This window comes from Ammospiza nelsoni, chromosome 5 (genome assembly GCF_027579445.1).
Source record: "Ammospiza nelsoni isolate bAmmNel1 chromosome 5, bAmmNel1.pri, whole genome shotgun sequence".
NCBI lineage: Eukaryota > Metazoa > Chordata > Aves > Passeriformes > Passerellidae > Ammospiza > Ammospiza nelsoni.
The window spans coordinates 35,130,859-35,275,037 of NC_080637.1; the positions used below are offsets into that span (position 1 = coordinate 35,130,859).

Sequence of the window (144,179 nt, forward strand, 5' to 3'; positions counted from 1 at the left end):
GAAACAGAGGATCCCCTCCTGATACCTAAGGGGAAAGGAAAATTTGTCAGGGAGTGAAGGAGCAGTAGAGCTAGGGAAGTGGAATAACCACTGGGAAGCTGCGCCACGGAGGACAAGCATCCTGTGCTACAGGAGAGGGAGGAAAGGGAGGTGCTGCTGAGGAGAGCAGCAAGGAGAGTGCTGTGTGCAGCCCTGCTCTGCCAAGGCCAAACAGGAGCCTTCCATGAATCCTCAGGGTCAGGGGACCAGTCATTGGTTTCTCTGGGTCTGCATTGAAGGCACTTGAGACAGTAGTTCAAGTTCAGACTCAGGTGTTTACTGTTTCTTATCAGTAAAACAGTCTCACTACTGTGAGTTCAGCAGCTTTCCATTAGCAAGGCACAAAATGGCTAACAATCTCTTGTTACAAGGTCTTTTGAAGCTAAACTATCCAATTAAAAACTGACACCTAGATTATTTTCCTTTTTAACCCAATAACTGATCCCAAAGAGCCCCCAGTGGGGACTTTTCTGCCCAATCACAAAATGCCACCCAAACCCATGAAGAAGAGGGAAGAAGAAGCATGAAGAAGAAACCCAGGATGACACCCTCTGCCCTCCATCTTGCTTCCATCCACAACATACTAAAAATCCCAAACCCTAAATTTCTCACCAAGTGACACACCTACACTACTCTCAATAATCTATTTCACACTTTTGTGGATTCTAGTCTGTCTTGAAGTCTAGGAAACTTTCTCCATGAATGAGGGTCAAAGTCAGTGCTCCCCTGGGGGTCAGGGCATCCCAGAGCAGACAGAGAAATATTCCCAGTGCTCTAGTTTGCCACACCTCAGCTTTGAGATGATGAGAACCCAAACAGGACCTTCATCCAAGAGTCCAGTTTAGCTGTCTGGAGCTAGTTTAATCATGCACTAAAGTGTTTTTCTCCCACTTTCCAGAAGCAAACAATAGTAACTCACCAAAGACTTTTAGTGGCAGTGAAGCCAATGTGAGATCAAGGGTGGCTAGTTTGGTCATGCACAACATGATCTGCAGGCTTCAAACAAGGAGCTGACTTACTCTGGGCTGGTCTCACCGTGCCTTTCTTTGTGCAGTGGCTTTGTGTTGCTCTACAAAGGCAGCTCAGTCTAAGCTATATTTTGCCCATAGTTTGTGAATGTTTACAGTGAGCTTCTCCCAGACAGGAAACAAAGCATGATGGATGTTCCTGCTAAATCCCATACCAGCTAAACCCCAGCTATCTGAACATCTTCAGCATAATTCCAAATAATCCACTTGGTGAATACAGATAAATAGAAGAAGGGTTAGGTAAGATTAGGTTACTGTTTTTCTTTCAATGTTTTAGATGTTTTGCTTTCCTTCCCTTAAGTTGCACTGCTAAAATTATTTCTTCTTTCGTGACTTAAGGCAACTGTGATTTGACAGGTTTTTCAGTTTACTGACAAAACTATTCAAAAAAATACAGGAACTCCCCAAATCCTGTTCATTTAAAAGATGTTTTTAATACTGTTTTTCCTTTCTTACAAAGCTGAAAGCATTTGGAAAAAAAAATTGAGGACAGATGAAACTGGATTTTAGTTTAATGCTTGCATAGTAATAACAGAACAGTTAGGCTGAAAAGCTTAACAACAGTTAATTTAGGATAATTATTTAGTAAAATAGAAGATAGTATTTAGAGATAAAAGAAGATAGAAGTTTTCCAAAAAAGTATGTTCTGGGAAAGAAAACTAGGAAATGCAAAACCTCAGCATGTACTTCCCTTGACAGTTACATGACAAAAATTCATCTCAGGACATTGCAGACCCCAAGGCAGCACGTGCATGCCCCTATTCTGGCTTCATAATTAACCAAGTATTAGTGGTGGATATCAGCATAAAACTGTTATTTGGGTTGACTACATGTAAGCTATTGTGAGTAAAACTGTATTGTGAGGCAGAAACAGGAGAGAGTGCAAGTTCAGAGCAATCCCTCCCCAGGTGGCATTTCTTAATATTACAACCACTTTGCTTAATTATGCAAATGCCACTGAGAGTATTAAAGGAAAAAGCTGGAATCTTTAATTGTGTGGACCTCCTTGTCTATATTTTGGATACATCCAACTGTTAAGCTGTAATACTTTTAGGACTGTTTGTAGTAATTACTTTGTGCTAACTGTATTCTGCACAGAGGAATTACTGAGATTTTTCTAATTTTGGAAGAGACTCCTCCATTTTTGGCAATCATACTTTGAATTATAAAGTAATTAGTTGATAGAAATGTTTTACTCCAATGAGACATTAGTTCTACAATGATTTCTGGTAAAATGTATCAAAACAAGAGTTCAAATTTTGACTTAAAAATAGTAGAAATGAAATGAACACATGGACCAAATACATTTTTTCATAGATTTCCACGTCAGTTTACAAAAATGCAGCCAAATAAATAATGTCAAGGTAACAATTCCCAGTCTTACATTCTTGTTAGGATAGCTATAATTGTAAAGAACACCAAACATTGTAAAAGTTGTCTTTGCACCTCCACGTGTGGGGTAGATGGCTTACCGGGAATACAACAATACATAAGCAACATCAGTTTAAGTCTGGATTATTTTAAGCTGTTCAAGGGGAGAATTTGATCCAAATCCACCTTCCATCATCACACATGATTGAATGTAAGAAAGATTTACTCTTACATCTAAATGAAAACAGGGAGAAAGTCACTCCATAGGTTTTTCAAAGGCTTCTCTTGTGATGTGTCTGCATTGTTCATATTTTTGTCTAATGTATCAACATACCATGAGATACAGAAACGAATTACATCATCTCTAAACAGACTTTTTTCAACTGGATGATTATATATTTACCTTATTCAATAAGGGATTATTCTGGGATAGTATTTGAACCTCCACTCTCACTTTTGCACCTTGCATCAGGAGGAGAAAAAGATGAGTGTGATCAGGAGAAAGCCCCAGCAAAGCTGCTGAGGGCAGCAAAAGTGTCTGGAGAAATTTGAGTTAAATTGCAGTGAATCAGTTCCTCAGCAAGAAAGGGGATTAATTACTGTGCACATGTATGCAGTCAGTAAATGGCAGAGAATTTGGAATGAAGATTAATTGTTTCCTTAATATGTGATGTTTGCTGGCCAGACTCTGCTTGCCCGCTGCCACAGCCTTGTGGGAGCCCTGCCAAAGAGTCTCTTAGGAGCATGTGAAAAGAAGGAGGGATTATCCCTTCATGTGCCCTTTATGGTGATTTCCAAATATTTCAGTTTAGACTGTGCTCATGTCACTGCATCAAGCTAAAATTGCCCCTGAGGCTGACTCATGCTGTGAAGCTCTCCATTTCCCCAGGCAGAAAGCCTTCAGATTGGAGAGGTCTGGGAAAATGGAAGAGCTGGCAAAAAAAAAAAAAAAAAAAAAAAAAAAAAAAAAAAAAAAAAAAAAATATATATATATATATATATATATATATATATATATATATATAAAATGTGAAGGCCAGTATTCATTCTGTAAGAATCACTTCTCTTTAAGGAGACATGCCTCCACCTCAGCAGGGTCCTGACCTGAGCCTACTGGAGGATGTGTGGCATCAGGGAGGCAACTTTCAGGCTCACATTTGTCACAATGAACACTAAAAATGACTCCTCTGCAGGGCCTTGGCTTCTGTGCTTACTTGCAGCTGTCCTGCACTTACAGCTTTCTTCTAACTCCAGAGAAGCTACCTGCCATCTGTATGGTGATCCTAGAGGAAAGGAGAATGAGGCCATGTGTCTATCCTATAAAAACATTGTTATCCTGCAGCCAGTGGCACTTGCTATGGTGGAAATTGCCATTACAGGACTAGGAGCTGACTTTTAGAAAAATAAAGAGTTTTCTCAAAGGTGTATCAGAGCCTGAAGCATCCGTGAGACAGATCACCAATGATAGTTTGTATTAAAAGTACAGCAGCAAGAAAGTTGAAGTTCCACAAGATTAAGCACTTGGAAACTTTTCATTAATATATGAAGAGGGTTTCTTACAATCTGGATGTCTCGAGGATCTCAGATATTTACAGACTCATTCAGCTCTCTGCAGGCAGTAGACTGAAATTCACCCAGGTCTTTATTAATTGGTGCTTGCAAGTGACTCTTGTCCTGGCAGCATAATTCCCCAGGAACATTTGAATGCATCACAAAAATGACCAAGAACTACAACCTTGTCTGTAATCCCAGCTATAGGACTGAGTAGTAAATGGATGTGTAGCCTGAATTATCCCTCTCCTTTTGGAGGCAGTTCTTGCAGTTAAGGAACACCTTGGAGCAGGAGGGCTTGAGCTCTCTGTTCAGGTATCAAATTTACATGCAATAAGCACTGCATTATTTTTCACAGCACAAGAGTTGAAATCCTGCTCTTGCACTGAAAATGTAAATACCAAAGCAAAATAAAAAGTGGCAGTGAAGATGGCCTTAAAAGGATGGAGCTCCATAAACACTCATGTTGCTTTATAGGCCCTGGTAAGCCAGTATTTCTGTGTTTCACTGGACTACAGGAATGTATAAAGAATTACTGAATTAATGCATGATATCCATAAAAATAGGAATTTTTATGACTGCCATGTATTAATCCCTCTGATCTAGTAGCACGGTTGCAGCATATAATTAGCAGCTCTATTAGCAGGAGTCAACATTTGTCAAATTATCATTACATTAAAATATGCTTTACATGCACCTCTTGTGTAATCACAGAAGCAAGTTCTTGCATATTCTCAAACAAAAAACCCAGCCTTCCTGTAGAGTGGTCCCACTGACTCCATTAACATGCTCCAAGAGTTAAGGTGATATAGACCACCTGGTTAGGGTTACATAAGCATCTGGCCCTAAGCACTCTGTCGTGCTCTCAGTTGCCTAGATAAAATGGAAGAGAGTGAAAGCACATTGATGTAATGCTGATGTAAAGCCCTTCTTAGCCCAAATTGGGCTAAAGGTCTCCTCAGAAGATCTAGGAGAGAAAAATGTAAGGGTAAGGGGGCTAGAATGAGAAAGGAGCCACATGGCACTGGAGGTAAGTCATCTATAGTTCTTAGAGCTTATTCAGGTACATAAAATATTTTAATTTTAAGCAAGGAATAGACAAATTGTGGATAAGGATTGGTTTTAATTATGACTTCCTGTGAATTAGGACTTGTAAACTGGAGCTTCTAACTGTGCTACTTGCAGAGCTGTTTGATCTGTATCCAAATGTACTGCTGCTGCAGCAAGACATGGCCTTTCACTGCAGTGAGTGGTCTAATAGCTTCACTAAGTGCAATCTTGCAACAAAAACTCACTGCTTTTTAGTCTCATTTGTTACTCATGATTATTAATGAATCCTATATTAGTAAGGCTATCTATACTTAGCAGTCCTCATACAACAATATCATAAACTTTTCCCTTGCAGTGGTAAAGATATTTGACTTCAACATGTAATTTAATTAGCATTTTAAGTACTGTGAGGTTCCCTGCTGGATGAATTTGGGTGCCTTTCTTACGGTTTGATACCATACCCATGCAGAGCCAAGCCCTGCTCTCGTGTGTACGACTGCAGGCTCACTGGTGCAAACTGCATCTTGTTGCAATGAGACATCTGCTGAAGTGAAGCATGTATTCACCTTGATTTCCTTAACAGCTGATGCAGAAATTTTCAGTGGACTAATAAGCCAACAGGAAGATGCCTATGTCCCTTACTGATGATTGAACATGCCCAGATACTGAAATAGGTGAGATGAATCTGAGCCACTGAACTAAGAGATCCTTAATATTTTGAACTGTTCACTGAAGAATGTGCAGATAATCAACAAATTAGTTTACAGAATTGTCAAAAAAGCAGTTTCTTGAGGAAAAAGTCCCCCAATTATGAAAGTTAGCATTTATTTTTTCTCATATTACTCTCCACACTGGTAGTATATACAGATACATCTTTCTTCTTTTTACTTACTTCTTATGAATTTAAATTACAAATTAAAATAATTTGTGGAGTCTTAAGTGCATTTAGGGAGAATGGGAACTATTTTATCTCAGAAAGCAATGTCAGGAACTAGATCTTAATGTAGAAAACTTGAGTGTGGTCCTTCAGGGCCACACCACATCAAAGGTTACTTAATACTGCATCCAAAAGTAACATTTTGGACTTAAGTCTGATGGACAGGAAAATCAATAAACTCAGCTAGTGTTGAAATCTTCCATTAAAAGCAAGCACTACATAAAGGATGATATTGCAGGCAAAAATATTAGTCTTTAACTGATTGGCAAACAGGACTTAGACACTGCGTGGATGTAGCACTGTGGTGCTCTCTGCTTCTTGTCCTCTCTTGTGACTGATAGGAGGTCAATTAATCCTTCACGAGGTTTTTGTGTTCTGTGGTGAAGAGTCAGACTGAAGTTGCCAGCAGAAACTTCCAGTTACCATTTTCCAAGTGTCTTTTCTACATTTCATCTTGTGGGGATGCTATGTTTGGTAGCCAGGAGTGAACAGAGCTACAATAGCCTAAAACCTCTAAATAAATTACTCTCAGGTTTTCAGTGAAGTTGGCTCCTATGGCTGAGCCTCTGTTAAGAATTTCCTAACTTGCAGTGATTCATTGCAAAGCCCTCAAGAGTTTCTGAGTATTGAATGCAGTATTTCTCTCACTTAAAGCATAGGTGAAATTAAAAAAATTAACATTGTCATTTGCAGAGGTCAGCTCCCTCTTCTCCTCACAAAAGAAATACATGCAAAAATCTCCAAATATGAAAATCAATGAAAATAGCATCAATAAAACATGTATCCCAAAGCCTCTTGGTAAATTCAAACAAGAAAAGCAGAGTTTACTCTAAGCTAAATTTAAAAAGCCACTATTTAATTTTCAAAGTTACATGAAAAAGAAGAAGTCCATTTCTGTGGGTATACAGAAAATACATTCACTAAATATTTCTTATTTTCAAGAAGTCTCCTAACAGCATTGTGTACCATGTGAGAAAAATATTTATCTTTGTTTTTAACTTTGTATTTTTGTTGTTACATATCCCTATCCCAAATAATTTCAAAGGTGTTTTACAAACAGGTACAAAAAGTGTTGGAAAAGTGGTTTAAAAGTTGGAGGAAATATATATGTATAGATGAAAAGCTAATATTTTTTCTTTCCATGGTACTTGGCTATCCAGCTACATTGCAAACACTGCCATGTGTATCTACTGTTACTAGAGAATGACAAGAATAAAAAAATTAAGATACTGGAGATGGCAGAAGGAAAGAGAAATTGCCTGGTTAAAGTACCAATTTAGACCTGGACCACTCTCATTTTTTTGTTTTTTAACCAAAAGTATTTTCTTTCCTTCTGACCATATTAATGGTATATGTGGATCTGTTACATTTACAAAAAAAAAAACAAAACCCAAAACCATCTATATTTTTGCCAGGGTGCATACACATTTTCATGCATATTAATGGAACAGTCTGCTATATGGAAATGTATTGATTGCTGTCAACATGAGCTACATTTATAGATCCTACAAAATGTAACATCTTCACCTTCAGATACATAAAAGTAAGGCTCACTTCCTTTACCAAAATGGAGAGACCACAGCATTCTCCTGGACAAATGAATCAGAACTCACAATAGACTGACTCATAAATGGATAAGCAAGCAAAAGTTTGTCCTAGCAGGAAGATGCATACACACAGCTGATGCAGAAGGACAGGGCAGTACTTCTCCTAATATGGACTTCCAGCATCTGGCAGCATCTGCATTTTTCTTGGATCTGCTCCTCACCATGACGTATCGAGTTACTTGCAACAGCTGGAATCAACCAGTGTACATGGCATGTTAACCAGCACTTAAAATGCCATATATGTTGGCCAGTGTTATGAAAAAAGTTTTACAGCAGGAACTGCTGCATTCTTTTCCTGTAGTATTAAATTTCTATTTCAGGCACTAGTGTGAAGGCAATCAGATAATGTCTTTGTACAGGCTGGACTTTGATCCTGGGAACTCCCTGCAACAACACAGCATTCCAAGAAGATAAATTGGTATACAGGCGTCACAACATAGAAACTATTATATTTATTAATGGTGCCAGGATAGTTTCAATTATAATAATAAACCTCTATACATAAACTTGAAAAATAATTCTGTATGCAAACTTTCTCTCCTTTTTAAAAGGGAGACTTGTGAAGACAAACTCACAGGAGATGAGGTAGTTTCTTCCAATAGGAAAAATCAACATAGAGCATGTCAGAGATTAAAACTCTGAAATGCAAAGCTTATATTTGTTTTTGGCTTATGACAGTGATGCAAAGAAGTAGCTGTAAAGAAGCTGTTGGACATATGTGATCTGTACATTGCCTGGGCTAGTCTAGGATAGGCTTTGCCTTATCCATTTTAAAGTTTGCAACAAGATGCTGGAAACCATACCTTTCTTTAGCCTCCAGCTGTTCCTGTAGCTCTACTCCCTGACTTCCCCCTTGCACCCCCTGCACCCAGCTTCCTACCACTGCCTGCATCCACCCTGCTCCCTGGCAGGTCTCCCAGCCCTTGTGCCACCGTGTCTCCACTGCAGGCTCACCATGAAGTGCGTGGAAACTTCCACTCCTCCTCCTCGAGGCAAATGGCAGCACAACGGGCTTTGGGCAGGCTGCCAGGGCAGCACCCTTCCTCTCCTCACACAGGGTTTATTGACGGGCAAAGCTGGCTGTCAGCGCCTCAAACTGGCCATGAGAACAAAATGTCATTTGGAAAAGTGTATGTGTTGATCAAACTGCTTGTAGAGACAAACTCTCAGGGTTGAACACAACTCTTTCCCTGGTGCTTAGTTCTTAGGCTGGCCTGCAGAAGTCAGGGATCCTGGCATCCTTTACTCATTAATACTGAATTAATGCTGGAGCCTGGAGAAGCACAGCTTCAGTCTTGCCCAGGCACGTCTGCAGGCTGGAGCTAAGTTAACCCATGCACATGACAGAAAGTTCATGTTTCCAGCCTGGCTGTGGGAACACAAGCATTACCTGACCTGATAGAAACTAAAAGTAGCAAAGAGAGACAATGCATGATCAAACATAAATGCTGTTGATGCAAAGTCTAATCACTGCTATTTCTGAGCAAAGTTGAATAATGAGTGTGTAATGGAGGATACACTATTGCTCAGTGTGGTTTCGATCTGGCTCCAGGAACCTGACCAACAACACCCTTATTGCACGGTCCAGCCTGAGGTTTGCTTGCAAAGCTTGCCCATCCCAAAGATCTGTCAGGCAGCTCAGAAAGGGAGAGCAGCCAAAGTACAGGAACAGTGAATAGTCTCAGAAACAATCACACTTCAAATCTGCTCGATGTTCCTGCTGTCAGTTATACAAAGCAGCATTAGTGTTGTAGGACAGACTATTTTCAGATAGACAAACTGAGTCAGATTTCAACATTCACTTAGATTCTTAGTTTTGCCATTGCATGTGTTAGGGGTTTTTTGTTGGTTTGTTTTTTCTCCCCCACCCGAACTGGCTCAATTAGACCTAATGCCTAGCACATATTCCCTGGGGTGGGCTGCCAAGCTGAACTGTGACTTATGCTTATTATTTAAGGCTCTTCTACTGTTACTTGGAGTGATTTTGGTTACACCAGTACTGCTCATGCTCTTCCAAAACAAATTAATCAGATGGGGTCTGTGATCCTCCACAATTTTTAAGAGTCATGCTGCAGAGATGTGGGTAAAGGAAACTATGATCACCTGCTCAAAATCTTTTCAGCTGTTCAATTTATTTAATATCCCTCCTTGGTAAAATAGGGGAACCAAGGAAAAAACCTTTGATAAAGCAAGTTAAAGTCCATGGACAAAAGTACCAGAGGAAAATGTTTAGGTGTTGTAAGACTTAGCTCTTAATGAAGAATTTTCTTCCTTCCCAGTGAGATTGCTGTGCCATCCCTTAGATTGCAATAATTATTTTTCTCTCCAGTACTTTCTTGCATTTGACATGTTTTTTACTATTTCTGAGAGTAGAAAAGACCTTACAGTGACCTCTTTACAAGGATATTAATAATTTAAACTCCCGGAGAATGAAACTCCTTTTGTCACTTATCCTCAGCCTCACATAAAGGACTTTCTTAGGATATGCAATTTGATCTCCCATTAGTCTCTTCTTGTGGCCTGAATTTCCTCTTTCATGTCCTCTCTTGCATTTTAACACTGTGGAAATTGTTTGAAGCCAGCAGCAAGCTACAGAAGTTTTTCACTGCTAGAATTTCTTTTTCAAAGAAGCCTTGCTATGGCCACTCCAGTCTCCATTAGCAGAGAAGGCCTTTGAAATGCATGAGGCTCCACAGCATGGTCATAGTAATGATGAGCACACACACACACACAAACCCCAAACAAAAACCAAACACACACTTAAAAAAAGAGCTGTTTGTTTTCACTGTTGGTAGCCACCATATAATTAAGGTGATGAGAAGGTCTGGAGTCTGTTTGTCTTTTAAAGGAAGGTTACTCACACACTGGTTTCTGCTTTGCTGCAGGTCGGGTAAACTACAGCCCTGCGACTCATGCTGTGACTGCCTTGTTATTTATGGTTTCCCAGATGGATTTGGCTCTTGCATCTTGTCACAGCCTCAGTGTTTCCCTGCTAAGCTGTGACTGTCTCGTGCACTGTAAATGTGAGGTTACCCATGCAGTGCAATACCTGCCAGAGCAACTGCAGGATTGCAGCAGCTGCACTGGGGGCTGCTCACTGACCTTAGGGTGTGACAGAGACAGGACACACCCAGAGATGACTTGGCCCTGGCTCCAAGGGGGTTTCTGGCCTTCAGCAAAGCAGGGACAAGCTGCAAATACCCCCTGGGAGCTCAGAAGCCACATGATGGGCCCATACTGAGGAGGGCAAGAGCCCCAGTGTGTGGGCAAGGTCCTGGAGAAGTGCTTCCCTTCTTGGCCTGGTGTCGCAGACATTTTTTCATAGAAATTCTTTCTTTGGGATTTGTTCATCTTCTGGGAAGCTGAGGCCCCAGAAAAAGAATGTAAACAATTGTTATCGGCTGGTGTGGAATGTAACAGGTGCAGCAGTGATTGGGCTTCTGTGAGTGTTTGGATTTGCTGACCACTTACAGGAGAGTTTATCCTTGCTTTCTGCTGGACACAGAACTTTGTTATTCATTCTTTTCTATGCTATTCTTAGTTTAGCAGCCTCTGCAACTTCTCTCCTTATTCTTTTTAGTATAGTTATAATGTATTATATATCATATATCCATAAATCTAGCCTTCTGATCATGAACTAAGATTCTCGTCCACTTCTCTCACCCCAGAAGACCCTCATCAGGTCACTGTAATAGCCCGGTGTCCTGCCTGTGGCCACTGCACCCTGTGCTGGTGCTGGCAGCAAGGGGCTGGCTGGAGATGCAGCTAGAACGTGTTTGTTTGCTTGTTTTGATGAGCCTTCAGCTACTGGACCTGGCTGGCAAACCCTCACCACAGCCTCAAGCCAACAGCAAAGACCGTAGGTGTAAGCCCTGTGAGAGGTAATTCCTAACAAAGTAATGCAAGGAGAGCAAGGAAGAGAGTCAATCTGTTTCATCCTATCTGTAAGCACACAAAAGTACTCAGTGACTCTGCCAGGTAATCCTGGCATGCATAGAATTAAGTTTGTTAGTCCCTTTGGTGAAGCAGCATTAGCTAAAATGAGAGCGCATTATATTCAATCTATCAAGCTAATCTGCTGTGCTAATGCAATAATCTTGAAAAGACAATTTGTGGGAGACCTCTAGGGAGCTGGGGGTTATTTTGTTTTTCTTTTTGCCATTTCTGTGAGAGTTCAAGGCTAAATCCATGAAACATCCAACTACTGAGAAGGTATTGGAGCTAAAAAGGATTAGTAGAAAACAATATAACTCCATCCATGGAAGGACAAATTACTTCATCATTGCAAAATAAGCATTTTGTTACCACCACCACTTCTTTATAATCCATTTCAGATTGTAGCCATGAAGGATTAGACAAATATACTAATAAGAGAGCAAAACATGAGATTTTACATGACTGTAGAAGAAAAAAAAGCAATGTGGATTAAACAAACACCCTATTGCTTGCTGATGCAGGTTAGCCTCTCCACAGCATCTGCTCTGCCCTGCCATTCCTGTGAACCTTAACAAAAGATGGCAAAACTCACATTTGGAGGTGACAAGCTTTTTAACTTTGTGGAGTTAGGATCAGGAGGGTCCCAGGGCACAAAATGACCTCAACAGAACACTGAGGCATTCTAGAGTTTAATGATATCTGAAGGGAATCCCTTCCATGACAAAATGAGCCATGGTGACATGGGTACCTCACTGATCAGTCTTTGTTGCACACAGGCGAACACTGATCTGCTTGGCAAACTCAATGTCTCACCAGTTTCCTCTCATGACTGGGTGACCTGCAGCTAACACCCACAGCAGTGCCACCCCTGTTAGCCTGCCCTTTAATTCTTACCCATAAGCTCTTGACTCATTCTTCATCCACACCTAGGCAGTGCTCCACACATTCCAATTGCTCTCTCACATAAGGAATAGCTCCACCATTCTGTCTTGCTGTCCTGTCTCACCTACAAATTCTGTAGCCATCCATGACAGCACTCCCGTGCTGGGAACTGTGCCACCATGTCCCTGTAACTGCAGTGAGGTCGTGGCACTGCGAGCACATGGAGGTCTCTGCTTATTCCTGTTTATTCCCTGGGGTGTGTGTGTTGGTGTACAGGCAGTTCAGAGAGGGAGTCAAGAGCCAGACTTCCCAGGAGGGGGCCAAGAGGGTCCACCACAGCTATATACACCCCTGAGGTGCTTAACTTCTGGCTCTCCTCTAAGGAGATGGCTAAGGAATGTTTGTTCCTGCTCTGGCTGGCCTGGCTTACTCCCTAAAAAGGCACTTTGGATTATTCCCCAGAAATTCCTCAAAGCCATTTTGGTAATGTTGTGCCTCTGTCAGACCACTTAAGCCGGTGTATCCCTATTGAAAGGGGCATCTCCAGTATACCATGCTGGGCATTGGATGTGAGGGGCTGGAAGACCTGTCTGTGCTGTAATCACCTGGAATTCAACAACAGTGTACCTGCAGGTGCTCTGTACATGTAGCTTATGGCTTTCATGAATCCAGCTAGATGGATATGTGAAAATACTTGTATTTTATTCACCAGTGGTATCTGGAACTTGTTGAAATTTTTATTTTCATTAAACATGCAAGACCACTATGTACTGTGGTGTGATTTGAATGTATAATTTAGAGGGAAAATTATTTCTTTATATTTTATGAGGGTTGTTTGCTGCTGTTTCTGCCTAGAGTTTATTAAATCAGATTTCTTTTGTAAAACCAGTTACATATAAGGTAATAGAGGACGCAGCACTGCATCTACAGAGTCTTTTGCCAAAAGCAATACTAATTATATACTTACAAAACTTTAAAAATTATTTTTGTCAGTCCTTATGAACCAGCTAAAATCTGTGGGTTTTAATGAAAATAATCTACAGAGTATGAAAGGTTGACAAGTAATTCCCTGTATAATGCATTCACCAGGTCATAGTAATTATAATAAAAACAGATTGACTGCCCAGATTTCAGAAGACAAAATCTATGAGTCACTTCTGTCTTTACAACTGCTAAGGTTATTTGGTTGGATCCCACACTTTTAGTCTCCCCATTCATCTGAACTTGGAGCACTGTTCCATTGCTATTTTCTATGAAATCCAGCAGAAAATTTCCTAGACTTTTATTAGTTTTGATACAATCCCATCAGCTGCACTCAATCACATACTACTCCAGACATTCCAGAAAGCCTATACTCCTGTACACAAATTTTATCAGGTCACTCATAGTAAAGTTTACTTTAAGATGAGCATGTTCACCATGGAGAGACCAGATTATGAATATTAATTTTACTGTATATAATTGCAGTGTTTAGTGTGAAATTCAAATACAGATACAGATTTGCACCATAAAGCTCTTGCTTCCACAAAGTCCACTGAAGAAGAAAATAATTTTGAAGCTAAGCAAGACATGATCAAATAAAATCCCTTGATTGATACTCTGGATACTTGAGTTTCATGTGCCTTAGTCAAGCAATTTTCTACAGTTTACAAAACACTAAAAACAATGCAGCTGAAAACTGTGATCTAGTATTTTAAAGGTCTTTCAGATTTTCAGGAAAATATATCACCATGTCATATCTGTTACAATGCATTAACATTGCTGACTATTTTGTTTTGTTTGTGGGATGAACTACTTTATCTGAACTACATTACAATAGCAGAATTGCTACTCTCTTCATGGAGAACTTCAGAAACATTTACAGGTTGGTTAAATATTGATTGCAAAATTTTTACTAGAAAAAATAGGACTTAAGTTGGAGAGGAGGGGAAAAGTACCCCTCTATTTTCATTCAAATTCTGCTTTATAAAGATTAAAAAAAAAAAGACAGAATAAAGTGAAAGTAGTGGGAAGGCAAAAAGCTTAGTTATAAATATTTGCTGAAAATGCTGTATGTATCAGCATGAAGTGCTTGTAGCATTTGCTTTTACAAACCTTAATGGGAAAAAAATTTTCTCTGTTTAGTGTGCAGACCTGCAGAGGCAATGTACAGCTTTACTTGGCCTGTGCCATGCAAGTGATTAACTGTGGATGTTTTTTTTCTCCTTGAGGACCATGGAGGGTATCCTGGGCCAGAGGTGGATGGACATTTTGTCCCAGGACTCAGCACGGTATGCTCAGCACAAGCGCCTGGACCTAGTGTGGTCGGCAGCAGCGGGCAGGGAAGGCAGTGTCCATGAATATCCTCTGGTGTCCTCCCAGGATGTCATACCACTGCTCAGTCAGCCATGCTCCATGTTCTCACTTGGCAATTAGACCCTTAAATCTGACATGACAGATGACATTTTCCATTTTCAAATTTTTAAACTCTGCTCTGTCTTTGCTGAACCTTCACTGATGCCCTGAACGTGGGCTTGTTAAAGGTTTTCTGTGATATCACCAAGGTGTTGCCACCAAGCTCTCTTGTGCCTATCTACTGTGCCAGGGACAATAGATTGTCCCTGTCTATCTATTGTGCCAGGGACAGCCAAATTTAGCCATGTTTATCAAATGATGCATGATGAGGTGTGTGTATTTGTCATTCCCATGCTTTAACATGTGCTGTCAGGGCATTAGCAGAACGAAGATTTATTTTGTAGTAACTTTCATGAGGAGGCACTGTAAGTGATCCATGTGATGGGATGCAAAGTGCTGGCAGCATGCCTGAAATTATCTCACTAATGCATCCCATTATAATGTGGTAATCACAGGGGACCAGGACTATTTATAAACAATTGGGTAGGGAGTCTCAGAAATTGTTTTACGCACGTAGGGAAAAATATTCAGGCAGTTTCTAGTTTCAAGACGCCCAAGGAACAGGAAAAAGAGCTAATCATTTGGCCAGAAATGATTAAGGACAGACAAATGAGTAGTTTTGAGGCAGTTTACATGATTCAGCAGCTGGAAGCTGTGGTCACGTTGGTTCAAACTTAGAACCAAGCTGGAAAGCCCAAAAGCCGCCCTGGTTTTCCCTTGTACCTCCAGCCTCACCTCCTGCTATCACCAAGGTGTGTCCCTCCCACCTTCCTCCTGCGAGGGAAAGCAGTGTGGAAGGAGGCAGCGAGGCCACCGGGATGCCTGCTCAGCACGGATGCCCACCATAATTTGAGGAGGAACGTGCCCTTAGCTGCTGACAGCGGCAGCCGTGATGGGCACAGCAGCATCGGGCTGTGCGCCCTGCCGGCTGCCGGGAGGGACGCTCGGGGCAGCACCGGCAGCACGGTACCGTGTCACAAGCAGGGCACAGATACCAGCCCAGCTCGCTGCCAGAAGCCACTGAGCGCTCGGACGGCATCGCTGGTGGCCAGCACAACACCGAGAGGGCCACTAGAGGGCTCAGGCACTGCAGACATCCAAACCCGTGGGGTTGCCGTGCTCTGCAGCTCGGCCATCCCTGCAGCGCACCTCCGTGAGATTTACTGCGCTGGGCACCTCACTGGCCACCACCAGGAGCAAATGGCATCGGCAAAACACCTTCTGCGCCTTTGACACAGCAGGCTGTTTACTCAGAGACGCGTGTAAGCATCATCGAGTCCTTCTGCAAGTGCAGGGCACTGATTGTCGCTGAAACTGAGTCCTCAGAAGTTGAAAGCAATTACTTAAGGAGTGAATGAAGTCCAAATTGCCACCTACAGGGGATTTCCCATTTTGGAAAAATTTTTACTTTCTTCTTACTGAAAAAAAAAAAGACATAATAATTTACTGAATACTTCAAAGGTAATACAACAGGGAATTATGTCACAGTTTCAGGTTATATTGTGTGCAGCTTATCTGTGTTTCTTGATTACTGAATAAAAAGGCAAGCTGTTCCTCAAGCTGAAATTGCCAATTTCTGCAATATTTTTTTTTTTTTGCATAGCCTGTGAAAGCTGTTCAAAAGCATTTTGGCTGAACTGTATTCTGTCATTAAAATATAAATATTTTTCAGGAGTGTTTCAATTTAAACAAAATAAGAGATGAAATAAAAGTCTTAAATAAGATCTCATCATGTAGTTTTTTTTAAAGTATTGATTACTAGCTCACTGACTGTACCAGAATATCTCCATTGAATAGCTGAAACGAACTGCTTTTTCTGAGATTTTTCATGGGCCCTAATCTGCTGAGTTCAGACACATAGCCATGTGAAGTAATACACCTTTAAACATCTTTCACATAAGGAAACTGCATTACCTGATGTACTCCTATAAATTCTCACTATTTAAGACATAAGTTTAAAGTACAGAGCTCACAGTTCATGTTCTTATTGTCACCTATCCACCTACAAAACAAAGCATTGTCTAAGCAGCATCAAATTCCTGCTTAATTCTGCAGACAGGATGCTCATGTTTACTTTCATTTTAAATATAGTACAGTGAATTTTATCATGAAGACACCATGACATAGTTAAAGAATGTCAAGAAAGGCAAGTTTATCAGTGTAAGCCATGTGATCTTATTTTATTGCCCTTAAAATAAAGTAAACAATGAGATGTGCAATGGCTTCCATTTCACTTCTTACTATGAAGTGTGTAGGTAGGCGTAACACATTTATCAAATTAGCTGAATTAAATTAACTTACTGTCAGACAAACAGTTCTTACCTCGCTCTAACAATATTATATAAAAAAACCCCAGATTTCTAGCCTGGGGTTTTTGACCCCTTTTTGCCAGAGCTGATGGAGATACTGTGTGCTTAAAAGTTCATCCTAGTTTTTGCAGATATTTAACAAAAATATCACCTCTTTCTGCAAGCATTTCCTTGTACCAGATTTTGGAGCATCTTGCTTAAAACACTACTATGATAGGTATTTACTAAGACACTGATTTTTTTTGTTGCCTGACAAAATTTGCTTTAAATATTAATTTAAATATATATTTTTGTGCATCATTGAGTATTTTTGGTTGGCTACCAGTAAATATCTATTTCAGTGTTTATATCATCAAAGAAGTGTACTGTGGAATTTTAATTTTTTAGACCTGGGAAGATTGTTCTTGTGTACAGAGGCCTGAGTTACAGCCCTTCTTTGTTCATACCAGTGAATTGCACTGCCCTTGACATTATTAAATATTTCACAGATATATTTAGTTGTAATATATCTATGACATAATATAACTAAATGTCAGAGCTTCAATACTGAAAAAACTCAGAGCAAAATTCAGCAGATGCCAGGATTTAATCCTGGTGGAAGGTGCCTACTGCATGTCCCCAGATTATTGCACAATGGGTGTTGACCACAAGCCCCTGCTGTGGGCTGCCAGCACCAGAGACCCCCAGGGACCAAAGCACAGTGCAGAGAATAAAGACACTCTGTTCTGAGAGGGGTGCTCCTGTTAGAGAGAAATTCTGCAATTCCCCTCTGTTTTCTCTCTTGGTCAGGCAGTGAGTGCTGAAGAACCTCACTGTCAACAAGAGACTTTTTGTTGGTTGCAGGAGACGGAGACAGCCCCTGTTGATGCTCTCAGCATCCTGACAGGGCATTGATTCTGCAGTGACTCAGAAGGAAATGTGTCACGTAATGAGTCACCTGCACTGCTGCTCACAGCACCTCTGCTCCAGCAATTTAGGTCTCCCATGCAAGCTGACAGTGACCTCATCTTACTTCTGATTCTTGGGATGGTGGAAGCAAGAGATGTCATCACCATGAGGGAAAATTATCATGGAGACTGCTCAACTGTTACTCTGGAGTTTGACATCTGTGGTCCTTTTTATTCTTCTTCCTTTTTTTTTCCTTTTTTTTTTTTTTTTTTGATAAGGATGAGCAACTGCTCAGGTTCTCAAGCAATGAAAACCCAGGACAGCATTTTCAGAACACTGCAGCCACTATCAGTATAATTATAAATATTACTTTTGATAAATCATCATACACTTTAGACAATGGGTATCTAACTATGATCTACAGCTGGACAAAAATTGTAAAATGTTTCCTTTTCTTTTTCCTTTTTTTTTTTTTTTAATTTATTAAAGGATTACTACAAGGAAGAATTGGTTCACTTACAAAGTAAACTGGAAATTAAAAAGGCCGAGCCATTACAGGAGGCAAAACGTGCGCCAAAGAACCTACTCCTAAATAATACACACTCCTTCAGGGGAGGACCTAACACAACAAACAATCTCTCACTTTTTTCCATTTAGCTAAAGGTTTTGAGTTTTACTTTTTTACTTTTTTAATGTTACTTTTAAATGTAATGTTTCATTTATTTTTTTTTAATTTAAATTAGTTTTTAATACAAATGGGTGATTTGTTTCCTGTGCTAGTGTTTTTAACAATTGCCCCACCCTCTCTAGTCTGGCTACTCAGAAAACACAAGACACAGTAGCACATTGTTAAGGGAAAGATGCTTCTCTAAAAGCTGCTATTTCTAGTAGTAACATACTGTAAAATTTTTGCTTCTGCATCTCCTACCAGACGTGGATCATGTTCCCCTGAAGACCTTAAATCTCCTTGTTTGAAAAGGCACCAAACCCTTTAAGGGCCCCTGAAAAACGAGAGCCTGCCATGAGGTGCTGTGTGAACTTTGCCTTTCACTCCAAACCCCATCCTGGGTGCACAGAGCAGTGACCCCCAATGTCTAAAGGAGTCACAGAGCATGGCCAGAGGTGCTGCTGTGCTGGCATCAGGCATCCTTGCAGAATTTAATCTCCTGATTAAAAACACCTTGCATAATCCACACATTGCACTATATGAGACAGAATTCCTGAAACATCAGCAGTTTGGTGGTGTGCTTCTATGAGACCTGTCATCAACCAATATGCATATAAAGGCTTTTGATTTCCTAATCAAAAGGATGAATTTATCTTGATTCCCCATATGCTAATGAGATTGATTAGTGAAAGATATAATATATTAAAACTTCAGCTGATTAAAACGAAATTATTCATTGCAAATCAGTTATCTGACAAGCTGGCCATTATCATGTTTCTAAACCAATCAAAAACCAATCTAACATTCTCAAGCTCTATTTTGCAAGTTATTTCTAAGTATTGACAACACAGGATAAAAACATTTCAGAAAACAAACATGGGTACTTAGGTTGATTGTCCATCAATGCAAGATGGATAAGTCTGGGTCACTTGGACTGCTCTTAACAGTTTTACTGAATGTCTGAAAAAATATACAGATACATCTTATGCATCTTCCAGTACAACACTCTTACATATGAATTTTATGTATCTTGCTAGAAGATACAGAAGATATTTAGAAGATATTTAGTTGTTAAAGAACTTGTTTTCTGTTAGAGGAGGGACACAGTGAAGCATTTACTAGTGTGTTTTTACGTTTCTGAAGAGGTGGGTCTGAACAGCTGCAGGATGCAAAATGGTGCTCAGGACCTTATGGCCTTTCTCAGGTTTTGCATGGCCTGCAAGGCTACAATAACCCCTTTCTCTTTTATAAAACCAGCTTTACGCACAGCAGTAGTGCTTTTTCTACCTATAACATCTCAAAGCTTCCTGCTGCTTTCAAAGGATCAATGTAGCAAACGCTCCTGTATTTCACACTGCCAGGCTCCTGAGGAAGCAGTGTAACATACCAGTTTGCCACGTTGCCCTGTGGTGGCATCAGGCCTTGGCACACCAGTGGGATGTGGCCCTGGCTCCAGTGGCTGCCACCTGCAGGGCTGGGACCAGTGCCCTCCCAACAGCTGCCCCCAGCTTCCTTCAGGGCTCAGTAGCAGCTAGCTGGGTAACAGTGCAGGAAAGCAGCCCAGGAGGGTGAGTAAAGGCTTTTGTAACCCCAAAGCTGCTGTTTGTGGTGGGGTACCAGGCATCCTGCAATGCCTGTGTGCCCAAACAGCCCCATGGCCCAGCTGCCTGGATGCTGCGATGGGCACAGAGTTATCCATGCCCACATTATGGCACTGGTCGGTGGCTAAGGCTGGCACAAGCCCTTGCCAGTGGGCTGGATGCCACATGAACAGATGAAAAGCAGCACAGCCATGCCAGGATCTGGCTGACTTCAGCCCAGGAGCAGCAGCACCGGGGTCAGCAGCATCACACCTGCAAGTTGTTGGTGCCAATGAGCTTGGCTAAAGGTTTTAGACTGAGGTTAGTAACAACGGGGCCACATTGGCAGAGGAGCGTGTTTCTGTCACTCCAGGCCATAAGCAGATTATCCCAAAAATTTGAAATAGGAGTTTAATGGCTGCATGTGAAAAACAGCTGGATTGAATTTTTAAATGAACAAAGAGGAAACAATTATTTGCAAGGAAGGTTTGGGCAGGGGTTTTGTTTGTGGGAGGGTTTTCAGGCTGTCAGATTATTTGCATTTTAGAAGCATCAGATTAGAAATCCTGTTCGAATTCTTCACACTAGAAGATGACTAGCATGATTAGTGTCTGAATTTTGATCAGGTTTTTGAACATTTTTCTTCTTTCAAACCAAAATATCTACATAAAAACATCTTTCAAGGAAAAATGTCACCCAGTTTTTTCATAATTAGAAGGATGTTTCAGGAAAGCAAAATCTTTTATCTACCTTTTAAACATGAATGCTATATTTCCATCTGACTAGGAGGGTCACTAGAGTTTGAAACTGAGGTGTATAAAATGCATTTCCAGGAAAAAACTGCCATGTTATTGAGCAAGGCTGCAGTTTCTTAGACCCAATAGTCCTGTCACAGTCCTTTCCAACAGAAAGAAGTAAAGGAGCCACCCACTGTGGATTATGTCTTTATTATTCTGTCTTTTCCCAGTCTCCTTTTGCAAGAGGAGTGGCTAAAGGGGTGAATAATTTGCAGAGAATTGTGCTCCTCTAAGTATTGCACGTCCTGGGTTGCCAGACTCGTGTGTGTAGCTACTGACAGCAATGCCAGACCTTTTTCTAATCCAAGCACTTTTTTAGCTGCAATCCTTCTCACTTCTATGATGGAACTTCACGTGTGACACCAAGGCATGACTGCATCAAGCTAAGGCTGGGCAGAGCTGGAGTGCATGACAGCAGCACCCGGGGGCCGGGAGCTGCACTGCGGCCGTCGCTGCCTTCCACAGGGAGAGATTTCATAATCAGTAGTCATGGCTGCCACACCCTTGGCCTTGGAGGTGATCCTCCATGATGTGTCATTGCTGGAAAAAAGCACTTGACTCCAAGGTGGGGTTCCCAGATGCCAAAGCTTGTTTTGGCACGGTGGGGTACAAGTACAATCCCTGACGTATCAGTTGCTCTGATGGCACTGAAGAAATCTGTGGACTAAACTTTCCCTCTGACAGAAGCAGCATAGCTAAAGGCTTATAAAAATTCTGTCATGCAAAAGAGTAAATAGGAGCTAAAAAGGTCATTCAGACTTCACACTGAGAAGAGAAGGGGGATGCTAAAGAAAGTGCTGGATGGAGGCAAGTGTAGAATGCAGAATATACCAAGCAGGGAACACAAAACAAAGGTCCAAAAAAGCATCCAGGCTAGCAAAGTGCTTGCCAAAATCTGAAACATTGAGAACATTCCAAAAGACAGAGGTTTATGGGCAAGAATGCCCTTTTCCACTGATGAGCCAAATGGAGCTGAAGAAATCGTCAAAGGCCAGAGGGAGAGAGAAAGAAAGAGTCCCTGATGAGATAAAGAGAGTAACCTACAAGGGAATCCCAGAATGAGGGGGAGGAGGTATGACAAATGGTGTCATGAACAGTAAAAATTTACTGACCTAAATCCCAAATAACACTAAAATGCAGTGGGGAAATCAAGCATTTATATGCTAAATTTCTTATGCTGCTTAAAATGAAATTCAGTTGAACATATTTAATTCAGAATTAGTGTATCCGCAAGATTTGGATTCGGGGACAACACAAACCAAACTAATAGGGTGTATTCAGTGGTTATCACTGCTCCAGTGCTGCTCACCACAGCTACATCGCACTCACAGTTAGGAGATCATGATATGGAGATGGATATATCATAGACCTTTACTATCTACACTGACACAGGCATCCAGGGAGGGGCCTGAAGGGACAGTGGCAGAGGCAGTGCTGTGGGTTCCCCAGCCCAGGAGAGGCTGGCAGCCACACAGGTCAGTGCTGGCACACAGCACCTAGGCACACACAGTGGATGTCCAGCGTGGACTTTTGTGTCAGCTTCATGCCACACTCTGCAGGCATTTCATGCAAGATCAGAATTTCGTTTTGAAAGGTAGATTTGCAATAATTCCATGTTGAATATATGATTTAGAGAGTACCAACGGATGAAAAATGTTTCTTTTATAAGATGTGAAAAGAAAATCACTTCGGGTCACTCCTTTGAGGAGGTAAACAGGAAAATATTTTTATATGTAAGCTATAAACAAAATATAAATATATCTACAGTAGAACTGATACAGGGAGGTGAATATCTCTGATATTTTTGTTGTGTTATGGCACTTTTGTTCCTTCTGTATGTGAAGTGGATTTCATTTTTCTGGCAATTTTAGTTGGGTGTAGAAGTAGTGTTTCAATACTTCCACCACTGACTTACAATAATCAGGGTATATCCCCTCTGGAAAAGTTCACAGTCTAAAATAAACAAGAACTTGCACTTGAGAAGTATGTCTGTTGGCCAATGAGTGCAAATGCCAGCTATATCTTGCAGACAAGAGAAATCAGAATGCATTTAAAAAATATTTTGGTTTTACCATTTTTTTCCAGTTAATTGTTATACCAGAATTTCAGGGAGGGAATGTTTGTGTGGAAAATATAACTAAGCATCTCTTTGTCTCAAGAAACCCAAAAGAAAAAGAAAGTAATGTGATATGCAGCATCAAGGACGACTAGTGAGCTTTTATTTTCATCCCAGGAGATGGGTTTAGAAAGTAGGATCCACAAATTCTTTGTTTCTCTCCAGAGAACTGTAACAGTACAGTATTCACACACACAACACACATGCATGTGACACAGCCTTAACACATAATTCTTAGTTATCTATCTTCCTTTCTGTGGGTGGGTAAAACCTCTGTGCTCTTATAAAGAAGTGAAAGACTGTTTGCCCAGTTTGGAGAATACAAATGAGGAATTATTCTAAAGTAATTCAATAGCTTTTCTTTTCCCCAAACTGTGATAAAATGCAAAATATATGACAACATTGCAAACAAAAACATCACTGTTTGCACTTTTCTAGATTAATTTGTACAAATTATAGCTATATTATACCACGGGGATTTTAATTATATGTTACAAATGATAAATTTTTAATGCATTAGACATGATTAAACTTATGAAAATGTTCAGTGGTGGTAAGAAAAAGGTAAAGATACATTTTTATGACTAGGGTTAATTCCTTCCTCTGACTTAATTTTATCTATAGTATCAGGAACATCTTCTACGGAAACTACTGTGAGGCCAAGACACAGAAGTCACTTGACACAAGACTAAAGATATTTATTTGCTGATAACTACTGAAAATTTCATTGAATCATGCATTTATTTTATTTGCAATGGCAACAGATAATGGATGGAAAAGGTGAGGATGGACCCTTGCAACAGAGCAACCATGTGGAGAAACACAGAGAGAACAGGCTGCTTCTGGGGGCAGGTTGCAAGTGATCTGCCCCAGGCTTTGCTGAAAAATGATAACCCTGGCTCCACAGCAGCTGAGAGCTGTCCAGGGAACCTTTCAGGGCAGGTCCTGACCTAACACACTGCAACCTGGGCTCCGTTAAACACAAATCTTCCACAGGTAATTAGCAACTCTAACAGTGATCATACCTATGATAATATTGAATCTTGTCTTCCCAAATCCTGCTTATGAAGGGGAATTGCAAGGGTGTCTATAAAACTCCTTAGGTAAATGTGAATTCACTCATGAAGAGATAGGCCAGCAGAGATTAATGCCTAGCAATCAGTGTTTAAGTGTCAGTTCAAATCCAGACAATTTTGGTATGTATGACCCACAATTCACTCCCTTTTTTTTTGCTTTGGTGGTTCAGCAACTGGAAGTGATGGCTCCAGATACTGCTTGAGTGGCTGATGGGACAGCAAAGTCCACACCTGCACCAGAGGAGAGAGCAATACCCCCTCAAGTAGCCCAGGGCTTGCTATGATGGCTGACTCATGCATTTCCCCCAAGAAAAGGGGGAAGAAACACAAAGGCCAAATTTCCTGGTGCCTCCTGCCCAGCAGAGCGATGCAAGGCAGTGCTCTCAGGGCAGGTCCAGTTGATGTTTTGCAGACAGATGTGAGGCCTCTCCCACAGCTCATCCTCCCTGAAAACAACACAACTTTGTTAGATGAGCACAGAGATCTGATTATCAGGGTTCCTGGGCTAAGCAGCCTTTTGTCAGTTTGCAATGCGACTAGCTGTGGGATAAAAAAGCAGCCCAAGACATGGCTATCTACCCTCAGGCTGTGATGCCATGGTGCTCATGCTGGACTTACACATGGCTGGATCACTGCACACTCTGGTGCCCCCAGAATGGGCTTGCTGACCCACACAGAGCCAGTTCTAAGCTTTTCCTGATTTTATGTCAATGGCTGAAGGATGAACAGTACATGGCCTGGCATGAAGCTGGGCTCTTGATTTGGCACAAAGCCTGCTGCCACAAAATTATTCCATTTACATTTTTCTAAGCAAATGTAAACCAACAGAAGAAAGACAACTTTCTTTGAGAAAGAATATTGGGAATGATGAAGTCAGATTTATTTTCTGACCAAACCTCAATTGTTTTCAGGGCTCAGAGTACCAACTATCCTTTTACTGGTTGAGCATGAGAAATATCCATAAATGTCCTCAATAAAGAAACACTGGAGGCTGAGTGGGGAATATGGCATAGGGCCAGATTATATGTGGTCCACTGAAGTTATCTCAGATTATCTCATATTTGTACACTTAAAAAAAAAAAAATCATACTCATCAGCCTTTGACTAGTAGTTTACCTGGGTGCTAGTACAGATTGCTAACAAGGATGTGGCAACCATAACTATTCCTCACAAAATCTTTTTGTATCTTTTGCCATTCTAACAATACTAAAAAGAATAAAATTCTTGCTCATGAATTGAATATAACTGTGATTTGTCATACTGTCTTTATCCCTGGGGAACACTTGAACTGGAAAGGCCAAGCTAACTGTAGGGTAATCCAGTCCATTTGAAGTCCCAGTGAGCAGCTTTACCTCCTCATTGGAGCTTGATAGAGGATATTGTTACATGACTTTTAGCAAGCCACTTCAGTTCTTTTTCATCATCTCCTCCGTTTCTGTCTTGTCTGTTTTGACAGTAAGCACTCAGGAAAGATTGTCCAGCTATGTATTTATAACACTAGAACCTTGATCTCTGGAGCTTGTAATTTAAAATAAATATGCCTTCATACTAAAAAACCAGACATAACTGAATCAATATGAAAACAGTGGATGTTAGTGTTGATGCCTACATTTTAAGAAGTTAATAACAATTTCGTGTTAAAAAATTGTTTTTCTGCAGTTGAATTTCCCAGCCCTGAAAATGGCAGGATCCTTTTGAGGTTTTTTTTTTTTTTTTTTTTTAGGAATACACATCAGGATTACATTATTTTATATCTAGGATCTTTCTACTAAATTCAATCATTTCTGATTTTCTTATGCCAATATATTAATTCACCATATATTTTACCATGTGTACAAAAGAGAGACCTTTGTGCATACCTTCCTAACACAGGCATGAGTAACAGATCTTTATATTTGTGCACAAATTTATTTTTCAGGAAACACTTCCTGAGTACACAGAAAAAGTAATATTTAGGCTTTTAATTTGAGGAAATGGACTGTACAATTTCTCCCAGCTAGCACCAGCCATCCAAGTGCCACACATCCCACCTATGCCAGATCACAGGAGGGACACCCACCCTCAGGAGGCAGCAGAATGAGTAAAAATTCCCCTCTCTCCCCACTGACTTGTAGGAAGACTGGATTAATGGCTTGGATCAGGCACTTCCTTCTCAGACAGCTAAAGGTGGTGAGATGAAGTGTGTCCCTAGCTTTCAAGTTCACCTGACTTAACATCAAAAGAAAGTTTAAAAAGTAAAATATATTTGTGTATATGAGCTACAGGGCTCCTGCCAGTACGTGACACTGTGACACTGTGTCCCTTCAGTTACCAGTGGGAACCAGCCTTGCTCCATTGCTTGGTCAGAAGGGAAAGCATGTGTGCCGGTCCCTGTGCCCAGGCAGGCACCACCTGAGAAACTGCTGCAGAAATGGGGCTTTGGTGTTTCCATTTCTAGCTGTCACAATCCACAGTGAAGCAGGAAACATCCTGGATGCAGATATCATAGCCATAAGTTTTACAAATATGAGCAATGTGTTTCAGGCCTGTACCAAATTCTGTAGGGGTCCCCAACAGGCACAGCAGTTTGTTTGCACAAGAGTCACAGCTGGAGTGAGGTCAGTCTCTTGAACTAGAAGGATTTGCTGCTTACTGCAAGAATATTTATATCACTGTGCATGTGATCTCTAAGAGACAGCAAGATGAGAGAAAGAGATAAATTGAGAGAGAGAAAGAGAAGGAGAGGAGGAGAGACAAAGGGAGAAAGAGAAGATCTCTTTGGATCTTCAACTCTGAAGATGCTGCCACTTTCTTCAGCGCCAATCCAAGCAAGAAGCAGAACTAGGCAAGGAGCATGGCTGCAATATAAGCCCTGGGCTCTGCTGGTGGTGATGGGAACATGGCAGGCCACTGAATTTAAAATTCTGCTTACTTCTCCTGAGACATGTCTGACTGAGGAAGCAGCAAACTGCCTTCATCAGTTGATTTCCATGTGCAGAGCAACTCCTCTGCTCTCAGATGTGAGCAGTTCTTCCACTAAGACTACTGAAAATGATGAGCAGGATTGGAATGGGAAGAAGTGTGAGAGGTTCAAATATTTGTGCATGCAATATTTACATCTGAATTTCTGTATCACGAGACTTCACAAATCGCTTGGGTTCATAGTAAATGAAAGTCTGAATTTATGGTCCTGAATGGGACTAGAATAGGGAATCACGCTGGTATTCAAGGTATCTGGGACAGATTTATAAAACACCAGCACCCAATCAACTGCAGCAAAACTCGGGCCTAGGAAACTTTTGGAGGGTCCTGAAATGCGATGTGCACATATTTATATATCTTGTTGGGCAGTGTAACAAAGGTGAATAAGAGGTCAAAGGTAGCTGCTGTTGCTCCATTAGAGAACACTATAACCCATGATACAGTGGTGTTGCCCAGCTGGAAAGGCTCAGTCTCAGCCCTGTGATGGTAATGGCGACTGGAGTTTCCCAGAGATGCCAGGGTTTGGGTTTATGTAAGCCAGAATAGAACATAATACAATTCAGTGTGCTGGCTGCAGACAGAGATCAGCTTTGATGCAGGAAATTCCCTCTCTCATCAGCCTAGCAAGATGTTGCTGGTTGAATTGGCTAGGGAGGTAAGCAACAGCTCTGAACTCAGGATCTGGGTTTCAGCCCTCATGGATATGAACGTAAGATACCCTAGACCTCTGCTGATGTTCATTCAGAGACATCCCATGTGATGATCAGCATCCCATCAAAGCTTTCAACAGGGCAGGGTTCATGGGCTCATCGTGCTGCCCAGTGGGATAGTGATATTGGAGTCCTCTGGCTTCTGGTGGGATGGCAGACTATCGTCAGCTGGTGTACTGAGAGTTCATTTGCTGTGCTCATTAACACTTATTCAGAGGAGAGCACATTTTTGGAAATAGGCCTGACTGTCAATCTTGAAAAACAGTCAAAAAGCAAGAACTAGAATTCAGCACTTTCCAGCCCCCCAGGCTGTTCCCTTCCCCAGTCAAGACCTGTCATAAGGGAAACAAATCATTCTTTTGCCTTATATACTGTGATGGCTTTCCTCAGGCTGCTGGCTATATATTTGCCCATCATTTTTGAAAAAAATGTGGCAATAACTCTTTATTCCCAGCTTAACTTTTAATTATAACTATCTTAAACGCTTAAGTTTATGTTTCTTTCAATAGACAATGCAGCTTGATGGAGAGAATGACCTATGTGGGTCACATTCATTGTAACTACCACAGTTAGTCACATGGAAAAGTCATGCGAAGGAGACCCCAACACCTGAAATAAAACATTGCCTGTCTTTTGACATGATTACAAGTGATGTCCTTTAGGCCTCAGTACTGGAGCCAGTTCTGTTTAACATCTTTATTAATGGTCTGAAGGAGGGAATTGAATGTACCTGCAGTTAGTTTACAGAGGACACTAAATTGGGTGGGAGAGTTGATCTGCTGGAGGGTAGGAAGGCTCTGCAGAGGATTTGGACAAGCTGGATCAATGGGCCAAGGCCAATTGTAGGAGATTCAACAAGGCAAAGTGCCTGGTTGTGCACAACAACCCCATGCAGTGCTACAGGCTGGGAGCAGAGAGGCTGGAAAACTGGTCATCAGAAAAGGTCCTGGATCAACAGCTGGCTGAACATGGAGCCAGTCTATGTCGGGGTGGCCAAGAAGGCCAGTGGCATCCTGGCCTGTATCAGCAATAGTGAGGCTGGCGGGACCTGGGCAGTGACTGTCCCCTGTACTTGGCACTGGTGGAGACACACCCTGAATCCTGGGCTCAGTTCTGGGCCCCTCACTGCAAGAAGGACCTTAAGGCTCTAGAGCATGTCTAGAGAAGGGCAGCAGAGCTTGGGGAGGGTTTGGAGCACAGGTCTGATAAGCAGCAGTTGATAGAACTTGGGTTGTTTAACCTGGATAAAAGGCAGCTTAAGAGAGACCTCACTCCTCTCTACAACTGCCTGGAAGGAGTTTGTAGCCAGATGGGGATTGGTCTCTTCTCCCAAGTAACATGCACCAGCACAAGAGGAAATGGCCTTGAGTTGCAACAAGGGAGGTTTAGATGGGGTGTTATGAAAAATTTCTTTGCTGAAAATCTGGTCAGGCATTGGAGCAGGCTGCCCAGGGAAAAGATGGCATTACTGTGCATGGCAGTGTTCAAAGAATATGAGAAGGTGGCACTTGGGGACACAGGTTAGAGATTAACCTGGAAGTACTGGGTTAACAATTAGACTTTCTGATCTTAAAGGTGTTTTTCAACTTAAGCAATTCTATGATTCCATGATTCAATTGTTTCAAAAGAGAAAGAGCACTTCTGACCAGGCAGCTCTCCAATGAGCACCAGCTGACTGCAATCTTGAGAACCAACATAAGAAGGGTTTCTGTTTCCCCACTGCCATAACTCCCATCTCTTTGGGGATAATGTTATTCAGGAATGTCAGTCAGCACCTACTCTGGCACTGGCTTGTGTCTCTAATGCTTCTCTCCCATGGAAAACATATTTCCATCTGCATCATTATTCTTCTCTTTGTCTGAACAGACACTTGAAACTGCTATCTCTAATTCTTGATTTATCCTCTCATTTACTAGCACTCTGGCAGACTTCTTAGTTGCTATACAGCAATGTGAAGCATCTTATTTTGGGAAAATGCTACATTTTATCTCCTCTTTGGGGTCATATTACTTTCCAGAATTGGCAGACTTCTTTTTAAATTTGGTATTTTTTTCCCCCTGATACTCTGTTATAATTAGCACTAAATCAGACACTGAAGGCACTGGAGCAGAAGGCTGAGAAAGGGTTCCCTGGTAGTAAAAATATGAAAGACTGAGATAAAGATAATTCTGCTCCCAATATTCCCTCCTGGAAACTACAAATCCAGCAGATGAGAAGCCATCTGTGTGGATACCTTGTGATGCATTTTAACGCTAAAATAGTAATTGAGCTGCACTTCTAGGGCTTCCCTTGCCAGCAGCCATCCCTGGAAATCCCCTGTAGGAGTGAAAGGATAGATAAGGACAGTGCCATGGAAACAACTGATCCTTCCCTTACCTTTCCTAAATACACTAGCAACCGGAAACTAATTGCAAAAGTCAAACTAACTAACCAAGTATGCACAAATCTAAATATTTTGTGCTCAATTTCAGTGTAATAGTTGAGAACTATGAGTAAATACACTAAGAAAATGTGAGGTCTCAGTACTTCTATTATCGAAAAAAAAGTGTTGTCAACACCTCTCTGTGGTGAGATCTCTAACATTAGATTTGGTGTACATTTTGACATACCTTTATCCTTCTGTTATAGAAATATTTTTAAAAAATCAAATAGGCTATACTAATGAAAAAAATCTGCCATGTTCTTCTAGGGCAATGATTAATGCAGTACAGTGCTGTAACTCTACAACCTTCCAAAGGAAGCGATGGAGAGACTTTTGAACATCATTAAGTAAGAAAGACATTAGGGAGAAGCTGCAGCTTCAAAGTCATAAGTCTCACACTCACAATTGTAAGCCCAGCAGAAAACAGCAAACTCTGCTTTCTGCCAAAGCAGTATTTCACTGTTTTAGCTGATCAAACACACTTTGCAATTCAAGTTGTTTTTTCCAAGGGACTTAATCCGTAATCTGGGAAAGAAAAATACAACTTTGTTTCACCACTGCTGAAAAGCTGCCAACTCTTGCTCTAGGTGATTGCACTGTATTTGTTTTTCCCGAAGAATACGGTGACAATACATAGGCGGGAGAAAGAAAGACCCCTGCTGCATTCCAATTAACTTTTTGTTCTGTTTAAAAATTGCTTAGAAGGTTGCTAGTTTACCATGTTCTGCCTCCACTCATAACTGAGGATGGTGACCTTACTATGATTAATTTAATTTCATGTTTTGGAGAAGTTGAACAGCCTAACCCTGCCCTACACATACTCTGGGCAATTTCTCCCACTTCTGTAACTGCATTGCCCACATCTGTTGGTGATACTTTTGAGTCACTGAGCACTGACAAACTCTCTGCAGCTAAGCCTCATAAAAACCGCAGAGAATTCCCAATGAACACTGAGATCCATAAAGCATTTGGGCATTCTAAGCACGCCTGACTCTCTTGTTGACCTCTTCCCAAACTTGCCAGCGAAGTGCTGTAGGCTTTTATCCTTCTGTAGGTATTAGCAGAAGCATTGGCCAAGGAGTGCACAGGGCTGGCAGACAAGTGTTGTGAGTGCTTCAGAACATGCACATTCAGGGCCCAGCTCTCAGGAACTTCAGGTGGAAGGCTGTGTCAATGGCACCACGAGGATTGTTGAGTGCAGGACAGGTTTTCTGTAATCCTGCTTTCTAGCTCCTTCACCTGTGCTGCTACAGACAAAAGTTTTCAGATTGACTCCTACAGGCATTCTTACACTGATTGACAATGGATGTGTATCAGCCTAGCCTGTGAAATAAGTCAATAGTAAGAGACCATTGATTAAATGAGAATCAAAATAGCAGATGCATATCAGTTGGTAGACAAAGACTTAAAAAAGGAGGTAAAACTGTACCATACATGGTTCAAAATGGATTAGGACTGTCCACACAAATTAGCAGTCCTTGTGTTACATGAGCTCAGGGCACTTCTTTAATTAAGCAGATGCAACTATGGGAAACAGGCCTCACCTTTGTAGCAAAATGTACTGAGTCAAGACTAAAAGCAGCAAATATATGAACACATACTTGGCAATACACCTTCTTTGTTGGTGGTCCCGGATGTTATTTTAACACATTAAAACACTAAATGCTTTCACTTCCTTTAAGAAAACAAAAGAGGAAGTAGAATACACAGCTACTACAGCTTGAGTAATGAACTTCCTCAACAAAACACAGACTTAGGCAGAAGGACAGGTTAGATTTTTTCAATTAACAAAATTTAAATCACAATTTACACATATTGTGAGGGCTGGTTAGGTTGTTTATACTAAGCTAACCAGTCTAATACAAGATAACACACTTTTTCCCCCATTACTAGTTCTGTTAAGCTATTCAAGCTTCTTGTCCTATAAATGCTAATTTATTTGCATGTAAACTGTAATTTTGTAATGAGCAGAGAGATCAGTCCATGTAGATGTAATGATATCAGGTTCTTAGTTTACTTGCATCATATTGTTGGGAATTGTCTTAAATGACTTCTCTTTGGGAAAATGGAATGAAAATTAGCTTTTAAAAAAGAAACTCAGATCACTAAAGTGTGAAATGAAATATAACGAAGCAAAATGTTTATAAACAGATATAAAAGAATCAGACTATCTAAAAACTTATTTAATAACACTGAAGGTTAATTGTATTGATTGTATTTTTCAGTCTAAAAGTACCACTCCTATATTTGATTTGTGGTAAAAGAGGAAATGTTTGATTTTTCAGACTGAACAACAAAAGTGGTCCAGAAGTTCATACTATAAACAGCATGTCACTTTAGGTACTGTCTAATGGTTTGATTCTAGCAAATGCATGAATTTGTCACAAAGGAAAGGTTTATGATTGAATAATAAAATGCAGTGCTTTCCTGGATGTATATACACATTCACTTCAATGACACAGCAGCCATGCTCATCACACAACTAAAGCTGGTGGCATTAAGAAACTGGTCTCCTGGCTTAAAAGGAAGACTGCTCTTTTATCTTCAAAACATATCTATGTTGGCAGACATGTTACTGCAGCACCTTTATCTATAAAATATTAGTGTTGTGTAACCTGCTGAATTCTTCAGTAATTCTAAATTCAATTTGGAGGTTCAAAATCAAACCTGAGAAGAAAGCACACGTGTGAAACTATTGAAAGAAACATGCTATTTCTACTCATCTCTTTGCTTGAAATTTTACTTTATGATGATTTTACAACCAAACTAAGGTGTCAGTGCCATTGGGGTTTTTTTTGATGGAGCAGAGCAGCCAGTTCACAATGATGTTGGCCATCATCCTGTAAACACTTGTGCACAGGCTTAGCTTTTATACCATTGACAGTTTCATTGAATTCAAGGGGATTATTTGCATAAGTGTTTTGTGCATCAACGCTTGCTGTATTCAAGTCACTGCTATAACACACATGTTTTGAGGTTCGATAAATTAAAAATCCACTTGGGTCATCTTGTAAATGCTTTTCCACTTTATTAACACACCAAGGGGATAGCTGGACCTGTCTATCCACTGCTATCACACTGCAGAGAAAACAGGAACCTTGACACAATTTACTCCATCGTCGGGTCGTTCCTGACCTAAAACTCCCCAGGATAACAGAAAGGCCAGGCCGCTCCTTCTGCCTTCTGCAATCCAAAGGGAGCTGTCAGAGCAGGGCCACGGGGGATGGGACGCCCCCTCTGGAAGCTGGAGCTCTTCCCACGGGAGCGCGTCCACCCGGGCTGGGTCTGCAGCGATCCCCGCAGCCCGAGGGTGCGGGGCGAGGGAGGATCGGGAGCCCCGCTGCGCCCTGACCCCGCTCAGCCCCACGGCCCGGCGCTGCAGGCCTGCGCGCCGCCCTCTCCCCTCAGAGAACGGCATCTGGGCCGGGCGCGCCCCGGCCAGCAGCGTCTCGGCGGGGCCGGCGGAGCGCGGCAGCATCCGGCAGCCCCGCGGCCTGCGGGCCCTGCCCCCAGCACTGGGCCGCGAATCCCGCGGGAGGCGGAGGGAGCGCAGCCGAGGGAGCCTCGCTGCTCCTTCCTCCTCCCCTCCCTCCGGTCCCGCTCAGCCCCTGCGCAGGGCCGGGCCGTTGCGGGCGGTGCGGCGGCGCTGCCCCCGCCCCTCGGCGCTGGCGGCCGGGACGAGCGGCGGCGGGGTCACGGCGGCGGCCGGGTCAGAGGGTAAAGGTTGCTCCCCCAGCATCCTCCGTGCTGGATACTCAGCCATCTTGGATTCGCGGGACAAGAAAATTCATGCGGTGAGTCCGGCCCCGGCCGCCCCTCCCCGGCCCCGCCGCCGACCCGGGCCTCGCCGCCGTCTCGGCCGCGGCCCGATGCGGGAGGCCCGGGCGGCGGCGCGGCCCTCGGCGGGGCTCGGTGGACCTGGGGCCGCCCCACCGGGTTTCCGTTTGCTTTTGTCTCCGAGGGGGAGCGGGGGGGACGCGCGGCGCCCGAGCCGGGGGCGCAGCCGCAGGCCCGGCCCGGCCCGCCGCCCCCTTCCTTCCTCCGCGGCCGCGGGCGGCGGCGGCCCCCGGGCGCCGCTCCGGGGCCGGGCGAGGCCGCGGCCCGGCGGTGTTTGCCCCCGCATCCCTGCGGCCGCCGTTGGCAGCTCGCCCTGCGGCCCACTCGGCCCGCCCGGCCCGCCCGAACGGCTTCTTCCCGCCGCCGCCCCGCCGGCTGCTCCCAGGCCTCCTCCGTCCCTCCGAGCCCGGCCCCGCGGGGCCGCCCGGCCCCCGCCCGCCGCCTTGCCCGGGCCCGGCGCCGGGGCAGCGGAACCTGCCGCCCACGGCCGGGGCTGCGGCGGCCCCGCGCTCCGCCGAGCGGCCGTGCGGCCTGCACCGCGGGCCCCGGGCGCAGAAAGGGGGTGAGACGGGGGTGCTGCTGGCTGGCTTTCGGGTGAAAAATTATTTTCTTTTTTCTTTTCTTTTCTTTTTTTTTTTTTTTTTTTTTCTGCCTGCGCCTGTTTCACTCTCCTCCTGGCGGTGGTTAAGGCGGTGTGTAAACAGGTTCTGGCTTTCCCTCGGACGTGTTTGTAAAACAAACTTGAAAGGGATAGAGCGCGGTCGCCGGAGGAAGGAATCAGCCTTCCCCTGCCCGCCTGGGCGGCGATGACAGGCTCTGGCGTGAACCTGACCCGTGCTGGGAGAGGAGGTGGCACTGGGTGACAGGTTAGGGATAAGAGAGGGACAGTAGGGCGGTGGGGAAAGATGCAAGCGTCAGAGTTAGCAGTTTGGTTAGCGTATGTATGCTCCTGGTGAAAACAAGATACCAGCTAGTGGGTATTCTCGGTTTTAGGGTGGGTTTTTGTTGGTGAAGTTACAAGTAACTTTGTTTTGGAGGCTCTGTAGTGTGGGAAAATTAAAATATGCATGTGTAAGGTGGTATTTGCTTCTGCTGCCTATTCAAACCTCACACAAGCATGTTTAATTTCTGCTGTCTCTTTTGTCAGGGAAAAAGTTGTTTCCAACTTTGCACTGTTTTATCCCCAGGGGAGGAGAAGAACTTTCTGTGTATCTTTCCTAAATATATATGTTTGTGTGACTTGAGTGTGTGAAGGAGACACTCCTGTGTGCCCCAACACCAGCAGCATCTGGTGCTGGTGACTGGCTGCTAGTCTTAACTCTTCTGCTGGAGAAAAATAGATGATCAAACCTGCTGTCATATCTGTTATTTGAAAACTTTATGTTTTGGGAAACTTGGATTTGTTTCAAACTGTTAAGACTTGTGAAGACCTGCAAGAGCAAAGTAATTGTAGAAGTTTATATTGCAAAGGTGTCTTCCTTTGATCTGGAGAATTGTTGTGTATGTGTTGATGTACTTTAGGCTCTCTTAAAATGACACATTAATAGAACGTGGCTCACAGGATCAAGTTTTGTGAACTTGAACATGATGTATCTGTCCCATACCTTTTTTTCCTCTTCTTTTTGTCCCCCACTTCCACTGTTCTTTATGTTGAGTATTCAGCTGGTATCAAGGTGTTGACTGCTTCTGATTTTAGAAAGGGATTTGAATACTCACTTATCAAGAGCTGACTGACTTGACTTGCAAGTGTATTTCCGTTTCATTTTCAGGAAACTGTTGATAAAGCTAAGAGCATAGTCGTAGATAAACCTTGTCTACACATCTCCTCTAGAAACTTAATATTGCTGTCAAAGTAGTCATTGTTATTGCAACCTATTTGCGTGTCAGTTCTATCAAGAAATGAAAGAAAAGCCCTTGGCTAAAATGGAGAATAAAGAAACACCAGAAATTTATATTTAAAAAAAGATTTGAATTCTCTTTAACAGAATCTAGTTTTAGATAATTGTCATTTAGTGGAAAAAATAGGACAGTTAGTGTGTCCTGAAGTTTGATGCTAAAAAATTTTCCCATAAGTGTCTGTTTCCACCTGAAAATTTTGGTCTTTGCCTCCGTCACTTCATATGAGAATTCTGTGCGCCTGCAGCGGACCAATACATCTCAGAAAGTATTTCTGGTTTATTTTTATATTTCTAAGTGCATTTCTGTTTGGATAGAGATTAGCTTTGAAATCAGGAACATTATTGCTTTTTAAGTCTTTGTTGTAGCTTTCTTAAAAATTACCCAAATATTCAGGTTAGTGCAAGGTCTGTAGTGTTGTAATTGCTAAGTTGTAACCTCATTATAGTTTTTAAAGGGGCCTTGTGTCATAACTTTGTTTATTCAAACATATCTTCCACCTTCATCTTTTTATGAACTCAGGAAGTGAATAGAACTTAAAAATGCACCACAATTGAATTAAAGCAGAAGTTTCTGTCACCTGGCTTTTTGACTTTATCTGGAAGCTAAAGCAAAATATTGAATGGCTTGTTTTCCCATGAGGTAGTGTAGAAAGTGCACCAAGTATAGAATTTTATTCAAAAGGAAGTAGACCCCTGTATCTAACTTTTAAAATGATGTCTTGTCTTAAAGCTATAATTTGCTTGAATAAAAGGCCCCTTAAAAATGTGTTATTAAAAAGAAAAAAACCCAAAAATTCCTAAATTCATGGCAGAGTATTTGCCACATTTCTTGTACATGTTTATAAATGTTAGCTTAAATAGAAAGCCCTTTACCAATTTCAATAGAAGTACAGTACCTTAGGAAGTCAAATCAGTATTTTTACAATAGATTTAAATGATTGCTCTGTAAATGATCCCGTTTTCCTCATTTAAAATTACTCTTAATACAGTATGTATGTAAATTTCAAGGATTGACAAAAGCATAAAGTTGAAGTTAGGTTAAATTTGCTTTATATGAGCTTTTGAGACATAAATAAGTAAAAAAAAAAGTATGTGAGCATTCTGCTATACAGCAGCAATCTGCTAATATATTTGCTTTAAATTTATGTCTCAGTTGCACTGCACTGAGCAATTCAATATAACTTGTTTCAGTTGTCTTTCCTGAGTAGAATTGGCCTTTTTTTTCCCCTCTTTTTTTTTTTTTTCCTTTCCAGAAATGCTTTAGTACATAGGTGCTATGTTTGTGTGTGTCCTGTTGGTCTCCTGACCTAAGTTCCTGGAAAAGAACACCTGAGCCTATGAACACCTGAAATTTGTGTGGTCTCCTTGACTCAAAAGCACCTGCTTACATGCTGATGGTTAACTTTGTGCATGAGTTTGCAGGATGGATGGTGTATTTTGACAGCTACCTATGCTTTTATTGAGCATTATAACAGCATAGCAAGAATTGTGTCAAATGAAAATACTGCACAGTAGGATATTTAAGTTGTCCTTGTGGAATTATTTTGATTTTTGGAGCAGGTGTGTATATACCAAGCATGGTCTGTGCTCATCAGCAAGAGATTCTTATGTAGGATTGAAAATATTTTTGTGGTTTTGTGCAAAAATGAAGAAAAAACCTAACAAAAAACCCCAAAACCCAGCCATAAAATGTTCATTGCTTATAATATATATTTTATCTTTCATTTTTAATACTCAAATAAAATAGAATATTTTTGTTGTAGTGGTGTGCGCTAGCTCATCTTCTGCTCTGCTTGTGTAATGGGCTCCAAGTCAAGGTGTAAGTGGTTCTTGTCCAAAGGGGTTACTGAGAACCCTTAATTTGTCTTGCTGTAGCACTGGTTATCAGTAACATTACAGAAAAGTGTGCATTATTTTTTCCCCCTGTCTTGGTTACTCTGCCATTTGATTGCTTTTTGCAGTGCTAGTATGTATAATTTCACAACTCTACATTTCCTAGGAGGATTCCTTTCAAATTATGCTGGTAGGTTAAAATTTTATTTTAATGAAGACTTTTTTTCAGACACATCTTTCTCTTGTTAAATTGAAATGTAAGAGTTGTTAATCAGAAATTCAGTAATAAGTAAACCATTGTTTCTTCCTGTTTCCCTTTTCATTTGGGATAATTTATGGGGTGATAGTTTTTAAGCATTAGTTTTCACCCCATGTCTCTTGGGATTTTTTCCTTTTTTTTTTTTTTTTGGTTTATTGAACTTCAGAAGCATTTTTAAAATCCTGCTTTCAGATTTTTTATGTGCTTGAGATCGATCAATTATGTTTGAAAATAGTTTGCTGTGGTCAAGTTATTCATCAAAAGGTGTAGTTTATTAAACTGAAAACTGGTATAAAAGGCTGCTGTATTTGTGGTACATAAAATGGGAACTCTTACTTTGCATTGCTGTTGCTGAGCAGACAGTAATCCAGTGGGCTGAGTTGGACCATGCTTTCTGTGTGAGTTACCTACTGCAGTGGTGGATTACTCTGGGTAAGTCATTTAACCAGTTCATAGCCAAGTTCTAGTCTGCAGTAAGGGGATAATGGTTTCCTGTGTTTCACTTGCCTGGTTCAGGACTCCTGTGGAGCCACATGCCAGTAGCAGTTAGTACATATGGTTAGCAAAAACAATGTTAACCACCCAAAATGGCCCTATACCAAGTTCAGTAGGTCTGCTCTGTCCTTACGTGTTTCAGAATGGCATTGCCATTTTCATTGAATCTAAATGTGTGTGCATTTGGAAACAATAGGAGGGGGTTTTTATGCACCAAAAAGAGGCGGTTGGACTTATTATGGCCAACTATTTTTAATTTTAAAATGTTAACATTTAGATTTGTAGGCAATGTCTTGGCAAGCTAGTTTTTCTAAAGCTGTCTTTGTAACACAGACATTGATAATGCAATATCATATATTATCTTTTCTGTAAAAGGGTTGTCAGAAAATGCCTGTCATGGTGTAAAATGAGCAACTAATGCTTGTGTCAGTGAACTGTACTTGTCTTACTGTCTACATGACTGAGTTTTTGCTTTGAGCTTCACTGGAATAGTATTTTTCCCCTTCCAGCTTATGAAAACCTTGCATTGTTTGGGGCAGAATGACTATTCCTTGTAAGCATTTTTTATTTGAATCATGAAGACTATTCTTGCAAAGGAAATGTTGCCAGAGAGTTATAATGGTGGAAAAAATGTCTGCCAGTCTTCCTTCTGTTGCTCTGCTGTGCAGGGGACTTGTTTGGGTATATGCTTGAAGTCTTTTACCATTCAATAGTGATGAGGTTTGTGAGAAAGTACTTGTTGCATATAAATAATTGTTTTTTGAAAAAGTTATAAAACAGAAAAATAGCCGTGAAGCACGTATTTTGTGTAATGACCAAGTAAGCTAAAAACATACAGAAGAATGTAATCTCTTGAATATTTGTACCATGTATTGTTATGTGGAGAAGTGGGAATCTGAAAGGTTTTCAAATAGAAATCAGCTGTAAGCAATGTCAACTTTGGAAAGACTGACAAGATGATGAGCAATTCTGAATGTTAAAGTACCTTGTAATACTGTGTCCATCTGTAAAACTGCTTGACTCAAAAAATCTTTCTAATGAGATGTTTGATTATTTATTGCAGTGCTGGTACTGGTCTTGATACTTTTCCTAACATGTCAAAAGCACTATCATAAAGTAGAAAGGTACCTTATGTTGAAATCTTAATTTGTTGACTTATTTTCTGGATGTGGATGCACATTTCCAGTAAGATGAAATTGATCAAGATCAGCATTACACATGGAAGTAAGTCAGTATCACTTTTTATTTCATGGTGGAAGTCGAAGTAAATTACGGAATTCAGGTTCCTTTGCTACTGTGGTATGGAATTTTTTTTTTTTTTTTTTTGCTTGTTTGGGGTTTTTTGAGTTTTCTCTTGTGTGTGTTTCGGTTTTGGAAATTTCAGGATGATATGATTTGGACAATAAATATATGTTTTGTTTCCCCCAATCTCCTGGAAGTTTAATTAGGCAAGAACATAAATGTTGTGAGACTTCTGTGATGGAACAGGGACTTTCAAAATTTCTTGCAAGGATAAATTTAGTTTTCAGAAGTTTGGTGCTCTTTTGAGCTAAGCTTAGGTCAGTGTATGTTGTGAATACCGGCAGTATATGGTTGATGGCAAGTAGTATTTTCATTGGGATTAGCATTTTAATTAGGAATTGCAAACTCTCAATATTAGCTGTGATCCTAATCTTTTATTGTCTCTGAAAGACATATAACTAGTTTAAATGATTTTTTTAAAGCAGCTGGCAGTTCTTTTACAGTCCACACGGTAGATTCAATTTTACACTAATCTGAATTAGATTTTATAGCAAGAGTTTAGCAAGTCTTGCAAACTGGGATGGCCAAGCGTAGGTTGGTAACCAGGAGTGACTCACTAAGAGCAGACATCTTTAACTTCCCCTTAACAATGTGCTCCAGTGTCCAGCTGCTGGCCTTTACTAATGAATACCTGCATCTGCTGAGTCCAGTTATTAAAGCAAAACCATTTTGAGCAGTGTATTTTAAAACTTAGTAGACTAAAGGTACTTCACAGGCCCTTGTGTTAATGTACTTAGGAGAGGGCCTGGAGGGGAGTAACAGAGGCTGCAAATGAGTAAACTGTTGGTGGTAGTAAATGACTAAACTGTTGATAGTAGAATGTGCTTCATGGATTAATTTATGTTTGTAAGAAACATAAAAATATAAAATAAGTCAGATATATATAGATAATCCAACTTCGGGTTAACTCAAAAGTTAAGCATTTAACTGAATTTGTATAAATATGCTTCTCTGTGGAAACAGAACTCAGAAGGAGAAATTAAGATTGGAAGTATGGTCCTACAGACCTCATAAAATTGTGTCTAGGTGAAGGAAGGAATTTCATATTTGTGCAACTTCTTGTAAAAGAAATAGACATGACCTACAGGTATGTATTTGCTAGGATGGCAGCTGGTTAAGCATCCTGTAAATAAACACAGGCAGACTTTGAGTGTCCGCACCACAACTTTTCCCTGAAGTGGGGGGAAAGTCACAAAGAGATGTGGAAAAGAAGGAAGTTGAGGGTTATCACGGTTCAAGTATTAAGAAGCAGAACAAATCTTTAAGAAAGTAATTTTTATTAATTCTTCTACTCATAACAAGCTCGTTATGATTAGTAGGGCTTTTGTGTTGTGGTTTGTTTTTTATTTATCTACTGAATGTAAGTTAAACTTTATAGTCTCAGATGGTTCAGTATTTTTGGGACTGTCAGGAGAGAGCTTCAGTCTGAATCGAACCTAATATTCAGCTCCAGCTGAGCAGTTGTTCTTTGTGCCTATTGATGCAACTGTCCATGGCTCTGCAACAGATTCCAGTGCAGTACTTAATTTTGTAATGTGCTTCTAAAAATAAGTGCATAGTCTTATGTAACACATCTTGTATTGTTAGCACCTAGAGGCTTCATCCCCACTGGTATGAAGTGGAACACATCCTACATGATTTTTGATTGTGGGTATTTACATCTGAAACACTTTCTCTGTCAGTGTCTATGGGCAAAGAGTAGCTTTGTTTAAGGAATGACTAGTAGTTTTAGGAATATCAGGTACCTTGTTTGCATGGTGAAGTATGTTTCTCCTCTGCATAATTGAGCAAAACAACAATGGAAAGGTTCTACATAGTTCAGTAGAGATTTGCTTCCCTAAAGAAACTCTGTGGATTCCTGCTCGTGGGTATGTGCACCTTCTCAGAGCTCTCACTTTATTTGGCTCTGCACTGCAACTGTAAGAGTTCTGAAGTCTGTGGATGCTGCAGACATGAAAATGAGATGTTAATCATATTGATGCAGCTTTGAGGGCAAACTCAAAATCTTGAAGGGTGACATTTATGATCAAATTACACTATTCTGTTAGATTTTGTACAACTCTTGCTGTAGTCTTAGCAATGTTTTGTTCTCTTTAATGTGGCTTTTCTCATGCTTTTTGAATTCAGGCTGCAAATAACATATTAACTTAGATGATAAAATGCATCATGTCTTGCTGATAGGATGACACCTGTACAGAGCAAACTTGTCATATGTAAATAAGGGACAGAAATCAAATTTATCAAGAGTTACAGCTTTATCTGAGTAACTTGGTTCTCATTTTTCACCACTGCTTGAAGCAGATGCTGTGCTTTTATGTTAGAGGCACAGCTGAAATTTCAGAGTAGAGAATTGAAAGTTCATCTCAAAGTCTGAGGCCAAAACAGAGGCAACCATTCTTTATTCTCTTAGTGTCACTCTAGAAGTTAATTTTCTATAGTGCTGTTTACAGACATCCCAAGTGCTTCACTGTACAAAATCTCTCTTTCCCTGAGAGATCTGGTACTTCAGTGAAGAATGAATTCAAAGGGATCTGAAGAAATAGATATTTGTAAAACTAAACAAACAGGTAATCTCTTGATTAGGTTGCATCTTTAACAATAAGTGAGATGTTTGTAGATGCTTTTAATAATTGTTTTATCTGAACAATTCAAATTATTTAATTTTCTAGCAATATCGTGGCCATAACTTTGGTGCTGGGAAGCACTGTCAGCCCTCAAACTTCCTTTTGTCAACCATGGAGGTAAAATCTGGTAAGACTGAAAATGTAAAGCTTGATATTTATGACACCAGAAGCCCAAGCTTCAGTGTTACGGTTACCCTTGGCAAAGTATGGGTTGCCTTTGTCTATCCTAACAAAGGCAGACAGCACATATACAGGTAGTTAGATGTGTGCCATTTCTACATGTGTGGGTTTTGTTCTTTGTTTGGAAAGGCTGAGACTGTGCCTGGGCCCCGGTGGAGCAGGCATGCCCCTCTGATAGGCAGGGAGAAGGTGGACAAGGGAGGGAGGAGCCTCTGGTGTGCAGACCATGCCGTGTTCTTCTGTCCCTGGTCTGTCAGCCCAGACCTAGCCTGTCATTAACACTGTGCTTGTAGAGAAGAAATAGCAAATATGTTCTGTTCTGTCTGGTATTATTTCCTCTTTTTCTTGACTAGGTGTCCAGGGAGCCAAATGCAAGAATAATGTATTAGTTGTGTATTTCAGCATTTTTGTGCCCAGTCCTTTTTTTTTTTTTTTTTATTTTTTTTTTTATTTTTTTTTTTAAAGGGTGTATCCCAGAGTTTGCTCGCCACAGCTGTCTGTCATCTGTTTGTTCACTGGTAAGAGAAGACTGCTAACATGAAGTAGGTCCTGCACTGAGCCTTCTTGTCTTGATTTGAGTAGGGCTGTGTCAGGAAAATATTGGTTTCACCAGGTTTATTGGGGGTTGTTGAGTGAGAGGAGTTTAATGAAAAGAATGTGCCATTCATTTTGGTGTGGAGAATCAGTACACACTTTACTTTAAACAGTAAAGTTTTACTTAATTGTGCTGTTAATATAAATTCTATTTGTGAAATTGGTGTGTTTATCCCTCACTCATCATGTAACTTACTATTTATTAAAAGCTTCAGAGTTTTATGGAAGATGGCATAACCTCCCTTTCCTGTCTAATTAAGCAAAACCTTGAAGTTTTATGTGAGGTTTATTCAATGTCTACCTTTTTGATTGCAGCTTATAGAATGAATGGTTGGTCTATTTTATTGATTAACACAGGGTCAGAATGAGCTCACATCCCTGTAATGTTGCTCTTGCCATGGCATGCTATAAAATTGTGTGGGTATGTTTTGATCCTTCTGAGATATGAATATTTTGGCAGTGAACATGTTTTTTGTGAAAACTCATAGTCACTAATAATTGTAGTGACACTCTAAAGTATCTGTGACTGTTTTTACTGGAAAAAAGTGCATAAGACCACAGAGAATGACAGATTTTGCTTAGAAGGTAAGCTTCTGAAATTGTTATGCATGAAGACCATTCAAAATAATTCAGTTGTCAGTGTTAAACTAATACTGAAACAAGAAAAAAAAATGAAAATAGTCTTGCTTAATCCATTGCCCTCATGCTTTGTAGCGTCAAACCCAGAAGGCATATCAAATTTTTCCTTGGTTTACAATACAAAGTTCCCTTTCGTGGTGTGTTTCTTCTGTATGAGTGCAACTGCCACGGTTCTGCCCACAGCATCATTCTTTCTTTTCTTTCTTTCTCTTCTCTGCTTTCCTCTTAGAGGTGAGATTCCAGTGGTGGTAGGGATATGGGTGGTAAGAGTGCTATCTTAAAACAGGATAGACAGCTGCTGATAGAATGGGTTCCACAGCAAGGCCTTGTTATTCCTGGGAAATGTTGCCAGGTCCTGCTCCTGACAGCAGTCTGACTTCTGTGGAAACTGCCAAACTGGTAAAGTAAAATGGGCAAAAAATCAGAATTATAAATGGCAAGATTACTAATGAAAATGTGTCCCTTGAGTAAGAATGGGACTCCTAGTGATACCTTGTAATTACACATCTGTTATGAGAATCTAATCTAAATTTGAGGTTTGAAGTGATAGAAATCTATGCAACACTGCTGATATGGTCATATTCTTCACTTATGGGTTCTTTAATATAAAACATGTTTTAAAATCTTAACTATTAGAAGTTTAAGATTTTTTTCATTTAGTGTGAGAAACTTTAAGTTGGGTTAGCACATAAACCTGGAAAGGAGCAACTCTGTTCCATCGTTACGAAGGCTTTCCAGTGTTAATATAGGCATGTTATTCTGAGAACTAAAGTTTTGTCTGAAGACAGGGGTTTAGGTAAGTGCAAGACACTCCAGGGAGCCTTTTTTTATCTCCAGTACTCCCAGAATGCCTCTCTTTTTTTTTGCCTTAGGTATTCTTATGGTTTGTTGGTTTGTTTTTGTTTAGGGTTTTTTTTGCTTTTCTTACTCTTTCATCAGTTCTTTTTGCTGCATTTAATTTCTTCTCCTGCAATTTAAGATTGAAAAGTCATGTTTTGGATCACCTCATTGTTCTTCCTGATGCTTAGTTTTTGTCTTGTGATGTCAAACTTGTGTAATTTTCAGTTCATAAACTGAGAGGGATATAGGTCACTGTTTAAATGAGCGTTTGAAGTTTTCTTGCAAACAAACCCCTCCCTCAGTACATAAAACCCTGCTTCAGTGGCCATTAAAATTGCAAACTCAAGGAGTCTGAATTCAAGGAATGTTGGAATGAAGGCTTTCTTTCCCATCTTAACTCAGGTTCCATATACATGTCGCTGTTACACAGTTTTTTGATCAAATAATGTTTTTCCCAGAGCACTCTGGTCTCATTGGTCAGAGAGGTTTCATGGTGTTCTCACACTGAGGTTTTTCTTTTTTAATCCTGTTTTTCAGATCATGCTATCCAAAATTATAGGCAAATACAGGATTAATGTTTTCTCTCCAATTTCTTCATTATAGTATCACAGAAGTGCTTTATAATATGTTTTTGAAAAACTACATTTTTATATTGCCTCACTGAAATGACAGCGATGCATTACAAATAGAGAAACTGAGACACTGGCTTAGGATTTCATAACATAAATACCTTCATTTAATTTGCAGCTGTGAATAGTTAATGCTTCTCCATAGACTCATGAAATACTTCAGGCAGAAGGCACTTGTACAAATCTGTGTGTGGCTCCCTCAGCATTGTTAAAAAATAAAAGAAAATACAGACCTTTATGGACAGACATAAAATTAGTTTACATATGTGGCATTTAAACATCTTAGCTGGACATGTTTTCTCTCTATAGTTTCTGTGTCATTAATTAGAAGAGGATAGAAGGAGATCTTGACGGTGCTTCCTGGTCCATTGAACAAAAGGATGGGAAAATCCAGAAGGGATGGGTCCAGGATCTGAGGCTCTGCATGCTGTAGTGTCTGAGTCTTTATGGCTCTGTACCTACCCATCGGCACCTTACACATCTGTCTTTTTCTTTCTGCAATTTCTTTTTCTGTTCCTATTCTGAACTCCAATTCCTCTTCCGGTTTCCTCCTTCTCTGTGTTCTAGCTATTCTCCTGATAGCACCCAACTGCTATTTAAGACAATGCCAAGCATTTCTCAGTGCTAGGATGGCAGCTCCTTAGCTGTCTCGTGGCTGAGCTTGCATCCACAGCAGGCCCAGCAGTCCTGTGCACGAAGGGGAAATGTGTTGTAGATCAGAGAGAGCCTGCAGGGTCTCAGTGCAGCCCGTGAGCACGGCCATGCAGAGCTGTGCAGCTGAGGTGGATTGAGCAGCTCTTCATTGTGGTGCTACACCGTGGTTTCCTAAGACAAGAACAGACTGAACTTGTCACTGTTGCACAGCATTCAAGTACTAGAGCATCCCAACAGAATAGATTTTTAAAATGTTTTCAGCTGGAGGGGAGTGTTTTTCTGTTGAAAAACACTGAACTATCTTAGCTGCTCTAAAAAAGAATAAATTTGATCAGTTTTGCCTGAAAGATGGTTAAAGGTTGTGTTTGGTCCTAAAAGGCGTATACATTCTGTAGTTTGGGCAAGTGAAATAATATGGGGTCTTAATGACTACTGCTATACAATACAATATTACTGCCTGTGCTTTCTGTAACAAGTTAAGTTGGTCTTAATTTAATAAGACTGAATCAGTATGTTTTCATAGCTTTTTCTTCTTCCAAAGTAGTGCATTTGAAGGCATTTTTAAACAAGGCCCAGATTAAAGTGCATTTCATGTGCATGCAATTTATTGTGCCGTTCTGAACATGAAGCATAAGAAGAACTGTAGAAAATGTTTTGAAAATTCCTTAGTTTAGAAATGTTGGCTTAAACTTCAAATTACAGGATTTTGTTCAGAAATCCCAACTTTAAAATACAGAATTTTCAAGGGGGACTATCTGCCCAAGATTTCTTTTGAAAATGGCTCAGGAGTTAAATGCTTAGAAAAAGTATTTTGTGCTCTTGATTTTTTTTAATTTTCTTTTCTGAAATAAAGTGTCACTTTAGGAGATAAGTTGTGTCTGTAGCAAGATTATTGATATTTTTAGAAATTGATTGGAAAGCAGTTAGCTGTAACTTCATGGTTAAGAGATGACTACCGCTGTATTGTAAATGAAGATACTTTGTGTGTAAGGGTATAGGAGAGTAATGTCGTGAGAAACAGGGTGAAGCAATTAAAAGTGAAACTGTTACAAGAGGAGTGGATGTTTTCAGGTGAGGTGAAGATTTTAGTTTTATTTGGTGTGTTCACCTGCATTAAAACTGTTGTGAAAATAGTAAAGATGTTTATTTAAGGAATATATGACTCATTTTTTCCACTTTGTGTTTTACAAGTGAGACTTAATACCCAGACTCAGCTGTAAGTCTTTGAGTGTCAGCTATAAGATCCAGATTTATCCCACATATCTTTCTGCACTTTGTTTTATTGCTATTGAGTCTTCTGACTTCAGCTGGCTAATATGTAGGCATGTAGGCCTCTGCAAGTCCAGGTAAAGATGTACAAGAGCTTGAGTGTCCTTGACAGTGCATGCATACAGCAGAAGTGGGCATTTGCTCTGGGATTGAATGTGCATAACTGAAAGAGTACCTGTGTTAGGGCAATGTGTGTCACAGGGACACTGTAAATGTTGCTGTACCCTTGTCCTCTTCAGACTGTGCTTGTGGCAATACACTTATAGCCAGGCTTTATGTTGTGCAGATATGCTGCAAATAATAATTGGGGATTTCACTAGGATGGACTTAAATGCGTGAGTTGCTGACATGGTGAGTTGCTGAACTTCTTCTTTTAATGCTTCAATTTCCAGATAGGGATATTTTTTCCTTATTATGCACGTCTTGTTTTCAGTGTGTAACACAAGGTTTTGGTAAAAATCTTCCCATATAAATAGGGAGTAGAACTGCTAGACCTGTGCTAAGGCATAAGAACCCTAATAAACCTGGTATCAGTGTAGCAATTACAGTATAATAATGATTGAAAAACCTTTGAATAATCTTTAAAAAAAAACCACAAAAACCCAAAATCAAACCCCATGCAACAGTGTACAGTCAGTAGGATCCCTGTGGGATTATGCATTTTTTGAAGACTGCCTCTATGTGTGTGAGTAGTGATTATCAAGATTTCACATGGGACAATGGTTAGCATATTGTCCTGTTAGGGATCAGTTCTGGACTCACATTTTCTTCTCTGCCCCTCTGTCCTCCCTGTGTTGTGGTCCTTGTCCTTCTTGGTGAGGGGCCTGTATTGAATTATGGTTTGTTTACTTCACAGACTGCTTACTGCCTGCTTTTTAGGCACAGTGCCCCTGGAATCTTTCCTTTTCAAACTTCTTTGTCTGACAGAGTCAGAGTTTGTATTTCAGAAAATTTATTTAGATTCTTTTGGTTGAGAGATGTGATAATTTTTTTGATGTATAATTTTATAAGGATGTGCGGTGTTGCTTTTGCTGTCTCAGTGTGTGCTTCTCCTTTCAGATGCAAGTATTAATGATTACCAATTCTGACTAAAAAATGTGTTTAAATTACGGTTTCATGTGGATTTTTTTCTTTTTAATGAATCGGAACAGTATAAATTGGATTAGGAGTAGAACATTCATAATAAAAAGTTTGCAATATGTAATTTTTGCTCAACGGCTCAGTGTCCTCTCTGATTGTGCACTTCTCTTGAGATCTATTATGAAAAGGTCCCTACTGGGCCACCATGCTGACAGTATGAAGTTAACTCAAGATACAGACTTTGCTTGTAAAAACCTCCTTAAAATGTGAGCTGCAGTACTTGCCACCAGTCTGTCCTAACAAAGTTCAAAACCAGGCTACATTTTTCTCCAGCTTTTTCATTGCTTTTTTATTGTATTTTTTTTCAAGTATGTAATGTACTCAAGAATCACTGAGTTTTAACAGTGTTAATTTATCTTTCTGGTGTTTTTGTTCTTTAAAATGTCTATTAGGCTTTCTAGCTGTAAAAATACACTTGATACTGATGGGCCTACATAAACTGGTGGACTTGCTTATAAACAACTACTTTAATTTTTTTTTTAAAGAGTTCTGGATAATTACGAAAAATAATTTTTTCTGTAAAGAGACAGATACATAAATGGTTAAGGGAGCATCCATGAGGGCAGCAGACATACATTGCTCCCATGTACATCATGTAACTGACACATGTTAATTATGGTGTGCTTCAAATGAGTAAAACACTGACACAATTTCTTTCATTTGGGCTTTTGCCTAACTAAACCAATTAGAAAAGATCATGACACTCTTTCATACTTCATTTAAAACTTTTAACTTATGTTTCATGTGGTTTTGAAAATTCTTGAAGGGTCAGTTCTTTTAAAAGGTGAATTTCCTGTTTTATTTAGTGTCAGCCTTGCTGGATTTCATGTCCAGCATTAAAACCAATAGTTTCTCGATATTGTAGTTAATAAATTTAGTTGTGAAGATTCCTTGTGTGTCTGTTTATATGTGTCTTCATCCTCTTACAGAGAAGTCTTGAGATTTCTGGATATTTTTTTCTATTTTTGGTAATTCTTTAGTGAAGAGTTTATATGTTTACTCTTAATTTGCAAATATGAGTTGCAAGCTCTAAACTGATATACCATCAGGTATATATTCCAAAATTGGACAGTTAAGATTTTTACATCTAGAGTAGTTTTGAGGGATAATATAACTTGAGATTGTGGATATGGTAGAATTTTTTTTTTGCATAATTAAGTGAGCAATTCTCAGTGAACGTCTTCCTTATAGAACCTTCTTATAGGAAATGCACCAAAATTTAAAGCATGATATCCATTAAAAAATATCTTTAGCTTGTGTCCAGATAGGAGACAGAGAGTACTGTCTTCTGTTTGTTTCAAAGTAGGCCTTTGTTAAGTGAACACTTTGGATTATTTGGATGTTTAAAATGACCTGATGGACATTCTAAATAAGGTCTTGTCTCTAATGTCTCTGTTAGCCCATTAAGTAAATAAGGTCTCTCTTAAGGGTTAACACAGACATTACTTAGGCGTTAAGTCTAGCTTTCCTCACTTAACTCCAAGGAACTTGCCATAGGGTTGTTGTGAAAAGTAAATGTCCAGATATTCCTGTGCTGCAGCCGAATTAGGAGCCAGAGAACAGATTCAGAATCTTTTGGCTTTCAGTGTCCTGGAAGGTACAAGTAGTTGATAAACAGATACCATTAAAGACTGTAAGGAGGGTGCCCCTTGACAGCTGTTTAAGGGCTTATAAAGTAGAAGTTATGATTATTAAGCTATTCTTCATTTTTGTGGTTGCTCTGATTCCTTGCAGCTGGTCTTGCAGCTCACCAAGGGCAGAGAGGAATAAGTTGTGTCGGTGAGAATTATTTTTACTTATCTGTCATATTTTGAGAATGCTGGTGTTAATCATTCATAGCCTGCAAAAGGTGTTTTCTGCCGGCAGTTGTAGTGGGTTTGGCTGAAATGAATTCATTTTCCCACAGCAGCCCTCACAGTGCTGTGCTTTGCATCAGTGGCTAGAAAAGGATTGATAACACACCACTGTTTTGGCTACAGCTGAGCAGCTCTGGCACAGCATCAGAGCTGTATCTCCAACATTTCCCCCACATCAGTAGGCTGGGGGTGGGCAGAATCCTGGGAGGGGACACAACTAGGCCAGCTGACCCAAAATAACCAAAGGACGTTCTATACCATATGAAGTCAGCTGTGATGTAAAAGCTAAGACAAAGAGGAGGAAGGGGGGTGGTGTTTGTTGTTTTACAAAGTTTGCCTTCTGCAGCAGTTGCTACAGGTGCTGAGGCCCTCCTTCCTGCGAAGTGGCTTGCTGAGGGGAAGTGGAGAGTTAGCCTCTTGTTTTCCTCTTTACTTCTGCATGTGCAAACTTCTGGTTTTGGTTTAGTAAGTAGACTTAACTGTGGAATTGTCTTCTGTCTTTCTTTCCCCTGTGCATGTGGGAGGGGAGAGCGATTGAGCAGCTCGGTGGGCACCTGATACCCAGCCAAGGTCAACCCATCACAGAAGCAGAAAACATTCGATGGAGAGATTTTAGAAAAATTGTGGAAATTGAGTTTTTGGACAATGTGGACTGTTCAGAACAGTGTCACATTTTCTCTTTTGGAAGCAAGACACAGAAACCACTTATGCAAGATGTTGGTTTCCCCTAGACAAAGATCATGGAAGAACAATATAAACATATTCTGTGGTGTCAGCCTTCTGAGTGAAATATCAGCTGCAGAGCAATGGCTCTGATACAGCCATGTCTGAGCAAGCTATTTATGATCACTACCAGCACAACAAGCTTTGTGCTTCCTTTTTTCTCTGCATTCATAAATGCTTCCTGGCAAACAATGGTCCGCCAGCACAGGTACCTGTATGAGAGGGAAGTGAGCAACTAAACAACCCCAAGAGATCTGGCCAGCCAGTAAACTGGCTAGAAAGTTGCTGTGAGAACCAATGCAGAAGTTGGTTGGCAGAGCCTCCTCTGATAAATGAGGAAAGTAATTTTTAAACTGTTCCTTGCTAGACCGGCTTGCAAGCCCTGCCTTAGGCTCTAACAATTATCTCTGATTTCCAGCAAGGCAGCTGAGTTAAAGAGAGCTGCTACATCCAGAAAAGATGAACAAGTTTCTAAAGAGATATTTCAGGTAGTTTGCTGTGTTTTTCTCCAGATAAAGCATGATCTAGGAAGCTATTACTGTTCTTGGAGGTTCTCACAGAATGAGGTTTTGGAGGTCACAGATGGGAGTGTTTCATAGATGGAGTGAGATCTTGGCTTGGCAATGAATTTAAACGTGTCATTGAACTAAGACGTTTTTGGTCTGCTCATGGTGTGATATTTCACGGAGTATCCTCTGGAAATTGGCTGAGTTGAGGTGAAATCCAAAATTCTTTCTATGTAGGATGGCTTTTTCTGTTTGAGCATGCATACTTCTTTTGCACACCATTTTCAGAATAAGTTCAGCTTTTTACAAATATCACATAGTAAGCAACTAACCCAAAATAGAACAGTTCAGTTGGGATGAATTTGAAAAATGAGTTATGGCAAAATTAAGCTATGTGGAGGAAAATTTTCAAATCTGCCATCTTACATGCCTCTCTGTTTTATTTTGGGTTTTTTTTTTTAGTTTGGTTTTGTTCAGATTTTAGCTCTATGCCTGTCTTATCCAAAGGTAGTTTTCTGATACTTTCCCAACAATCAAATTTCCTTTTGTCTTCAAGTGTGTCTGTTTCCAGGAGCCAGACTTCTGTAGTAGCAAGTCCTAAGTCGTGCTCTTGGCTGCTATAGGTTGAGTATCCCTTATAGTAAACTTACAGAATTTATTTTGCTAAGAATAGCAGTTTTTATAGTACTGTTTGTCTCACTTCTCAAACTTTAAATGGAGACAGAAGCTGCATTCTTTGCATTCTATCCATAGTGAGGGAATGAAGGAGGTAACTCGTGCTTTTCAGTAAAGAGTATAAACCTGGGATTTGCTCTTCTGCATAGTTGCAAAATATGCTAACAATTCCCTGTGACTTTTGTTTGTGTTGCTAAATTGGTTAAGATCTCTCCAGTACTAAAAAAAAAAAATCAGTGCAGAATTTTAGCTTTAGAGTTTCTTCAATAATATGCAAAGGAAGAAAAAACAGCTCTTATCATGTTAATTCTCATTCCCAGTCTTAGGTACAATGGGGCTTACAGTATTAGCAATCTGTTGCTCTCAGTGTTTAAATGGTACTGTCTGAGACCTTTGGGGTTTTTTCCCTGGCCTCAGTTTCTCTTTATGTTCTTGTCAAAATGAGCAAAAATTTAACGTAGATGTACGTGTTCAAGCCAACTGAAAGCAAACTCAAGAAGAGACCTATTGTTTGATCATATTCTTTATTAAACATTAACTGTTATGTTATGCTTTTTTCAGATCTTTGAATTTGTTCTTTTATTCTTTTTTGTTTGAAGAGTGTGCTGAACTTTCAAAAATGTTTTGCATATTGATACTGTAACTTAAAACATACTCAGACTCCTGATACGTATAAGAACAGAGATTATACCAGCATTATTTTTTAATTCATTTGCCATGGAATGGTTTTGAATACTTGTTTTGTTATTGTATTGTTACAGAGCTTTTTTTAAGGGACAGAAGCTGTCAAATAGGTAGCAAGAAGTATTGGAATGTGAGGTAGCTAGCAATGAAACTATTGGGAAAAGTTCCTAAAAATACTATGTATTTTTATATTTAAATCCATGTAACTATCATGGTCTCTAGCCTTGACTTTGGAGCATTTTTGGATACTTTTGGATGATACATATCTTTTATTCTTAATTGCATATAATCAAGATAATCTCTGGGTGCTCGTTTCTAGATGCTTAACACTGCAGAAGAAGGATTTAGCATACATAGTAATGTTTGTAATAATGAAATTTGACTTAGTCTTAAATGTTCTAGTGTATCTTACTTTAAAAGCATGATTCTTAATATATTGTAAAATAAAGGAGTGCTCAGTTTAGCTGCATTTATGAGTGCCTGTGTAATGACACAGTTTTAAATACAAGCTCGTTGTGCTTTCAGATGTATCTGTGCTTACATTAAAGAGAAATTTTTTTCTTTAGCTGCCATCTGAATGTTACTAGTGCCTTACGAACTAGTGAGTGCAATTACTGTTCTGGTCCATCAAGAAATGGAGAGCATAGACAAAATGGGGTAGCATAGACAATACTGAAACAATCAATAATTAGACCCAAAGAGTTTGCCATTTAGCCATTCCAATTTAAAGAGCAAAAGGCTGAATCATTTAGTGACTTGAGAACTGAGCAGGTTTATGAGAGACGAAATGAATAAACTTCATGTTTTTTCTAGGTACTTTTGATTTACCAGTCAGAAATAGAAAGGTGTTTTCTAATCAAAAGTAAAATAACCTGGACACTAATCAGCTGCAAGAGATGTGCAGTTTGCTTAATTGTCAGTACTATCTTGCTCCATCTTATTCAATGAGTGTAAAATCTGGATGGGCCCTGGAAGGAGTAATTATAGGCTTAGTTTTGGTGTTAAATGCAGCTAGATTTTTGTAATTTTGATTGAGAAGTACACGTGCTCTACAAAGAATAAATTGTTTTATCTGTTAACCATGTCTAAATATAAGCAGTCGAGTCTAAATTGTTAATTTGGCCAAAGACAGTTTTCAGTTAAACATTCAGTTAAAAGAGACTGTGCTGTGATATTTAATGTGTAACCCAACTTTTTTTGAAATTCCCATATTAAGGATATGTTATTATGGGGCAGATATATATACTGGTGTGCTTTTTTTATATCTTTCTCCTTGAATTTTTCTCCCTTGCTGTCTGTTTAAAGCAGGAGGAGGGAAAAACAAAGGCAAAGGTGAAAGTCTCTTCTACAACCCTCTTTGCCTCCTTACAAAAAGGAATATGGATACAGCTTTATTTTCAGAACCTAATTTAAAATGGTCTGTGCCCTGTTGGTCTCAGTAAAATTCTCTGTGTGTAAAAGCACTTGCTTTGGGGAAGGGATTGACTCCAATCCCTAACTAAACATAGCTTGATTTAACTCATGAGTTTCTGATTTGACTTCAGTGAGGCTCATTGTGTATATGGCATTTCCACTTAAAGAGTGTGTTGTGTAAAAATAAAGTAAAAGAGTGATTGAAAGGGCACTGCTAATTTAAGTTGATCTTTTCCAGTAACGTATTTTGAATACTTTACCATGAGGCCTGTTTTATTTATTCAAATACACTTATTTTTCCCCTGTATATCACTTGCTGATCTACAATTTGCTGCAGAAACCTTTGCTAGTCAGCAAAGGTTGCTAGTCAGCCAAGGTATCTTGCTACTCTGTTCTCCTGGAGCACCTTGTGCTGTCTGCTGTCTCTCCAGGGCCAGGGTTGTTGCCCTTGTACACTGGTTGGTCTGGGCAGATGGGAGTGCATGAGCAGAGCACAGCGTCCACAGATACACCACAAAGGGGCTGTGAGAATGAAACCAGTGATCTGCAAAGTGCTCTCAAGCCAAACAAGCAAAAAGGCTAATGATATTTTGAATTAACTTTCCTCAGTGGTTTGGTATTTGTTTGCCAGCAGGGCTGACAAGAGCATAAACCACTGTTTCATGGTTTAATTAAGTTCATGAGGGGTATTTAGTGAAGTCATGTGCTCTTGATTCTCCACAGAGTATGTGTATATTGAGGGTGAAGGCATATCTCCATACCTTTTGTATTCCTGAGTCCTACTTAGGAGATATGTAGCTGTTTATCATGAATTGCAATTTTATTTTGCTCTGATATTGTTACTGCATTACTGTAAAGTTACTCTACTGACAATCTAAAAATAAGGGCATTTGGAGTTACCTTAATATCCACTTAACCATCAGTGGATAAAATTCTTGAAACATGCATTGGGTAATGTACTGTGGTGTTGAGTTAAATGGAACAATTGGAGAAAAAAGATACACCCATGTCTGGGCTGTGTTGTTTGAATAAATTAAACAAAATGGATCTGCATCAGTACCTGACTGGATTAGACTAGCCCAGACATGCGCTTATAGCTCCACATAAATAAATGATGTTTGAGGAATTAAGTGGGAGAAAACTTGGAGAATCTATTAGATGAAATAGAGTGAAATTCAGTTTCAGTGTATGAATGGGTTTAGCTGCAATGGTGTATACTGACCTATTTCAAACAAAAAAGCAGGAATATTGCAGATGTGCTCAGATGAGTGCTCTTGGTGTGTGCTGAACTCCCAGTGTCCAGGGGCTGGGTTGTTGCTGTTGGGACTGTCTCGGCTCTGTTTCTGCACACGTTGTGCCAGAGGCTGCATGTGCTCTAAAGCTGGAGCTTAGATCCTGCATAAAACAGTTGGACAAATGCTTAGTTACCCTGTTAACTTATTTGCCCAAACATCTAATTGAATTTAATGCTCCTTTAACTATACTAAACAAACAGAAAATTATTTTTGCAGATTTTTAACAGATGTGAAGATTCCTTTACCTTTGAGGTATGAGTCATGTAGGTGTTCACACAGAGATCCTTGTATGCTCACAGCTATTTGAATTAGAGACTTCTTCTATTTGTAAGTGGTATTTAGCTGGAGTATTCTTGGTGCCCTCCCCTGTTTAATGACAACACTTGGCTGTTTTTGTTTTTCCATGAGCTGTGCAGTTTTTTTACTTGGAGTTTCTGGCCTTTAAATCTACTTGCCCTACTTGTCATTGGCATTTGTGTTAGTGACCTTGTGATCTTTTCAAGCTCTGTGTATTGTAGGACAGGGCCAAAAGATGGTGGCAAGGTGAAAAAATTTCTCAATAGCAGATGAGATGGATGCTTGCTTATTTAACTTGTCTGAGCATGTGCTCCAGGATGCGGATTTTTGCGGCATGGTGGTGGATCTCTCTTTCCCACATCATCTGGGAATGAAGTAACTCCATAATACAATACAGGTCTGCAGTCATCTTTGTCTGTCAGAGAGAGCACAATCCCTAGGTGTTAGTAGGATAATGGCTTCGCTTCCAGGGTTTAGCTGAAGGCATGGCAATGGCCTGTGTACTAGAAACAGAAAAGGGAAGGGATGCATCCTGCGACCTCACAGATGCTATGCAGTAGCTAGATTGTTCTTACCTGCAGGTATGGCTGAAGCCCAGCTCTGCTTCACTGCTGATTTCTGTTTTCTTGGCTGTAGGAAAGAAATGTCAGGAGTTCTAGCCTTCTAGGGGGATATTCTTGGTGCTGCCTTCATGTCTGGCTCAGTTGACACAGAGAAATTTTAATAGTTAGAGTTTAGGGATAGGCAGGAATATGTTTTGCCAAAGCACTTGTATTTGTTGTAGAGGATCTGCTTGCGTTGTTCGACCTGAAAACAGATGGTCTCATGTTGACAAGTTTTCTAGCTGACAGCATCCTTTTTTTTCCCTCTTTTATTTTTTAGGGGCTTTTTTTCCCAAATAAGGTGACTTTTACACTTCTTGGAGACCTTGGCTTCAGTTTTTCCTCACTTTCTTTTCAGACATGAAGAAAAATAGTCACAGTTGAAGGCTTTATAAGCTTCACCTCTAGCTCTAATGACCCATTGGTATTCACTGTGTTTGCTGTGACTGTAGGTGTCCCCAGCAGGTTCATATTGCCCATTTTGTCCACCTTGCCAGCAGTTTTCTTTCTCTGAAGTGAAAAAAACCCAGAGAACCAACCAGACAACCAAGCCAAAACCACAACAAACTCTCTCCTCTTCTTGATGCACTTAGCCACAAGTCCTACCATTCATACATGTCCTACAGTTTGTCACTACCTTTATCTTTCTGGAGTCACTGTGGACTTTTGTTGTATAAAATTTTATTGCACTACAGAGAGAGAGAATTTTTTATTGCCTGTTTTTCTAATATCAAAAAGGAGGAGAAAGATGAAATAATTTTATTCTGAACCGTTCATCTTCTTCTCTCCCTTTTCCTTCAGTCTTTGTGACTGGCCATTCCTTTGGCCACTTGGGAAATTAATTGATGTGTCTCTTGATTTCAAGACACTGCAATGGAAATATGGAAGTGAGCATCACAGAGGAAGTATCTGTATTTTTTAGTGATGCAGATCTGCTAAGAGTAAAATACCTGATTGATTGGCTTCTTTGCGGTGCTAAGGTATGGTGATGATGTCTCCTTCAATGGGAATAAAATGGGGTTCTCTTAACTGAGATTCAAGAAACTGTATTGTTGACTTGAAGCATCTTTTTTTTTTTTTTTTTCTTTTCATCTCAATGGAAGACTAAACTTTAGACTCAGTGCCCAGAAATTTTGCCTATGTCCTATTAAGTTGGATACAGCTGACTGGAGTAATTTGTCCTGCTACCTGGATTAAGGTCCTTAGGGTTGTTTTCAAAACAACTTTCTCCTTCCAATGTAAAGTGTAATTAGTGTTAGTTTTACTTAATCTACGATGGGATTCACAGGGCTTCCACTTAGAGTTGTCCATTCCAGAGAAACAGAAATATTACGTCATTTTTCTATAGCTGATAAGTGAAGTGGGAGGACTAAGAAGTTGCTGTCTTTGGGTGACAGTGATGATATATATCACTACAGTATAGCAGTATTGAAGAAAATGCTGTAAAGTCACATGATGTTCATCAAGACAAAATAATTTAACATGTCAGGGATTGACTTTCCTTTTTGTTGTACTCTGGATGTTTTGAGTACCTTAGCAGAAGCCTCAGTCACTCCATGACTTGGATCCTGAGTGGGAGGTTTGGACCTGTGAGGTAGACATCCACAGATAGAGCTGTTCTCTCTCTTATGCATCCACAGATAGAGCTGTTCTCTCATTCTTATGCGTTCTTGAAATATCAATTTCAGTTTATGATTGTGCTGAAATGGTGTGTGTTGTGATTTGAACACCTTAGCCCAGCATGGTCAAGGTTTGCCTTAGACCAGTGGGAAAGTTTCTTGCTCTTTTGAATAATATCCATGCTGGACTTGCTTCCACCTATTGTTGGAAGCCTGAAGATACTTTTTCATTTTCATTTTTCCAGCAGTTAATGTCTTCCGGATTTAGGATAATTTTGGTCTAATATTTCTTTAATTAAAATTTGGGATTTAAATAGTACAATGGATATTGTGAAATATCCTTCTTGAGAAGAAAAACACTATAAAACAGCATTATGGTTTGGGTAGCTGTAATTTCCAAGTCACAGAAGAGAGACAAGACCATAGAAGTGGGTAGTATCAACAGAAAATTGTGTAGTTTCACTGACATTGTTAACACTTACTTATGTTAGCCCAAACCAGAGTTACTACTTTTTTTTCTTCTTAAATTTTTTTTACCATTCCCATGTGAAGTTGCTTTCATCTGCATGTTTATTCTCATTTTCGGTTATTTAAGCATTGGAAATGGCTCAGTATTACTGTGATGTCAATTGGCTACTTTCCATGCTTTTCCCTGTACAATACATTAAGATTTTCTTGCTAGTGTATTGTCTAAGAAGACTACTGGTGTTCATTTTTACCACTCCTCCTTGTAAGGAACCTCTGTTACATCTGTGCAGTGGTGACCAAGTCAGTGTCTTTGCAGTGCTGTATTTTTATAAGTTTTTGTGGTGACATTTACTTGCCCCTTTTTATCCATTTAGCAGACTGAAATCTAATTAAATGAATGTTTTGTAACTTTTTTAGTCATCTTTATTAAAAATAAGTAGTCTTTCCATTGGAAATTCACTCCCTGGATGAAATCTTCAGTGTATATGCTCTCCCAAGTACAGAGAAAGACATGAGTGTGTGCACAGATAAGAGATGTTGATTTTAGTTATCTTGTCAGAGGTCCAGTATGTGGAGGAATTAAAAGTGGAAGATCAAAAGGAGTTGTCAAGTCATACAGGCTAATGAAGAATTTTGAAGGAAGCAGTTGAGAAATGCAATTGAATGGCAATATGGTTTGCCAGAAACTGAATATTATCTTAGGTTTTATGAATTTGAATACTCTTCCATTGCTCTTTGTGATCTTTTCAGGACAGGAGGAATAAAAGAAAGCTTATGTTATAAGAGTTTTGTATTTAATTTTTTTTAAAAAATCCCATCAGTTAGTAGAGCTTTTGACATCTGTAGTTGGTTGGGAGACCTTTTTATTGAGATCTGTATGTACACACACGTGTGTATGTGTTGTTTATATCTTGATCTATGGATTGTTATTCCCGTGTCCCCTAAGTCTGGTGAAGTGAGAATGTTTGTTCTGCTGGGATTGTTAGGTTGTCTCTGTGATGTAAGTGAATAAGGTAAGGTATCAAGTAGAGAGGGTTCATTTTTGTTTACAAGGATACTTGACAGAAAAGTATATAGACATGTGCATGTATTAGGATTATCTCTCCATTAATATGTCAAAGCTAGTAATTCATAATCCTGCATTATTTTTCTTCATAATTATCAGATGATGACTCTTTCTGAATGGAAACCGTTATTGTAATTTGGATTTACTATGCAAAGAAAAGACAACAGTGATTTTATTTCATGAAGTGGTTAAAGGGGAAACTGATGCTAGAACAAACTCCAAGTTCTTTCTCCCTACTTAATTTTACCTGCATAGTTAGAAGATTAACTTGAATATTTTTGTGCATCTCTACTTACTAAGTTGAGTCTAGGAGGTGACCTTGTCTGCAAAGTCGTGGTGGTTCTGCTTTGAGAGCTGTCTCCCACTTGAGTTAATGGTGGTCGTGTCTGTAGTAAAAGATCATTCAGAATTACTGGTCCTTTATGCTTAATATTTGTTTTCTGTTAACTGTCTTTTGTGTAGTTATTTTGTGCTCTTGCCAAAACTCTGCACATTTGAGCAGTTTATAAATAATTTTTGATTGTCCTTAGAGCAGTTGATTGATGCCTGTTCTACTTCAGGCTTCAGGTGCTGCATCCTGAGATACTAATGCCAATGTAGGGCTGTCTTAGGCGAGTGTAAGATGCAGTTGAAATAGAATATGAGAAAGAATAAGTAAATGAGCTCCAAATAAATATAATAAGTGGTAAACTCTGTTTTAGTTTGTTGTGTGTGGCTGTTCAGTTACTCATTTTAGATGCTAGTTGCATATCTGTGTGACAGATAAAATGATCATATTCTCTTTATCATGAGCCATTAGAATTCTGGTGTGACAAATTTAGCATTATTGGCTTTGTTCCAATCAGTAAGATCAGAGGAAATGTGAAGTATGCTCCAGTAGGTGCAGTGACTAGGTCTGCCTCACTTATGCTTTACTGCTTCTAACAAGTTTGAAATGTGATTCACCTGCCTCGTCAGAAATCTGCTATAGGCAGTGGCTTGAGGTCACTCCAGGAGCGATTCTGTCCCTGACACTTGTCTTTGCCTGTTAAACCTAGGTGTTGCTTTTGAAAGCACGATTCTTAATGCAGGATTCTTAATGTTTGAGTTCTTCAGTAACTGGCAAAGAACCTGTACTGCAGACTTGGTTGGTTTGGTGGAGCATACAAAAGGGCCTTATTACCTAGAGAAAACTTTTTTTTTTTTTTTTTAATTTATGCTTTCGTAGACAGAGGAGGACAGTGCTATTTCTCTGTAAGTAAAAAAAAAAAAAAATTCTCTGGACAGTTTGTTCCTGAAAAAGACCTGAAGTAGTTGGGATTAGGATAACTGATCAGATGAAGGTTTTCAGATGTGTAAAGTCAAAGCAGTGTAAGAATATTTGAATTTAAAGAACAATGCTGTAATAAAATTAATATTCAACTATGGCAAATGCAAATCAAAATTAAAAATAATGAAATTGTCCATCAAGACAATTGAGTCTGAGGCTACAGAGAAAACATCTTTCAAAGTAATTCTTCTACAGGGAAAAATGTAGGCAGTATTCAAAATACATCTCAAATATATCTCAAATAGAAGCAGACTGTAAGAAACTGTATCTGAGTTTAATGTAGAGGAAATTTTGCAAAATGACATGCATATTTTAATGTGCTTCAGTATAAACACTGTTTTGACTGGATTTTTTACTGGAATTTCAAAATTAAATAATGAAATCTTTCCAGTAGTGAAATACTTCCTGTTGTCTTTGCTCTATGTAACCTAAGGTTTTCATGTCAGAAGCATCTTTGGTTTAGCTTTGCATTAATCTGTATTAAAGTTTGGAATGCTTGAAGAAAGGCTTTTCAGTTTTTCTGGCCCATATTGTGTGTGTTTTGGTATATTTTTTAACTGAGATTTCTTTGTATTGAGACAGTTGTCCAGACTGTATGGTCTGAGGTTCAGAGTGGGACTTGCCAATGTGAATACTGCATAGTTTTTCTGAAAATCAAATGGGGGAGGGAGGAAGAGAAGCTGTTCTTTAAGAAAATATTTTATTTTCCTTTTTTCTCTCAGATCTAATATTAATAGCCATTTTTTTCTTTTTATTTTTCAAAGATTTTTATTTATTTTCTGTGACCTCTACTCTGTCTTACTTCTTAAATAAGATTGTTCTTTGTGTATGTTTTCTTGATTGGGTTTTTTTTGGTTTGTTTCTTTGTTTCTTTTTGTAATGTTATTGTTAAGGTTTTTAAACCCCTAGTAATGTTTTTTTCTCAGCCTTGTTAAAATGGAGGGTGAGTAACTTAGGGTTTGAAAGCTAAAGCCTAAACTTAGGTTGCAGATGGAGTCTGATTGGGTGCTTCTCTTGAAGCTTATTTTGAATGGTTTTGTACAAAACCAAACTATGCTGAAACCACCATGTGTTCTCCAGTGGTGGAGCGGGATATTTGAGTAGAGAAGCAATAGATCCTGTGTATTTCAACAAGAGCTTTTGGCATACACTGGTACAGTCTACATAGCTTAGTTAAGAAGGTGTGTCATAGACTGAAGCTTCTGTAAGTTGTTTGGAAAACTGTGCTATGAATATTTCACTGTGCAATTGTAGGAAATTTCAGGTTTCATATGCATTTTCTTGAGGCTTGTACTTGACACTACTTTTCCTGAATTATTGACAGATAGAATAGAAAGTAAATGTAGACACTTTGCATAAAAAGGCAGATACAGAAATGCCAAACAGAACAAATATGTGATGAGGAGTACTGCTCAGTTAGCAGGGAAGGAGGTAGTGCTTGCACTGAGCAGTTAGACATTCAAACCTGCAGTATGTTGTTGAGGGAAAGAGGGAAACTGAGTGTTGGGATGTATTCATAGGAGTGCCTGTGTCCAAACACTAGTGAAATACTGTGGCTGTGTTCAACAATGTTAGGACCTCACATGGAACACTGTGCTTAAAGAAGTATATTAACTGTTACAAGGACTATAAAGGAATGGTTCTAGCAATTTGGACCAGAAATGCAGAGAGGAAGCTGTGCAACAGGAAAGTGAGAGGGAAATGGAATTGACAATATTGTTATAAAGCTTTGAATAAAAGGGTTTTTAGGAAACTGGAGAGTATTGGGATAGGTGTGGTCAGATGCTGGGGATAGGTTCCTCAGGGAGATTGTATAAGGACTCCCATGAGTTTGAGAGCCATTTAATGGTGTTACTAGTAGATACTGGCTCCTACCTTCTGGAGAACTGAAAGCCAGAAACTACCATGCAGGGTATGGCAGCAACTGCTCCTCTTCAGTGTGAGGTATCTCTTTGCTACATTTCCTGCAAAATTTTTAATCAAATTAACATCTAATTTGGAAGGGAAGAATACTGTTTGTTGCACAGCCTTTGGGCTGAAGAATTCTCATTTCCTATAAATCACAGAAAATTAGGTGAAATTAGGGTGATTTTAATGAGAATAGAGTTTGTCTTCATAGAGGTGAAATAGACTAATATTTGGATAAGCATGTTCTCTTCTTAATATAACATTATTTACATATGTAACAAAACAATGAAGATTGGCATTTTCTCATTGAAAAGGTTATTTCCAATTTGGTTTGGCTATAGTGCTCTCAAGTGTTACCTGTTTTGGTACTTGAGTACCCAAAGGTACTTGAATACTTGAGGGTCCCACTCATGCTTTATCAATCCCTATCTTAGGGATGATGAAACTGGAGTGTTGTGGAATTTCAGCAATACTGTTTTAATAGTTCTGGTAAAGTTCACATTGTAATGGTGTGAGATGTCTTTCTTCCATTGGAACTAAACAAAAGGCTGCTTTTGTGTAGTTTGATGCTGTAAAGAGAGAAGAAGGAGGAGCTGAGTGAAATCCAGCTTCCACTGTGACACTGCCTAGAGAGGCTTTGCAACCCAAGCCCTTTCCCTTTTTGCAAGGCAAAGGAGCAATCTAGTCTTGTGTTGGAATTATGACACTTTAGGGATTATACCCTGATACCAATTCCCTGTGCTGTGATTAAGTTTGTCATATCTGATCAGGAAAAGAATATAACCCTTTGTCTCCAATTTCTCTTATGACTTCATTATTACTTGCATGCCAGCAATGTACATGCTTCCATCAGTAGGTTTATAAGACTTGTTGACTGAAGCCATTCCATGTAGAGCAAGTCTGAACTTAATGTAATAAATAAATGTAGTAGCCTTTGTGACTACAGTGTTAGAAGAAGCACTTAGTACTTAGGGATGCTAGAATCAAAATTGTAACATTTTAAGGCAAGTAAAGAAAGCAGCATTAGGGAGTGTGAGGTGAATACAGAATCTACCCAGAAGGGAGTTGAGCAAGCTGTGAAGTTTTGTCCTACACGTTGAAGCTCCTGAAAGATCCAGTCCCTTTCCAGGCAGGATTGTTTCTGTAAGGCTTAGGTGGTGTAATTTGTACTTTTTATAGCCAATGAAGTTATTATAGAAATCTCTTCCTCAAAAAAAGAAGCCTATGGGTTTCCACAGTATTTGATACCACCTCCATTTTGTCAGATGAAGAGCCAGCTGTCAGACATGTCCTTGTATCCAGCAGTGCCAAGTCCTACTTGCTTTGGGCAGCAGTACTGCTCTTTGCTGCTGCTGGTGCAGGGAGAGTCTCTGGATTATCTGGTTATGTAACTTGGGAGACCAGGTTCATTTTGCAGAACCAGAAGCATCTGAAACTTTCTGCTGGCTTTTTGGTAGTGTATGTTGACTTTGCAACCTTTTTAAGTGGAAGGAGAAAGACAGCAGCTTGCGTACTATCCTCTGTGTCTGTGCTGGATGTGATGAGGCTGAGTGTGCTGTACAGTGTGTGCAGACACTGGAGACAACAGCCTGCCCTGCTTTTCTTCCTCCCATTGCCCCACCATTGCCAAACTGGGTTGTGTTGCACGGTGCACTGGACCTGGGGCTGTGCTTTAGTTGCTCAGGGACTGCAAGGCTGACTGCTGTGGACCTGGGCAGCTTGGTTTCTTTTTTTCAGGCTTTCTTCTAGGCTGTGTTTGATGGTAGCCTCCATGAATAGGTCCCCTACAGTGTCAGTGCTTTGGGAATGATTTCACTGAAGGCTTTTGGTTGAATGGCTTAAAAAATTTTGCAGAATAAGTATGTCCAAATTACTTAGCAAATGTAGTTTGAAATGTTGCCACTTTTCTGAGGTAAGGAACTGTAGGAAAGTATTGTGAGAAGGGATGATGCAAAACATTTGCTGGAGTTCTATCATGCAGCTGCAGGACCCACACCTGGTTGTGTCATGCCTCTTTTGGGCATCACTCTTACAGTGTGGATGTGCTCTTTGGCTTTCTGGTCAAAAACAAAATAGAACTTTGTGTGCAACAGCAGGCGCCTTCTCTAGACCCTGAAAGGTCACCATCTGCTTTCCCAATTGCTTTTTGGTGTTCTTTGGTTTTCTATTTGTTTGTTTGTAATTGTTTGTTTTTTTTTTTTTTTTTAATTTTTCTTTCAATTAATTTTTCAATAAGCTAAGTATTCTGTTGGGGGGGATTTTGCTTTTCCTTTTTCTCCTTTGGATTTGGAAATAGGGAATTTGTGCTTTCAGCTTCTGGGTTTGTCTTTCCAGTCATCTCTGAAAACTATTGGTTCATGAATTTGAACTTGATCTTTTGCTGTTCCAAGCATTGGGTTTGGAAGCATTTCTGTCTTTTTGTAAGGAGGAAAAATTCCCTGTAAGGTAGATAATAGAAAGAGTTGTCGGTATTCAAGCTCTGTTGAGGATAACAGAGAATAAATTACGCACAGTTAAAAATAACTTCAGGGCCATTTGTGATTTCTTATGTGGCATTCTTACAACGCAAATCTGTGTTACTAGAATAACTTGTCTGTACAGGGTAAAGGCATTTATGGCTTGGTGTTTAGAGAAAGGGTCTCTAGATCTATAGATCTAGATCTCTGCAGCCTTTAATTTTTTTTCCCTCTGGGAAAAAAGACCCCAACACTTACTGCTGATCGATTTTTTCCTAAATCTTCAAACGAACAATAGTTTTGTTTTAAAAATGAAATCCCTCTAGTTAATGACTCCTGCTTTAGTTTGAGCGTGATTGTTGCTTTTTTATGGCATTTGGATTTTGCTTTAAAACTACTCAGTTTATTAAACTACTTAGTTTATTTTCATTTTATTTTCAGTGTATAAAATGTTTTCAAATGGATTTTTTTCCTGTTTATGGAACAATAGGACTTGTTACAAGGTTGGAAGATAACAGTATATTTTATTAATAATGTTTTATTAATCTACTTCATTTACAGGAAGTGGTCACTGGTCAAAACTTGCTTACCTGAGCAGACACAAAAAATTAATGGGCAAAAATGCAGTGTGTAGGTACATTGCCATTTTCAGGGTGCTTGAGGTTCTTTGAGGAGAACCTCATTCTAAGGGAATGGGATTGGGTCTCAAAATGTAGGATTTCAGGTTTTAAAGTATTTAGGTAGTAGATATTCAACAATGATGTGTTGAAGGAACTGGCTTTGAAGTATATCAATGTGTTTCCTACCTTTTTCAGTTTTTATTAAAAAGTGACAAGAAATGTTGATGCATTTGAGTGGTCAAGAGAAATTTTTAAAAGTCTACCTGTACTTTAAAAATTTTTGCAAATACTTTTCTTTAAGATTTGTAAACACAGTGTTCCCAAAAGTGATAGTCTTCCCAAATTTGAACATTACTAATTTATAAAGTGTTTTATCACCTTCAGTTTTTGTTGGATGGGGTTTTACTACATTCAGTGCATTGAAACATAGTGCAATAGTTGTTACATTTCAGTGTCATTTACTGCAGTCTGTAATCATAATGAAAGTTAGTCAGGGTTCTGTGATTGTAAATTTGCAGCAGCTTTACCCCACAGAGAGTGGTTGAGTTCTGCATTTTGGAATATGAATAAGAAACATGTTTTATTTATCCCCTTAAAAAAAAAATCCTTCATATTAACAGTCTGCTTTACACATAAACATTCTTTGGAATCCCTAGTGTTCTTTCAGCTGACATGGCAAAGGCTAAAAAGATCTATGAAAAACCCCTTTGGTCTTGCTTATACAGAAATGTATGTTGTTAATAATGATATGAAATACTTTAAGACAGCATTGCATTTAATTCAATAAAATCATCTTTGAAGATTAAAGGTTCAATATCAGGACTGTTTTTTATTTTAACATCAATAAGTAGAATTTCAGTGGCTGTGTTTTTTATTGCACGTCTCAAACTGTGGTGCTATGCAGTGTAGCCAGTTTTGATATTTATGGCCTAAACATAGAGTAGGAAGGAGGTGACGTTTCTAAATTGGGTATTATGCCATTTTAAATGTAAAATTTGTTACGTTCTTGTGAATTAGGGAGGAATTTGGTGGAATGGACTCTGATGGTTAGTAAAAGCTGACAAATTACTGGGAAAAAAAGTGAATGTGATAAAGCATGAAGTTAAAACCAGATGAGTTAGCTTTGGGGTTTTGCCAAATTGCATTTGAAAGTAGCATGGTCACGTTCCCAGGAACATGTCATGACATGTTTAGGATTCATTAAGCTAAGATGAGCAGAAGAGTCAAAACCTCAAGAATAGCTTGCTTTTGTGATTGCTGTGTTTTACATTTTGGCAATATGTGTTTGATTTTAATTATACACTCTGGAAAGTCCCAGAAGTGATTTTGAAGAATTTTTTCTTTCTGTTGTCATGTATTGTTTGTTATGCTCAGTTGGCACAGGTTAGTTTCTTGTTCCTCAGGGTCATTTATCAGTGTGTTCCTTTTGCATCCAAGATAGTCTCCAGATTGTTTTGGCTTTCTTAGAGCCAGGCCGGGTTGGTAGTTTACCATTAGGGACTGTGGCTTTCACCAGTAGTTTCTAAAAATTATTTTTGTGGCAGTCTCTCTTGCAGTGCTTAGACTGAGACCAGAGAATCCCGTGGTGTGGAATTGCAGTTCCCTATGCAGGTGAGAGCTATGCAGCAATGATATGTGCATACTGGTAACCAGGAGTTTGAAAAGTCGTAGTTCCAGATATCCTTGGTATCAGGATGACAAGAGTTGTCATGACTGACTTAGTTGCTGTGATAAGGAAGGCAGATGAGTGTTCTTGTTCATGAATTTATATATTCTGAACCAGGCAGTAGGGTCCCTTCTTAAAGCCAGTAGTGCTTGACACACATGCAGGTACCAGGGTAGGAGGAATAAGGACTAGCAGAGCTTGAGTGCCCCATGGCATATGATTCAGCTTATTTAAATTTGGACTAGATCTGATACTTCATGAAGCAGTACCAGATAGACCTGTTTTGAAAAACTGGATCCACAGATGAAAAGTCATTCATTTATTGAGCGTGATCTTCAGCTTTGTTCTTTCTAAAGCGTTTTAATGAGTTTTCCTTGTAAAAGAAACCTTCTTTGGTTGAGTACTTCTCTATCCATGTTGTCTCTCATTTCCAGTCTAGCACTTTTTATACCAAGGAATTTTACAGAAGCCTGTTATCCAAGACTGAATGCTTTGCTTCCTTTAAAAGTAGGTACTTTAGAACATGGCTTAGAATTGAGGGATGCTTTTGTAAGAACGTTTTCAGATGTAGATTTTTGTTTGTATTAAATCCTTTGCTGATTTGAACAGGAATGAGAAAGTTGTATTTCAGAGCCCCTGATGCAGAGATACATTTGTCCCTATGAACATATATGAGAAGAGGGAGCAAACTGTAAAGTTCTACTTTATGTTAAAGTGCAAGGCCACTTATAAAATTTAGTAATATTTATGTAAAGGGATTGGAAAATTGCTGTAGAGAACCGCATGCATACTTTGCTCTTGATGAGAAGAAATTCAGAAACATCAATACAAAGTAGAAGATCAGATAAGTATTAGAAGTCACAAAGTTCCCAGAGGGGCTCCTGTCTTTCTCCTAACTAGGATAAGTCACAGCTTTTCTTCCTTGTTTGTTGGATCACTATAAATAATTGATATTTGAAATAATTTTTCCTCTGAAATTTACCAACATTTTAAGAAAGAAGGCTGTTAAACTGAGAAACAATGACAAAAGGAGAAAATTAGAACTAACCAAGGATGCACTTTCTAGAAAACAAAAAGTTTTTCACTTCAGTCTTTTATCAATTAATCTGACTATAGACTTCACAGGAATCCCAGAGGAATGAGTACACAAAGGATTCAGAGAATACTTTCAAAGTGCACAAAGCCATAGTATAGAGGAAGTCTTCATAGAATTAATTTTTCATGAATAACCTGAAATGTGGAAACTTTTTTAAAAGACAGTAAAAATGTAAGTCCTTTTTAAAAGAAAATTTATAGCTCCTTAATTTTATCTGCTTAACTAGGGCTATGCATGCCTAAACTAGCTATCTAAGCATTTAATCTAGAGTTTAGCAAATTTATCTTTATTAACAAAAAAAAGGTACTTCAGATCATGCATCTTTTCTCTGTATGCTTTTCATGGCTTGCTGACAGATTGTTTTCCTTTAGTGTTTTTGAATCATTAATTAACAGGCATTGGTCAATATTTTGTTCTTTTCAATTGAAAATTTAGGCTGGGGGTTAATGCTTGATGTTATGTGAGAAGCATACAGGTGACAATAGTTAAGATCTTCTAGTACCCATGGATTTATTAGGGTTTTATTGTCATTTTTTCCCAGTGAAAAGGCAATTGAGCAAATAAAGAAAACCATGCCCAGGTGCTGGGTGCTGACTGACACCCTGTGCTGGAGAAATGGAGTGGTGCATGTGGTTGTTCCCCTCATCTGTGCTCTTGCTCCTGTCCCAGAGGTTTCTGTACTTGCTGTAGGGATGGTTGGACAAGGTATTGTAGCAAGGCCTGTGTGAAATTCAGTGTAACCCACCAGAAGTAAATCAGTGGTACTTCAGTTGCTACTTGTGTTTGCAGCTTGTCAGCAGCAGCCCTTGTAGAGCAGGCATGATGGAGAAATTTAGGATAGCAACTTCATTGGTCACCCTGGTTCAATTTTACCATCACAGACCATCTTGCTTAATAGTGTTTTCCATCATACAAAAATTCATCCTTTTGATAAAGTGAATATGGATAACAGAGTGCTTGCCTGGATCTTCTGATACAGTTTCTTGGCTGTTAAGATACTGTAAATTGAGGCTGTGGCTATTACATTGTCCCACCTGCTATGGCATAGTGTAACCATGGCTGTAACCACAGCTGGGCCAAGAACACAGCTGGCTGAAAACTTAAGGAGCCAGCCAGGAGCAGGACTGTGACAGTAGACTTCACTGCTGTGAAACTATGCCTTGTGAAAATTCTGCTCTGTGATGATTCCCACTGTAGTAAATCTTCCATTTACTAAACACAAAATTTTTGTATTCAAAGCCTTAGTATAAAAATTATATTCTTAATGTAAGAATTGTCCGCTGAATGTATAGAAGGTTTCTCTCTGTCACTTCAAAATCCAAAAAGCTTGCTTATCATTAAAATTTCGTAGTTGCAGCCTGTACTAGATGGTGGTTATGTTTTTGTATTCCACCTTCCCTGTAACTGATTTATTGTCACCTTTTAACTAATTTTAAGGTATCCTAAATAACCTTATTCTCAAAAAATGCTTTGAGAGTTAAGTGAATGGCGTTCTACCAGCTATCTGTAGTACATCTGGTTTTCCTTGTTCTGCTTTTAAAGCTTTTGTTAGGTATTTAATTTATTGAATCATCTAGACTTTTCTTTGCAGTTGCTTGAAATAATTCATGTTGGTACTTTAGAAGTAGTAGATCCTCCTTTCCAGCAATCTCCAGTATTGGAGGGAACTGGTTTGTGTGCATTAGAATTTGTTAGATAGCGTTTAAGTTCAGATTGTTTTTAAAAAATCATGTGTTTGTGACTGATTCTTTTTCTGCATTTCAGTTAGATGTGGGTGATACAGTCTTGTCAAGGTTTTTTTTTTTGTTAATCAGCAAAAAGCTTTTGATGTGTGACATATATCCAGTCACTATATGAAATAGATGGTTTTGGCTCTTTTATGCTACCTGTATATGTTAATAATATTGCCATTTCTGAACTAGTTTGAAGATAAATTCTGGTCAGAGCTAGGAAAACATGCTTTTTGTGTTTGGCTAGGTTTGGGGAGTTACAGATTGTGCACTGTGCTTGCTCTATAGGCTGTTCATTTGTGCTGCCTCTGGGAACATTATTCTTCATAGCAATGAGCATTTGGGTAAGTTCCCTTTTAAAAAGGGGGGAAGGGTTAGCAAAAGCTACAAGGAATATATTTAACAGAAAAAACTTATGACACCACAGAGATACATAAACGATTTTTTAAAAAATGACAGTATTGAAGGAGATCAAGCACAAAGAATACTTCAATATTTGTAAACGCTTTTGACATTTGCAGTTTTTGAGAGCTAGTTAGTGTACAATTCAGTCACTTTAAGAGAGCTGCAGTATCTGGGTGGTATTTTGTTTAAATTAAGAATAACTATAAACTTATGCAACATGTAGCTGCCTCCAGTTATCCGGTATATTGGTCCATGATGAAATGTATCACCCTCCATATTCTTACCAGCTTGATGCTAAGGGAAAGACATATTCATGACTTTACTGTACTCACTTAGATTATGAAAATATTGTAAAGAAATTACTTTTTATCTTTCCTGAACAAGATTTATATCTGGAACAATGTTTTTTTTAAATCTTCTAAGATTCTACTTCAAAATTGTGGAGGCCGGGGAGGGCAGGAAAGGGATTGTATCACTCAAGAAGCAAGAACTTCTTTCAGGACTTGGCTGACTCCGAGTATACTTCAAAGAATTTGGCATCAGATCATGGTGTAGTGATTTAAATCTTCTGCTTTCTCCATCTGCAATACTGGTAAAATATGTTGAGATGAAAATTCATTTGAGTGTTTTGCTATTGCAAGTTTAGATGAAAGTGAAGTAATGCTGCTGGTCAGGATAACTTGGATAACTTCTGAATTTTGTGAAATCAGAACTAGGAACTCTTGAGTAAAGTGTATACATTAGCTGAGGATTGAGAACTCACAATTAAAAGTACTCTTTTAATGGGAGTGTGACCAGAATAATGGAAAGCAGTGCCCTGTTGGTTGTTTTAGGAGGCTGTTGAGGCACTAAATGTTGCTGTTCTGTTTTGGGGCTCTGCATACAACTGCTGTCTCAGAAACTGTGAGGAAGGTATGAGATGGAGGGGGCCATCCCATGTCTGGGGCTTGGGCCAGGTCTCAGCAACATTTGCAGTCTGAGCTTAGACTGCCAATTTGAGATAGCTCTGCTTTAAAATGTTGTGGTGTAAAGTCTGTCCATTCCAAGAAGAGTTGCTTTTAATTTAAAACTGGTGTGTTATTTCAGTTTCTGATATTTGAACAAAGTTTACAGCATAAAGCCAGATTTTTACAATATGGAAATCTGACTAAAGTCCATGTGCATAGAGAGGGTGCATAGCTAGTCTGAGTCAATTTTTGACAGCTTTAATGGACAACACAGTGATTGGAGAGGTTGAAATTAAGCATGTGCAAGATTAGACAGTGGAAAGGCATGATAGGTGCATTTACCACTTCCTTAATTCTACTTGTTGATTGCATTTGTGATAGTGTCGTAGGGAGCTCAGTCTATGTATGATTTATCTTTTCCGCTGTGGAGTAGTATCAAATAATAAAAATTCTGAGGAATTGCAGTTCAGAAATTTAAAGTCCTAAATAATTCTGGTACTTTTCCATTATCTTTAAAAGATCAGCAAATTCTTTTTAAGACTGGTTTGGCCTTGTACTTCAGATATGATGTGAAAACATTCGAAGTTGTTTTGTCATGCTTTATTTTGTGTCTGAACCTGGTATAGCCGTAATCACAACATAGCCTGGCTGTGTAATCAGAAGGTTGCAAGAAACAGGCCCTGGAATACTTAGGAAGCATCTGAAGAGTTTCATTTAATAAAAAGCATGGTAAATAAATAACCAGAGGGGTAAAAGTTTGTAATTTTGACTTGGATTTTTTCATTTGCCCTAAAGAGTCACAGGCTTGTTACGTATGTTTTAGAAGGACACTCCAAAAACCCATAAATGAATTTAACTTCAACATGTCTGTGCTTCTGGGAAGTGTTTCTGCTTTTGCAGACCATAACATTAGTCTGGAGAAAGAGAGTCACTGAGAGGCAAGTATGCTGCCAGGAGGTTGTGGCAGCTCATAAATACTTCTTTTCCTTCAAGTATTCAATATATTAAACACACTAATGTTTTGAATTTTCCAGTTGTATTTTAATGTAAGACAAGATGTTTGATGGGCTGTGTGTGCTGAATAAATTTTTTGGCCAGAAATATTTTCAGCTATTTCTATTTTTAAAATACCTCCAGGAGGAAAAAAAAAAAGTGCAAACCAAAGGGAGGCCTGTATTTCTTAAAATTCAACTTAAATTAAAAGTACTGTTATTACCTCTTTCCTGAGGTGCTTCAAAGAAATGGTTAGCAGCTTACATTAAAAACTTTATATATGAATGTACTGATAGAAGGTAAAAAAGTAGTGGCTCTCTTATTCAGTTAAGATTTATCTACCTCGTGCTCCCTGTACTAGCCCTCCCACATCCAAAGCCACCAACAATACACTTTCCCCCACCCGTCACCTTGGCAGAAGCTGGAGTAGAAATGGGTCTCTAGTAGTACTGATTTATTTAATGTCAACAAACTCCATCAGAGTAATGAAAGAAAAAAATATTCTGTTCTTACTCTGTTAATCATGCTGCACATCTCACTGTACAGTGCTTAACTGCAGGAAATGCCCAGGAAACCAGGGCTTATTTAAAATACAGTATTTTAGATTAACCAAACATGAAAGTTTTGACTCTATCCAGGAAGAAAAAGGAAGGCAGAGCGGCTGTCGTAAAAAGTTAGTGGAATTGGTGCTGTGCCAAAAAAAAAAGAAAAAAAAAGATAACTGCAATATTCCTGGAAAGAAGAAAATTTTTGTGGAAATGTCCCAGCTGGAGCAATGGTTGCCCTTTTAACTGAAGCACAGATGCAGAAATCTAGCCTCCTGGCTGAGAGTATCAGCTGAAAGCAAATAAAAAGTCAAAGGAGTCCTGTTGTTTAATTTTTAATCTTTTATTCTTCTCATACAATAAATGAGATTTGGCATGATGAAAACACCTAAATCATGCGATTATGAACCAAAATTGAATTAACACTTCAGAGTTTGTTTTTTCCATTTGGTTTACAGGCTTTCATCTGCATGTCTGATATATAGTACAAAAATTTTTAAACAGTAAATTAACCAACAGAAAACGGGGTTCAGTGAACAGATGCAGCATACTTAATAGATAGTGTGACAAACACCATCTAATAAGACTTATTATTTTGTAGGAATACAGATCTAGAAAGCTGATTTGGGTGTGTAGGAAGTGTTAAATACTGCTTGAACAGTATGTAAAGTAGTGACTACAGAGATAGCTGGAGGCACTTAGCAGATGAAACTCTAAGCTTGGCTTAGGTGTCCTGTAAGGGACCTCAGCAAGGTTAAGAGAAATGGGAGAAAAACACTTGCAGCAATAGAGCAGGCGTGTGGTAATGGTGATGTGGTAAAAGACTTGCTCACTGACAAGCATACAACCATGCCCTTGTAACCATCTTCCCTTGCCTGTGAGGCCCAGCTGACCTTCATCTTTCCAGCTCATCCACTCCCATCCCGTGCTGCTGCCTGCTGCCCTGGCAGTGTCCTTGATGCAGGCCATTTTCAATTTTGATCCCCTGGAGGGATACAGCCTCCCTAAAATCTGGGAGTGTTGTTTCCTCTTTCCTCACCACTAGCTTTCCTTGTAAACATTTCTGATTTGGCAGATTCTGATTTCAGTGTGTTTGTGTGTTGCTCCACCAGGGCTTTTCTTTTGTTTTGATAGCTTCTTAGAGGATTCATCAACATAAAAGGTTTTTGAGCTGCTCCTTGTAATGGAACCTTTGTATCATTTCTTTGATACTGGCTTCAGAAGTCAGACTATAGTGCTGGCTTGGAGTAGATGAGGACCTGGTTAATTTTCCAGTTTAAGCTGTGTTGGTCCATTTTTGCATTGTCTTGAGTTGTCTGTTGTTTGTTGAAAATATTTTTGAGCAGCTGTGAGTGATACAAAGCATCAGAGGTGGCAAAGTGTGTCATGCTGATATCAAAGCTGTAACAGTTGATAGAGAAAAAATACTTCAGCACTGGAGCTCTATTAATTGTGAAACTGGACTCCAAAGTATTTAATCTTACTTAGTTAGCTTATGTTATAATTGCTATTAAAAAGTCTTTTTTTTTAAATACATGATGACTGTTAAATACCAGTGATGAAGGAAAAGTCTTTAAAGTGTTTTTCTTCTCTCAGAACTGTTCTGAGCTTTTTATCAGAAGTCATCCTGTATTTCTCTTTGTATTTTTGAACATATTTGACCTGTCTGGGGATTCAGTGAGTTAAGATGCTGGAATTCCAAACTTGGCTTATGGCCTGTCTGATTATCACTTAACCTGCTTAGCTCCCTTCACAGGAGTGCATTTATGTCCCTTAAGAATCTTTGCTGCGCTACGTGCTCATACACGTGTCACAAAAGATGTATTGAGCAACTGCCCTGTTCTAGTGCATTCTAGCAGAGGGGCACTGCCTAGCTGAAGAGAGGAGCACTACTCTCAGGTCAGAATGGTATGTCCCTATTAAAATCCATTTTCTATTGCCAGTACAAGATGGAGCAACTTTTTTGAGACACAAGGTTCTTATGCCCTCTATATGCTTTGCCTCATCTGGCATCCCTGTTTGAATTTTCAGCTGAAGTTACTTATAACCAGTTCTATGACTTACTTCATACAGAAATGAGTTTTTAGAGTAGGAAGTGCAAACTTCTTTGAACTATTGGCTTTGGTCACAATTTCCTTTTTTGCTTCCATGAGAAATTTATAAAATTGGTTACATTTCTAAGTAATTCAGAACAATGTGCATGTGCTTCGTGTAATTTTACTTTATGGGTTCATTTCTGCAGTTACCTTAATCCTTTCGGCTTTCAGACTGCACATGCATCATGTGAGTTTGGCCATATGCACGGTTGGCTGCAACAGAATTTTGCTGAACACAGAAGTTGCATGTTTATCACTTTGCTCTGAGGATCACAGTGTTTAAGAAAATTCCACGTTCCAACTTCTTTCTTTGGGGCCTGGAGGAAATGGTAGGATTTTGTTATATCTGAAGAACTTAATGTATTAGGGATTTTCTGATCTTCTAAAGCCAGGCTTTACGATTGTATATGCTGTATTAAGGAAGTCTCCAGAGGGTATCTGAGTAGATCTAGAATTTCTAATTGGATAAATTGCCTTTTTGTTTCATTTTTAAAAGAATGTGCCACAAAGCAACAAAAAAAGGCAGGCCCAGGTATGAAACTGGAAATAAAATTCAAATAGATGAACTTGCTGAATAAGAGGTTATCTTATTCTGATTTGTTACAAAAGGAAAATTGCTGAAAAACAACTAAACTTGTTGTGTCAATGGTGAAATACTTAAAAGCAGTAATGCAGCTCATATGGCAAACTGCAATTTTTTCAATTACAAAATCAATTTTTAGTTCAAACTGCAAGTAGTTTTCAACCACTGTGTTTCTGAATTACATAATGGGATGAGTCAAAAGGTTATCAAGCAAAAGAAGGTAGGAAGGTGCCATTCTGATACCTGCCAATGTCAGTTTTTTATTATGGCTGAGATGTAAAATAGTGATTGAGAGGAACTCACAAAATAAATTTCTGAGGAGCCAGGAAAAGTGTCACTGCAGTAATAAGCTTGTTATAAGGGTATTTGAAGACATTTCATTATCTTTCTGAAATGGAATTTTGACGTATTTTGGTTATTTATCTACCGACTTTACAGCTGAATTTCTTCTGAGATTCACCCATTCCTACATTAACCAAGTACCAGTTTTTGTAGGAAAGGTTTATTTTTATAATAATATCAGACAAGTAGTCATTGTTCCCAATGGACAATATTCCTTAAACCATGGCCTAGACAAGAAAATACAGCTGTGTATTTTACAGTGTGTGTGTGGGTGTGCAGATGTGTGCAGTAGTCAGGACTTGTGATTTCATTGCCATGTCTGCAGAGGACACACATTCCTCCTTCTCAGCTCCTGTCATTGACTAAGGTGGAATGCATGTGGCATCATCCTGATTTCTCCCCAGACTGCTCTGGATGGAGTGTGAGTTTGTTTGCCCTTGTCACTTCTGCAGATCTGCTGCTGCTGTTCTTGTATTTGAAAATACAAGAAAGGCAGCAGCAGATTTGCAGAAGTGTATGTGTTTTATGTGTTTGGATTTTGTTTGAATGGTCTATCAGAAGATTCTTTTCCCTATGAGTATAACTCATTGATCAAACCCATAAAAGGCATCCAGCTTAAAGAGAAGTCATATCCCAAACTACTGTTGGTTGCTAATATATTTCAAGTGTTGTGTCTGTACCAGGAGGAGAACCTGCAAGACTTTTTCCCAGGATGGACTTGGTGTCAACCATGTTACAAGACAAGACTTACACTCACAATTTTCCAGTTCAGCTTTAGTAATTTCAATGTTGGGTTATTTTTTAATGTAGGATAATTTTTCCTATTCCTCCTATGCTATTTCAGGAGTGTTTTAAAATGTTTATTTTGTAAGAGTTAAAGATGATTAACAGCAGTTAGCATGTTGTTCTTGTTCAGGAGAATTTCTGTGGCTTGTTTAATGTTAGGGACTGCCATTTCTTGGATATAGTTTGTATGCAGCATAGATTCACAGTTGTAGTGTAGCTTTTGAAAGAAATATAGTGAAATACTCGGTTTGCCATAATGATGTTCTTTTGGTACTACAAAGTTGTTGTTTGTTATCATGGCATTATCATACAGTGTTCTGGTGGAGGTTATCATTCACCTTGAAGAAGTGGACAAACTGCGATTATGAAATGAGAAAACAGAGGATCTCCACTTCTGGTTTTGTTTTGTCTTTCATGTAGAAAATGAAATCTATTTCTATCAGTGTACTTTTCATATATTTTTAAATTAGCTTTAACTTATTGCTAAAGGTTTGGGATTTGAAAGGTTTTTTGCATTTAGCAACTTGGTAATATATATTCTATTGTATATCAGTTCCACTTTAAGTTAAATAGGAATTAATCTTTGGTGAGAAATAGGACCATAAACTGTAGTAGTTTTTACTATAAATTTAATTTATGCTAGCAAACCAAACTGACGGAATTCCAGCTTCTGTGTTTTGACTTAAATTGCAGGCTCATTTTGTGTTTCATGTGATTTTTGATAGACATTTTGAGAGACTCTTATTTCTCACTAAAAGGCTCATTAAGGGTCACTTTTGTAGATCCTTCCCATGTGTAAATATGTCATCTTCTGTGAAAACAGTGATTTGTGACAGACAAGAAATACAGTAAATATTGCCTTTGCTTATTAATACCTAGGCAGCAACATCAGCAGCAATAGAAGATAATTGGGTAGAAGCTCTGTAACATCAAACTGAGATTACAACTTTTAATTGCTTCCATGTAATGATAGTGTGCCTGTTGACAAACACTGTAGTCACTGGAGAGGCAGGAAGGGGAAGATACTGCTAGAATTCCTAAAAGGGTTTCTCTTTTTTTTCCCAGCTTGTATTACTGTGTATAGTTTTAATCTCACAAAGATGATGAGTTTCATCAGTTGTAATTCAATGTTGGTTTTTCTACTCTATGGAAAATTAAAAGTATTCATTCTCCTCTGAGATTTTATAGTATCATCTTAGTTTAGATTTGGCTATGTTAATGGCGTGAGGGAGCGCTCTGTAGGCACTGCCTATAGTAATATGGCAAAACAAAAAAATATAATTAGTTTTCATTTTTTAATAATTTGCTTCAGGATGTTAAGCTAACATTGATACACAATCATAGAACCACTTTATAAGTAAATTTTTAAGATTTTTTTGCAGCTTAAGACAAAATTTTTAGTAGTTTTTAATAAAAATTCAGTTTTAATAAGATATTTTTCAGTTATTGGTGAGACATTTTTGTGTGCTGAATTATGCTATACTGCAGTATTCCTCCCAATTTAAAATGTTTTAAAGAAGATATAAAGAGAAATAAGTACCGACTGTTGTTTTGGGTTATTTTCTCAGCTGAAGTATAAAGGTCAGTGACCACAGCAAACTGGTTATTAGATCCTTCAAGTTCATAAGCTTTGTACAGTGCTTCAAGTTCTCCTGTTGTTAGGAAATGTTCCACAGAAGAATTTAAAGGTCTTACCAGGTTTCTGACTGCATTTTGCTTGATGAACATTAGCTTGAAGTTGTGAGTTCTAAACATAGAATCATAGAATGGCTAGACTGGAAAGGGCCTTAAAGATAATCTGTTTCCAGATGCCTACCATGGCAGAAATACTTTCCATTAGACCAGGTTGCTCACAGCCCCATCCAACCTGAAAACTGGGGATGGGGCATCCACAACTTCTCTGGGAAGCCTCATTGTGCCAGTGCCTCATTACCCTCACAGTAAGGAATTTCTTCATAACATTAACCTAAACCTACTTGCTGTCAGTTTAAAATAATTTCCTTTTTCTCCTGTCAGTATATGATCCATATTTTGTGTAGGCTCCCTTCAGGTACTGGAAGGCCACAAATAAAGTATCCTCAAAACTTCTCTTTTCCAGGCTAAATAATCTCATTTCTCTCTGCCTCTCCTCATAGGAGAGGTGCTCCATCCCTCCAGTCATCTTGGTGGCCTTTTGGTGGATTCATTCCATGAGGGTGATGTCCTTCCCATGCTGGGAACCCCAGAGCTGGATGCAGCTCTCCAAGTGGGGTCTCACCAGAGCAGAGCAGAGGGACAGAATCCCCTCCCTCGCCCTGCTGGTCACACACTGCTTTGGATTGCCAAGATCCAGTTGTGTTCTGGTCTTTAAGTGCACACTGCTGCCACATGTCCAGCCTCTCATTCACCAACACACCCAAGCCCTTTTGGCAGGGCTGCTCTCAATCTGTTCATCTCCCAGCCTCTGTTGATACCAAGGGTTGCCCTGAGGCAGGTGCAGCTCATGCTTTGAAAGAAGTGCGTGTGTTCACTTGATCAGAAGTGGACAATGTGGTTTGTGGCCATGTATTAGGTTAGTTCTCTTAACTCCATCCTAATATGTAGCTCCTTCCCTTTCTTTCCTCTGTCACCTTGAATATTTTCTAATAATATTTTGCATGGAACTATCAGTGGGAGTTGTAAGTACTTTTGCAACATTACACTAAAGAATGAATTGACTTAAGTGCACCGTTTCTACATTTTTAATGAATGGTTACACTGCCAGTGTGTCTTGTGCAACGGAGAACTGAGTTCCCACAGTAGAAAAGAAAGTACTTAGAGGATTAGGAGAGGGGAATCATGCCATTAGTCTGAGAGACAAGAATTCTGTGTGTAATAAAATTGTCATGCAGTTGGCATACCACTTCTGTCAGATTGTGTTGGCGTGTGTGTATGGATATATATGAAAGAGGAACTGAAATATAAGGGCTGATTTCTACCTCTCTTCACCTCACCAATTTAGACCTGTACCTGAAGGTCGAAAACCTCAGGTCTCTGTTAATTTCCAAAGGGTTTAAGATCTATTTGTAAGGGCTTCATGAACTCTGCTGTATTTACTTTCATAGCTGATTGGGCAGCGATCTGTCAGTCTGTGTATGAGGTTTCTCAGTGGCTTCTTGTCCTTGGATATAAGCAGCTAAGTTCCATCTGCAGATCTGTCTGCATTTGGCACAGACCCAGTTATTCTCACACCTTCTTAAAAAGAGTACCACAACAGTGTTTTTCCAGTATCTCTGCATATGCTTGTAGCGTGAGTGACTAATGAGCGTGTTAGTGAATCCTGGAATAAGTTACCATGGATTGGAAGGTGCCTGCTGCTAACCTGGCAACAGTATGACACTGTCATTGCACAAACCTGCTGTAATATAAAAGTCTGCATGGGGATAAGTGCTCTGATTCAGAAGTCTGCCAGCCGTTCACTGTCACCAGTGACTATTGGGAAGTAGGTAAATTGGCTGCTGGTTTTAGCTTCAGAATGAGCACAAAGTAAGAAACCTGGCTACAGCAGCTGCAGTTCAAGTCTCTAATCCCAGTTCCTGCTCTTTCTGTTGCTGGTTTTTAGCAGCTTGCCTCATATTACTGTGCTGTTAGTTTTGTGACAGGGCTGGATAGTGTTGTGAATTGTACCACCACATTTCTCTGTTGCGATCTGTGCTGTGGTTCACCCTAAGAACAGGAGACAGCTCTTTCTAGTGGAGTGGAATCACGTTCGGAGTGCCTAACATGAATCCTTTAGGTGCTTGCCAGAGTGCCCTCCACTGCCTGCACCACTTCCCTCAGTGGGAGTTTGGACAGCTTGAACACTGCATGTGACTGCTTCGCTTGGCAGCTTTGAACAACGCAAAATCACATACAAAAATGCTGTTGTGAGGAAGTGTCAGCAAAAAGTCTTAAAAGGTCTTCAGGATACTTGGGGGCAGTGATGCAGCTGGGTTGCAGACAGGAGCACTGCAGGCTCCTCAGTCTTCCTGAACTCTTCCCCTACAGCTGCAGCCTGCTGTGTTTTCTCTGGAGTTCATCAGCACAGTTCTGTTAGGTGTCATGTAGAAATATGGATTTCCAATAAAAAAAAATATTTATCTAATTATTAGAAGTTTTCTTCATTTTCTTTCTTTATAACCATGCCCTTGTCAGACTCCATATTAATATCATTGTACTTCATCAGTCTTCAGGGAGTAGTCTTGATTAGTTTTTTGGGCCACTGTCATTTATGATTTTCAGTATAGAAAATAATATTTTTAAAAGTTTGAATTTAGTGGGGAATTTAAAATATTTTTCAACTTTTCAGTAGAAAGACTACATTTGGACATACTTTCTTGGACATATATTTTGAGAGGTCTGACCCACTGACTTAGAGATCTTTACAGTACATATGTAGCCAGCCACGTGTAAACCTTTGAAGAAATAAGATCAAAATCTGCTAGGTCAAAGATAATAGTTTTTTCCCCTTATATAGGTCCTGTATTGTAGCTCAGGGTTTCTTACTACTTTAGTACAGTACCACATATGCATCAGGGACTTGCTTTCTATCACAATTCAGTTGTTATTCTGCTGATGTATCACAAGAGAAGGTTATGTGACAAAAAAATAATCCTTTACTTATCCCAGGTATTGTTAAAGGAGTACCAAAGAATTCTTTGGGACTTGTGTAAAGCTGCTTTTCTGCTTCTCTGGAGCAGTAGTTGGGTGAGACTGCAGCTTCTCTTCATTGCTGAAGATAGCTTTGCCAAAGCATTTCACTATCCTTTTTACTGCAGTTAAAGGCAACTGCTCATCTCTCTGCACTTTACTCAGGCAGAGCAAAGGACAAGATAATCCCCTTAGCCTGTTAAATGCTCCATCCCATCTGGTAGGTGATAATTGCATTGTAAGGGGATTAACACAGTGGGATATGCTTACAGTGTAATGAAAGATTCACTATAAGTGTGAAAGTCAGCTGATTGCATTCTAGCACTTGGGGACCTTATATTTGCACATATTTTGTAAAAACCATAAAAGACAAGTTTCATCTGGGGAAGGTGTGTAGTATCTTTACATGCCATCCTTCACATATTTGTAACAGATTTTACATTTGTTCTGGAATATCACTAGTAAATCCTCTTGTAGGAGTAGTGCAGTAGACTCTTGTTTAGCTAAATGTTTTGAGATCATTCCGTGGAGTATAGCTGTATTAAATGCATCCCAGGTGTTGACTACTGTTAATCAAAAGTACTGTGACTTTGAAACCATGGGGCTTAATTGTTACCAGTCTAGGAACAGCCATGTTATTTAAATACAGCTTGGAAATCTTCATCAGTAAAGGTGAAATTTGAATAAGCCATACTGTGAGGAATATCACAGTAATTTTGTGTCAGCAGGGATTTCTGTCAAGAGGATTTCTGGCTGAAAGTAACTCTTCTTGAAGCCAACCAAAATAAATATTTTGAAATTTCAGTTTCAAGCATGAGCCTAAGGTAATGCAGACTGACTGATTTTTTTTTTTTTAAAAGAAGTTTGAAATCCCGTCTTTTTAAGTTTGTCTAATGCTGTAGTGAAGATAGTAAATTTTAAGGTTTAGAGCATTTCATAAGTGAACTCTACCTTAGCTTCCTTACCTTTCGAGATTATAAAGATCCTTGTGAAGGTAAGTTCTGTAGGGCAGTAGCTCAGGGTTGATGATCACCCTGTTGGATTGCACTCTCTCCAGTCTCCCCATATGGTACAAGAAGCTGGGAAGTTGCTCTGTGCTGACCTGCATGTGCCACTTGGCTGGTTTGAACATTAACCTGGGTGGTTAAAACAGGGCTTGGTTAGTGCGTGCTGTACTGGGCCAGAGCTTCATAGTCAGGTGATCAAATGAGAGGTAGAGAAGTACACACTGTGTGCAGAAGATGCTTTAGTGACATTGTGTGACCTTGCTGCAGGATTGAATTTGCTAATGAATTAAGATTCTGTGACCAGCTGTGTGGCTGCTGTTTCTCTGGCTTCCATTTCCTGACTTAGCAGCACTGTGTGCATGTGCGATCCTGGGAGTAAGGGTAAAATAAAACCTAGTGGGTTTTTGTGGGCTGTCTGCAGTAACTTTGCCAGTCTGGGATGAAGTTGTTGAGTGTGGTTAAGCTCAGCCTTCTCTTAGTTATCATGGATCTGAGTGGGGTCAAGTTGAAAGCTGGTTTGCTGGTGATGAAATATGGAAGATTTCACAGATCTTTCTTTTTTCTTCTCTCTTTTATTTTTGCTATTTCTTTTAAGGTGACTGAGTTCTAAAGAATATTCTTAATTATTTCCTTTTAGGCTGAATGTTTACCTGAGGAGAGGAAAACTAGGGAAGTTTGCTCTTTTATTTTCTGACGTGTTGTAATTTTAAGTAAGCTTGAGTGTAAAATAAACGTAACAACACCCTTCCAAAAAATGAAAATATGTCCCCTTTACCCACCCCAATTGTTTCTGGAATATGAGTTTGTCACATGAAAATCCGTCTTGAAAGCACCATTACACTGGCAATATATGGAAAGTATTTTTAAGAGGAATTTTCAGATATTTAGAAATGGGTTTTAACCATCCTTCTATCGATATATATTTAAAATATATACCAACTATGTAACAAACCAAATAATATATGGTGTATAATACATTTTCTTCTTATTTAGGTGACAAACAGCATGTTTGGTGCTTCAAGGAAGAAGTTTGTAGAGGGGGTTGATGGTGACTACCATGATGAGAACATGTACTACAGCCAATCATCGATGTTCCCACATCGGTCAGAAAAAGATGTAAGTTGAATAAGCTTATTTTTCTCCTTTCAGTACTGAGATAGTTTCAATATGTGAAATGTATGTGAGGAAGATCTTCATTTAGCTTTAAGCTGTACATTTCCAGCAGCAAGTGCTTTAATTTCAGTGAATTTATTCACGTAAACTTCAGCCATATACTTGCCAATGTTGTTTTGTGGATTTTTTTTTTTCATCTTGAAGCATTGTGTTTGTAATTTAAATTGAGTTATTGATTACATCTTGTGCTTCTGTGCAGGGTCTTCAGGTTTTTTGTTGTGGTTTTGTGTTTTACATCTTCAGCCATTTTTAGTTTCTGATGAAAATGCTTTGTGCAATTTGTTTACTGAAGTAATCTAAGTTAGGTATTTCTCCTATTTGGAATGCCACACAGTTACAAAACTAGCAATTCCTAAACATTTTTTCCACTCATTAATGACAAATTGTATGTTGAAACTGCATTGACATTAGTGAAGCTCTGCTGCTTCTTACCAAAGATAAATATATTAGGCAGTAAAGTATGTCACTTTTACATGGAGTAGCATGAAGAAATACATGGAGGACTTGAAAGTGTGGCTTGAAGTTCATGTCACCTGCAGGTCAGTAATATAATCTCATGGTAGGCTTGTAATTTATATGTGTAGGCAACACATCCTTTCTAACTAAAAAAAAAACCAATTCCATTCAAATTTTTAAGAAGGTGAAAATGCTTCAAGTCTGCCTCCAAGACTGTCTAGAAATACGGTTAATAGCAGTTGTAAACATAGTCTTGATAGACCTTGGCCTGTGTCAAGAGAAGCATTTCCTACAGACTCTTAGATGAATTTTAATTTAGATTTTCAAAGAGAAGGAAATAGTTTAGAGAGTAGAAGGCTTTTTTAGACAAAATGCAATTAAAAAAAAAGCATAAATGCAGCTTTCCAATTCAGTTTCATAAATTGATAAGAGCCAGCAAAGGATGAAGATGTAGTACAGTGTAAACAAAACTAAATGGGCAGCTTTTTTCTCTTTATGTTGATTACACATATACATGTACCACAGATGCACATAGGCACAGTGGAATATTTATGATGTGGAATTACATCCTTTCTGTGGTCACCAAGAGGTGCAGCTAGCACTCAAAAACAATAGAGAGAATTTTTCCAAAGTTATTTTGGTACATTAAATCCCTTCTTTTAGACTTGATGCACTGAGGGTGAAATCATTATGGTGTAGTAAGAAAGATAAAGTGAGATAAATGCTATGCTGCACAGCATACACAGTGAAAGCTGATGGCTTGGCACATCGTTGACACAGTGAATGAATGTTTTAGTTGCCTACTTTTTCTGTAGGTAGAGTTGCAGAAGTGGATCTTAGAATGGCACTTGAAGAGGAAGAAGGTGGGTGTTCCATACACCAGGAATAACAAATGAGAAATCTTGAAGGCCTGTGGGAGAAGTGGCCAAAATGGGGCATAGAAGCCTGTAGTTGGCAGAAGAATGATGTCATTCCAACAGGAAATAGAAGAGTGGATTTACAAAAGCTTTTTAAAATTTTATTTCTAAATTATTTTAAGGTTCCCCAAGTCCTGTAGCTTAACTGTTGACCATTACAACTTTCTGAGTTTATGCTTATGAAATTTTAAACTGTTATATGCTATTCTGACTTTTTTATACGTTTATACAAATAAATTTATGGCAATAATATTGACTGTACACCTTTGATCAGTCAGGTATAGCTAAATGCATACTGTGTATTACATGTTCCATTTGCTCTTTCACTTGGCTCACAGTAGATGAGGAGGGTTGGAAAGGTTGTTACATTCTCTTAAGTTTCCAACTTCTTGCACAGCTTTGTAAACCTTTGCCTCTTGAAAATAACCATGTTTTCAAATAGTCTTTCAACTAGAATTCAGCTAAAAATGTTGTATATGAAAGTAAAATAAATATATTGACTCTGTATTGACAGGCTAAAATAAAATTGCTCAGAAGTTTTTCCAAGTAAGCTAATAAAGACTAATGTTCAAAACCTAGATCCAGTTTTATGAACACCTGGGGGAAAATTCCAGTGTTCTAGATCTTGAAGCACTTTGAATCTTTCTGTCTTCACATCTACTATGGTAATAAAATAAAGGCAGAAGACATATCGGGGAAAGAAGCAAATTACTCTTATATTATCTAAACAAGGTGCAATTTTACTGCAGTTTGTTATTCTTCCTTTTTCAACTTCAGCTCCATTTATATCTTTACTGAAAGCAGATACAATTAATGTGGTAGGCATTTGCAACTGACCTATAAAAAATACTGAAATGTAATCTTTTTCTCTCCAGTGTATGATATGTAGATATGAATGCAGAGTCCTTCATTTATGCTTCATTTATTTTCTAGAGTTCTTCCAACTGAAATAGAATGGTTTTGGTGGAAGCTTCTGTGAATGGACTCACTAAATTCTGTTTTTCAGCAAGGCCTAAAGCTTGTTTAATATTTGCCCTTATACTGGATATAGCTAGGTATTTCTCGTTTTCATTTTGTTGAACTTTTAGTGATTCCGATCTTGAGTTGCTGCTTTCCAAGGAACTGTTGCTGCTTGTCTGTAGGTGTACTCAAAGCTGGGGAATATAGGAATGGGGGAACCTAGGGAATGGTGAAATCCTTCTAAAATTTAGAGTAAAGGCTATTATTGCAAGCCTTTGTATAAACTTCAAAACTTACTTTTCACTTTATTTTTACAGTAAAGTCAAGCTAAATCCTGTCCTAAATGTGAAATATTTTTGACATGGGGAAAGAACTAGCAGCAAATAATTTTGGACATGTTACTTTTATTTCAGCCTCAGTGTAGCTAAGAGATAAAAGTTTTCTTTTAATTTACCTATTGTTTCACTAGAGAAAGCAGTTGTAAATAAACAGGACTAATACGGTAGTTGAAATGGAAAAGTTGCCTGTTACTCACATACACAAGTGCTTCCAAGATCATACAGATACTGATTGGATAAGTTATTTTAGGCCCACAATTATGGTTCCTTAGATGAGATTACATCTTGTTCAAGCCATCTTAGGCTTTTTTTTTTTTACTGAATAAGTTGCTTTGACTTGAATCATCACATGCTTGCTGAGCTAGGTAGGGGAGAGAAACAGAGTATATGCATGAATGCTCTGTCTGTGACTCTTTCTGCACTTGGTCAGTGAATGAATTATAAGCAGGTTAATAATCCCTTGGGAAATAAATTAGGTGTTTTACAGTACTTACAGAACAAAGAACAGGTTAAGAAAATAGTGTAACTTTTTGCTGGCAACAAGTGGGATCCTTTTAATATAAATTGATAAGATGATGCACTGGGCACCTGCAAAACAATTGCAGAGCTTACTTGTTGCTAATTTCACAAACTTAATTGAGCTGTCTGTGCACTCAGCAAAATAATTTTCAGGACATGGATACATGTATTTTTATTTGAATAGAGAACTGTAGAAATTGGTAACTCATGGTGCTCATGTATTTCTGAAACTACAGTTGTTAAATGAACAAAACAAAAATGCAGATGAGCTTTGAGAAAAGATTGGACCAATACAATCTGAACTTCTTTGATTTCTCATGTATGAGAATGTAAGAAGGGCTTCACAAGGTTTGACCAATTTAGCCCAACCTACTAAAAATGTGTACTTGAGAGTGTGAGATAAGGTCACCTTCTGTTTTGTAGCCGTAAATCTGACAGTAGACACACATGTATTTTAATGAAGGTCTACCCAGTCGGAAAACTTAGGAGATTTTTTCAATTAATATTTTTTTCAAATCTTGGCCCAGACCTTCACTGTTCATTTTCTTTTCCAGTTGCTCAACAGATAATAAAATGCTTGCAGTGAGGTGGTAGTAATACTTCTGATTTGTGTTTTTAATTGTAGCAGGTGAGATTTAGCTTGAAGATTAGATTTGTCTCATTGCAATTGTTTGTGTAACTCCCTAGCACTAGGAAGTTCCCAGATTTGGATATTGTGTACAGAAAAATGGGTTGTTGATTCTGGGAGCCTGCTTTCCAAAGGTTTCTTCCATCTTGAGCTGAAGCATATCTGTGGTGGATGACATTCAGGGGTTCCTCCATCATGAGACAGTTGCACGAAGGCAGATTTCAGTGATACTGATACAACAAAGGGTGGTCAAAGGCCTCTTACTGTGATTCTATTAAACTCCTAGAACCTTTACTTTTACTGTGTTTTGAAATACTTGGCCTTACAAGGAGGTGGTACTTTTACAAGAGAGAAAACCCTGAAGGTTTAGCTTGCCATTATGATTGAGATCCAGAATCTTGCTAAGTTTTGGAAACTAAGTGTGTAAGAGTTAGTCAGTTTTCTGGAGACAACTTTGACTTTAAGGCTGCTGAAGCTCATTGATCCAGATGAATTGCTGACTTTTTAATGCTGCTATTTCAGGATTCTGAGGAAACCTATGGTATCATGTTTCCCAAGGTATCTTTCTTGCCTTAGTCATAATTTTACATCAGATGCTTCGAATGGACTTGTATGTATTTAAGAATTCCCATGAAACCCCCTTGTGTCAGGAGCAGTTGTAGTATTCACACTAATGCTGCTTGGCTGAATAGAGATACTGTACATTTGCCTAACTTGTAATTGTCTGAATAGTTATGATCCATTTGTGGAGGGAGAAAAAACCCTAAAGTTTATTTTGAGAAATAAATAGATTAATGTCTTAATTATAAATGGCAGATGAATATTTTCACATGCATTACTTTGCATGTAAGCATTCTTGTAGATTTGACTGAATAGTGAGTTGGTTTGCCCTGCTTGCTTTGTGAAACATATGACTTAGGCTTCACTCTTTGAAGTGTGAGCTACAAAGCAATAAGAGTTACTTTTCACCTTTCAGAAGAGTGATTAAACATTCCTTGCATGTATTACTGAGTACACAATAATGTTTAAAAAAAAAAAAACACCCTAACAACCAACAAAAGGAAAAAAACCAAGAACAAACAAATGAAAACCCTGTTGGAAACAAACAAACTTTAAATGTATGGAAATTGCAATGCAATTGATAGTGGCAAAAGTGGAAAAATACTTGGAAGGATTGGCAGGGAATGAGATTAGTAACAATTTCAGGAGCTTTGTGTTTTAATGCAGTTCTCTTTCAGAGCCTATCATCATTCTGCCTAGAGTGTGCATTTTCATAAGAAAGTTATACAGTATGCTGAAAGAACAAAAAGTTTCAAATACAAAATGTACCCTTTACTGTGTCACCTATGAATTTGCACATGAACGGATTTATCAAATAAGACAATACATCATAAATTAATTTTGCTTAGAGACAAAAGTGTGTTTTTATACTATTTCACACAGTGTGCAAATATGTGTCTGAAAAATATGTCCAAATGTAAGTTAGTTTACATCCCTTTATAATTTGGAATTATGTCACAAGGAAACTAATTTTACTGTTGATGACTGTAGTATAATTTTCATTATGATTCTGTTTGTATTTAGGCTTTTTATAGAATAATTGAATGACTGTGGTAGGTGTTCTATACTTTCCTGATTTTCATCTTAGCTTCATCTAGAAGCTTTATTTTACTGCATCTCCACTTCACAATGTATAATAATTTTTATATGTCAGCTCTAGCTTTTGAAGTGAGGCCCTTAACTAGATTAATTCCATGCGTAAAATCATGTGCATTTTCTAGAAGGGGAGGGTTGTGGTTTCTTACCCAATAACTCATTTCATTGAACATGCTGTTTTGTAATATTGATGGTTTATGAGCTGAGTGGTGGGCATTTTGGTTTTGTTTTTTTGTATGCAGCTGGTTATTTAATTGGTGTAAAATATTTGCTTTGTTGTCCTAGTTCTCAGTTTCTTTGGCTTTTTTTATAGCATCTTTCAATGAGCTTTCAGTAGTCATTTGGCTCACTGATAAACTGTAGTATCTATCAGATGATTTAATGTCTCTGCACAGTGAGAATTTGTTTTTACTTGGGTAGCCATGTTAACCTCACAGTAATAGTGTCATTGTCATTCGAAATTAGCATCTTGTCTCTAAGATATTGAGATATTGCTGCCATCAGAAGTGTGGTCCTACCTCCTTGTGCTCTCCAAGTGCTGCTGGAGGCAAAAGATCACAACCAATCAGAAATTATGAAATATGAAAGACTGAATAAAATTTCATTTATTTTGCAGTATTGTATTTGAGTTTATATTTCACAAATTATTTACATCAGTAATAATTTTCACTGTCAGATAATAACCTGTATTTATATATGTATACAAGGTTTTCATTGTTTTATGATATTGAGATTTGGAAATACTTTCTTGTAATATGGGACTTTTGTGAGTGCTATATTAGAAGGTGGTGTAACAAGGAAGACTAATAACACTACTAAAAAACTGCCAGAGTCTAGTATTTTTATCTGTTATTTCTTGACTTGTTTTACTACTGGTTTTATGTCAGTATAACACTTACTTCTTTTGAGGCTCTGTGGGTCAGAAGTTGTTAATAAATAGTGCAGCACAGATGGCAGATACCAGAAATAAAGTACTGTAAATACAAAATTATGCTGATGTTTGCATCTGTGAAAATTCCATCATTTATCAGGCCAGATACTTCTCACAAATTTGCTTATTCTAACACATTTTGCTTCTAGGAGTTGACTTTGTAGTGCTTAATCAATATATTTTAGCTAGGCTTGCTTCATGTTTAAGAAAGTAGCTTTGGGCTATAACTATGTTATGTAGCAGCCTTCACAGAATTGTTTTCTGAGTTTTCTGGGTGCCGCCCTGGTGACTTGTGCTGCCGTGGCAGTGCTGGCCCAGGCAGCTGTCCCCAGGCTGAGCTGGAGCCCGTTCAGCCAGCGCTGCTGCAGGGCCTCCTCCCACCGCCCTCTGCTCCTGTGTTCTGCACCCTCCCGAGAGGGTTGTAAAGTGCAGTGTTTTCTTCACACTTCTGGCAAATTTGAACATTTCTTGGTGCCTTTTTTTTTAGATTTGTTGACAATCTCAAATGAATTTCCTGCAGTAAACTGATCAAGAGTAATGAAAGTAGTTACAGAAAAATCTCTCAGCAGTAGAGATAGGGAATTGTCTGAGAGCCCCTTGCAGCGTATTGGTTCTTGGTGTGGACCAGTCGAGCAAAATTGGGCAGAATTGATAACTTGGATCATCAGTTGGGTTGAGTTTAGATGCATAATCTTCCACGATCAAAATTGCAGTCACCGTTTGAGACGCGTGTGTAAAATGATGTCCGTGTCTTGAGTGTCATCAGCCTGCCAGTACTGAGTGTTGGTCTTTCCTGTATCCTGCAAAATAAAGTGCAGCCTTCATGTTACACAAGGTCTTTTTTGCCCAGTAGTCCCCCTGTCCCACGGGAGAGGCAAGTCATAGGCCTCCTCTGTCTTGTAATAGCAACATTGGGAAAGCTAATAGAAAAAAAAATCTGCCTAGTTCAGTGACACAACTTTGGAATAGAAGCAGAAATCCCATGCTGGGTTTTGTGGCTGTTAACCACTTACAAATTTATCTAGGTTGTTGCAAATGTAATTCTGAGTGGTTTTTCCCTAAGATTGTAACATAATTGGGTAAAGCTTAATAGGTCTTAGCAACTGGAAGAGGCTTTAGTCACCTTGAGGCTTAGTCTGCTTTGGTTTTTATTAAGGTTATGACTTTTGGCCATTGTAGACAAAAAGAAATTCAAGTGACTACCAGTCACAGTTGCCAGTATGCTCTTGGAGAGTTGTTATATATTCTGTGTGGCATAATAATAATATATATATTATGTGTGGCAAGTAGCCCAGTGAGATGAAATAATGATTGCAAAGTGCCAGAAGAAATGTTTTTAGTACTACTAATACCATTCATCTTGAATCTTCATTATCTTTGCTGGACCAAGCTTGAGTAGACTATAATAGTGACTCAGAGACTTTGAATGCAAGTCAAGGTTCTGGTAATAGAGGTTAAGGTTTTGCTGAATTTCATTTTTGTTGCTGATCTAAATTGTATGGAAATAATGAAAAACCAAGACAATTTTAAACTGATCCTTACTTAGATATGACAGAAAAAGATGTTTAATAAAGTAGAGATGAAATAAGATATCCATGCAGCATATTCCTGGTCCATAAGATTTGAGAAATGCTGCATTTAATCTGCCTGGAACAGATCCACAGGATTTTTAATTGATTTATTTCTTGAGGCTTTTTATCTTTGATGTTCTGAGTATGTTATGACATTAAATTATCAGACTTACTGAATTCAACACTTGGCCTTTATTATGATTTTCTATAAAGGTTTCTCTACAAGTCATTTTGCAATTAGCTTTTTATGTAAAAGTAAGTGGCACAATATATGTGACCTACTTTGCAATGTTTCAAAAGAAAATCCTCTTTCTAATAAGCAGTGTTCAATATAAATATTATTTACTACTGCTTTTAATTGAATTTTAAAAATCAGGTAGTACTCATTGTGAAAGAGGTGGGATTCTTTTTTCTCTCTTTAAAGTAATCTATTGCCTCTTAGGGGTTTTCTAATTATTGGGGTTTTTACCCCAAGTTAACATTAAAAATAAAAGACTTTATGCTGAGGTCTGTAGCGTGTTCTGCTTATTACATCATATGCCACCACAGCAATTTTTTTATTTCCCTGAGCAGCTATGCTTATGGGATATTCCTTTTTGGCTTAGCTGTTTTGCTTATGTGTCCCAAAGCTGGTAGTACTTTTTGATTGATGTTTCTAGCTCAGTGTCTGGTGTGTTGACTTTTATTTTTGAACTTGTGTGCCTTTATCATTGTCTCAGAAGGTGTCTTTTGACTTTCTGCCTCTCAATTTTCCCATAGAATAACAATTTTTCACACCTTGCAACATGTTGCTAGGATTTTCCAACTTGTCAGACTTGAATGTTGTTTTTTGAACCTCCCCATTTCACTTTGTCTTTCTTAAAAACTACTGTGTCAGCTTGTTTTATCAGTGTTTAATGAACATCAAGCTAACATTTGTTATCTTGGGATGGTGGGGAAAGAGTGCTTTTGAAATCTTGTCTCCCAAGTGTCCCTACTTCAGCATGCTCTGGTTCGTGTTGTAAAGCATTATTAAGTGTCAGTGAATTTTATTCCTTCTGAATGAAAATGGGTTGGAAGAGATGCTGCAGCACTGCACTGGACATGTGCCACTCACTAATGGACATCTAGTCCATGGCATCAAGTGGTTTAGTTTAGGAAAGCATACAGCAGGCTGGTAGGCCCCCAGAACCAACTTTTTTTTTTTTTTTTCAAATTTATTTCCCTCCGTCTGCATCACTTGCTGATGTAGATATGGCCTGTGAACCTGGTTATGTGAATGCTGAGCTGATGCCACTGGCTGTTACTCAAAGTGGGTTTTTGTTCACAGTGAGTTCTTCACTGAGAAAGATCTTGCTTGTCCTGCTATTTCAAACTTCTTTGTATGTGTGGATGGTTGTTCCTGTAGTTCCTTACTGTCAAATACCTGCATTTTGTTCTCAATATGTGTAAAATGTATGCTGAGTTAGGTTCTGATATATTTTCTGATGGTCTGTGGTAATTGTCTGCTGTAATTTCTTTTATCATGTCTTCTGTATATATACAAAAACCCCCATAAATACTGTGTGACTTACAGAGATGAATGCTACTTTTGATACTTAGTGACTTACCCTGCCTGTCTTCTTTCTCATTTCTACCATCTGGATTTGGCCCCGGTATAGACAACTAGCAGATTTGGTTTATGAGTTTATTTGTTTGAATTTTACATCTGCCTAGATGATATCAACAAAGCAGTTTGCAGCTATCACAGTAAAGTTATTTTGATTTGAATTCTTTACTCTTAAGCTGAAAACCCTTGAAGTTGCCTTATGTCTAAGAATCCAGACATTTTTTTCCTTGAAACCATCCTGAAATTTAGCCCAAGTCCAGACTAATTCACTAAACAAGCAGCTATTTGCCCTTGTGTTACTAAGTAGAAATAGCATGTTCTGTTGTGGATGGAGAGATTAGGTCAGCTAATAACTTCTTGCTGCAGGGGGACAGTCAGCTGTACCTAGTGTTGGTGAACAGCTGATCAGCAAAAGCAGGGATGGATGTTCCAATATTTAACTTCCCTTAAGATTACAAAGGGGTGTTTTCCCAAGTGTTTAAGTATATGTCCTGTTTCTCAAAGTTATGAAAACTTTACATTTCTTTGGAAGCATGGAGAACAGTTTATTCTTTTCCTCTCAGAACAATGGCTGGAAATGTAGTGTCAAGTGCCTACATTAGTTGCCTTCTTTTTTGGTAATATGTGATTTCTCTAAAGTGGGCATGGTAGAGCAGGAAATATTGCTTCTGACATTTGTAGGTCCTGTTCATATCTATGTACAAGCATGAAGCCAGCTCTTAGGGCAATAAATTTTAACATTAGAGTCTTACCTGAAGTTCATATCTGTTCGTATATACCTGCTGCTACCTAGCCAATCATACTGTGAATGACAATATGAAGCACCCCTTTGTTGAACAGGAAAGGATATGGTTGTATGAGGTGTGTTTTGCAGTGGAAAAAGATCTCTGATTTAAGTAAATGAGTATTTCTTTTTTCTGTAACGATGGGTCTTCTGGATGCATGGGTAGAAAACCTGAAAGCTTTTAGATCTTCTGTGGTCTTTGTTGCAAGTAAAATCTGTGTTTATTACTCATCATGTTTATTGATGTGTAATATACTGCTACAGGTGTTACTGTGCAGATATTTTGGGGAGTTCCTAAAATTTTTCATTACTCTGAACAAGTTTTCAGTTGTTTTGGTTTTCTTGGTGTAATGTGGTGTTGTCAACTTCCAGAGCAAGATAGCACAATATCTTTATGTCTTCAATAACCTCTTATTCTTCTTACATTTTAGATGCTGGCATCACCATCAACATCAGGTCAGCTGTCTCAGTTTGGGGCAAGTTTATACGGGCAACAAAGTAAGAATTCTTTTTATTAATAATATGTTTATTTTATGCTAAATATATTACAGTTTGACACTCTGGAACATGCAGATGGCTTTGTTTTTTGGTGATTGTGTAAAAATGACAGTATACATACATCCTTACATACAATTATTTTAAGATACATTTTTGCTTTGCTTCATATGCAATTTTGCAGTGTTTAGTGTGCAAAATATTATATTGTCACTTTATAACTGCTAAATATCCAAATACAATCATACTATAAAAAAATTCTGTGACTTAACAGACTCTCTGAAGGAAAACATAAAGAAAGCTGAGCTAAAATGAGCCTAGTTCAGAAAACTATGTAAGGAACAGAAGGAAATTATACCTTAAATATAACTGATATTTCATGCTCTACAGGAGCACAGTAAATCTTGTGTACATGTTTGGCAACTTGCATTTGGCAAAGAGCTATGCCATTAAGATTATTGCTTTCTGCATCACTGTTTTTTTCTTTCCTTGACAATGTCATGTGTCTGCCACTCCTATGGACACTGTTGTAATAGAAGAGCTATAGAGTGACAGTCACAGTGTAATGCTCCCTCAAGGACCACCTAACTTAGGGCCAGCATTGAGAACTGAACCTCTTGGTAACTGAGAGGTGCACTCAGGCAGTGTCTCAGAATACCTGAGTTAGATACTGTTCCACAAGTAAAACTGGTTGTGAATGTCACCTCTCCTGTGTCACTACAGTGCTTTTAAGTGTTTTCTGCTGTCTTGCTAAGTGCATCTGACTCAGATTCCAAGAAAAAGTGCCTTCAGAGTACTTTAGAGAGTCTGAACTTTATCTAGTCAAACTAAAAGCTTTGTTTGCTAGATGCATGGCCTTCCAACTTCTTTTGGCTTTCTTCAAATGGTTTAAAAAATACAGTGGCGTTTTGGGGTGCTTTTTTGTTTGTTTTTGGTAGCATTGGTTTTTTGGAAGGTTTTTTTCCCTGTCTCAGTGGTTGTTGAAGAGTGACCCTGTAATATAAACTGCCATTTTATTATGCTACTGAGATTTATATGAGCAGCTTCTAGCATTTCTTAGAGTCATGTTTGGCTCTTGTCTTATATTATAGGTGCTGATTTTGGCACTGTTGAACCTTTCAGACTTTACTGTATACAGATACTAAAAAAGTATATTCATTCAGCTTGTCACAGTCATTTGTTGTTTATTTTTTAAGGTAATCTTTTTAATCAGCTTGGCTTTTCATTCAGTTGGTTGCTGTCCCTAGGATGTAATCTCTGTAACATGGAGACATATGTGCCTACAACCTTGAAAGTAAATATTATCAGGTGTCAGTTTCTACCAGATCTTGAGAAAAAGGGGCAAGAAACTTTTTTGTTGAAGTCATAGTTAACAATTAAATACTCTTTAGGAAAAACAAAGCTGATAGTTCCTATGCACTTTTAAGGATTGGTAGCTGTCAGTCATTAAGCAAGATGTCATATTACAGCATCAATGTAACCTTGACCAGTAAACTTGATCAGTAGGAAGGAAATCTGCCATTTCATTGGTCTGCCTTCAACATAACCCATATAGATCTTGTCTCAGTTAGAAAACTGGAAAAAGAAAGTGTAAGAAAAGAGGGTTTGGGGTTTTTTTTCTTCTTACAGTGAGTATTTCAACTGCCTCTCCTTGCTGGCCATATGGTTCTACTTCACTGTAACAACCCTCATCAGTAAAAAAAATCTAGTTTAAAGAAAGCCAATAAGAAGAAATAACCATCAGTCTAAAAGTGGCATTGCTAAAACAAATGCTTGCACAAAATTAGGTTGAATATCCTTATTGTGGTTTTTTTGGTGTGCTGTATCTAGTTTGGAAGTGTATGTATTTTTTCTTTACCATTTTATTTTTAAAATCCCATGTAATTTTTAATCAACATGAAATATTATTTATAATACATATTTATGCTCATTGAAATTATTCTGATGCAGGAAATTGCCATAATATTTACAGTGAACACTGATGCAATCAACATTTAATGAAATGTTAGGATGCTTCTTATAGCAAGTCACACCACCTCTTAATCTGAATGTATAGAGATAAATCTGAGTGTTATACACTTGAGTTTTATTGCAAACTCCCTGGATTTGCAAATTGTAGGGTAGGACACAGACTGCAGTTCTTATAGTGTAAAAGCTGAATGACTGGGACATTTCTTCCGACTTTGTCAACAATAATATTTTGAGCATATGCTGTGTCTGTTCTTTGCATTCTTAGTATTTAACCACATTATGCATTGTCATATTCAGCTCTTCTGCTGGGGTGTTCTACCATGGGAGAGTGCTGATCCATCAGAATTTTCTTTTGTTTGGTCTGCAAGATAAGATTTTAAGTTCTGTCAGTCTGCCTCAGCAGCCTTATGCCAAAGCAGTAGGAACTGTCACAGCCATCGTTTTTTATATGCTTTGTTATTATTGTAATCTTGCACTAAATGACTTTTCTTGTCTTTGAACATGATTCTTAAACTACTTAATACAGAAAAGTGACATGAGAATGATGAAAAACGTTTGGACATTTTGAAACAGGGCAGTAATTGGTTATTTTCTGCTGTTCTCAGTTGTACCTCACTGAAGTGCTTGCTTTATTCGGTCACACACGATTGTTTGGTTTTAACAATGGGATCAATAGTATTTTCTATACATTCTGTATGTTTTTAAATGCTGAAAGAGGGCTGTTAAAATTCTGCTTGCTTTCTTTTCTGATAAGGTCAAACTTGATCACAGACACTGAAGTACTGTTGCCATAAAGAAGCAACTTTATGTAAAGAGAGAATTGGCCTCAAATGTTGCTTTTGTTGTCCTAAAAACAGTGTTATTGTTAGTTAAAGATCCATCACTTTCATTTTTTTATCAGAGATTTGCTTAATTTTTAGCAAGACAAATCAGTGTTCTAAATACTGTTCAAATATTTATTCAAGAGTAATTAGCATATTTGAGTGCAGTTACTGATTTTCCTAAAATTCTGCCGCTTTCTGAGATAAATTGTAGAATTTCATGTCCTTATTGAAAAACTCAAAATTCAATCCTTCATCTACAGTATATGTCTCAAAGGAAACAAAGTTTTGGAAGTGACTTCAGAGAAATTCCTCAAAGAGCCATTCCAAAGTTAAACAGATATAGGCCTAAATTTGATAGTTGAGTTTCTTCTATCCAAACAAGGACTTAGTTTTGACACTGCACTTTCCTTCAGTCTTTACACTCTTTTTGTACGTTGTCGGCATAAATTGTTTCCATCTATACCTGATGGAGAAGACCTTGTTCCTGATTGCTCTGTATCTCCACCCCTCTGAATTTTTTTTCAATAGGTGCACTAGGCCTTCCAATGAGGGGAATGAGCAACAATACCCCTCAGTTAAATCGCAGCTTATCACAAGGCACTCAGTTACCGAGCCACGTAACGCCAACAACAGGGGTACCAACAATGTCACTTCACACGCCTCCATCTCCGAGCAGGTATTTATCAATAGCTGATATTTCTGCCATTGTGTCTTTCTGCAGAGCTCTTGTTAAATGTTCTGCATATTTTGCCTCATACTTTACAGTCTGATAAATTAAAAAAGAAGAAAAGTAGTGTTTATGGACCACTTACTTTGTTAGGGAAATAATACCATAAAAAAAGTAAGGGTTTACTGTAAGACAGTATTTTATTTTTGTACATAAAGGACAAATTGCTGGCAAATTCTGCTTCAGAATGTAAGAGGTAGTTATTTGATTGTGCAGTTAAAACTTTGCTATGGTGTCATACACTGCATGAGAATATAAAGATAGTAGGCGTGAAGTGCTCATTAGAAAAGAGCTGTAACACCTTTTCATATGTATAATACTTAAGTATTTATCTAAACCTGATGAAGGACTTGATTAGCATGTAATAGGTCATTTGGTATTTCTGAAGAAATTCAGAACTGCATTAATTATAGAGAGTAATCCAAACACAGTGTTTGGTCGCTAAGCACAAATTAAATTGCAGCAGCTTGGAGTCCATCCTGCATTAGTAATGTAAATGAGTAGCCAAATACTGTTGTACAGATTCATCTCTGTGGATGGTTTTTCTTTTTCAGGGGGATATTGCCTATGAATCCTAGGAATATGATGAACCACTCCCAGGTTGGTCAGGGCATTGGAATTCCCAGCAGGACAAACAGCATGAGCAGTTCAGGGTTAGGCAGCCCTAACAGAAGCTCTCCAAGCATAATATGTATGCCAAAGCAGCAACCCTCTCGACAGCCTTTTACTGTGAACAGGTAAGGCTCTTTAATTGGACCATCCCTGTACAGCCAGAGACATACTGCTCTGGAAATGTAATTTTTATCCATTAGAATAAATCTTGAAACCTGTGTCATGTACTCATGTCTGGGCAATAAACTTTGAAGCTCCTTGTAGTATTCTTGTAAGGTGTTTGAGGCCTTTAAGCTAAGTTCTCTTAAAAACTTAAAAAATACTTAAAAACTCTGTGTGCAGAGGACAATGATGTTGGATATTGATACATGTATACAAAGTACTGTTCAAATAGTATTCAGCTGTAGGGTAGATAATGAAATCCCTATGTGTAGGAACTTTTGAATGAAAATGCTCATCTTTTACTCTTTGCATTGCTCACTTTCAGTAAACTACAAGTTTTACAAATTGAGAAGGAAATATCTCTGAAACAATGACTGGCTCTTACTCCACACTTTATTAACATGTGGAAGTATAGTAGTATACATGTCCAATGGCTAATTAAGGTGTTTAACAAAATTTCGAAATTACTCTTGGGGAAAAGAATTTATGGCATTTGCTTGTCAGGTGCATGAATTATGTGACTTTCAAAGAAGCATTTTCTAAATAGTTGTTTAGTTGGAGCAATGAAAGTTTTTAGGCTAGATTTTTGAAGCTTTTGAAGGTGTTTCAAATTAGAGTTAAATGCTTCAGATTTGTAACTGTAAAAAGTTTGCATAGGTAAAATTTCCACTAGGGAACCTTTTCATATTTTTATTTATGGAAACTTCCAAATTATCACCTTCTATCCTGTTTCAGGGAGAAGTAGATGTTGTGATTTTCCACAGGGCAGACATTCAGAATTTCACTCATCTGGGGGCCTACCTTTGGGCTTCTTAACAGGATGAAACACATTATTTGTGGAGCTGTCTGCACAACCACAGTAATCCTACATGATACTTAGATTTTTTCAAACATTTTTGCTTGACCTTATGAACCTTTAGCTCATGTCCTTGTATGACAGAGACCATCCCTCTGTTCACAGTAATGCCATGTGTACATGGTCATGATTGCACACCATAACTGTTCAGCTTATAAATGAGTTGTGACAAACTTGGTCCTTTTCATGACCCAGCTTCCCACCTGCCCGAGTATGGATTGCAGCCTGACTTTTAACTACTGCATTTAATGCGGCTTCATTTTTGTGTATGAAATTATTGAGTAATGATCATGTTAGTCATAACTTGTTTGTTGAGAGATGTCTTAGTACACAATGGCTACTAAAACACTAAGCTATTTTGAAGTCATTCCAGTTGACCTGATTGAGCAGTGCCTGATGCTGCTGCTCATTGTTTTCAGAAAATAATTAAAAACCAAGTTTAGGCTAATATGGGTTGCTTAGGCTTGAATAATTTCAATTTTTTTTCTCCCCTTAATATCTTCCACTAGAAATACAAAGTATATATATCCTTTTGTCTGACTTTCTGGATTTTTTTCACAGTATGTCTGGATTTGGGATGAACAGAAATCAGGCATTTGGAATGAATAACTCCTTATCAAGTAACATTTTTAATGGAACGGGTGAGTTTACTCTCTTTAATGTTGACCTTAAACTACGGCAGAGTTTTTTTAAAAATAAGTCTAATTAATAATATTTTGTTCTGTTGCAGTGCAACTTTCTAACAATTTTCAGATGTTCCATAGAAACCCTGCTCCATAAGCAGTGCTAGGTAACTGGTACTGCTTTATAGCAGTGGATTTTAAAACTTTTGAAGACAAAGTGAAAGTAGTTCTGTAGTATATTTGCTGTATGTCACCTCCCTATAGATTATACTTATTCAGTTAGAAATACAAAACAGCTCTTGAACTTGAAAAGGGTATTGGAGAAGATTTATCTATATTCTGTGAAAACATTAGGCATGTAAAAGCAGTGTGAAAGCATTTTTTTTTTTTAATCTCAAACTCCTTTTGAGCAGCTGAATTGTCATGTAATCCTTTCAGTTAGTTGTTTAAGTTGTGATTTCTCTCTGGGAATTACTTCTTCATCTGAATTTAATGAACTAGAGAGAGGAAAATATCTTTGTCCGTAAATGATTTAGGTTCATGTGTGCTGTTGTTTCTGTATGTGGCTGCATATATGAAGCAACCTGAGGTGCTGGTGATGTCACAGGAATGGAATGGTTTGGGCATTCCGTAGGACATTGTGACATTTTTATAGAGCTGCAGATTTGGCCTCACCTCTGTAGCATTTCCTGCTGCAAATGAAAAAGAGTTCCCATGTAACTTGCACTGCATTGGCTTTTCAGCTGCTTCAGCTTTATCTTACCTTATCTAAGGACAATAGAGCTCTTTGATGCTGCTGCTAATATGGGTTATTCTCTCAAATTTCTTCTTGATAACTCTTCAAACTTTAAACAGATTTAAAACAAATTTCAATACCTATTCTAGAACTGGAATTTTGGTAGTTTGCCTGTATTCTGCGTGTACAGACTTTAATTCAAGTAGAGTAGGCTTTACTAAATGCTACTTATCTGTCGTTTGAAAGCAAACTTCAAACATACTGATGCTCTTTAGGGTCATCTTGTAACACAAAGGCTGTAGTTATATGTAATAATTACTGAATGAGAAAAAAGATCAACTCGAAAGAAAATATGTTCTACATTTATCTTGCTCATAATGAAGTCTCTGACAAAAATACATAAGGGAGTTAAGAATACCTGTTTTTATTGTAGATGGAAGTGAAAATGTGACAGGACTGGACCTCTCAGATTTTCCAGCACTAGCAGACAGAAACAGAAGGGAAGGAAGTGGCAATCCAACTCCATTAATAAACCCTTTAGCTGGAAGGGCACCCTATGGTAAGACCAAACTTTTGAAAGCTCTCTGAATGAAATGAAATTTGCTTTATTCACCTGTTGCTGTTCATAAGATTATAGACAGTCTTTTCAAAAATGCCAGACATGTGAGCTGCTAAGACTCATTTTTAAAAATGAATAATTGATACCTGTGATTGGAGACTCCCTTTCATAAGTACTAGAACACGTGTGTTCTAGTTTTACTGTCAGTAGGGATTGTTGGGGTTTTTGGTTTGTCTAGTATGATTGCTCTGAGGCTGCTCACTCTAGAAATTTCTTAGGCAATAGGTTTTATTCAAATTACATATAGACAAAAGCTGTTGATGTCTGAGTAGCAAATTGCAGGAATAGTGTTTTATTAGTAGAGGTGTTACTGTGTAAAAAGTCATAAGCTGTAAACGTACTGTAAACTTTCACTGTTTATTTGATAGTATTTGCTGCTGTACTGTTCAGTGTCACCCTTATGATGAGTATCAAATTTCAAAAAATAACCTGTAAGCATCAATTATTATCACTCAGATTCCAAGTATGTGTCATATAATTCTTGCTGTACAGGTTAAAAAAATAATAAAAGGAAAAACCTTTAGGTGGATACAAATCTTACTATTTGGGTCTTGAAAAAACTCAGGTAAGCTTAGTGTGAGGTACACAACCTTCTTTTTGTTACTGCTTTAGTAGATTTTGTTACGCATGTTGCATCAGCTCTTGTGAAAAGTTGCTTTTATAACCATAAGTTATTTTTGTGACACTTGTCAAATTTTGAACCAAAAATAACTTAGTGTTTTCAGCTATAAAACATTAGTGTTCTTCAGAGATAGCGGCAACTTGAATTGGACAAGAGAGATACCACATTATCAAGAGAAAGTAGCTGCATGGATTTGGCATAACCAGGGCCCTCTGCATAAGATAGCTGTGAGAAAGAGTTAAACAAGTTAAACTGAATTGTTAAACATGGGGAAAAAGTGACTTCCCCACATAATTACACTCAAAACCAAGCATGAATGGAGACTTAGTACAGCTTGAGGCTTATGTATGATTTTGTCCAACATAAAATGGCTTGGATGGGAAGGAACCCTAAGGACAGTTCCAGCTCTGGAAAAAGAAGACAATATGTGAAAAACTGATAGAAGATAGGAGGGAGATCCACACAGATGCACTTTCAGCAGGGAGCTTGAATTCAGTATTAAACAGCACTGCAGCATAAAAATGTCTGTAATTGTTCTTTTGCTTACACCATTTCCCCATTTTGGTGCTAGCATAGCTATTTGCATGACTGCATGATAAACCACGAAATAAAGTTCTCCAAAGAGCTACCCTGAGCATCTGCTTAGTGCAGCAGTTGAGTATGGAGGTAGAAACAGTCAAAAAATGAAAATGTGAAATACTTTGGATGTTGTCTTCCAGCACAAAATATGGAGAGCACTTCTGGTTGCGGACAAGAAAGAGCAAGCTCAAAACAGAGCAGAGACCTACTTTCCTCATGCTTAATTATTCAGGAAAATTGTACTTCAAATAGCTTTTAGATGGAATAAGAATATCCATTAAAGTTAATTCATTATCAATTTTATTCATCCAGTGGAAGAAATTGTAATAACTCTGGATGAAAAGGCTGAACAGCAGAAACAAGATAAACTCAATGTTGGTTTATTTCCTTAAATAAAGAAACATTGATCTCTAATTCCAGAACACTGAAGAAAGTCATGTGTTGTCATCTATGGAACCATTTTAGTCCTTTCCATCTACTAAGAATCTTCAAAAACCAGGACCTAGACTTCCTTCTGTCTTCTGTTCTTCTAGTGCAGTGTCCTTTGCAACCAAATCACTGAATTATGTCTCAGCAAAGTCTAGTCACCCTTGGATGTGTGATGTGGTGGCTTGTTTGGTTTAGTTTGAACTGGCATTAAAAACAAGTTCCTGTTCAGTTGTCAGAATCCATGTTCCTATGTGACTGGGCTGCTTTTTAAAGTTAGGATCAGAGCACTGAGAGTTACAGGCTAAATGTTTTCAGTTTTTATACTGAAAGTAGGAGTCACCTTCATGTCACAGGCAAGTATTTAATTGTTAACATATTCTGCTGCAAGTTAGCTGGTTGTCCTTTGAGAATACATGCTTCTGAAGAGATTATGCAAAAAAATTCTTCATGCACTTTGGGGATGGAGAAAAAATGTATTATACTTCTAAAAGCAGTACATCCTTATCAGTGGATTTACCCAAACACAGCTTTAACAATGCCTGTAAAGATGATTTGATTATTTAGATGTGCGAAACAGGTGCAGTGGATGTGCCTATGAACTTAACCCGGAGTGTGTCTCAGCTCACACTTAAATAAGAGGCTTTAGTCTAATATGTGTGGATGTTTTGAATGAATATGCTTTGTTTTGCTTTACCTGTTCTTTAAGTCATCGCTGTACAGCTTGCGCGTAATGAAAATGGACAGTAAGCAAGATCAGCAGAAGAAAGCGTTTTTACTTAGCAGTCATTTAATATTATTCTTGCTTTCATTTTGATGATAGTTGGGATGGTAACAAAACCAGCAAGTGAGCAGTCCCAGGACTTTTCAATACACAATGAAGATTTTCCAGCATTACCAGGCTCCAGCTACAAAGATCCAACATCGAGTAATGATGACAACAAATCTGTAAGCAAACCGTAAATCTTCTCTTATTTTCAGTGTTCATACTTCTTTTGGTGATTATATTTTAAAATGGTCAGTGATAATATTTGCAATAAGAGATTTTCAGTTTTTCCCTTCTAAATTAATGAGAGATTTTGTATAAGCAGCATTTAAAATGTAATTATGTAAATGGAATTTCTCAGTAAGGTTTTTGGTCCAAACAGTCGCCCTGCTTGGACACGTCAAAACTTATTTTTGAGAATTGGTAATATTTTTTAAGTTTATAATTTGTAATTTTTTTCTATCAATTGTAGATCATCTTTTTGCTACTGATGCCTCTCATCAGTTATCTACACATTTTAAGATTTTTCTTCAAAGTTGTCCAGTCCTTTAAAGGTTAGGTGGTACAATATCTCTTTAAGGTGAAATGCTTAATGGAGATGTGGAATCAGAGGGAACAAACTCTCTTAATAGAGAGCATTGATGACTATATTGTAGACTAGTGAGGTACATTATATCTTAAGTATTGGCATAATTGCTGTCCATTAGATATATAACTGAGAGCATAAGATTATGGGGCTGTTCTTCATTGTTTACTCTGAAAACTTTGTAAAATGTTACAAAATGTTACTATATGCAAACAGTGAACTAGTTTCTACTTACTGATTGGTTTATTACTTCTAATTGCAAAAAATATGTTAATGACAGTGCCATAAATACTGAATAAGTAGTAGACATGACTGCAAACTCATGTAAGAACTGAAAAATGAACTGCTCAAAAAGAGAGACCTGAGGAAGTCTGGCCCCGCCCCAAGTGTTGTGGGCGGTTTTATCATGAGGAAAATGTTCTGATAGGATTAGTACTGTGTACAGTAAGGAGAGGGAGAGTAAATGTGATTAATTCTATAACTGTAGACTTGTTATAAAGACTATGAAGGAGTTAGAAATTACACATATGGCAAATATATTTTGTCAGTAGATAGATTCCTGGAGCATAGTCTGTTTTCTTGCCAGACACAGTGTGTCTGGCATAGTGTTTATATCAGATATAATGTTTATATGTCTTTCCTCATAGCTGCAAATGTGCCAGTTGTATGTTACTTGCACCTGAAATTGGCTTGAGTATTATCTGTTACTGCGTCATGGAGTGTTATGCAGGAGCAGGACTGATGTGGTGAGCCAAGGAACCTGTGGTCACAGGCACTTGGTATATCCACTGTGCATTCCAACTCGAGTGTAAAATAATTTATTCTTGTAGACTGCAAACTTTTAGCCTATTAATAGTAGTTATGTATGACAGGTATACTTTGGAAAATTATTCAATACAACGTAAAGTTTGTCAGCAGAACTCAGGGGCTTCAGCTTGATGCCATTTATTGAAGTGACTTGATGTACTGGCTTGGAGTGCTTGACTGAAAAGATATGGGGAATAAGTATTTCCATTTTGGTTTTTTTTCATCATACCAACTCTGCAAATTATCTTTAATAGAATTTGAGTACATCAGGCAAAACATCATCCAGCACAGATGGGCCCAAGTTTCCTGGAGATAAAAGTTCAACTACGCAAAACAACAACCAGCAGAAAAAAGGGATCCAGGTGTTACCTGATGGTATGTGTCATTCCAGTTTTTCTGCTTTAAAAGTTTTGACAGTCATTTAGATTACCTTGTTGATTCCTCTGCTTCTTAAAAAGAGAAAATTAATTTGTTGTTCTTTCGCAGGTCGGGTTACCAACATTCCTCAAGGGATGGTGACGGACCAGTTTGGAATGATTGGCTTGTTAACATTCATCAGGGCAGCAGAGACAGATCCAGGAATGGTACATCTTGCATTAGGAAGTGATTTAACAACACTAGGTCTGAATCTCAACTCTCCTGAGTAAGTTTCTGGAATTTAATCCTGTCTTCATGTTTGGTTTTATTATGCTGTCATTCATAGTCCGTTCACTTAGTCCACTCAGCTTTTAAACCTGCAAGCTGGTTTGCCAAATAACATTTGAAAATGTAATGACAAAGAGAATTGTGCTTCAGGGCAAGCTTTCAATAAATCTAGTGGCTTTGTTTATTCTCCTAACTTCTTTAGGACTTTTTTCAAGGAATTGACAGTATATTGTTTATAAATGTAATGTATACATTCATTTTCTAATAATAATATTCCTTGGGGATATTTACACTTAACTCTCAGCAGTTTGGGGATAAATTAGATTTATATAGTGTAATGATGAACAGAGCACCTGCAGTGTTAGGCTGCACTGAAGATTAGTTTAAATGAAAGTAGTTGACTTCCAGTGACTCAGTTCACCTAAATAAACTAGTTTAGTCATCTAGGTTTGCTATAGAGGCAGTGGGGAGAAAAGTAGTTAGTGACTGCACAAATGCTAGAAGGAGTGCTTTAGACTTAGGGGAGATGAATAACCAGCCAACCCAGGGTGCCTTTATTTTTACACTAATTACTGAAGGAACTCAGATCAGTTTAGACAAAACTAATGTCTTTCAGATGACTGCAGTTGTGAAAAAAAAAATTAATTTCTGGTGCTCTTTCAGATGAAAATCTCACACTTTTTTGTTTTATCACAGATTTATATCGTGTTAGCCTTATAGACAGAGTACTATATATTTTAAGGTCTGCACATAATATATTAAAAAAAACAAGACCAGACAGCATACACACATAGTTTCCATCTTTCATAAATTTATATGGAGCTGCATGTAATCAGGGAAGCTTGATGAATGTGGATATCAAGCACAGGAAAAATGGCTCCTTATTATTCTGCTTTTCTGAGCAGCTATGCTGTAAATAACTGTATTTTTAGTATTTAATTACCGTACATAGTGTATTTAGATTCTTGGATGGAGAGAATAGGAGCTAACATTTGATGCAGACAGTTTATATGCTATAAAGCTGGTTTTACTTCATGCTGCAAAAAAGCTTTGCGAGCAGCCCATGCAGACCTCAGTGTCTGGCCTGCCATCTCTCCTTATGTTAAATGTTCTTCCCTTGCTCTGTGGATTATTGTTGGAAAAACTAAAACTATATCACATATGAAAAGGCAAATGTTTCTGCCCTGTGTGGTAGCTTGGTTGGTAAAAATACCTATGTGACATAAAAACTTAGAAACTAATGTTCTTTTAGAAACAAAATTTTAGAATTTTGTATTTATTGCTAGTGGCTTAAATTATCCTTTCTAACTGCCGTTTTGAGGAAGAGTAAAATCTTTACTGGTTAGTTTTAAACAGCAACCTGCCAGCACAAATTTTTCCTTCCCTTTTACATCATAGGCTAATAAATCAGAATCCACCAGGGTTGTGACAACTGTTCCTAGTTAAGTTGAAACCCTGCATAATAACACTGGATACCTGAAAAAGGTTGGGACCTCTGGCACCTAACTTGAAGGAAAGATAGATTTAAAATAAAATTTTGACCCTGTAGTTTCCAATGGCAGTTGAAATGCAACATTGCTCTGCATATTAAAAAGAAAAATAATAAATGTGACTGCTTTAGGAAAGTTTCCTCTTATCTTCTCACCCCAACTGAGGATTTGGTTGTGTGATATAGCTCTTAGGTTTGTGAAATTGATTATGGAGGGGTTTGTTGGTTGGTGGGTTGGTTTGGAGGCTAATTTTTATAAATTTATGCTTTTCTTTTTTCTTCAGAAATCTTTATCCCAAATTTGCATCCCCATGGGCATCATCACCTTGTCGACCTCAAGACATAGGTAAGAGAGAAATAACTATTAAATTCAGTATTAATATTTGCAAATTATATTCATTTACATGTCTTAATAGTTGCATCAATTCCGATTCTTTTTTAGACTTCCATGTTCCATCTGAATACTTAACTAACATTCACATTAGGGATAAGGTGAGTACATGTGTGTGTGTGAGTGCATTTTTTGTTAATTTATTACCAGTAATTTTCTAAATTTTCTTTCAGATAGATGTTCAAAGTCAGTGCATTTTGTGCATGTCCTCAATCTTTCTAGAAGCAGTGTTGAGTTAACAGGCTAATGTGACACACCGAGCACCCATTATATCCTACAAAAAGAGAATGGGCATGCAAAAAATAGCTAAAAAGCACAATGTGTGTTTAAGAGTTTGTCCTTCATGTGAAGTTGAATTTTTTTGTGATAGAGTTCAAATGGCAAATTAAATTGAGATATTTCTTCTTGAGATAAGATCAGAATTGTGTTTTCATTTATCTGTTGCATTCCATATCTACATGAAAAGGGATTTTTTGAGATATATATTCTTTCAACTGTTTGAAGGGATCATTGAAAAATAGCATAAGAAATTTTAGTAGTGTTACAAAATAGGGTGTGAAGGGAGCAAATACATGCAGAAGTTGTTTTGGTTTTTTTGAAATAAAATATGTAGATGGGAGTATGCACTTAACAGGGAGAAAATTCTGTCTTGCTCGTTTGTTACATCTCTATTTTTCTATTGTAACCTTTAACTTGGAAAGGCTAACTCAAAGTGGAGAAAAATTGTTTTAATAATTATTACTCCTGTTGTATTAGAATATAATTTTCAACACACTTAGAATAGAAGGATGGAAGTTCTGGATGTATTCTTATGTTATTTAAGTGGGGTAGTGTGTTTTAAAACATTTATCTATTGTGATTTTTCATCCTCATTTTCTTCAATCTTTTGCAGCTGGCTGCAATAAAACTTGGCCGATATGGAGAAGATCTCCTGTTTTATCTCTATTACATGAATGGAGGAGATGTATTACAGCTATTAGCAGCAGTAGAGCTGTACGTTCAAACTATTTTGTCAGTCTTATATGAGTTAAGCTATTGCAGTAATGAAATGGCAGATGTTAAAAAAAACCAAAACAAAAACCAGAACACCCAACAAGTTAGACATTGAAAGCAGGAAGCTTAGTCAATCTCGAATGGTAAAGCTTTTTTTAAAATACCTCCTCCAACCTTGGTGTCATTTTGTACAGAGTTTTTTTACATTTGTGTAGTGGAAATCAAAAGCCCATCTCATGTATTTTGCATTATGAAGCACTGTGGAAAAAATGGCAGGTGCCAGTCATTATTGAATGTGTAACTTGCCTGTCATCAACCAAATCAGAACCAAGTAAATACTCATAAAAAGAGTTTGCTGTTAGAACCTACCAGACTTGAAGTTTCTTGTGTATTTTAGTTTGAGGTATAAGAACTGTATGGAAGAGGTATGAAATCACAGGTTTAGCCATGTCGTAGAAATTTTGTTTGGGATTTGAATGCATTGTACAGTAAAGATTGAAGCCCATAAAGTTAGTTTATTAAGTCAGTTTCAGATAGCTAACACTAAGAATTATTTTTCCTTTCTGTTACAAATGAAAGATTTAACCGGGATTGGAGATACCACAAAGAAGAACGAGTATGGATCACCAGGGCACCCGGCATGGAGCCAACAATGAAAACCAATACGTACGAGAGGGGAACATATTACTTCTTTGACTGTCTTAACTGGAGGAAAGTAGCTAAGGTATCTCTTTTCCTTTGTGTAGATACTTTAAATACACTGTTGGCCATGTATTTTTACAACAACAAGAGTAAAACACAAAAATCTTCACAAAAATATCTAATATTTTCTTCTCCTGTTACATAGGTTCATTACCTTAATTTCTGATGTCTGAGAGAAATAAGGTTGTCTAAAACACTGCCTTGCTTGTGGAAAATAAGGAGCTGTCTCTCTTATTTCCAGTTTTCTTTGAGAGGTAGAAGGACATAGGACTTCTTTTAGGAGTTTTGTTAAAATTGAAAGCTCTTCTCACAGCATAGAGTTGAGTGGAAAGCATTATTTGGCATTTTAGAAAGTGCACTTGCAAACATTTTATTACTTTGTTTTAGAAAATTAAATAGGATGCTACCACACCTCACTTAGGAAACTTAGGAATTTAAAATGGATGTTGGATGGGTGCAGGGAATGCTTTTTTGGTTTTTGGGTACAATCTCTCCTTAACCATACTTAGGAATTCCATGCTCTGTTGTTTGAAAATCAGAGTTCTTTGAAATAACTTCTTCTAAGGAGGAGGCATATTTCCATGATGCTTGTTTTCTATCCTGTAGACCAGGAGGCATTAAACAATCAGAAAGCTATAGCTTTTTCCCTCCCCAGCTGTCATAATCTGTTGGTCCCATTCTGTCCATTAGTACTGTCAATAATGTTCTATGTCAGACCATCTGTAGATACTGTATCATACTCTTCTTTTCTCTAAAAAACAACAGATCAAATCAGATTAACCTTGAAGCCTTGAACTCAATAGATGTGATTCCAGCATGTTGTAACTGTATTTTGTGGTTCCACAGGTTTAGGTATTTCATAGAATAAGAAATCTTTTCACCTGCAGCCCAATTTATGAATTGTTTGCTGAAAAGGCATTTCATTTGGAGATTAGGGAACATTGCATGAAATAGTTACATGTCTGTTGATGTGTTTATAAACACCTATTTTAAAGAGAATAAAGTTCAGTGTCCTCCTTTGTCTATACAGCCATTTGGCATCTAGACATGGACTAGATACATGATCTTTTTATTTCCTTCCCCACTCCACCCAGTAATTTTGCATAGTTTGTGCAAAGTCCCCTCAAGAATTAACATTTTAGTTGCCCTGAAGGGTACGGCAGGTTCTTTATCCAGTTGTGTGTGTGACTCCTTGCTTCTGCTGACTTTTTACTGCTGCAGGCAAACTCAGGCATCTGTAACTGACAGGTTTAATGGTGAGCCCTGCTATTAAAGTTTTTCCTAAGTGCAAGGTAATTCCAAAACTTCTAAACAAAAGTGCCACGCCTCAAAAAGAAAACACAAACAGAAGGAAACCATTTGTTTCTACTTGAATTACTCATTTGCTGCATGGTATACTTCCTTGGGTTCCCCAAGATGCTGTTTGAAGCTATTTTATTATTGCCTAAGATCATCAGAGGGGGTGTAATTACCTTTAGAAAGGATAGATTTCTTTTCTGGAATCAAATGAACGTGTTCTGTTTATTTACAAGCAACAAGCCTCGTGTAGTTTCACATGTCAATGGAATTGCGGTTTTAGTTTGTGTGGACACACAGCATTTCTTTTTACTAGGAGGAAAAAGATAATACTCATTGTGTAAGGATGATAATAATAACCTCTTCAGTGTCTCCTTTTTCTACCTGTGGTAAATGTATGCAGCTGCTATTTGATGCTTAGCATTACTCTAGGACAGTATTGTCTTTGGAATCTTGAGTGCTATTCTGAAACTCAGGATTCAGTGCTTGAGTGATGTACACTCCATCCTCCTGCTGGGCATTCCTGAGATATGGAGAGACAGGAGCACTACTGTTCTCTGAATGGTTTTTCACAAGGTCTACATAGATTCTCTTTTTATTTGCATGCTGAAAGTAATTCCCCAGCATTAAGAACCAATTGATAGCTAGTAAGAAGAGAGATAGTATTTTCTACAGTTTTGTACTTGTAGTGGTATTGCAACAATGAATGTGATTATTTTATTTATTCTCCCCCAATGTCCATAAGAAGCAATAATATCTTTTCTTCTAGGCTTGTGTATTCCATAATGTAAAAAATTGAACTGGAATATTATTTTGAAATTTTTATTTAACTTTGAGCAGGCAAATTGAGCATTGGTCACAGGAAGCTAGAGAATGATTTTGGGGAAAACTGAGATTTTTGTTGCATGGAAAATGAGTTGCATACTAGAATTAATTCTGTGACATTTTCACCTTTGATAAATAAATAAGAACTTAGGTACATGTTGTGTGATCTTAGCATTCCATGGTAATGTTACCTGTGGCATTAATTTCTGTAGTGCACATTTCCTCTGAGGAAGACTAATACAGACTCACCCTAACAAGATCAGCAATATTTGGTAACACTGTGTTGCTTTGGATGCAAAAAAAAAGTACAGCAAAGTAGTTTTATTTCTAACAAATGCAGAAGTAATTCATAAATATTTCAGGAAATTAGACTTATAAGGAGCTGGAAAAGAAAGAATTCTGATAAATTGCAATCTCTAATTGTAACTGTTACATTATTAGTGGATGCTGAGAATATCAGTTCCTTAGAAGGCCACAATAATAATCACTGCTGAACAGTTTCACTAGTCCTTCATTGAAGCTGGTGTACAGGAATACTTGCTCATAAATTATTGTCTCGTGTGCATATTCAGTTCTTTTTCAAAGTGCTTTATAAATTTGGTTCTTGTTCTACTGTAGATGTTCAAATATAGGGCAGCACATACCCTAATGTGCTGTGCTTTGCAGACATTGTGTATTTTGTATTATGAGCTTATGTATTTATTGTCCCTATTTTAAATTACACTGCAGTGTGAAATATTGCTGCACTGAAATACAGCAGTTTACTTTAGGTAGCACAACTAAATCTTAAAACTTAACATTTTTAAAAACGTAAACCAGTTGTGATTTAGTAGATTTAGTGTTCTGGATTGGTTATAACAAAAGCAAAGAAGGCTGAATAACTTCTTTCAAGAAAAATCAAGCAATATTTTTATCTTTTTTATTAAACTGTAGGCTCTACTTTTATATTCTTAATGGGTAATAAAAGCAAAGTAGCAGAATAATGAGAATTCCTGAACTACTAGGAAATAAAATTAATTCTGATTTGATGATAGTAAAAAGTGAAAAAATATGAATGATAAACTTCAAATTCACCTTAAATGCAAAATAAAAAGCAGAAAAATTCTGATTACACATGTTTGTTATATGGTTTTTCATCCTAGGGCATGTGGAAAGTATGCTGAGGTTAAAGACACTGATTTTTTATTTGGCTGAGGTTTTGGCTATAGTTTGCTGCTGTTGAGGAGACATGAGAGAGGAGGGGAAGTAGCTCTGACACCCAAAGTGCTTTCTACGATTGCACACTTACTGAAATCCTGACTTAAGTTGTCTGAAGTAAGCAGCTTGAATTTTCTTCTTACTTTTCAGTAAGGAGAATTAATTTAGAGTACAAGATTATAAAACCTTTTTACATTGATGATGTAGTTCTAAAACATGGAATTCTTCATGGGAGAGGAAATTAAAATTTTAAGTGTTTATTTGCTTGTCAGGGTTGTTGTCTAGACTAAATGATTCCCTATCCTGTCAAGATCAGTATTAATTGAAATAATAATTTCTGTTATAATTACTAGAAAGTTAAATTTATTATTCCAGTAAAGATGTGGCATAGTATTTTAGTTCAGCCCCTAAAGTGGGTCTTTGCCTCCATCTTTAAGTCAGTATAAATGCTACTTTTAAGTCCCATTGGGAATTTTTAAGCTAGCTATGGGATTTCTACTCTGCTCTCATGGACTTACACAATCCAGAATATTTTATCCTCATGCCTATTCTGCTAACTTTTTTTGTTTCGTTTTGCTCTATAATTGCTATGGATCATCCTAAGCAATCCTCTCCTACTTTAAGTATCCTTGCCTGTTCCTGTTTGTACATGTACAGACTGATATAACTTTGCTATCAAATAAGTTCTCAGGATGGCATGAGAGGTGATTATTTTCTTTGCATAGAACAATTTATTTAGTGTCACACATGCTGTAAGTTTTCACACACATTCAGGACTCATTATTTCTTGTTAATAATGGGTATCTAAGTTTTAATTCTTACCTCCATGTGGAAAAGAAAGCAATGTAGCACATTTATCAATGGATACCTGGGATTTTTAACATTTTTTTATATCTGTTTATGTTAAATAATACCACTGCTGCTGTTGACATCCTAAACTACAGTGGCAAAAGCAAAAACATAAAGTATACCTGTAAGTATTTTCCCCTATGTAATAAACAATTGGCTTTTAGTTTCCAGAAATACTGGTCAGTGAATTCTTTTTTAGGTATTGTCAGGCAGAACTTCAGGTGTCCTACGTGCTACTAAATATTGAATTTGAGCTTTACTGACACTGGGATGCAAATCAAGGCTGTTTTAAGCCTGTTTATTTTAACAGTCAATGACAGTTTGAAATATGAACTCACATACTTGTAGAGAAAATTTAGTAAGGAAACATACTCCTTCTGAAGGAGGGACTTCCAGTGTGTGGGACACAAAGGGTTGCTCAGCCCCCTGAGCTTTTTTACAGACACCTTGCTAGCAGCTCCCACTGCCAGTAGAGGCTCACAACAACCTTAACTTTGGAAAACCATTTTTTAGGATACTGATACTCTCTGGTTTCTGATACTTACTGTATCTTACTGGTTTAATTAGCAATTTGCCAAGGGTCATTTTGAAGGCATTTCAGAGCTTGTGGAAGCTCAGTTAACTGATTGAAGTTGACCATAGATGGATAGTATCTACTGGCCCTTCCATGCTTATGTGAAAGAAAGAAACTTTGACAGCCATGAAAGGCAGAGAAAGCTTGAGTGGTATCTTTTCTATTATAAAATGACTACAGAATTACTGGAGATCATTGAATCATAGCATGATTAGGTTGGAAAAACATTAAAGACCATGTAGTTAAACCCCTGTACCATGGACAGGAACACCTTCCACTAGACCAGGTTGCTCAAAGCCCCATCCAACCTGGTCTTAAACACTTCCAGGGATGGGGTAGCCGCAGTTTCTCTGGGTAGTCTGTTCCAGTGCCTTGCCACCCTCATAGTGAAGAATTTATTTCTAGTACTCAGTCTAAATGCTGCCCTTCTTCAGCTTAAAGCCACTTCCCTTTGTCCTGTGCCCTTGCAAAAAGTCCCTCTCCACCCTTCCTGTAGGCCCCCTGAGATCCACTCAACCTAATCCAGCCTTTGACACCAAAGTACACATATGGACTTGTACCCCTTGATCTTGCTTGTTACCCAATCTCTTCAGTCTCAGCATTGTGTGTCTGCCCAAAAAGAGAGCATACACCAACTGGCATGCAGGTTTTATTAGGAATGCCAGAAGCAATTCACTTGTGTATATATGACCTAAAAAAGCCCAAACAAACAAACACAACACCTAAATAAATAAAGAAAGAACCCCCAAAAACCAACCAACCAACCAAAACCCAACAACAAAAAATCTTTGGCTGGAGTAGAGAGCTGGGAACTAGAAATGAAGCAGATGTGCAGCATTTCAGTACAGATGGCTGTAACTTTACATAGGTTTTGCTCGGGTTTTCCAGTTTTAGGGATAGCATTCTCAGGGGAGTGCACAATGCTTCGCATTTTCCTCTACTTTGTTTCTTTGCCATGCTGAATGTTCTTTTTATGCTAAATGGACCTTGTTTTGCCTTGAAAGAAGAGAGTTGCAAGAGTTGGATTTCCTAGATTTTATTTCTGTTCTTGCATTAATTTAGTGCAGATTTACATGTACTGAAGTATTATACTATTTAATCACTTTAGAGAGTGTTCTAAAACAATCTCTTCATTGCTCATGTGTTTTCATCTCTGTGTGAAAATAGTGGGCTAAGTTTGCTTTGCAGATACAGATGTTGTTCTGCTGAGGTTCTCCACCAAGTTAGATAAAATAATTTACTGTGCATGTCCAAAGTTGTTGTTGAATTACCAAGAAGTACCCCTAAGAAACAGTTCTGAAACTTGCTTACACTGTTTCTTGAATGAAGATTAAATGGAATGAGACACAATTAAACTGCTTAAAGGGTCTGAAGAATATAAAATTTCAGGTTTGGTGGGTCTAGGATGTAAATATGAGTATGAAATATGGAGGAATATTTCTATGAATTTTGGCTTAAGTGGGTCTCAGTACTTTTTACCTGGACATTTTCACAGAATCATTTATGTTAGAAGAGACCTCTGAGATCAAATCCAGCCTTTGATTGATCACCACCATGTGAAACAGACCTTAGCACTAAATCCAGTTGTTTCTGGAACACCTCCCTCATATCCATCCTGAACCTCCCCTGGTGCTTCATGAAGCTATTTGGTCTGGTAGTATGACACAAAAATATTACCAAACTTTAGTTCATCCAGAATAAGCCTCTGTACTCTGTCTCTTTGAAAGACAGCTTTTGTTTATAATTCAGCTCATGCTGTGACTGTGTATTTGTGTTTTGTTTATGTGCATATATAAAATTGTTTGAGATTATAACAGAGGTTCTGAGAGTCATGTAGCATTCAAAAGAATAAGAGAAGTCTGCATGTTGTGGGTGTAAAGGCTTAGGATTGTTGTAATATATACCTTTTTCTTCTTAAAATACGGAATTCAAGGTAGCAAAGTCATGTGGTTTTCCCTTAGGATAGGCTAGTACTTGATCCCCTCTGTATTTGTGCTTTTCAAGTATGGCTGGTAGACTAGATGTTCACAGGTAAATGATACATTGTTTTATTTGTGTTTGTATTTTTTTTCTTTTTTTAATTGTAGGAGTTCCACCTGGAATATGACAAATTAGAAGAAAGGCCTCATCTGCCATCAACCTTCAACTACAACCCTGCTCAGCAAGCCTTCTAAAGACTTCCCTTTTCTTGGGGTATGGCTGTCTCAGCACAATACTCAACATAACTGCAGAACTGATGTGGCTCAGGCATCCTGGTTTTAATTCCTTGAGGATCTGGCAATTGGCTCATGCGAAGGGTCACCATTTGAGGTCCTGCCTTACTAATTATGTGCTGCCCAACAACTAAATTTGTAATTGTTTTTCTTTAGTTTGAGCAGGGTCTGAATTTTTGTTTTTGTTTCCTTTTTTGCCAGCAGACAAGCTTGGGTCTGTAAAGACAAGCGAGTACACTGACAAAAGTTTACCACTTAGTTTTCCAAAATGTAAAAACAAAAAAAAAGAAAAAAGACAAAAAATTAGACAACAAAATTTGCATTGTTCATTGTAGCACTATTGGTAATAAAAAATGTTTGTGCATTTTTATGTGAAGATCCTTCTCGTATTTCATTTGGAAAGATGAGCAAGGTTTGCTTCCTTCATTTTACTTCCCCTTCTGTCTTTGAAAGGCAGTTTTCGCCAAGCTTAATGCAAGAATATCTGACTGTTTAGAAGAAAGATATTGCCACAGTCTCTGGTTAGTTTCCAGGGTTGTGTATTACTGAGCTTCATCTTTCCAGAATGAGCAAAACACTGTCCAGTCTTTGTTACGATTTTGTAATAAATGTGTACATTTTTTTTAAATTTTTGGACATCACATGAATAAAGGTATGTATGTACGAATGTGTATATATTATATATATGACATCTATTTTGGAAAATGTTTGCCCTGCTGTACCTCATTTTTAGGAGGTGTGCATGGATGCAATATATGAAAACGGGACATTCTGGAACTGCTGGTCAGGGGACTACTTTGTCGCCCTGTGCACTAAAGGGCCAGATTTTCAGCAGCCAAGGACATCCATACCCAAGTGAATGTGATGGGACTTAAAGAAGTGAACTGAGACAATTCACTCTGGCTGTTTGAACAGCAGCGTTTCATAGGAAGAGAAAAAAAAAAGATCAATCTTGTATTTTCTGACCACATAAAGGCTTCTTCTCTTTGTAATAAAGTAGAAAAGCTCTCCTCACTGCAGTGTTGACTTTGATTTGAGATTGTGAAATTATTTCTTCAACAATGAAAAATGGAAAAAAAATTGAAGTATTAAAACTATCGAGCTGTACAGTGGTTAAGACACTTGAAGAGTCTTTTTGCTGCTGACAAGTAAATTTATGAGAATTTCATATTCTTTTCCACAGTAAAGTTTCCACGGCTAAAGGCTTTGGTTAACCTTGGTTTCAGATCCCCTCTTTAGAATAGCAAATAATTTTTAGAAAGGTGGGTGGGGTGCTATGTCAAATAATAGGAAGATGCTTCAAGAATTCATCACTTGGGAGAAGCTTGGGTTAGAGCTGATCACAGCTTATTTCCATATTGGTGTTTTCCCACTTAAAACAGAAGTACATTTCATTTGGTGATTGCTATTACTTGAACTTGCAGATGCAAATAAACATGAACATAGACTGTTTCTGAAAACTGTAACTGTTCTGAGCGGAGAAAGAAAAACTGAAGTGTTGGGATGGTTTTCTTTTTCTAGATATGATTGCCACTTCTCATTGAGTTGCCTCTGGTAATGCAGATCATTGAAAAATACCTGAAATTACCAAAGCAAGACATGTTAGTGAATCCTGGAATTCTTTTTTCCATTTTAACCTATTTTTCTATGTAGTGCAAAAGCAGCTTGTTTGCATGTATTTGGATTATGCTTGGAAATTGGACCATTAGTGACCTTGCTGTGGTTCTGTATCAGGTGTATGGTGAATCTTAAATTCTGAATTTTTTAATATCTATTTTAAGATGGTAAACAGAAAAATATTATTCTGTTGATTCTATTTTTTTTTCTATTATTAAAGCAAAGTTTTCCCAGCTTGAAAGAAGAGAATGGTTATAATCCATATAATTAACACAGCTGAAAAAGATTGTGGCTTGTTCTGTTTCTCAAACCAGAGCAGATTCAAACATATATTTGATTATCCAAATACAAATTTATAAATTTTCAGAATGATAATTTTCCAAAAGCATATTGTTCCCGCTACAATTAATGTTACATTTTTTTACTGTCAGGTTCGTTATGACCTGAGTTTTTAGGTTGTTTTTTTGTTGGGTTTTTTGGGATTTTTTTTTTTTGCTAAGGATTCCTGAAGTGATATTTCCTTCTTCAAATTGAATGTCATTATTTGTCATGTTTATGGAAATTAACAACATATGGTAGAGGGAGTAAGATCAACTGCATTAAAATACTAAGTACCTATGACACTTCTAAAAACAGTTAAGCTGAAATTGGGAACCTAAGTTCTCCCAAAAAATACTTGATGTTACAGTTGTTTTCAACTGCCCAGTGTTTCAGAAATCTGAAATGCCTGAGTTTTGGGAAACTTCTCACCAGTGAGCACAGAACTGGTAGCTTTGCTACTTCCAGGTGGGAGAACAGTATGGCTCTTGTTTATCAGTTAAATAAGTATGTATGGAGACTTTAAAATCTGTGACTTAATTTCATATTACACTGGGTTGAAGCAAGAGAAACAGATATAAAGAGAAAACAAGGTGTAAGGTTGAAGCGATTTCTTAACTGATACCATATTAATTTTAAAAACTGAAAAAAAGAACATACTGCTTTTTTTACTGAAAGGAAGAACACCTCAGCCCTCATGTACATACTCATGTGGCAAATGGGTGACTGAATTGCCCTGCAGATTTTCAGACTGACAATTAAGGTCTAAGGCTTATTAAATATGTTTTTACATTACACTAACACTATAAATAGGAATATACTAGAAGCCTGTTTTTAAATTTGAGGTGGGTGTTTTTCCCCATAACTAGTTTTGTACAACAATGTGCAAGGTAAGTTCTGGGTAGAAAACCCAGTGTTCTTGAAAAAAAGTAGAAATATTCCTATTTCTGGCCTGTCCAACATGCTCTCATAGTCCTTGTTGCATATTGTTTAGAAATCTTCATTGAATAGTTAGCTCCACTTTCTCTGCAAATCCACTACCTTCAAGTTCCAAGGTTTAACAGCAGTTTCACTGATTTGATTACACCCACTATTGCAGAAGATACTTCGTATTTCAACAGTTGTTACTCAAACCACCCTGCTTGTGGAAAAATCAAGGGTACCAGAGTGTCCTGAAGGAAAGGGATAAGGATGCTCCACTGAGCTGTGTAGAAATAAACAAGAACCACCCTGCACTCCATCTCCTCCACCTTAGTGGTCTGGTGCCACAAATACATGAGCACCTGAGAACCTTCATGGGCTTGATTAATCTAATTGAACACCCAAGTAACCCAGGGAAGCCTGCAGGTACTCACATGGGTAAAAATATTTTTCACATGACTGTTACCTTCAGTGAAGTGTCAGCTGCACCTGTGTTGGGATTCACAGCTGAGCACACCACTCCCTCCTGGCTGTGTAGCATTTCTGCAGTGCAAGGATGTATGATTATATCACTTGGCTGCATGGCAGGCCTGAAATCTTCTCTGACCCCCAGCCAGTACTTCTTGTACTGGTCTGATTCTGTTTTACAGTTTCCATGAAAAAAGGGAGAATGTACCCAAATGAGAATTTGTGTGTTGTAGTCAGATGCAAGATTTTTGCAGTATTGACAGAGTGTTTCTGTCAACCATGAAGAGACCACACAGAGTCTTTGGCATGACCTAGGCAGCACTGGGAAAGAGAGGTCTGTGGGGTCATCATCTTGGTCCTGAGTGGCTCCTCAATGGCCATGGCCATGGAAGAAGGCTGTCCATCTTCTAAATAATACTGTTTCAAGTTACTAGTTACTTGAAAGCAGCTTCCCCCCACCCAATTCCTTGTAACTTCCAATTGAAAATCCTTCCATGGCTGGACATTGAATGAAACAAAAAGGAAAAACTGGTTGCTATCTGTCACACTCAAGAAAAGCCTCTAAATGCACAGCTGCCATCCTAAGCATGGGATAGCTAGACAGTGCTTTTGGTTTAAGGTCCTAAATATAACAATAGCTTTTCAAGCCAAATTTCAATGTGCTTAGTTTTCAAGTACCCTTTCATTGTGTCCCTCAAAATTTGCCACTGGCCAAAATTATTGCTAGTAGAAGTTGAATTCTGATAGTGCAGAGTGGACTAAGAAGTTAGTCTGGATTGACGGCTGATGCTTTTATTTTCATATATAGTATGTGAATTAATTTTTTTTCCTCTGTGATAAGCATGCATGCTCTCGTTTCCATAAATCTGAAAGCTTCCAGTACATTAAAAAGACCTGAGGAAATGCAGCTGGATAACCTACTTTGAAATTTTGGCTTTAATATTTTCAGTACCTTTACTCCTTAAAACCACTTTAGTGTTAGAGGTGAACTTTATATTTTTGAAAGTAATGTTAAAGCACATTGAACAATAGCCATGACTGTTACTGATTCAGTTCACTTCTGGATTAGCAGATGTGAACCAAGTTTGTGTGGTTTTTTTCTAGGCTTCAGTTTCTCATTTGTATTTCATACTGTCTTCTTGGTACTAATGAGCTAATATATGTGGGTATATGTCAAGTTTTTTCCTGATGAAACTACCAAACTAATTTTCTGTAAAATCACCTTTTGAACTCCCTGTGGTTTAGCAGACAATCCAGTGAAGTAGCCAGTTGTCATGACTGGGGCATCCTGCATCAGCTGTAAACAGTCCTGATGAGGAGCCAAAGGAAGGCAGTGTCCCAGAGCTGCTCTGGTGCAGGCATTGATGAACCTCTGTGGAAACCCTTCAGTGCTCTCTAAACTCATTCTTGACTAAAGGGTGGCTTTGGTGGTCCCAGAGATCTCTCTTCCCTTGGAAGGCCAGTTGACTTTCTGGTGCACATCACAGTGTTGGTTTTATAAAGGCACTCTGTTGTTTTATATGAACATTTGCTTTTGGAAAAGGCAGTTCACTTCCCGGGAGAGGCAGCATCCCACAGAACAGCACTGGGCTTGTGCAAGGAAACGGGAAAGGGGCGCTGTGAGCCCGGTCCCCATGAGCTGCCCTGTGCGTGCCCAGCCTGCAGCTGCCCCACCAAGGCACAGATGTTCTCAGCACTGCCCGTACCCACTGCAGGTGGGTCAGCTGCAGCTGGCCACAGGTAAGGCTGTCCCTTGGCTGTGGGGCAAGGAGGGGCCCAAAAGAGCAGGATCTGTTCTCCTGCTGTTGAGATTTTCATACAGACACTGGATTTTGTATGCTGACTTTCTCAGCACTGGTGGCTCCTGGTGCAGCCAGGGTCCTGGAGCCAGCATGCCCACTCCTGCCCTTGGCAGATGTCAGCAGAGCTAAAATCTTCACAACAGGCCCCCTTCACTCTGCTGCAATGATCAGGCTTTGATAATCATTTTTCTCTTCCAATTGATCCAAATAGACTTTGAGTCTTGACTGAGTCATTTGTGCAGAAAAGTTCAAAATCTATGAGATCACCTGGTGAATGCTAAGGCCATTCCCAGTTAAAATACAGCTTCAGCCTCTCCCCAGCTGTGGAGGATGTAGGGATTGGATGCACACAGGAGGACTCTGTCACCCAGTGAGCTGTTGCCTTAATTTCCGCCTGACAGCGCCTGATGTACAAGGGACTGCAGGGAGTTGGACCGAGTGTGGAAGGCCAGCTGTTCAGGAGGTAAGACAGAAAGAAGCTGCAGCTCACTTACACTGGGAAAGCAGAGCTGGAGCTTCTCTTTCAGGTGGTAAGTGACCAATCAACCTGATTATAATGTTATTTTTTATATTATGAAAACTCTATGCAGCAAGCCTCTTCCATTAGAGACTGCTGTTACCATAAGTGCTGGCAGCAAAACCTGATGATGGGTATGAATGAACAGAGCTAAGGACTAAGCAAGAGGAGTTGAGTTTCTACTATAAACACCTATAGGAGGTTTAAGTAAAAAACCCATAATTCTGGCTCAGAGCTGGTATACTTTTCCAGAAACCCTTTGATAATCAGGGCAGGCTCCTGCAAAGCAGCTGGCTTGAGAGGAGTGTGGTAGTGTACTTGTGCAAGCAAGGACAATATTTACATCCATCTATATTCATGGCACAGCGTGGACTCTTAATAGCCTTCCTGCCAAACCTTGCTTAATAGTCCATTTGGAGAACCTATGGATCAGCTTCATTTATAAAAGTTTGATGTTACACTCTGCAGTGGGAAAGAGATTGAAAAAGGAAAGTGCTATTTCCCGAACTTTTTCTGTGTTTCTATGCCTTCTTCTCTGCTGTGTCATCAAGTTCATCTATCAGCTCTGGGCTCACATTTTGTTCTACCTAATTGCCTGTGATAAAGATGACAGAATAGAACTATAAGAATTGCTATGGTACTTTGGCACCAAAGAACTTGTGTTGCCACAGTGGGAAATGCTGGGTAATAACCAAACTTTATTTGCCAAATAAATATATTTTCTTGAATCAGTGGCTTTTCTTGCAATCATGCTTGGAAGAGAGCACTTCTTAGGGTGAACCTTCAAAGGTCAATAACTTCCTGTTCAAAGCAATTCCTGTGTGTGATAGCTATCATCTTGCTTGTCTGTTATCTCTGTCCCTGCTGTGCAGATGCTGGTTTTGGGGCTGGCCAGAGTACTTTACCCTGCACCCCAAAAATGTTAACATTTTGCCAATTTCCATTATGTCCTTTCTTAATTAATGAGGTAAAAATAGAAGATGCCTTCTCACGTTAATAGTTTCAGTAGCTTTACTGAATATTTCAGTATTTTTACTGAAATATTCAGTAAAGCTACTGAATATTTACTGACTTGTTCAGTAGCTTTACTAGATATTTAATTTCTTTAATTTGAGCTTAGTTTCCTCCTCTACTCATAGAGACCTTGCAGACTTTGATGCCTTGGGGGTACTAAACCAGACTTTACACAAGATCTCCAGGATTTAACCAAGCCAGTGTTGCCTTAGAGGGGGACCACAATGCACCCAAAGGACCCCACCCACCCTGTTCTAGATGTTGTACATTGCATGCTGGTACCCAGTATTAATCCGGACTAGCCCTCCGCCCAGCAAATCTCCGGGGTTAGATAATCCCGCTGCAATCTGTCCCTTTCCACCCCCGGAGGGCCCTGAATTAGGTCAGACGGGATTAAATTTGCATTTTATTCATTTATCTTTTTTTTTCCGTGCTGGTTACACGCACAGTCAGCCTCGGAGGAGGCGGGGAGGGAGGCGGGGAGCGGCGGCGGCTTTAGCCGATGGCAGAGGCTGATGCCCGGCGGCGGATGCCAGCGGCGGCCGGGCGATGGCGAGGAGCCGGGCGGCTTACGAGTACACGGAGGCGGAGGACAAGAGCATGCGGCTGGGTTTCCTCCTCATCGCCGCCGGCTTGCTCTCCCTCCTGGGTTTGGGCTGCTGCTGGCTTCGCCCGGCGCTGCAGGAGCGGGGCGGCGGCGGCTCCGCCAACTGCACGGTGCTGGCGGTGCGGCAGCTGGGGGAGCGCTTCGCCTGCACCTTCTCCTGCGGGGCCGCCTGCCGCGGCACCGCCCGCTACCCCTGCCTGCAGGTGCTGGTCCGCACCTCCCGCTCCTCCGCGCCCGCCCTGCTCCATGAGGACGAGCGGCAGCTGCGCACCAACCCCAAGGTGAGACCCGCGGGCTCCCTCCTCTCCCTCAATGCGGGCGGTGGTCCCGCCGCGCTCGGTGCCCCTTCACTGCTCCTGCTCCCGCCCTCTGTTCCGTGCGCGGATTTCTCTTCTAGAAGCGAAGGATGGTAAGTGAAGTGGGGAGGATCCGTCCGAAATGCCGCTCTGCTTGTTGCTCAGCAAAAAGTAGTGTATCTCTACAGTGTGTATCTATAAACATGCACTGTACATCTATATTTATATGTTGTGTTTATATCTGTATCATCTCAGGGAAGGTTTAGGCTCGATACTGGGAAAAGGTTCTTCACCCAGAGGGTGGTTGGGCACTGGAGCAGGCTCCCCAGGGAAGTGGTCACAGCACCAAAGCTGACAGAGTTCAAGAAGTGTTTGCTGTCAAACACATGATGTGACTCTTGGGGCTGTCCGGTAAAGGGCCAGGAGGTGGTCTTGATTATCCTGGTGGGTGCCTTTCAATTCGGGATATTTGTGATTCTATATAGCATAGTATAACATGCTCTGTATAATGTATAATATACTATATAGTGTATTGCACTGTACTATATACTATACTAAGTATGATACATGCACACACACACACACACAGACTCTCACACACTCTCACACACTCTCACACTTCTCTGCCATCCCCATCCCGTCCGCGTCCGGAGCGCAGCCCCCGGGCGGCAGCGCAGGGACAACAGCGAATGCCGCTCCCGGCACGCCGGAGCCCGGAATGCCCCGGAGAAGAGGAGCAGAAGCCCCTGCTGTCGGCGGGGCGGTCTGTCTGTCTGTCTGTCCGTCCGGGCAGCGCTCGGTGCCGCTGCGTGGGGATCTCGCAGCGCCGCTCCCCAAAGCGCACGGAGACGCGGTGATGGAACTGCTGCTGGCGGGGCGCTGGGGAAGGGGCTGCGCCAAAACAAAAGTTTCCCCCGGGCTGTTTTGGTTCCTAAACTCCTCCATCACCCACACGAAAAGGGACCAAACGAAGAATTCGTGAAAGTTGCATCTTCCAGCAAACTGGGGAAGGCAAATGTGTGACTTGTGCTTTCTCTTTTTTTAAAGGCAGTTACTCTGCCTTCTTCTTTTTCTTTTTATGCTGGGTAAAGATGGCTTTTGACAGCACACACTTGTGTGGAGGAGACCTTATTAAGGAGTTTGAAGAAGAAAAAAACCAAATATGTTGGAATGCTCCTACTCCTGAAAGAACTTGAGATTAGGAGTGTATTGGAGTAGGAAATTTCGGCTCTTTGACTGAGCTGTGGATGCCAGATAGTGCCAAGGGCCATGTTCAGCATGATGCATGGGCTGTTTGCAGGGGCTGGGAAGCATGCTTGGGTGTCCAGCTGGGATGTGCAGCCTCACATCTCCTCAGTCATACTTGTGCTGGTGTGCTCCATCTCTTGGAAGGCAGGTTAAGTTTCGCACTCAGGGTTTGAGGGTTGCTTTTTTCCCCTTGGCAGCTTGGAAGGGTGGCGGAGGTAAAAATCAGCAGAGTAAGTAGCAGGATGGTAAATCTGGCAGGATTTGGATTAAATTGTTGGCACCGCTCAGAAGTGATGAGTGATTGAAGCTGCAGTGCTGGATGGAGCCTGATCACAAAGCAGAGGAAGTGCTGGCCTTTTCCTGGGAGTGCTGCTGCCAGGCTCCCCGTGCAGGGGGCTGTGGTGGCACAGCTGTGCCAGGATTGCCCTAGCTGGCCGGGCTGCAGGACTCCTCTGAACACCCCTCCACTTGCAGGCGGGCAGGGGGGAGTTGGCAAAATGCAGGAGAAAAGTCGCCCTTTGAGAGGGGGTAACGATGCCGCGGCTCTGCAGAGGGTGCAGCGTGGCTGTCTCCGAGCACGGCCCTGCTGTGGCCATGTCCAGCAAGCATGGAGCTGGGAGATGGAAAGTGGGAGATGGGAGGTGAGTGCTGATTGCCACCACAGTGCCTGGGCTCAGCAGCTCTGGCAGCCCTGCAGGCTCAGCAGCAGCTCTCAAACAGGACCATGACCACACTGCATTTCTGGCCCACCACTTTGTTCTGTTCTTACTTCTTGATCTTATTTTCTTCTGCCTTTCTGGAAGTGTGGTGGGAAGAGAAGGATTGCACCTGGCTGGATTGCAATTGCAGGCAGGCGCTCCGAGCTTCAGAAGTAATGCCTGTAAATGTCACTCAGAAAACTATTTTTATTTAACAATTAATTTCATGTTAACTCTACATAAGAAAACAGGGCTGTTGGCAGTGTGTGGTACTTTCCTGCTTTTACAAATATAATCTGTTTTCTTTACCTTCCACCTTGCATCTCTAGATGTGGGCTGTTTACCCTGGGATATTGATTGCTGAGGATTAAATCTGATTTACCAGATGTGACCAAGCAGAAAGGATGCATTTTTTTGATGTAACTGTATTCTTTGTTAGTAATTGAATTTATCTCAGTGGAAAACTGTGTAGAAAAAAATGTACTCTAATTATTTTTCCTACTTTGAGAAGCTTATGTAAAACAAAAACAAAATAAGAAGAAAGGTTGGTTAGGTCTCTTCAGGAAAAAATACCTTTTTAAGGGATTGAAGTCTGCATCTGTTTCTTTGGTTTTCCCTTTTTTCCCTACTTCAATGCCTGTGGAGCCAAACACTTACATCCTCCTTTAATTTTTGATTTCAAGTCTTGCTGTCTTTGAAAGCTTTCAGGATTTTATGCTGGAACACATTAGCTAGAGGCACAGAGTAGGAACCTGCAGGATTTAATGCTCAAGATCCTGTACGTAGTGATGAACAAACACTTAGAGATCTGTTTAACCCTTCCTGTTCCCATCACATTTTGCACTATGCCTCCTTGTGTTCATGCATTTAGACACACATACAACATGTTAATCAGTTCTCACTAGCTAGAAGGGAAGAAGAAGATCATTTTTGTTTTGAACATTTTTTAAATTTAACTTTCTGCTTAGGTGCTTCACTTTGTGGGGTAGCAATTTTTCCCTGCAAATCAATAGTGTTGAAAGGGCATAGTTCAGGCTCCTTACAACACACAACAAAAAAAAATCAGTTGGTAGCTTCACTCCACCCAAAAATACCCAGTGTATTTGATTAAAAATCTTCTACTTTCTGTAGTAAAGCAGGCTGACATATAAACATATCACAGATATGAATGACTGTTCCAGTGAGGAAAAATATTTTTCTAGATGCAGGAAAATGAATTTTATTTTCTTCTCTTGCTTTCTAAGATAATCACATCATTGTACAGCCCAGGATTCATTTTAGCTCTTAAAAGATTATATAGCTGGGTCAGAGATAATCCAGGAATGTATATATAAAGCACCAAACACGATTACATTTGTGTTCAGTCTGAGTGATCCGTGGATTTCCTTTTTTTTTTTCTGATTGCTGTCTCAGAGGAAGAAATTCATTGGAGTGACTGTAGCCTTTCTTCAGCTGCCTTGATAGCAATAATAATCTCTGAGATAAGGCTTAAGCAGGATTAATTCCAAAGTCAATTTGTCGCTGTTCTCTCTGGCCATGGGGTACGTTGGTGGTGCGCAGGGACCAGGCCCAGGGGAGTACGGCAGCTGCTGAAAATGTCTGCTCTCTGGCTTTTTAGACATTTCCTTTCTACATCTGCAGTTAGTGTAGGGTTGGAAGGAGTTGCCCCCTGTTTTGCCTAGGAAAGTTGAGGGGAGTGGCTGGTAAGGCAGATGTTGGCAGCTGTGCAGAGGACTTGGTTCTCGCCCTCCTTGTCCCCAGGCAAGGAGCAAACAGCAGCAGCCCCTTGTCTGCTCTCCACACCTGCGCGTGCCCCTGTCGTGCCTCTCTGTGTAATGGCTCCACATGACAGGATGATGTGCAGCCATCTCTTCTGCACACCTGTAAATAGACTTGGGCTTAATTTTTGGACTCTCTTAAACATGGCCTGTGGCAGAGGAGGTATCATAACAGAGTACAACTTGACAATAATTTTGTGAGAGTCTGGAGCCTCTGTCTGGTGAAGCATTCGGATCTGTGTTTGGGCTGGCACCTGGGACAGGCAAACTCTGCAGAGGCTGCCAAGCAATTCCTCTGCAAGTGGGCCCAGGGGCCATGGATAAACCCCACAACCCACTTGTCTCACCTGGGCACCACTCCCTGCCTCCAGCCTCTGAGAGGGGTCATGGCTTTGATCAGTCCTGGTGGGCTGTGCAGCTGATGATGATGATGATGATGGTTTGCACTGACAGATGCAGGTGGAAGCCAGGCACGGTGCTCAGCTCCAGCTCCCTCAGGACCCTCAGCTGGGGGGGGCCATTTCTGTACTAATGGAGCGAGCCCACCTGCTCTGCCCTGCCCAGTGGGGTGGCTGTGGCAGCCCTTCCTCCCCTCCACGCCATGAAGGTAACCCAGGAGTGCATGGAGACACACACAGAGCTAGGAGAAGCTCATCTACTGCTTTCTGTGGTGGGTTGACCCTGGCTGGACTTCAGGTCCCCCCCAAGCTGCTGTATCACCCCTCAGGTGGACAAGGGAGAGAAAATATAATGAAAGGCTTGTGGGTTGAGATAAGGACAGGGAGACATCATCCATCCGTTATCATCATGGGAAAAATGTACTTGACTCAGGGAAATTAATCAGGTTTATTGCCAATTAAATCAGAGAAGGGCACTGCATAAATAAAATCAAATATAAAAATGCCTTTCCCCTGCCCATCTTTTCCTCCAGAGCATAACTTTGCTCCTGATTTTCTTTACCTCCTCCTTCCCACCAGCACAGAGGGACAGGGAATGTGAGCTGTGGTCAGTTCATCACACATTTGCACTCCTCCCTGTTCACACTCTTTCCCTGCTCCAGGGTGGGGTCTCTCCCACAGGAGACAGTCCTGCATCACCTTCCAGCATGGGTCCTTCCCACAGGCTGTAGTTCTGTATGAAGTGCTCCAGCATGGGCTCCTCTCTCCCCAGGAGCACAGGTCCTGCCAGGACCCTGCTCCCATGTGGCTTTCCTCAAAGCCACCACCTCCTTTGGGATCCCTTTGCTGTGGTGGGGGTTCACCATGGGCTGCAGGTGATCTCCACTCCAGCAGGTGTGGTAGGGCTGTGCCCCACCAAACAAATGGCACAGGCTCTGCCCCACAGCTCACCAGGAGCCAGCAGGATGCTCCTCCACAGGTCACTTGGAAACTCACTTTGAAATCTTGCTCCTGAATTACTTTGTCTTCTGTTGGGCTGAACTGCTTCTACTTTGGGCTGGAATGCCTCTTCCCATTTGAAACTTTCTTTGACTTGTAGTCTGTCAAGTCTGGTTTTTTAAAATTAAAAACGTGACTGAATTAGCCAAGAATTGATCATTGAAAAGCAAGAAATTCAACCTGGAACTTAAACCATAGTCAAGAGTTCATGCATCTGCTCTTTCTCTGTGATATGGAAGAATATCTGCCCTCATTAAGTGCTCAGAAGTATCAGGAATCTTTCCAGACACCTGCAGGGACACTGAAGTGGGAGAATCCAGCAGCAAACACAGATACAAATCCTACAAAACCTTGGTGTAAAGATGTATTGGCTATTAACTGACCTTTTTACTGGTGTCCTGGCTTGCTTTCAGTTGCCATTTGTTTATGTTTTGATGTCAGTATTTCATGCCATGTCTTGCATGGGAGGACTACAGATTTCATGTTTCAGAAACTGCCTATTGCCAAAGTGGAAATTATTTCACATCCATCCATCAAGTCACAGCAGCAAAATTTGTGAGGACACAATTCCCTTTTATCTGCCTGCTGGATCTGCTTTGGAGGGTGATAGATGTGGCTGAGCAAAGTGCCTTAGAAGTATGAAGAGAGATCCAGCCCCTGTGTGGGTCAGAAAGGGACAAAAATCACCTTGGATTGTGGGGACAGTGCTGGCATCCTGGGGAGGCAAACAAGCTCCAGTGTTTGTGCAGCAGCTGACAAGGCTCACTCTGGAATTGCATCTTGGGTGTTTTCTGTTGCTCAAGGCCTTTGTCACATGGAGTTGATGTTTCAGGGTGGCCCCTGGGATTCATATTTGGGCAGGGACCATTCCTCTCCTGAGGACTGTTAATCCTCAACAGGCAGAAGCAGAGAGGCCACGTCAATTTATGGCAAGACCCCAGGTGTCTCCTTTGTGTTTTCCACATGGAAATAAAGAGGAAGAGGTAGAAATGTATCCAGATGCTTTCTGTCAGCTGGGATTATGTGTGCAAAATATGATGTGAAGCTTGAGTAATGGAAAATATTTACTCTTGTGCCCAACTTCCAGGGGTCCCTCCTGTAGGCACTGGCAATACTCCTATACACTGCTTTGCTTTGGCACAGGAAAACACAGAAGTGCTGCCCAGAGAAACTCTGTGGGCCCCTTTACATCTTCCAAACCAAGAAAAATCCCTGCCCTGAAAAACTCAATTTTTAATATCTATGTATTGAGCTAACAGCATGGGGACTGATGGGAAAAAACGTGAAGCTCTCTGTGATGAAATGTCCTGGGCGACTTGATACTTGTCTGTTCAGAGGAACATCTCTTGGGAAAAGAGACCTCTCTGTTGTTTCTAAGCCTGAAACTCAGCATGGGGCTAACCAACAGCTCACCAGGTTATGAACTTTGTGAAGGATTAAAGTGATATATTGTGGAGTGGAAGGTCTCTGAAGGATCCAGAGAAAGTTTAATCAGGACTGGTGGGGCAATGGCTGCATTTTCATAGCAGAGGACAGCAGCAGGCTCAGCCAGGAGGAGGAAACATTTCAGAGGATAGAGGAAATATGTGTACTGGAGCCAGAAACACAGGAATAGGAGCTTTGAGATAGCTGGGTGTTTAGGCAAAATAATCTCTATTGGTACTTAGCTGGTTTGTCTAGTTATGCATTTTGTGTGCTGGCTAAATAGCGTCTGGTTTGGGAGCTCTTTCTGGAGCCCCTAAAATCTGGGGGCTGCCCACAAGCAGGGGCTGGGAAGAGCAGAGCGGTGGTTGCTGTCAGATGGGGGCAGTGAGTGCACAGCCCGTGGGGTTTGGTGCCATTCCCAGGGCAGGGAAAGTTCCCTACAGGAAAACCTCGGAGTGGAGGATGTTGGAAGGGCTGGGGCGTGGGCCAAGCAGGGAGCAGGGGAGCAGCTGGGAAGGTGCAGCGCATGGGCGCTGGCAGGGGTCAGAGCAGAGCCAGCAGAGCTCTCAGGTGTCTTTGTGCCAAATTTGCTGACTCTGCCCAGCTGCTGCACAAATTGTTTGTGCACTGGGAGTGCGGAGGAAAAAGGAGAGTGTTTGATGCTTCCAAAGTGGGCAACCAAACCAAAAATTCTGCTGGCCAAGGAATCTTATCTGAGATGGCAATAACAGTATGTGATAAGCCCTGCATTCTGGTTCCTGAAGTAGAGTGGGGTTGCCCTCATTTCTGTCCTCCATCATCAGCAGTGGGACACCCCTTGTGTAGGGTCCCGTGAACAGGGAGCTAAAGGGAGCTCTGTGCCATGGCAACACCAGCCAGGAACCCATGTGAAAATGAAGATCCTTGCACGTGCAAAGGTAGGTTTCAGTCTGGAAGCAGCAAGGAGGACCTTGCAGATTCTTTCATTCTGAAGCACATAAAACACTGGCAGCAATTGCAGGAGCTGACAGAAGTGGTCAGATTTTACATGATCAGGAGAATAAAATCCTGAGATTTCTCCCTTGCCCTTGGAATGGCAAATCTTCAAGCTGTTGTATGGTGAATTAGTCTTGCAGGTCTGTAGATCTTAGGTATAGTGTGCAGCTGGGAGCAAGGTAAGCCCCTGTGAAACCTCAGCAGAAGGAGAGGAAGCAGTGCCAGGCACAGTGACATGCATGGTGAGCTTCATGCTCACGTCAGAGAGGGCTCTCCTTGCTATTCCTGCCTTCAGGACACAAGAGAAATTAATGCTGTGATCAATTGTGGGCCCCCTTTAGGGGTTTCCCACACCCTTCACCTTCTGTGTGGGGGGATAGAATTAAGAAAATAAAGATCGTGCAGAAGGCAATCTCACCCCTGAGGAGCTGCAGCTGTACTAATTACCAGAGATTAGGAACAGACCTGCCCTTTACAGGCCACGGCTGTGTCCAGCAATGATGAGTGCTATAGAAGAGTGGGTTACCTGGGTGAGGAGAGAGCTGGAGTTTGTTGGCTGAGCTGTGAAGAAGGAGTCAATGCTGTGAGGAGATGTCCATGAGAAATCACCGAGAAGGTATGGGAGCTTTGCAATAAGATGACAACAATTCTGCTTCCTCATCCTTCCTAAGCAGGAGGCCTTTTAGCTGCCTTCCCAATCACGCTTTTTTTCTGTTTGCAGCTCCCAGTTTTAAAGGAATTAAAATTCAGTGTGTTCAGTTCGCTTGGTGTCCGTACGTCCTGCAGGGGGAAAAGCCTCTGTGTTATGGGAGGGTCAGCCAAGCTCTGTCACTCAGTGTGGTTCAACAGCTCCCAAGGAGCTCTCTTCAATGATCTCCTGTGTGGATGCCTGGTAAAAATGAGGGGGATTGTGCTTGGACACTGAACTCTGATAGGCTGACACTTGATTCAGGGCACTGTTTGCTTTCTGTTGGTTAACTGCCCTGTGGGTAGGACTTGAGGGTGCTGTGGCAGAGACTTGGAAACAAGGAGTGTGTGTCTGTGTCTGACCCATAGGGGAGCCTCTGAAAGCCCAGCCCCAAGGACACCAAGCCAGGGGAGGAATCTCCCTTGCTCTCTGGACTCTGAAGCAGATATCTGAGGGTGAGATCTGCAGATAGCTCAGCTGCATGCTCAACTCTCCTTGACTTCTGTACAGCAGAAGCAGATGCTGAACCTTTCTGCTGAAGCAGGGCTGTGAGCCTTTTTTCTTCTTTCCGTGTGTTGTACACAGTAGATAAATACCTTCTTTTATCAGTGGACATCAGCCAGCTATCCCATCCTCTGGGAAAGCTTGCTGGACTCTTTGGGATATTTATTAGCATGATATTTAACTAAACTTCTGATTATGTGCCTCACTGAAAATAGGAAGTTATTCAAATCCAATCCATGCAGCTGGCTAGGAATACATTAAAATGAAGTTATCATTTTCCCATTCATCATGCCAAACCCCAAGATATTATGAGGTGGTTTGATTTAAGAGTGGAACAAACACGGCAAAGCCTTTCTTTTCTTTCTACTATATGCTACTATATTCTTTTCCAGTACCCGCACAGAATAATTAGCAATTGAAGTGAAGTTCAGCAGATATTTCTTTTCTGTTTCTTTGGGGCTTTTGTTTGTCATTCTCAGTCCATTTCAGTCATGTTGGTATCATGAGGAAAAGGCAGAGAAGTGATGCCCTGAGTTCCTGAGCACAGCAGTAACCCTGTTTTGCAATGTGTCTTGGCAGTGCTCATACATCCCTCCCTGTGCAAGAGATGATCAAGAGAACTCTGAGAACGTCACGTACAAGCAGAAATACTGGAAGGAGAAAGTGGGATCTCAACCATTCACATGCTACTTTAACCAGCACTTGAGGTGAGTAATCTCCTTTTGGCTGGGCAGGAGTGCTTATGCATCTGCTTCACAGCTGTCCACTGGCTCTGTTTGAACACACTATAAATGCATGCATATGTGCACACACAGAGAGACCCCCTCCAGGGCAGTCTGCTTTATCACACAGAGCTCAGTGCAGAACTTTGCAGGACAGCTCTACTGATGAAAAGCTATACAGAAAAGAAAGGAGTATTTTTACCACTTGAAGTAAAAATATAAAACACTGAGAAAAGTTTTCCTTAAAACATAAATATAGCAAAAAGCATCTTGGCTTTTAACGCTCAGATGGCAGATTTCTGGTGTGGATATTAAACATTCCTTTCCTCCACAGGAAAGAAACCCTAGTGTGTTCATGGAAGAAAGGGGGAGATCAGTAAATATGACAGACTAACTCAGCAATTGTGTTCATAGAGGGTTAAGGGATCAGATATAAATAAACAGCAACAGAACTGCCAGGTTTCATACATGCTTGTAGAGTAGAAAGTTGTAACCTAAAGCATCTCCCCTTCTGTTTTAGTTCTTACTTTTGCTGCCAGTGTTGATGTGACTTGATGTGTATGACGTGTGGTTTCCTTCCTCCAGTAAACAGAAAGGGGAGGGAATGCTTTTTCCTGTCTCTTTCTGATGTGATCTGCCAGGAAATAAAAGGTCCTGTGGCTGCAGGAGGAGGTTAGTCCTGTCCCACACACACTGGAAAGGTAAATAGATGAGGGACTAGCTTATGGCTTGCAGGTGCAGTTCAGGGCTCCGTCTGGGAGTGTTGGCACCAGATATTTCAGTTCAGAAAGACGATCAGGAGGAAAATGGATGGCAGGTGGAGAAATGCCTGACTCACTGTGAGTGTCCTGCTCAGAGCCTTGGGGGCTTCAGCTTTGTCCTAGGTTGGCTATAACAATTGTCTCCTTGAAGAGACTAGACACAGCCAGCATGCCCAGGATGAGTTTGTTGTCCCTGGTTAACTCTTTGCAGAGGGACACCACAAAAACTTTATAGCAAAACTTTTTCCTTTAGAGGGGAAAGAAACATTGCTTACAGCATGCAGAGGTTAAAACTCAGGGCACTCTGAGTCATGGCATCAGACCTTTCAGGGACCTTCTTGGGAGTCCTCTGGTCCTCAAGGAGCCAAAGCTTGGATCTGGTGAACCAGGAGCCAAATTATGGTTCTGGTTTGTCTGGGCAGGCAGGTGTTGCCTGTTCCTTGTACTCCTGAGAACTGGGACTTGCAGCAGCCACTGCCCAAGTGAGCAGGAGAGTCAGAAACATGGGATTGTCTGCAGGAGAAGGCTAGGATACATCTAAACTGGTGTGGGAAGGATGGTGTAAAAGGTAACTGTGTGACTTTTTTAGTCAGTGGAGAGAAACAGGAGCCTTTTATCTTACCCCAAAGTAAATGCCTGATACAGGTCAGATGCCCAGAGATGTTTATTTCTCTCCTCTAGAGGAGTGGAGGGTGGTAGTTGTCCAGAGCTATGGGAGCTGATTCTCACATTACACTTTGGTGTAGCAAAGACAAAGCTTTTCTTTCTGCCTAGCATCTGACATTTATGTAAGCTGGCACTGAGAAGCTGTGCAGCACTCAGGAAGGGTTTTTTTCCCTAAAGATGCTGAGTCCTATACTGCTAAAAGTTCTTGCCAGCACAATGGCTGCCTTGAAACACTGCCTTTTGCTGATCATGCAACAATTCATACACAGGATGAGAGAGGCTTGCTGCCAGAGATACTAGAAGATAGTCTAAGCTGAAATGTGTACACCATCTATTTTCTTCTGGAGATAGCAATGAGCTTTGGGACATAAGTTCTGCTGACTGGGAATGTGCTTGCTTGGGTATACTTTTAGAGCAATGATGACTAAGCAGCCTGAAAAGCAGTGAAAAGAAACCACAACAAAGAGGGAGAAATCTGTTCCCCTCAAAATAGAAGTGTGCATGTTTTCTGACAGTATTTTTTCACTGTGTGGATAAGCTAACTGTTCTCTGTCAGTCTGTATAAAATGTACAGTAAATAGTTCCTTAGAGAATGTACTGTTTGTAATGTTAATACTCCCTCTTTTGAAACAGCAGAATAAAATTCTACTTAAATATGCAGGCAATGAAAGAACATCTTCATCGAGTTTACTCAGTTTTCATTGTCAGAACTGTTGCTGCATGCAGAGTGCACTGTTGGGTAACTTCTCCCTTTCAGTTTGGTGGGTTCAACAGGTTACTTTGGAAAGTTGAAAAAAATGGGTGCCGTTTTCACAGTTCAAACTTCTGCAAAAGGGATGAGAAGCAGACTTGGCAATTTCAACCATTCTTAGTTACTGTAAATCAAACTGCCCAGCAAAATTAGCTGCCTGACATTTGTCATAGGGAACCAAAGTACAGCTTATCTTGGAGCTCAGTGCTCTACTGAAGAGTGAGGTTTTGCTTTGCACTGTAGGCACTTAACTTCAGTGTTGCACTCTTCTCTGACAAGCTTTGGGACAAGGGGCTCAAGCTGCATGTTCAAGTTGCTTTTCTGGATCTCTGGTGAAGGTGCCTCTCTGTTGGCATGATGATACCCCAGGCTGAAGGAAGCACAGCAGAAACCAGCCTTCAGTTGGTTTCAGACTCTAAAATAAAGGACAAATCCAGATGAAGTTCTCAGGCTGTTGCCAAAGGTTTGAGAGGGCACTGAGCTCTGGGGCTTTGGTGTTCTGGGTCTCACACCCAGTCCCAGCAGTCTGCAGTCACGACCTCATGCAATGCAAACAAGGGCCACAGCTGCGTGCCCTAAAGTGGGAGGCCTGTGGGAACAGGCAGGATGGGGAAAATCCTGTCACTTTATTCCTTCGTGCTCCAGGTGCCGTTGACATCCATGACAAGAACAACAAAGAGAGAAGCTAAGATTGCCATGAGCTGAGACCTCACTGTCTCGTGCCATGCAGAGACAGGCAGAGCCACCTGTGTCAAGTCATTTCTTATTAGTGGCTGATTTCTATGGCATTATTGCTTGCTAGCTCTGGGTTTGTCCCATACACAAGAACACCCTCTTTCCTTTGCTGTGGCACAGCAGATGAGCCAGCCATGCTTTAACCTCCTCTGTGTTTGCTGCAGGATGCTGTATACAATTCATCAGAGATTTGAAGAGCAAACCCTGTCAAGTGATTAGTGGCAACCTGTGTGTTGTTGGGGTGCCCTGCAGGGTTCCCACTTATCTCAGAATAATTATGTGTGCAAACCAAGGGTGCTCAGGTAGCAAGGCTGCTCATCCATAAAATGTTGGAACATAAATCTTGGTTTGCTGTCTGTTACTTCACAGTTTTCTAAATTAATTCCCTCCACCTGTGGAGCAGCGCTTGGGCCTGAGGGGAAAAGGGCTTGACTGTCAGTAAAACACTGTGCTGCCTCTGCATGCAGCCATCCAGCTGAGGATCTCTGCATCTTGCAAAAACAAGGGAAAAAATGACTGCTTGTCAGAGCAAAGGGATGTGAATATCTGTGGGGGAAAAAGTCAGTGTATTGCAAACATCTTTAAATCCAGATTGTTTGAATACAAAGATACTTGTAATGTTTCCCTATCCAGCATCTCCACCTCTGTCAGCTATTGTTCTGTGACATTAAGTTCACAGTTTGGTTCATAAGTGATGACTGAAATGTTTATGTGCCTGTAATCTTTTGGTCCTGCATGACATTTTGGTAATCTCTGCCCTGCAATTCTCCCCATGATGTTCAGTAATTGCTCTGCAGGCACCTGTTTTATTTGGTGTCTGAGCTACCTGGCAGAACCTAACAGGGATGTGTTGCATAATGCAAGTAATCCAGTTAGCCCTGCTCAAAGCTCCACAAGGGTCTAGCCCTAAGTTCAAAGTCCTGCTAAAAATAAGTCCTGGTCTCACCTCTTAGCAATGAAAACAAAATTCCTCCCTCCTTGCCTGTTCAGTGAAAGGGAAAGCTGTGTTTTCAGGGGTAAGGCAAAGGCTTCTTCAGGGATGTTTTTTCAGTTTGTGTGTTGTTTCACCCTGGGACTGCTGCTGGGCAGAGGTGGTGCTGCACGGTGGCCATCATTGCTGGCAGCAAGAGCCAGCTCTGGATGCCTGAGCATGGCTTGCAATCGCTGCAGGGTTTCCCCCTTCTGTCCCACCAGGTCTCTTTCTTGCCTCTGCTGTTGTTTTATGCATGGATAACTGGTGTTAGGATTTTGGGTGCATCTCCTCAAGAGGCTTTACATTTACTGGAAACCTGAATGGCAGCATTGCCAGAAGGAAGAGACTGCCAATAATCATGCTTAGGGTGAATATGCACAACCCCTCTGCCAACATCTTTGAACTGAAGTACTGTAGAAAGTCACAGAGCAAAGATGGGTTTATTGAAGACACTGTACTTACAGGAGCAAGGCAACAAATTTAATTGTATCAGCTGATTTTTATAGGGAAAAGAAACATGTTTCTAGGCATGGTGTACCTTCTTTGGGTTCAACATCACTGCCTCAGCACCAGGAGAGTGATGCTCTTAGGCTCTCCAGCAAGGACAGGTCTTTACCATGAGAAGTCCTCCTCTAGGGAAAGAGCCTTTCCTTTTCTGTTTCCAAGTAAAACAACAAGCCTTCAGACTGTGGGAGCAGGCAGATCACCTTTAAAAAGATAGCAAGAAAAGTCAAAACTGCTAGCTTTGCCAAGCAAACCCAAAGCAGTTACATTACTGTGCTTCAAGCGCTGCAGAATCACAGAATACTCTGAATTGGAAGGCACTCACAAGGATCATCCAATCCAGCCAATGGCCCTGCACAGCACCATTCCCAGAATCACTCCATGTGCCCAAGAGCATTGTCCAAATGCTTCTTGAACTCAGACAGTCTTGGTGCTGTGACCACTGCCCTGCAGAGCCTGTTCCAGTGCCCAGCCACCCTGTGGATGAAGAACGTTTTTCTAATACCCAACCTGAACCCCCCTGACAAAGCTTCAGGCCATTCCCCTGGGTTCTGTCACTGGCACCACAGAGGAGGGATCAGTGTCTGCCCCTGCTCTTCCCCTTGTGACGCAGTAACTGCAATGAGGTCTCCCCTCAATCTTCTCTTCTCCACACTGAACAGTGATGCCAGCCACTACTCATACAGCTTCCCCTCAAGGCCCTTCACCGTCCTCATGTCCCTCCTTTGGATGCTTTCTAACATCTTAACATCTTTCTTATATTGTGGCACCCAAAACTGCACACAGGAATCAAGGTGAGGCCACTCCAGTGTGCAGGGACTCTTGCTGTACTTAAAAATAGCAGTAATACCCATCTAAACCCAAACCTCAGCTCAAAACTTACTTAAAGGCTTTGTCTTTGACTCTTTTCTAAAAGGGAAACTCTTTTAAATTACTAAGTCATTGTCATATCTATAATGAGTGTTTGACATCCATCACTGGTACCTTTGGTATCTATGTTTTTCAAAACATTTAAGATTCAGTCTAAAAGATATCTTACTTTCCCCAATCACACTTTCCTTCCTTTAATTGAATCCAGTTTTCTAGGTTTTTGCTTGTCCCTTATTTTTGAACTAACATCTGCTTAAAAAATACTTGAAATAATAAGTTCAGAGCTGTGAAGAATGAGTGTTGCCAACTTATGGCCTACTTGCCAATTAGCACTCTGTTGTTACAGGTGATGATTCAGTAACTGTGGGGGAGCAGGCTTATTCCTCTTGTGAGAGGATTTCTCTGTTCAGGTGCACAGTTTGGTGAGTTTGCACCCAAGAAGTTAATACTGCTTTATTCAATGTATAGTCTCCACCTGTGCCTGCTTATATATCTGGAGGATTTTGGTTGTGCAGAATTCATACATTTCACTTCTGAATACACCTGGGATTCTTTTGCTATCTTTTTATGCTGCTGAATTTCCAATTTTATATAGCTGAGCTGCTCACAATCAGAGTTTTATTCTGCTCCTTACCACAGAAACAAAGAGAGATGAATGGTGCTGGCCTTGGGGACTTTCAGGCTGGCACAGTGCAGAGGATTCTCCACACACAATTTTGGGGGAGAGACCCCCAAATGCAAATACAGGAGTAATTAAATCTGGCATCAAGGGTAGCTTGGCAGTCTGGCTCCAGTAGCTCCTTAAGGATGGATAAAACTCTGTAGACTTGCAAGCTTCTCCATTCAATTTCTCAGTGAAGGAAGAAGAGTTCCTTCTTTTTCCTCGACAGAGAATTCTTCCTTAGGGCTCCTTTCTGATCAGGACAGAGGTATCATGGGAGAGACAGCACAGTCATTGAGCAGGGATCTGCTCCCATGTGGCACCATGTTAGGAGACCTTGATTCCCAGGACATTGCTGGATGGGCCTGGTTTGCCAGGACTTTAGGCTGTGAGGTTTGTTGCTCCAAGAAATGTCAGGTGGCATTGGTGAAGCAACAAGTGATGGATGGGAGTGCTCAATGTGAGTGAGGACCAACATGAGCCAAGACTATTGATATTTTTCTAGCTGGAGTTTTCTTTCTCTCCTTTGCAGATAGTTTTCCAGCAGACTGTGTGTCTCTGGCTGTAGATGGGAAAGCAAGAGCAAAGTGCAAATGCCACGAGATCGATTTAATAACTATTAAACTGCAAGGGAGAGCAGAAAGAGCCAGAGCTGAGAAAAATCTGCCATCACATTTTGCCAACAACCTCCCAGACTTGGAAGAGGCAGATAGACAGCAAGTCTTTCAGACATGTGGCTCAGCTAAATTTCCAAATGTCTCAAGATACTTCCACCTCAATTCTCCTCCTTCCTTCGTGTCCCTTTGGAAGTGCATAAACCTGTCACAGGCCCCACCATGAGTGTGTGTTAGATGCTGCTGCTGGAGGCAAGGAGGTTCTGACCTTCGTGGGAGTCTTGCCAAATTGTCCCTGTAGGAGCCAGCTCCAGTCTACTGAGGCCCTGCTGTGTGCAGCCCCAAATCCCAGCCTGCTGCTGAGACAGCCACTGCTGGGAAGGAGCTGACCTGGGAGCCCTGGCCACCCAGGCAGGCTGTGGTCCTGGTGGGGATGGATTTCCTGCAGCCTGCCAGTGCAGCTGGGCCAACCTGGGCCACCAGCAGGCCAGTGCTGAGCACAGGGACCAGCCCCCTGCCCAGAGCCAAACCACAGCCAGGGCTTGCTTCATCAGGAGCCTCCATGGAGCCCCATGGACGCATCAGTGCTCAAAGCTAAAAGTGAAGCTTTAATTACTGTTTAAATCCTTTCACGGGGCCTGATAACATTTGAGGTAGATATGTATAAATGCTGCCTGGTATTATGTTTTTGCCAGAGTGGTTTTGCAATCCATAGTCAGTATGATACTGTATCTCTCACGGCTGTTTGTGATGACCACATTTGCTGGAAGATCTAGAGCACAAACACTTTTTTTTCTCTCTTTATCCAAGTGAACTTGTTAGCCTGTAAACACTGCAAGTGGAAAGCTCTCCCAGTCTGCCATGAGTGCTGGCGATAAAAAGGCAAATGCAAGCAGTGAACAAAATAATCCACTTAATCATTTTCTAACACTTTGGCAAATAAATCACCTTTACTCTTACCATGTTAGATGGCTCTCACTGATGAATTGATGATATTATGTTGATTTATCTTTTCTCCATCTTCTGTTCCCGTTTCCCAGGCCGGATGACGTGATGCTGAAGCGCACCCACGACGAGACTGTTCTCTTGCACTGCTTCCTCTGGCCCGTGGTGACTTTGCTTGTCGGAGTCCTCATCGTGGTCTTGACCATCTGTGCCAAGAGCTTGGCTATCAGGGCAGAGGCAATCAAAAAGAAGAAGCATTTGTGAGTGGCAAGGCTGCTTGTGGAAAAGAGAAACCTGCATGAAAGTCCGAGGTGGGGCAGCCTGACACACCTGCAGGTCTGTGGGGCACCCAGCTGCATCTCCTGCCAGGGTCTGATCTGTGGTGGAGTAGCTCGTCTCAGGATTGCTCTTGGGAGATTGCCCTGTGAAATGCCTGCTAATTGCTTCTTCTGCTATGGCACTAAATAAGTATATCCTACCAAAAAAAGAGAGAAATCTACACTGCACCAAATATGCTGTGTGCTGTTAGTGCTGAAGAGCAGCTGCCCAGAAACTGAGACAGTTTATGAAACTCCCTGATGATGTTGCTTTCATCTCCACAAAGCAATCTTTGCTAATGTTTAATATGAAATATTTAAAATATTTACTTTAGATAGAACATATTTCTAAAATAATAAAATTTTATTGTTTTGGGGGTTTTAACTTTTGGGGGTTTTCTTTTTTTTCCTTTTTTTTTTTTTAATGCTTTAAGGCAAACGTAGCATTGTGCTGGTTAGGTTTTCTCCCACTGTGTAGAACTTAATTTTGAAGTTCAAACTTTACCTTCTGTCTAGACAAAATCTTTCATCATCACCCATTCACTGTGATGAAATGTAGAAATCTCTCAGAAATACTTCTTAAAAAAATGAAGCAGTTATTGGAAAAGATGATTAAATACTGGATCTACCTTTATTGCCTCAGTGGTATTCAGTCCTAGAGTTTTTCTTGTCCCCTCTCAGGCACCCTCTTCACGAGTGCTCCATGCTGTAAGGAGCAGGGATTTTACAGCAGTGGTTTTACAGGAGTGTGTTTTGCCAGCACTCTGCCCAACCAGTGAGTGCCTGAGTGCTTGCTGAGGGTGACTCACAGCACCAGAGAGGGACAGCAGCTCCTGTAGGGCTGTGGGTGTTTGCTGCTGAGCTGCCCATCCCAGTCTCGCCAGCTCCATCGAGGCTGCCTCCGAGGGGATGCTCCAGAGGACACAGGGCACTGTGGGCATGGAGTCCTGCTGGGTCTGCTTCCCCTGCTTGCCCCACTCCTGGCTGTGTGTGATGGGAGCACCAGCTCTAGCCCATGGCTCGGCACAGAGAGCTCCCTGTTCCTGGCAGTCTCCCAGAGCACATTTACCCTGCTGCAGCCAGGGGCTGGGGCCAGAGCAGTCCCATGGCACTTGTCACAGACCCACAGGGCCCCCCGGGACCAGCTGTGCAGCTTGGCAGTGCTGGAGGGCAGCAAATGGAAATGCCATGTGGCTGGGTCGGGAAAGTGAGTGATTACTGGTAAAGCACTTTAAGCTACATTAACAATTCTGCAATTCTAAACATACTGTGCATTATACTAATCTCTGATATTCTTAGTATTATGTGTAAATACCTTGGGGTTCGCTGTGATTTTAACACATAGCAGAAATATTTCCTGAGGTTGAGAAAAGTGCTAGATTTGAAAGGCTGAAAGCTTAGTTGGCACAAGGCACGATGACAAACCTGCTTGTATTGCTCAGTGTCCTTTTCAGATTAATTGTCTTGTGTGTTTTAGAACTGATTTCCATAAGACCTCTTGTACACACTGTGGTGCCCAGTGACGAGGCTGATGCATGGCAAGGGCAGCAGAGTGACTGGAGGTCATTTGCTGCTTCTCTTCTTACTTGCTGTGTGACTTTTGGAGTGTCCTCTGGTCCCAGTCCACGCTGGGATAGCTGTTCCCTCAAAGCAAGTTAAGGAAATGTGTTTGTAGGGGTAGGAACTTGATCTTCTTGGCACATTACTCTGTATGAAAGATGCAGTTGGCATTGGTTGCACGTGTTCAAGCACCTCCAGTCCTGCAGATGAAAAAGACCTCTTGTAAGAAAAAATTTCCAATTCTTTCTGTTAAACATCAGCACTTTGAAGGTGCCTGCTGTCTAGCTCACACTGGTACCTTCTGTCTCAGCCTGAAAAGAATAGTGCTGGATGTCCTGGGTGCAGAGAGGTTGTGAGCTCTCAGCCTCTCAGAGGAAAGCCTGCAAACTTCTGAAAGAACTGTCCTGCAAAGGACACTGTGTTTTGTTTTGCTCTTGTCTCTCTTGTGGCCTTGTTTGCATCCACTGCGATTCTCTTGCCTCAGCTACCCACAGAAACACTGCATCGTGTCTCTGACTTGGGGGTTTGGCTGCTGTTTTATATATATATATTTGTATATTTATATCTAAATATTATATATATATATATATATATATATATATATATATAACTTGCTTGCCACTCTGCAAATCACATAAAGCTGCAGGTGTGGGGTGGTTTGGTAATTCTCTTCATTTATTTCTCCTTGGTAGCTTCTTACAGTTAAGAGGAATAAGCCTGATTTTCTACATACATTCGTCCTTTGTTTTCCCAAGGGAGAAGGAAATACAGGGTGACACAGATTCATCATGAAATTTTAAACCAGTAGCTTGGGGCTCCCAAATCCAGATTAACAAAATCCTCTCTTTCTTTGCTCCAGAAGCTTTT

At 39.6% G+C, this 144,179-nt stretch overlaps 2 protein-coding genes and 1 long non-coding RNA gene across 4 annotated transcripts; all 3 read left to right on the plus strand.

The window, feature by feature from the left end:
* The first annotated feature begins 4,855 nt into the window (after positions 1-4,855).
* Positions 4,856-7,972, plus strand: LOC132074011 (uncharacterized). Its single transcript, XR_009418564.1, has 3 exons — positions 4,856-5,019; positions 5,623-5,713; positions 7,510-7,972. It is a non-coding gene; the product is annotated as an uncharacterized LOC132074011 (long non-coding RNA).
* A 25,958-nt stretch (positions 7,973-33,930) lies between these two features.
* CNOT2 (CCR4-NOT transcription complex subunit 2) lies at positions 33,931-117,974 on the plus strand. 2 transcript variants are annotated; one of them, XM_059472768.1, is made up of 15 exons: positions 33,931-34,115; positions 83,848-83,970; positions 94,807-94,873; positions 98,194-98,341; positions 98,947-99,129; positions 100,584-100,663; positions 101,815-101,940; positions 104,451-104,575; positions 106,041-106,161; positions 106,273-106,429; positions 108,205-108,266; positions 108,363-108,412; positions 109,204-109,304; positions 109,884-110,028; positions 116,835-117,974. In XM_059472768.1, exons 2-15 carry the CDS (start codon positions 83,860-83,862, stop codon positions 116,919-116,921), a joined length of 1,563 nt encoding a protein of 520 aa, XP_059328751.1. In that variant the 5' UTR covers positions 33,931-34,115; positions 83,848-83,859; the 3' UTR covers positions 116,922-117,974. The 2 variants fall into 2 exon arrangements, with proteins under 2 accessions (XP_059328751.1, XP_059328752.1); XM_059472769.1 differs by lacking the exon at positions 33,931-34,115 and adding an exon at positions 34,964-35,024.
* Positions 117,975-124,166: 6,192 nt separating this feature from the next.
* Positions 124,167-142,123, plus strand: KCNMB4 (potassium calcium-activated channel subfamily M regulatory beta subunit 4). The gene is made up of 3 exons (XM_059473239.1): positions 124,167-124,505; positions 133,813-133,940; positions 141,531-142,123. Exons 1-3 carry the CDS (start codon positions 124,167-124,169, stop codon positions 141,697-141,699), a joined length of 636 nt encoding a protein of 211 aa, XP_059329222.1. The 3' UTR covers positions 141,700-142,123.
* Positions 142,124-144,179: the final 2,056 nt, after the last annotated feature.

Coding starts and splice junctions, on each gene's coding strand:
- CNOT2 (XM_059472768.1), top strand. CDS start 83,860: ATGTTTGGTGCTTCAAGGAAGAAGTTTGTAGAGGGGGTTGATGGTGAC. Junction 101,941..104,450: donor AGCTGGAAGGGCACCCTATG/GTAAGACCAAAC, acceptor TTTTGATGATAG/TTGGGATGGTAACAAAACCA. Junction 104,576..106,040: donor GTAATGATGACAACAAATCT/GTAAGCAAACCG, acceptor TATCTTTAATAG/AATTTGAGTACATCAGGCAA.
- KCNMB4 (XM_059473239.1), top strand. CDS start 124,167: ATGGCGAGGAGCCGGGCGGCTTACGAGTACACGGAGGCGGAGGACAAG. Junction 124,506..133,812: donor AGCTGCGCACCAACCCCAAG/GTGAGACCCGCG, acceptor GTGTCTTGGCAG/TGCTCATACATCCCTCCCTG. Junction 133,941..141,530: donor TACTTTAACCAGCACTTGAG/GTGAGTAATCTC, acceptor CCCGTTTCCCAG/GCCGGATGACGTGATGCTGA.